This window comes from Stegostoma tigrinum, chromosome 25, assembly GCF_030684315.1.
Source record: "Stegostoma tigrinum isolate sSteTig4 chromosome 25, sSteTig4.hap1, whole genome shotgun sequence".
NCBI lineage: Eukaryota > Metazoa > Chordata > Chondrichthyes > Orectolobiformes > Stegostomatidae > Stegostoma > Stegostoma tigrinum.
The window spans coordinates 5,626,808-5,761,431 of NC_081378.1; the positions used below are offsets into that span (position 1 = coordinate 5,626,808).

The 134,624-nt window shown below is 41.2% G+C and overlaps 1 protein-coding gene across 5 annotated transcripts; it reads left to right on the plus strand.

Moving 5' to 3' along the window:
- Window positions 1-3,804: 3,804 nt before the first annotated feature.
- Window positions 3,805-110,473, plus strand: upf2 (UPF2 regulator of nonsense mediated mRNA decay). 5 transcript variants are annotated; one of them, XM_048553797.2, is made up of 25 exons: window positions 3,805-3,940; window positions 5,684-5,773; window positions 6,607-6,715; window positions 7,357-7,465; window positions 14,054-14,434; window positions 15,854-16,633; window positions 21,057-21,217; window positions 23,633-23,830; window positions 27,475-27,642; window positions 34,605-34,708; window positions 36,629-36,714; window positions 45,175-45,283; window positions 45,540-45,653; window positions 49,597-49,713; window positions 50,672-50,857; window positions 54,621-54,824; window positions 56,298-56,573; window positions 59,652-59,835; window positions 70,893-71,056; window positions 74,651-74,749; window positions 78,122-78,220; window positions 78,560-78,730; window positions 89,609-89,750; window positions 96,874-96,994; window positions 106,886-110,473. In XM_048553797.2, the coding sequence occupies exons 4-25, from the start codon at window positions 7,437-7,439 to the stop codon at window positions 106,893-106,895; spliced, it is 3,903 nt and encodes a 1,300-aa protein (XP_048409754.1). In that variant the 5' UTR covers window positions 3,805-3,940; window positions 5,684-5,773; window positions 6,607-6,715; window positions 7,357-7,436; the 3' UTR covers window positions 106,896-110,473. The 5 variants fall into 5 exon arrangements, with proteins under 5 accessions (XP_048409754.1, XP_048409753.1, XP_059510815.1 ...); XM_048553796.2 differs by lacking the exon at window positions 3,805-3,940 and adding an exon at window positions 3,997-4,114; XM_059654832.1 differs by lacking the exon at window positions 3,805-3,940 and adding an exon at window positions 3,997-4,114 and having other exon boundaries at window positions 107,882-110,473.
- The last annotated feature ends 24,151 nt before the right edge of the window (window positions 110,474-134,624 follow it).

Sequence of the window (134,624 nt, forward strand, 5' to 3'; positions counted from 1 at the left end):
GGTACAATGGATGCAGTATACCACATTGGCAGATGTGCAGGTGAACCTTTGCTTAATGTGGAAAGTCATCTTGGGGCCTGGGATAGGGGTGAGGGAGGAGGTGTGGGGGCAAGTGTAGCATTTCCTGCGGTTGCAGGGGAAGGTGCCGGGTGTGGTGGGGTTGGAGGGCAGTGTGGAGCGAACAAGGGAGTCACGGAGAGAGTGGTCTCTCCGGAAAGCAGACAGGGGTGGGGATGGAAAAATGTCTTGGGTGGTGGGGTCGGATTGTAAATGGCGAAAGTGTCGGAGGATGATGCGTTGTATCCGGAGGTTGGTAGGGTGGTGTGTGAGAACGAGGGGGATCCTCTTAGGGCGGTTGTGGCGGGGGCGGGGTGTGAGGGATGTGTTGCGGGAAATACAGGAGACGCGGTCAAGGGCGTTCTCGATCACTGTGGGGGGAAAGTTGCGGTCCTTAAAGAACTTGGACATCTGGGATGTGCGGGAGTGGAATGTCTTATCGTGGGAGCAGATGCGGCGGAGGCGGAGGAATTGGGAATAGGGGATGGAATTTTTGCAGGAGGGTGGGTGGGAGGAGGTGTATTCTAGGTCCACTGTGGGAGTCGGTGGGCTTGAAATGGACATCAGTTACAAGCTGGTTGCCTGAGATGGAGACTGAGAGGTCCAGGAAGGTGAGGGATGTGCTGGAGATGGCCCAGGTGAACTGAAGGTTGGGGTGGAAGGTGTTGGTGAAGTGGATGAACTGTTCGAGCTCCTCTGGGGAGCAAGAGGCGGCGCCGATACAGTCATCAATGTACCGGAGGAAGAGGTGGAGTTTGGGGCCTGTGTACGTGCGGAAGAGGGACTGTTCCACGTAACCTACAAAGAGGCAGGCATAGCTGGGGCCCATGGCCACCCCCTTAGTCTGTAGGAAGTGGGAGGAGTCAAAAGAGAAGTTGTTGAGGGTGAGGACGAGTTCAGCTAGGCGGATAAGAGTGTCGGTGGAGGGGGACTGGTCGGGCCTGCGGGACTCCTCCCACTGCAGCCTAATGGTATCAATGTGGACTTCACCAGTTTCAAAATCTCCCCTTCCCCTACTGCATCCCTAAACCAGCCCAGTTCGTCCCCTCCCCCCACTGCACCACACAACCAGCCCAGCTCTTCCCCCCCACCCACTGCGTCCCAAAACCAGTCCAACCTGTCTCTGCCTCCCTAACCGGTTCTTCCTCTCACCCATCCCTTCCTCCCACCCCAAGCCGCACCCCCATTTACCTACTAACCTCATCCCACCTCCTTGACCTGTCCGTCTTCCCTGGACTGACCTATCCCCTCCCTACCTCCCCACCTATACTCTCTCCACCTATCTTCTTTACTCTCCATCTTCGGTCCGCCTCCCCCTCTCTCCCTATTTATTCCAGTTCCCTCTCCCCATCCCCCTCTCTGATGAAGGGTCTAGGCCCGAAACGTCAGCTTTTGTGCTCCTGAGATGCTGCTTGGCCTGCTGTGTTCATCCAGCCTCACATTTTATTATCTTGGAATTCTCCAGCATCTGCAGTTCCCATTATCTCAGGTGTCCAAATGCTTTGTCAAAGATTTGATTTTAACAGAGGAAAGAGAAACAGAGGAGTTAAAAGGAGGAATCCTAGTGCCAAGAACCAGTTGAAGGCATGATTGTCAATGGGAAAGTAGTTAAAATCAGGGTTACTTAATAGGCCAGAAGTGGAGAGTCAGGGCTGCAGAACTGGAAGAAATTTTGGAGAAATGGAAGAGCTTGATCACGGAGGAATTTGAAATTCATGACTGGAACTTTAAAACTGCGGCAATGCTTGACTAAAAGCCTGTCAGTTGAGCTTCTCTCCTCCCCTCTCACACTCCCTTGCCCCTCATACATACCTTACCCCTCCTCTCACCCTCCTTCACAACTACTGCCTCTACCCTTACATCTGCCTATCAAAACACCTCCCCCGATGCTATGAGGCAGCATGGTGGCTCAGTGGTTAGCACTGCAGCCTCACAGCGCCAGGGACCCAGGTTTGATTCCCGCCTCGGGCGACTGTCCATGTGGAGTTTGCACATTCTCCCCGTATCTGCGTGGGTTTCCTCTGGGTGCTCCGGTTTCCTCCCACAGTCCAAAGATGCGCAGGCTAGGTGGATTGGCCATGCTAAATTGCCCGTAGTGTTCAGGGGTGTGTGGGTTATAGGGGGATGGGTCTGGGTGGGATGCTTCAAGGGACGGTGTGGGCTCATTGGGCCGAAGGGCCTGTTTCCACACTGTAGGGAATCTAATCTAATCTAATCTAACTTCTGCTCTCCTACGCTAAACTGTCTTCCTCCTTCACATCCCGTCCCACCTCACTCTCTCCCTCCCTAATTCATCACTAATTCCCGTTTCTCCATGCTGCTGCCCAAGTCCCCCTCCCCCAATTGCCTAACACCTCTGCAGTCCTCATTCCCACTAGCCTGCTCCAGCCACACACTCTCTCCTCCACTTCCCCTCACAATATCCTAGACCTCTCACTCTCCTCCTAATCTCCTCCCTATCACTCAACTCCACTCCTTCTGCACTACCTCCCATTCCACCATCCCAATAACACACACCCCCTCATCCTCCTACCACCTCCTGTATCTTCCTTATCACTTACAGCCCTCCCCCACCATCTCCCCCTCCCCTCCAACCTTCCTGCTTCCCCTTCATCTTCTCCATCTACCTTCTATCTCATCCTATCCTCTCCCTTCACCTGCCCCTCCCCTATCCACCCATCTGCCCTGCATTGTCTTATCTTCCTCCCATACTCATCCTCCCCTCAGTCCACGCATTCCAACCCCTCCCTTCCATCCCCCACACCATCTCCATCCTCCCTTCCACCCCCTATCCTATCCTGTTCCCCCCACCCCCCTATCCTATTCCCACGCCCCCGTCCCTATCTCCCCCTATCCTATTCCCACCCCCCGGTCAATATACCCCTATTCTATTCCCACCATCCTATTCCCACCATCTTATTCCCTTCCTGGTTCCTATTCCCACCATTGAATTACCCCTGGTCCCTATTCCCCCTGTCCTATTGTTCCCCCTATCTTATTGCCCTGGTCCCTAATGCCCCCTATCTTATTGCCCTGGTCCCTATTGCCCCCCTGGTGTCTATTGCCCCCTGTCCCTAATGCCCCCTATCTTATTGCCCTGGTCCCTATTGCCCCCCTGGTGTCTATTGCCCCCTGTCCCTAATGCCCCCTATCTTATTGCCCTGGTCCCTATTGCCCCCCTGGTGTCTAATGCCCCCTGTCCCTAATGCCCCCTATCTTATTGCCCTGGTCCCTATTGCCCCCCTGGTGTCTAATGCCCCCTGTCCCTAATGCCCCCTATCTTATTGCCCTGGTCCCTATTGCCCCCCTGGTGTCTAATGCCCCCTGTCCCTAATGCCCCCTATCTTATTGCCCTGGTCCCAATTGCCCCCCCTATTTTATTACCCCCAGTCCCTATTGCCCCCCCATCCTATTGCCCTGGTCCCTATTGCCCCCAGTCCCTAATGCCCCCTATCTTATTGCCCTGGTCCCTATTGCCCCCCTGGTGTCTAATGCCCCCTGTCCCTAATGCCCCCTATCTTATTGCCCTGGTCCCAATTGCCCCCCTATTTTATTACCCCCAGTCCCTATTGCCCCCCCATCCTATTGCCCTGGTCCCTATTGCCCCCAGTCCCTATTGCCCCCCTGGTGTCTATTACCCCCGCTCCCTATTGCCCTCCTCTGCGCCCCCCCCGCGTCTGGCAGATGCTGGGGGGGGGGGGCGGAGTCAGGGGGCTTCCCTGACGCCTCTAGCCCTATTGAGCGCCTGTCTCTCGTGGAGAGAGATAGAGAGAGAAATCAAACGGCGGCGGCTGTCTATCGCCAGTGAGCCTGACATCCTGCTGCCGCCCCCCCTCGATGCGATACGAGCAGCAGCCTATGTTTTTGTCGTGACCGTGCGCAGGTGCTGGTCAGGCGGCTGTCGGGTCAGGCCGTGCAGGCGGGGTCCTGATACTGGGGCGGTGGGGGGAGGGGAGGCGGAGGTTGGTGTCAGTTCCGCCGCTGTCGGCTCTCCGTGTGCCCGCTTCGAACTGCAGCCTGGCCCGTTCCCTATCACCCGGGACACCTCCGGGAGCCGGTAACTGCGCCTTTCCGCAGCGGGACACCCGGCTCTGTGCGATCTCTCTCTGTCTCTCTCTCTGTGACTTTCCGCTGCCAGTGGCTGTGGCCCCCGGGGCCTGTGCCATCCGTCACCCGGAGCCAGGGCTCTCACCAAATCACCGTCTCTCCCCCCCCCCCCCAACAACCCACCACCCAGCTCCAGGTGTGCGTGGGGTTCCTCTCCCCTCTCCACTTTTCCTTGCCCTCTTTTCCCCCTTGCCCTCTTTTCCCCCTTGCCCTCTTTTCCCCCTTGCCCTCTTTTCCCCCTTGCCCTCTTTGCCCCCTTGCCCTCTTTGCCCCCTTGCCCCCTTGCCCTCTTTGCCCCCTTGCCCCCTTGCCCTCTTTGCCCCCTTGCCCTCTTTGCCCCCTTGCCCTCTTTGCCCCCTTGCCCTCTTTGCCCCCTTGCCCTCTTTGCCCCCTTGCCCTCTTTGCCCCCTTGCCCTCTTTTCCCCCTTGCCCTCTTTGCCCTCTTTGCCCTTTGCCCCCTTTGCCCCCTTTGCCCTCTTTTGCCCCCTTTACCCTTTCTCCTCTCCCCTCCCTCACTTCCCAATCTCTATCCACTGGATTTGGGAAGACCTGCCCTCAATTTCTAAGTTTCCCACTGCATCCCATCACACTCAACCTGAATAGTTATTTTGATATTGACTCCTTCCTCTTCATTCTAGATTTTTCCAGGGTAATACCATTGCCCTTTGCTCATCTACAGTGTGTTTAATCAATGCTGTGGTTAATGGACTTTCAAAAGTATGGGGAAATGTCGTATTTTCTGATCACAATATCTGACCCCCTCACCTTCATTTTTATATCACCCACAATTTGAATGGCCTTATTCTGCTCCAAAGCTTATGGTCTCTAAACAGAAACTGACCCATTTTGAAGCCATTGGTATTGGGTTTTGGGTCCAGTGCAACTTGTTTATGTTATAGTATTTTGCAGTAAATATTTAGGTAATAAACACATCCTGTGTTTCCTGTTTATTATAGAATGGAGAGGTGTCAAATGAAACCAACTATTGAGTGTTGTTCACTAAAATCACATACAGAACTGCTAATGCTGGAGATAAGGTTTGGGAGCATCTGTGAAAAGAAAACAAGGTTAATCTTTCAAGGGTCGCAAGACTCAAAAGTTAACCCTGTTTTTCTCTTTGCGATGCTGGACCTCCTGAGTTATTCCAGCGATTTGTTTTCTTTGCCTTTGTATTCTTCACCATCGTTTTAATGTAATGTTATGACTGGTATGGGATTTTGAAGTAAAAACATAAGGGATGTTTAAATGAGCTGATTTTAACTTTTAAATTCTAATATAATGGGAAATTTTATTGAAAATGTAATGTTGATAGATATATATGGTGAGCTATATACATTGTTCCTTAAGCAAATTAGTATTACTATTTATTTTAGTCTACTTATAATATTTTGTATTCAAAAGATACTTGTGTTGAGGAAACCATGCATTAATTTTTCTATTAAAGTAGGATAACAATTTGATTTTGGAGCATGAATTTCTTTGAATTAAACAAAAGTGACATAATGTCTTGTCCTTGCAGAATTGTGGTGAGCTACACTGAGGCAGCCATTTTACCTACTCAGTTCCTTCTGAGACTAATCTTATGACTTGACGGATACGCTGGTATAAGGTAGGATTTGATACCACAGTAGTTGAGAGAACAGAAGTTGTTTTCAACTGGAATTGACACCTGCGGTAGTTGTGACCTTGTATTTCCTTGCACAACATCACTGGCTTGATAGTTGGTTAAAAAATGTGAAGAATCCCATTTGTTTTTAGAGTCTCAGAATTTATAAAGCTGGGACGGCTAATCATCAAGTTGTGCTGACTGTAGGAGCTTGCCAACTGTTCAGTTTCTTTGCGTACTTTAAATGCTTTCCCCATCTCTTTCAAATGTCAGCATGGGTTCGGGTTCTGCACTGTTTCTGGTCAAACATTCTATTCCCTTATAATTCTCTGTCTAAAGTAGTCCTCCTGACCACCTTTGTTTTATTTGTGAAGATCTTGAAATTGATGCTTTTATGTTGAAACTCACCAACCAATGGAAATTATTCCCAGTCCTCCACTCAAGACCTTGTTGACTTCTGTGTGTCCTATTCTTGGTTAATATTCTCTAGTTTTTTTTGTGAGACTTTTTAAAACCACAGTATATTTAGGTGTTGTTATTATAGGATGAAAAAATCCAAGAACTGGAATGGTTTCAAAATTTGGTTCTTTGCATCATCATCACAATGAAACAATTTTACTAAATTATAGCAACCAGAATCAGCAGACCTTGCTGCCTTTGATCTGTTTGTTCAGAGGCCAATTTTAATATACCTAGAAATGATTTTTGTCAAAGCTTGTGCTCGAAAACATATTACTGATTTCATAATGTGCATAAATGTGATCTTGCCTGTTTCCATATATGGTGACAATGATATGACCTGTACATCGAAATTAAACTGCATTTTATAATTTTAGAGTGCACTGGACTCCCCTGGATTTGACAACAGGCAATTGTTACCTGATGAAGTGTGCCTAGTTTACTGGAATGTGGTGTTAAACACTTGAAGCTTTCTACCTTCTCCTGGTAAGTTATCTTCCAGATCAGATTCAGTCCTTGGGTTGACCTCACAGTTAGGATGGCAAAGTTAGCCGTCACAACAATGTTTCTCATGTGTTTAGCGCAATTAAAGACGATTTTCATGGTATCTACTTCAAACCTGCTTCCTTCATGTGGGTGGAAGTGAATCTTGTTTCAGGAATAAATTGCTAAAAAGTAGGGCCATATCACACCAGAATAATATGTTTTTTGAAAACAGTTTTGTTATATGAACATCTGGAGCATTGAGTCAGGTGACACACGATAGTGAAGTTGTGTAGTAATGAAAGTCAGTCTGCCTTCTCCGACATTTCAATTCACCGTTTTCCTGGGATAAACTGAAGCCAGTCTTCTCAGACCAGTAGCTTGTACAATTGATTTGTGCCCTGCATTCCACCATTAGCAACTATCTGGTTCAGTATGATTAGGGATCCAACGCCATTGCGGTTGGCACTGAGAGATCGCAACTGTTGCTGTAGCCATAAGAAAATGCTCCTGTTTGCATCTAATGCTGTCTCTCAAGTTAGAAGAAAGTGCTGAACAGTTAGCAACATCTAACCTGATTTTTCTATGCCGTAATGTTTGTCCTAACAGCTGTTTAATGCACTTGTTGTTCAATGCTATTGCAGAAACAGTGATATGCAGATGGGATATGACAGCTTAGTGAGGCCTCATTAAAAATGATTCAGTGAAAACGTGAGAAAACGGGATGAATGAAAGGGAGAAAAAAGGCAAAAGGTAAGCAAGTGGTAGCAAATGATAGGAGGAACAAAGGCTAATGAAGTGATAGTATTATAGCTGAGTGATTAGCTGTGTGATTTGAGATAGCATGTGTTAAAACCTTTTATCTAAATTCCACTTGCTTTAAGTTTAATGTTGTTTGCTATGATACCCCAGAGCTGGAGTTGTAATGAATTGGCACTCATACATGACATGCAAAACTGTTGGGAATTTGTAGTTGTGAATTTTCCACGTCAGTCAAAAATTTTTTAAAAACTGAAGCAAATTTTAAAAATTCATTCACTGGATGAGGGGCGTTGCTGGCTAGACAGCATTTATTGCTCATACTAAGGGTAATTAAGAGTCAACCACATTTCTGAGAGTCTGGAGTCACATGTAGGCCAGACCAGGTAAGGATAGCAGTTTCCTTCCCTAAAGGGCATTAGTGAATCAGGTGGGTTTTTCGACAATGGATTCATGGTCATCACTAGATTCTTAATTCCAGATATTATATTGAATTTAAATTCCACTGTCTACCGTGGCAGGTTTTGAACCTGGATCCCCTGAGTGTTTTCTGGGTCTCTGGATTAACAGATCAATACCACCAGGCCATTGCCTCTCCATCCTAAATAAAATATTTTGTTTTGGGAAATGGAAGAAATGAAGGGAATTTCTACTTCTACTTCACTCCCAATCTCATCCTGCCTTTACCAAAGAAAAAACATTCAGTTTATCAAGCCCACTCACCTATGGAATCTCCATCGGCATTAATGTTCTACTGTGTTTGCACTACCTTCTCACTTCTGTCTCCGCAAAAGATAAAAGGAGGTGGCTGATATCAGAGAAAAAATGTCTCTTGGTGTTTGGAGAAGATGCCATCAAATGAATAAGCTTCAGGAGACTGTAACACCCCAAGCTAATTGTACCTGTTTTGCATTCAGTACAACTGAAGATATTCTCCACTGTCAAGAACTTGCACTGCATCCCTTTGAAGGTTGGAACATTGCTTTTAATCCTTTCAGATTCTCTGGAAAAAAAATGTTTTCAGTTATCCAACCTACAAAGTGCATGACTTTTGCCTTTTATTTTTTAACTTTCTCAATCTTCTGTTCCTGTCTCTTATATGTGTGTAGTTGGAAATGTGAAGTGGTTTACTTCGGCAGATTAAATGGAGAATGACCACAGGCTTTCAGCTGCAAAGGTATTTAGGTATTTTAATGCACAAAAAATTAATATACCAGTTCAGCGAGTGATTAAGAATGGGAAAGGAATGCTGTGCTTTACAAGGGAGGAATTGAACACAACACCCTTGCTTTTATGTTTCAGTTAAACAGGCCATTGGCAAGACTATATTCCGAATACTGTGTGCAGTTATGGTCTCCTTTCTCAAGAATGGACAGAAATGTTTTTGAGACAGTTTGCTAGATCATTACCTGAAATAAGCAGGTTTTCTTAGGAGTCAAGACTGGACATGCTTGTTTTCACTAGAGATTAGAAGATTGCTGGGTGATTTGCCTGATGTGTATGAGGACCTGAATAGTTTGAAAAGGTGCACATGGAAATGATTACTCATGTGGTTGAGCCCAGAACTGGAAGACAGTTTAACAAGGTGTAGAGCTGGATGAACACATCTGCAGCAAATTAGCAGTCCGGATGCAGGATGAATAGTCAACTTTCCATTTAGGAACCAGTGTATACCATCTATGAGACGTATAAGGAACCATAGTGAGATGTTGCAATACATCACCATACACACATAACCATGCAAATTCAGAGCAGAAGTGGACCATTTAATGCTTTAGGCCTGCCTGCCATTCTAGAAAATCATCGTTGACCAAGCAGCATCAGAGGAACAGGAAACCTGACGTTTCGGGCCTAGGCCCTTCTTCAGAAAATTTGGCCTAGGCCCGAAACATCAGCCTTCCTGCTGCTCTGATGCTGCATGGCCTGCTGTGTTCATCCAGCTCTACACCTTGTTATCTCAGGTTCTCCAGCATCTGCAGTTCCTATTGTCTCTGGAAGACAGTTTAGGTGATTTTGGCCACTTCTAGAATTTATTTTCTCTCTCAGCTTTGATTGACTTTGGAACTTTCTGCCTGAAAAGCCAATGAAGGCACAGTTATTGAATATGTTTAATGTGAAGATAGATTCTTGTTGAACAAAGGGATCAAAAATTATTGAGAGGTAAGTGTGAAAGTGGAATACACATATCAACAATGATTTTCTAGAATGGCAGGCAGGCCTAAAGCATTAAATGGTCCACTTCTGCTCTGAATTTGTGTGATCATGTGTATGGTGATGTATTGCAACATCTCACTACAGCTCCTTGTACATCTTATAGATGGTATATACTGGTTCCTAAATGGAAAGTTGACCATTTGTCCTGCATCTGGACTGCTAATTTGCTGCAGATGCTTTCTGGTATCTAGTTCACTGCAATTTTGATATTAGATGGAAATTAGTCCTGTATTGGAAGATAATGAACCTTTATATGTTTTACACTTGCAACTGAATCACCTCCTTCAGAATTTTCTTTAGCTGCCTTGTAAAACTTACTCCGTCAAAAAACCTCAAATAAGGTCTCACAAAAGAACCCTTCATATTAAAAGCACATCACACAGTATTAATCTTGACTAAAAATTACAGTCAATATTGTCACTCAGGTTGGAGAAATTGGAAGCAGACCTCCAGCAAAACTGGGCTAAAAATGTAGATGAGAAATTTGAAATTGTCACAAAAAACTGAACTGAAAGTTTGAAAACCTCCCAGAAATCAATGATGCCCGGTAAGGTTTGCCAGTTCTCTGCCCAAATCTCGTTTGTTTGTTTATTGTGTTTGATGTGAGACTACAGATGAAACCATTTGCGATACTTGATTTTTAAATTAGTGGGACAACTTAATTTCGGGCAGTAAATCATGCTTAATCCGTATAATTTAATTTTGTTTTCATTGAGAGAATCATAGAGTTGGCATTGTGTAACTTTTAGCCATTTGATCCGTTATGTTTGTGTTGCCTGTACTAAGGTGCAAATCATAAACTGCCCCTCCAACACCTTCCACATCTCTGCATATTTCTACTTTTAAAATATTTGGGAACTTTAGAAAAATTTAAAACAAATAATTATGACATAGAAGGAGGCCACTCTGCCTCCTGTTTCTGAATTGGCTGAAAAATGAGTCATCCAGTCTCCTCATGTTTTTCAGCACTTGGTCATTATCCCCAGAGATTATGGGATTTAAGAAGCAAATGCAGACGCCTTTTATAAGAGTGCAGGCCATGTATTCCAGATCCCTGGGTAAACGGACTTTACTCAGGTCTCTCTAATCTTTGTACCAGCTACTTCAAATCTATGCCCCCCTTGCCACTGCCCCATTGCTAAAGAAAATGGGTCTTATCTCATCCACTCCCAAACCAGGTTCTTCATACCCTTGTACACCTCTTAAGTGTTCCCTCAGCTTCCTCTGACAAAGGACAATGACCTCAGCTTATCCATTCTTTGATAGTTGCAGTTTTTTAAGCCCTAGCAGCATCGTGAAGTTTGAGAACTTTAATTCCTCTTCTGCTGACCATGGTGGTGCTTTTATAATCCACAAATTTGCAAATATTGGACCCTGAATTGTAAGTACCATTGGATTTCTGTGATTGCAGTGCCATTAGTTTTAATTAATTTGTGTTAGCCCTTTTAGGATTGTGCCAACTCCAAGGTGATACAATGTTCAAATGGAAGATTGCAGCTTCTTTAATGCCACATATGAACCAAGCAGGTCCCTAGCACTGTAGAATACTGTTGATTGATCAAAAACCCTGTCCGGTTTAACTGTGCAGATAATTCTGTAACATTCTCTGTGATTGGTGGAGTAGCAGATAGTGAAGGGGACTGTCAGAGAATGTAGCAGAACATAGATAGACTGGAGAGTTGGGCAGATAAATGGCAGATGGAGTTCAACCAGGGCAAATTTGAGGTGATGCATTTTGGAAGATCCAATTCAAGTGAACTACACCATAAATGGAAAAGCCCTGGGCAACATTGATGCACAGAGAGGTCTGGATGTTCAGGTCCATTCTACCCTGAAGGTGGCAACGCAGGTTGATAGAGTAGTCAAGAAGGCATATGGCATGCTTTCATTTATCAGTCGGGGTATTGAGTACAAGAGGTGGCAGGTCATGGCACAGTTGTATAGGACTTTGGTACGACCACATTTGGAATACTGCATACAGTTCTGATCGCCACATTACCAAAAGGATGTGGATTTTTTTGGAGAGGGTGCAGAGCAGGTTCACCAGATGATGCCTGGTATGGAAGGCACTAGCTATGAAGAGAGGTTGAGTAGATTATCTTTGTATACATTAGAAAGATGGAGGTTGAGGGGCAGACCTGATTGAGGTGTACAAAATCATGAGAAGTATAGACAGGGTAGATAGCAAGAAACTTTATCCCAGAGTGGGGGACTCAATTACTAGGGCTCACGATTTCAAGGTGAGAGGGAAAAAGTTTAAGAGAGATATGTGTGGAAAGAGGGTGGTGGGTGCCTGGAAGTGTTGCCAGCGGAGGTGGTAGAGGTTGGCACAGTAGTGTCATTTAAGATGTATCTGGATGGATACGTGAATGGGCAGGGAGCAGAGGGTTACAGGTCCTTGGAAAATAGGTGACAGATTTAGATAGAGGATCTAGATCGGCACAGGCTTGGTGGGCCGAAGGGCCTGATCTTGTGCTGTAATTTTCTTTGTTCTTGTTGCTTTAGCTGTGTTTGTTTTTAGTTGTTTTGACAGCTACAATATCCCTCAACACATTTGGTGTCTTGTGAAGAGAAGTGATGAAAAGTAATTTATATAAAATGTTAGCTGTGTTTCTCTGTTTACAGATGTTGCCTAACCTGCGTATTTTCAGCATTTCTACTTCTATTTGGCTTCTGGTGTCTGCTGTATTTTGCTTTTCTAATAGTAAATTTGTATGTATAATTTTACTCAGTATTAATAGTTCATTTGGAGATTAAACATTTCGATGAATTACCACATATCAGCCATTAGAGGAGGACAGCCCTTGCGTAATTGACACTGTCTTTTCTAAAATAGAAAAGGGTAGCCCGGTGTGTGTCTGTGTATTTGCAAGGGACATCTCTATATTAGAATTTGAAAATCACTGTAAGCCACTTGACATTTCTATTAGCTTCTGCAAACATACAACAGCACCTTTTGAATTCTCAACATATAAAATGCTGCGTCTTGTTTTCTTAAAACATATTTAAACCAAATTTTGTTTAAACTTATTAAGTACAAAGATTCTTCAAAATTGATGTGTATTAAGCAATCTTATACGTGAACACCCATGATAAATTTATATGAAAGACTGTTAACTGCAGCATATATGAGGATTGGGCCTAATTTGGGGAGGATAGGAAGGTGGAAATGAGTTATGTAATCTGCTTATTCTTGAGAACGCTCATGTCTTGCAACCATGCTAAATTTACAACTTCTGTCATTGTTTTGCTGCAATTGTTGGACTGGATGTCAAATGGAACTTTGCATGCTGTCTCAGCTATTTAGGCAGTTTACATGTCCTTATTCGTCTGACAAGTCTTTTATACATTTCATGCGTCTGAATTCTTTCCAGGGTGCTAGTATACTTTTTTGACCAGTTTATTGGAAGATATGACACTTACCAATTTAGAGAACTTTGCCAAGTTTCATTTTTGCTTTGGAAAATTTGGGGATCTACACATGCGATGGTGTCACAATACATAAAAAAATTTGTGTGATCACACAAGTGCGCGCATGTGCAGGTGTGTGTATATCTCTTAGAAGCTCACAATGACATTGTGACCATGCAGACGCCAAGGTGCGTTTGTGCATATGTATCCTGAAAAGCTGACAAATTTGAAGGTCTATTTAGATGTCAGCTGTTGCTGTGCACGTATTGAGGTTGTGCATATACAGAACTCACTTAGCAGTTTTGCCGTGAAGCACTTCACCATCGTTGGTGATAACCTTGAAGTCCTCTACGTCAGTGCAAATTATATCACTCCTCCAAATGCTAGGTTACCAACCAAGCACACCAGCAGAATCTTTCACATTAATTTACTGTATTTGTACAGATCACAGTACTCCAAAATGGAGCAAGCAAATGCAGATTGGGAGATTGCTTTTTTTTTCAAAGGGCTGTTGGTAATGTTTCTGTTGCTGTATAACTTCTGACTCCTCCAGACCCATGTCGGTTTCTTTACCCTGTCCTTTTAATCGCCATGGTCATTCCTTTGGCATTTAATATCTCCTACCCTTTGATCCTATCACAGTTCCAAAGAAGTGTTACTGGACTTGAAATGTTCTTTCTCGACAGATACACAGATTCTTGGAAACTTGCTGAATTTCTGCATCACTTTGTTTTAATTTCCCATCCAACACCATTTACCCCTCCCCCTACCCCTCCTCCCACTCGTCTATCCTTGGCTTATACATGCTTAAAAGCTGTTACGTTTCTGTCCTTTGGCAAGTTTGAATATTTACTTTTTTACTCTCTCTTGTCACAGATACTACCAGAGCACTGAATTCGTTCAACATCTTCTGTTTTTATTCCTTATTTCATTTTTTTTTTCTGTTTGTGACTTCAGGCCGTCGGGAGATCACAAGAAGTCTGCGAGCATGGAAGAAAAGGATGTTGCAGTTTTCAGCAATGAGAACAGAAGCAGTAAAGACAAGGAATCTACTGACAGGAGGCCCATCTCCAGTAGAGAGAAAGGCCGGGATGAACTTAAAGGCAGCAACAGAAGGGAAACTGTAAAGGCAGCCGAGGAGAAAAAGAAGAGGCAAGACGATGAAAAACGCAAAAAGGAGGATGAAAAACGAAAGAAAAAGGAAGAGGAGAAGTTAAAAGCAGAGGAAGAACAAAAGAAGAAGGAAGAGGAAGAAAAGAAGAAACTAGAGGAGGAAGAAAGGAAGAAACAGGAGGAGGAGGAAAAACGGCAGAGAGAAGAAGCAGCAACCAGACAGAGGCAAGATATTAGTTTCAAAGATTTTAAAGATAATGTTGGAATTAATTTGAACCCTGAGCCAACTTTTTCTTGAATATGTAATTACTCTTCCTGCTTTTAACATTTTTATTGTATTAACCAGATTTTTTGATCCTGTGTAGTTTTGCCTTCCACTGAAACTTGGAGGGACAACTCTTGGGTGCAGAGTTTAAGATTCAGGTTTAAGCAGAATGTGCAACATTATCAGGACAAGCCTACTTACTCAATACTTCGGTTACCCCTTGAAAGTTGTGGTGTGTGCCATGGGAGTATTGATCTGTGTCATGTCACAAAAAAGTCACAGTTGTAAAGACTGGCACTTCATTGCAGTAATGAGTGACTTGTGCAGTTGAAGAAGCTGTTTTGCAAAGGTGTTGTTCTTTGTTCTTAGAGTACCATGCAGGAACAGACCCTTTGGCCCACCAAGCCTGTACCAACATAAGACACCTTTCTGAACCAAAAACCTTTTGCTTCTGCCCAGTCCATATCCCTCTATTCCCTGCCTGTTCATTTATCTATTAAGGTGCCTCTTAAGCGGTGCTGTTGTGTATGCCTGTAGCACCTCCTCTGGCAGGGCATCCCAGATGCTTCCTGCTGTCTGTATAATAACCAAGCCTGCTTCTCTCACCACCTTTAAACTTACTGGAAGAACTGTGGATGATGTAAATCAGAAACAAAAACGCAAGTTGCTGGAAAAACTCAGCAGGTCTGGCAGCGTCTCTGACGTGTGTTTCGGATGTGGTGATGTTCTGAAGAAGGGTCACCGGACCTGAAACGTTAACTCTGATTTCTCTTCACAGATGCTGCCAGACCTGCTGAGTTTTTCCAGCAGCTTCTGTTTTTGTTTCTTTAAACTTACCCCCATTCGTCTTAGACTCATGCCCCTGTCCATTCTATCCATCCCACTCCATGCCAAGCCAATTCTATAAACTTCTATCAAGTCGCCCCTTATTCTTTAATGATCAAATAAAACAAACCAAGCTTGTCCAACCTCCATGACCCGAAACGTCAGCCTTCCTGCTCCTTTGATGCTGCTTGGCCTGCTGTGTTCCTCCAGCTCCACACCTTGTTGTCTTCTACGACCAAACCAGTCTGTGTTCATTTTCCCATCTTAATTGATCCCTAAACCAATGGAATGGTGTGTCTCATTGTCTTTGAATGGTGAATCACGTGGACTGCAGAGCACCTTTTTGCATCATAATCTTGTAAACCTTTTATTTGTTCATATCTGCATATGTGAAGTGTGTGATCAGGGCCAGTATCACGATATAATATTTTAGTTTTGTTTAAAGAAATGCTGTGAGCATTAAGGCAATAGAATGGTTGCAGCGTTCGGATCAATAGAATTTTGAATTGCTGAAACTTGGTCTGAATCTTGCTATTCTTTTCTTTATTGTGTAGAGAGATGGAAGAAGCATATCAGTTGCATCAAGAGGCCTGGGAGCGTCATCAAACAAGATTAGAACTCCGTAGTAAGAATCAGATTGCGCATGAGAACCGTCCAGAGGAGAGTTTCTTTACCAGGCTGGACTCAAGCCTAAAGAAAAATACAGCATTCGTCAAGAAGCTCAGAACTATTACTGAGCAGCAAAGAGACTCCCTTTCCAGCGATTTCAACATGCTTAACTTGAGCAAGTACATTGCGGAAGCTGTTGCGTCTATTGTAGAAGCCAAACTGAAATTATCTGATGTGAATTGTGCTGTTCACCTTTGCTGCCTGTTTCACTTGCGTTATGCTGACTTTTCACCATTGCTTCTACAAGGCTGGAGAAAGCACTTTGAAGCCAGGAAGGAAGAAAAAACCCCAAACATTAGCAAACTGAGGACTGATATGCGCTTCATTGCAGAACTGACAATTTGTGGAATCTTCACTGACAAAGAAGGCCTGTCACTCATCTATGAGCAGCTGAAGAATATCATTTGTGCTGATCGTGATACTCACACTCATGTCTCTGTGATTATCAGCTTTTGCCGGCATTGTGGAGATGATGTGGCTGGTCTGGTGACCAGAAAGATGAAGTTTGCCTCCGAGAAACACAACCTCAGCTTCCCTCCCAGTGAGATCATCAGTTCTGAAAAGCAGCAGCCCTTCATGAATCTGTTGAGGGAGTACTTTACCTCTCTGACCAAACATCTTAAAAAAGATCACCGTGAATTACAGAATCTGGAGAGGCAGAACAGGTGATTTAATTCTTTTTGTTTTCAGAAGTTTTAGTGTTGTTGATAGATTTTTGCTATGCCGTGGAAACTCATTAATGGAGGTATTATACTGATATCATTTCTGAAGAAGGGTCTCGACACGAAACGTCAGCCCCCCTGCTCCTCTGATGCTGCTTGGTCTGCTGTGTTCAGCCGGATGTACACCTTGTGACCTCAGATTCTCCAGCATCTGCAGTTTCTACTATCTGTATATATTGATATCGATGCATTGTCTATAAATGTGAATTAAAAGTCTTGCAAAGCAGTGACAAATGGAGGAAACAAAGCTAAATTTTAGTTTCAATATGTTGTCATTCCCCTTTACCTGGTAATAGCAATTTTCTTAAAAATGACAGAAATTCAAAAATATTAACTTGATTATTTTTTTCCATTTCTGATGTAATGATTAGTGCTTAAGCAACATTATTTACAATAACAACAAGAGTCACTGAACATGCGTTTTTGGCAAAAGGATTGACATAGGCTATTATTGGATGCTCACCAGAATGACCAAACATGCTGACAATAACTACCAATCTGTCATGTTATCACATTTACCAATCAATGTCCATCTCTCTCAATCAGCAGCTCTGGGGCTGCATGTACCTCTTCTTTCTCTTGGTTGCGGTTGTTTGAATCCTTTTTATTTTGTCATGATCAAGCACGTAGTCTTATTTCAATCATATAAATTAATAAGACCCTAGCTATTTTAAAACAGACAACCTTCATTTCATTCCAAAGCAAAATACTACAGACACTGGAAATCTGAAATAGAAAAGAAAAATGCGGAGTATTTCTGTTCTCATCTGTTTTAATTTCAGCCTCCATTCCATTTTGGCCTAGTCGATCAATATTTGCATTAATTTGGGTTTTTGTCGAAAAAGTATAGTTTGATCTGTTTGAACTGTTTTAGCATCAAATTCGTTGAGGCATTTTTTTGTATGCTGATCGCACAGAAAAAAAAAATTCAAGCTGGATCATGTATACAGAATTGGAGTAAATGCAGGCCATGTGGACCCTTGAGCCTACTCTGACATTCAGTCAGATCATTGCTCATCTCTGGTTTTATTTTTACATTCCCATCAGTGACACCACAGTAGAGACGTCGCAACAGACACTGGTACAGATAATTTAGTTAAATCCGGTTAATTGTGATTTGGTATCAGGAATTAATCAGTGGTTCACAAGTATTCAAGGAAGTAATTTCTTAATTTTAACCTATTTTTCAATTAACCTGCTCAGATGTTTTTACACACGTCTGGAGCAGGCAGGACTTGAACCCTGGGCTCTTGGTCCAGGGATGAAGACATTACCACTGTGCCACAAGAGGACCTTAAAGTACTTAGTCTCAGTACCCTCTGAAACCACTCAGAACAGAATCATGAGAGAAAAGTCAGACCTATTGGCATTTGTGTAAACTGCTGTGATCCAATTTCCTCTCTGTCTCTCCCTTTAACCATATGTTTTGAAATATTAATGCAATTACTTTATTAACAATGTTCTCATCTTAGCCTTGGTAACCATTTGTGATAAATACTTCATATTGTTTCCATATAGTTATTACAATCTTTTTCTATCATGCCCTTTTTAAACTTGAATTCTCAGTTCTTTTAATGCAGATTGTCCTTAGTTGAATCAATATTTCACAGGAATTACAGCTTGGTATTTACAATCAGTAACAAATAATTGGTGCTTGCTGCTGATTCACAGTCAGGTCTGCTGATAAATTGTGTTCTTTGGGAATTTCAACTCCTTGCCTATGCAGTGTTACAGTTACTAATTGCAGAATTCATGACTGGGGATTTCTAGTGTTGAGCCATATTGATCTTATTAGTCCGAACAGCTGGTCACGTGAAAAGATTTTCACAAACATACAAACATGAATAGTAAAATCACTTCCCGCAAGGGGCAGCACAGTGATAGCACTGCCGCCTCAGGGCACCAAGGACCCAGGTTCGATTCCAGCGGGGGGTAATTGTCTGTGTGGACTTTGCAGGCTCTCCATGCGTCTGTGCAGGTTTTCATCAGGTGCTGCAGTTTCCTCCTGCAGTCCAAAGATGTCTGGGATAGACCATGCTAAATTGCCCATAGTGATCAGGGATGTGTTAGTCATGGGAAATTAAGGATACAGGGAACGGGTCTGGGTAGGATGCTCTTCTGAGGGTCATTGTGATTCGATTGGCCTAGCACCCTACTTCCACACGGTAGGGTTTCCATGGAAATAGATCATGAATGTGGGGTATAGGGAGAAGTTAAACACTTTTTTAAAAATAAAGTAAGTTGTGTATATTTTTTCTTTAAATCTGTTAATCATTTAGTAGCATTCTACAAAAATAAAATTCTTTGTTTCAGGGACAGTTCTGTTTATCAAATCTTATTAATTACATTGCTGATTGAAATCTTATACACGTGACTAAACATTTAATATTTTGATATTTTTTGAATAATAATGTGAAGATAGGGAACCCAAAAATACTCTGCCTGTTTTGTCTGATTCCTTCCATACAGTTATCAGATATTACATATGCTAAATTGGAAACTGGTCTGCCCCATCCAGTTTGGCTGTTTAGTTATTGTTCTTGAAAGCCCCTTTTTCTTTGGGGTCTCTGGATTTGACTGGAAAGGCTTAAAGTAAATGTATTTGATGTCTTATTGCGCTGTTACTCTGCGCTATCCTCAATCATAACAGATATTCTCTGCCGAGAAAGAAATTTAGCTTTAGTTAATTTTCTTACAAGAAGTGCTGGAGGACGCAGCAGGCCTGGCAGCATCTGCTGAGAAATAAGTCCGGTGACCATTTAGCAGAACTGTTCTGAGCAGGGTTACTGGACTTGAAAAGTCAGCTCTGCTTATCTCTCGACAGGTGGAGCCAGACTTGCTCAGTTTCTCCAGCACTTAGTTTTTGTTTCAGATTTGCAGCATTCACAGTTCAAATATGATATTTTTATTGCTAAACTCACCGTAGTGAAGGTTCAAATGAGACCAACCTTTGATTTTTACTTGATGAATTTGTATCTATCCCAGGCAGGAAATAACTTTGTAATTACATTAGATCTATTTTAGATCCTGTAAAATCTGTTCAATTTAAAATGATTGAGTGAATCCTGGCTTTTTTATCATCACGATCTATATCTCTCATGGGTACTTGCAGTGCTGTTTATTTCCATTAGTTTACAGCATTTATTATGTTCTGCCATTAGGAACTTGGCTTTTTAATACAGTCTTGGGGTCTGTTTCCATGCTGGATAACCCTTCAGTCCAATAGTCCATGCAAACCAGAAATCCTAAATAAATCAGGTTCCATTTGCCAATATTTGGCCCATATCCTTCCAAACCTTTCCTATTCATGTATTCATCTGGATTCCTTTAAATGTTGTAATTATAGCAGCCTCCTCCACTTTCTCTGGGAGCTCATTCCATTCACGTGCCGCCCTCTCCGTGAAAAAGTTACCCCTTAGGTCCCTTTTCAATTATTTCCTGTCTTGCCTTAAACCTATGCATTCAAGTTTTGGACTCCACTAGCCTGGGGAAAAGACCTTGCCAATTCACCTTATCCATGCCTGTCATGATTTTATAAACTTCTATAAGGTCACCCCTCAGCTCCCAATGCTCCAGGGAAAGTAGCCCCAGCCTATTCAGCCTCTCCCTGTAGCTCTCACCCTCCAACCCTGGCAACATCCTTGTAAGTCTTTTCTGAATCCTTCTATGTTTCACAACACCATTCCTATAGCAGGGAGACCAGAACTGAATGCAGTATTCCAAAAGTGGCCTAACCAATGTCCTTTACAACTGCAACATGCCTCCCAACTCCTATAGTCAATGCACTGACCAATAAAGGCGAGCATACCAAACACCTTCCTCACTATCCTGTCTTTCTGTGACTCTTCTTTCAACGAACTGTGAGCCTGCACTCCAAGGTCCCTCAGCAACACTCCCCAGGACCTTTAAGTACCTAAGTATCTAAGTCCTGCCCTAATTTGCCTTTCCAAAATGCAGCACTTCATATTTATCTAAATTAAAGTCCACCCACCAATCCTTGTTTCATTTGCCCATCTGACCAAGATCCCATTGTACTCGAAGACAACCACCTTCATTGTCCACTACACCACTAATTTTGGTGTCATTTTCAAACTTAACTAACCGTATTTCCTATGTTCACATTCAAATCATTTATTTAAATGACAAAAACCAGTGGACTAATGGCTGACTAAAATGATTTGGGCACTGCTGTCTGTTTGGAAACTGCAGTTTTGGTCAAATATGTACGTACAAATTGATTTTGAAAGTTCATAATTGGGCAACTGGTTTGGAGATAGAAAATTGTGTTCTATGCACAATTAACAAGGTAGTAGATTTGAGCCATACTCCCTTTTAACTTCTGTATTTGCTGTTTTTTTTCTGCTAGGCGAATTTTGCATTCTAAAGGAGAACTGAGTGAAGATCGGCATAAGCAGTATGAAGAATTTGCTACCTCCTACCAGAAGCTCTTAGCAAACACACACAGCCTGGCTGATTTGTTGGATGAGAACATGCCTGAACTTCCCCAGGATAAAACTGCCCAGGAAGGTAATCATCTTGGGTTCTTTTTTAATCCACTTGTGGGATGTAGATATTGCTGGCTGGCCAGCATTTCTAATCTCTATCCTTAGTTGCCCTTGAGAAGATAGTAGTGAGCAACCTTCTTGAACTGCTATAGCCCATGTGCTGTAGGTTGACCCACAATGCACTTAGGGAGGGGATTCCAGGATTTTGTCCAAACAAGAAGGTTTGGTATAAATTCTGACTTATGCATAATGTAATTTTTAAAATCTAAAATTCCAGGAGGTGTGTGTCAACCTGCAAACAAAGCTCTAGTAGCAAGCCCGGGAGCAGGACCTAGGGAGTTCACCATGCTATCTTACTGCCGTTATTGTGGAGGGCTTCTACTTCTACTGGATCTGCTAGTTCCAGTAGCCCATCCAAAGGAGCCGGTGCAGTAGTGCCCTAAACTCTGTGGAATTGGCAGCCCTGTGGATGAGAGAACAGTGGAGCTTGAATCTCTTTGGGGATCAGCCTTGGGCATTGGGATGGTAGTCTGAGTGAAAAAGAATGGGACCCATCAGACTGTCTGGGTTTTAGTGGAAGAGGATTAAGTAAGAATGCAACCAAGTATCCCAGAATGCAATGGGAAGTAAGGGTAGAAATTGCAGGGGCCCCTTGTAGAAATACTCGCATCACCTATAACCGCAGGTGAAATGCCTGTTGACTGGAGGGTGACTAATGATGTGACTTTGTTTAAGAAGGGTATTCAGGAGAAACTGGGGTACTACAGACCTGTCAGTCTGACTTCACTTGTAAGGACCTTCGATGAGTTGGTCACCACAGAGCTTAGTTGAAACTTATTGAGTACATAAAACAATAACACTTCAAAACTGTTCGAAAAATGCTGGTTTTCATATTGATATGATGTATAAATACACAAATAATTATATTCTGGATGTCGCTATGCTGTCTCATTGCTATTTTCTTTTCATTGGTATCTGGAGTTGTTAATTTTCAGGAGTTAATTAATATATTCAACATGGGTGTTGCTATCAAGGACAGCATTTGTGGCCTTTCTCTGTCTGACCTTGAAGGTAGTGATTTATTTAAATAAATGTCTCAACTCAAAGTAGTTCACAAAGCTTTGCCATAATCCTTTCCTTGGCTTTACTTCGCATGAATACTTCACATGAAGTCTGATCATGCACTGTTCTGGGTTCTCTTTTGTTTGTCATTTATAGAAATGATTTGGATAAGAACACAAAAGGTGTGGTTAGTAAGTTTATGGGCAACACTAAAATTCATAATGAAGAAGGTTTTCTAAGATTACAGAGGGATCTTGATCAAATGGGTCAATGGTTTGAAAAATGGCGGGTCGAGTTCAATTTGGATAACTTGCATTTTGTTGCAACAAACAGGGCAGGACTTGTACAGTTAATAGTAGAGCCTTGGGTAGTGGCATGGAACAGAGGGACCTAGGGTTTCGGGTTCACAGCTCTTTTGAAATTTGTCACATCTCGATAAGGTTGTTAAAAAGGCATTTAGCATGCTTGCATTTATTGTTCAGTCCTTTGAGTATAGGAGTCAGGAAGTCATGCTGAGGTTCTACAAGGCATTGGTGAGGCCTCTTCTGGAGTACTGTATGAAGTTTTGGTTGCCCAGTTATAGGAAGGATATTGTTAAGTTGGAAAGGCATCAGAAGAGATTCACCAGGATGTTGCTGGGTTTGGAAGGTTTGAGTGCAGAGGGAGGCTGGGTAGGAGACTTTTTTCACTGGAGCGCAGAAATCGAGAGCTAACATTCTAGAAGTTTATACAATCGCGAGGGGTTTCGATAGGTTTAATGGTAGATGTCTTTTCCCTAAAATGGGGGTTTTCAAGACTAGGAGACATATTTTTAAGGTGAGAGGAGAGAGATTTAAAGAAGACCATGAGGGGAAATTTTTTATATAGAAGGTGGTTCGCGTGTGGAGTGAACTTCCTGAGGAAGTGGTGGATGTTGGCATGGTTGCAACATTTAAAAGACACTTGGATATGTACGTGAATAGGAAGGGTTTGGACGGATATGGGCCAGGAACAGGCAGGTGGAACTAGTTCTGTTCGGGATTATTACGTTCGGCACGGACTGGTTGGGCCGAAGGGTCTGTTTCCGTGCTGTATGACTCTTGCCAGTTCTTTGTTTCCTTCCAAAATTCGCATGCTTTTGTATTTGGATAAGAGAAAAAATTGCAGGTCTTTTCCTTGGAAGACATTTGTGTTAAAGTGTGTCAATTATACTATTAATCAGCTTAATCCAAAGTGTGTATTTAACAGTGAAGAATGTGAATCTTTGGATCTAGTACAAAAATCTTTACTTAGCGTCATGAATATATTTAGTAAGTTTGCATGAGTAGCCACTAGGTATTATTCAAAGAAAGCTGTTCCATATCACCCAACAAGATTCTGTAATTTTGTTTAACAGAACATGGCACTGGCATAGACATTTTCACACCAGGGAAACCCGGAGAATATGACCTTGATGGAGGAATCTGGGAAGATGAAGATGCACGCAACTTCTATGAAAACCTAATTGACCTGAAAGCGTTTGTACCTGCTATATTGTTCAAAGATAACGAGAAGAATTCACAGAACAAAGATTCGAGCAAAGAAGATTCAAAAGGTAATGGTGTGGGAGCAAATTACTGCTGATGTTGGAATCTGTACTGAAAACAAAAAATGCCGGAGATCACAGCAAGTCAGACAGCATCCATGGAGACAGAGCAAGCTCAATGACATTTCATCAGAGCTGAAGCTTACTTATGCTCTGAAGTTCCAAGTCTAGTTGGCACGTTAGCTTGCTGTCTGTCCATGGATGCAGTCTGACTTGCTGTGATCTCCAACATTTGCTTTCAAAAGGTAATGGTGTTTAAGTGTTCAATGGAAAATCCACGATGATGTTTAGCATTTGAATTGATTTGGATAGAGGTAGCAGTATCTTTGTTTAAAGCCTCAAGTTTTATTCCTTAGTCTGAGAATTTGGTTTACATTTGCATTTCAAAAATTGGGAAAATAAAATGTATTTTTGGAAATTTTGGCAACTTTGACAGAAATACACACGGCAACTTGGAGTGATTCCCAAGTCATGCGGTGACCTCCCTCTTCAAGTTCATAACTGGCTTTTATATTCTTAAACTGCATCATTCAGTGAAATGCACTTGCTATCGTTCAATTGTAACGGTCTCTGTAGGCTATAAGTAAGCTAAAGCCTCAGGAGGCTTCCACCCTGCATGGGCTTGGTGGAGCAGTAGTTGAAGAGTTAAAACGTGATGTATGGAAGGAAAGTTATGGTGACCTATTCTGTTTTGAAGACAAAGTGCTGGTCGAATTATAAGCTGCTAACCTTTTTGTTTAATTGCAAAAAGAAGTGATATTTATGACTGAGTTTTATATGATCTAAACTTTCTGGTGAAAGCATGTAGAAATAAATAAAACAATTAATTCGTAAATAAATGTCACGAGGCGAAATAGTTTATTTAGTGCACTCTCAGTAGTTTAATACATACAGTTTAGAGACTGAATCATCTTTTTATATTCCTAGGGAGGAATGTGAAGTTTTGGGAACTAACCTGTGGACTTAATGGCCGCTTGCAAGTTTCACACCTGATACATGTAAATTCACAGCCCATTTTAACTTAGAAGGCCCCCTTAGTTTTTTGGTATTGTATTCCACCCTGAGCAGTGTAAGGCCACATCTAAACCTCAAACCCCTGTGTTCACGTTCACGTGCCTGACTTTAGCTCTCAACCCATGCCAATTCTATGCCCTGTGTATCCTTCATGACCCCTGGAATCCTGAATGCATCCCCTTCTCTCCATGTATCCGTGGCCACTCACCGAATTTACGTTTCCCTTGAAAATATGTACAGCCCTTGGGGTTGGGGGAATCCTCTCAAAGCCTAAAAAAACCTTCATTTCATTAATTCTGACAGAAATAAATGTGCTGTGACATTTGAAAAAAATTGCCTGGATTCCAGAGCAGCAAAATAAATTTTTTAATTGAATCCGTACAGTGTGGAATCAGGCCATCAAGCCCACACTGACCCTCCAAAAAGCATCCCACCATGACCCACTCCCTCACCCTATTCCTGTAACCCTGCATTTCCCATTGCTAATCCCTACCCCTGGACACTCTGGGCAATGATTGAGACATTTTGCTGTAACCAATTAGCATATGAAACTCGTCAAGCACTGATAGATGTTTCCAGTTCTTCAAACAATAAACTACTCTCTCGGAAGAAAAGAAAATGTGTTTATTTGAGTTTACAACCAGATGGCCGGCCAATCAACGTAGGCAGGGCGATGGTGAGAATTTTTCTTATGTCAAAACTGTCCATTTTTTTTATTCAGCCAGAGCCATTTAAATCACAGAAAAAAAATGATAGCACAGGCGGACAGGATGTTTTTGATACATTTTTCACTTCATTTATGGTGCTTTGTACACTTAAAGCGCTGGTGAACAAACACACAGGCTAGTAATTCATGAATCAATGTAACTTTTAAAGTACAAATGCTAATGATTAGTCAGTAACGTAATTCATATGTGTGCAGTGTACATACTGCAGCTCATCATCTGATTGTGAAATCCTGAAGATAGAAATTTATTCATTTACCTTTCGGAATGTCCCTCCTCAAACCTGGTGAGGTTTTAATGTGTTTCTCAAACCAAACAGCACCAAACAAAAATGGTGTGCAGAAGAAAATCTTCAGTTTCACCTCCATTAAAGGAGACTACAAAATTAGTGGTTTGAAGTGTACATTTTGCACGTTAGCTACTCTCGGGCGTCCACAGGGCCCAAATGTGGTGCAGTGACATGAATATGGAGGAAAATCAGATTTCCTGTAAAATGAATCTGTGCGGCCATTCGTGTACTAAAACGTGCCTTCAGACACTGACAACCTCAGAAGCAGCACCATTACCTCTGCACACCTTAAGCTGCAGAGGATTTTGTTAGTGCAATTTAAAGCATCTTCATTGCTCTTTTCTTTGTGGTTAAGACCTAATCTCTGCTGACCATAATTTGGAGAAATAGTTCCTGAGAAATCGAGAGCGCTGCAATCAGTGCCAGTGTTGTCCCAATAGAGTAATTGTGCCCTGCTGTTGGTATTGCAGAGTCAAATTAAACATTGAAGATTTCTTAAGAAATCTTCCCAAAAGTTCTGGCATATCTTTGACTGTAATGTTTTCTCCCCTCTTAGGCTAAGGTCATTTACGTTAACGAAATTTGTGATAGCTCAGTAATTAATTCTCATAAGGGCTGCCTCGTTATCGAGTACAGTAGAATTGATTGTTTTGTAAGTAAAGCTTGCCTGAAGTCGATGTTTTGTCTTGAGGTTAGAGACCTATCTGGCAGGTGATTTGAGTGGGGTTTAATCTTCTGGGTGAGGAAGTACAAATTTTGATTTCTGGATAAATCTGAATTTGCTATTGCCGTGAGGGACATTGCAAGATGGCACCCATGTTCCAAGATTGGACAGAGGGAAAAGCAATCTGATTTACTTACACCTGACTATTATTTAGTACTGTCTCAGTTTTATGCAGGTAGCCTGAACATATTTGTTGTGTTGGCTCACCTGCAACACCCTGCAGTTAAATAGCCTGTTAATTGATGAAGGACAAATAAGGTTATAAAAGATTGTTGCTAGCTCTGCAGCTGTGCCCAAATTGACTTTCACCCTTCAGGATGAAGGTGAAAAAGATGATGTAGACTGGAATATCTAGGCTGTGACAAGTTAAGGAAGGTGAAATGGAAAATGTGAGATCTGTTTGTTTCTACCTTGCTGTCTTAGATCATCAAATGAAGCACAAATGGTTAATTAGATATGCAAAGAGCAATCTATGCTCAGTTGGGAGTCCAGGCTGAACTGTCATGCAGCATAGGTGTTATGCTTTGAGCAGGCAGTCCATTGGTCACTGTTCCAAATGCCAAGGCTTGCTGCCATCTGGATCTGCCTTTTATTAATTAGGGCTCAAAGAAGTCAAAAACTAAAAACAGAAAGCAATTTTCAGCTATAAAACACAGCTCTGCATTGCAATGGGAAATTTAAAGCCAGAATTTTCAACAGTTAAAGCATCATGGAGGAATATCTAAACATAGATGTCACTGTTTGAGTTTCTTCACCAATTTGTTCTGTGAGTAATCTAAAAAAGTGGGCTGTTTTGAATGTCCAGTTTTCAGGTTATATTACTAGGTATGGTTCATATGAGAAGCGTGCAAAATCCAGCAGAGATCTTAACTTTTTTTTGTAATTCATCTGTTTGTAACAGATTCCAAAGATGGAAGAGAGTCCAAGGATGGGAAAGATTCCAAAGATTTGGTTGCAACAGAAGAATTGGAACTGGAACTAGAGAATCTGGACATTAATGATGAAATGTTAGACGAAGAAGGAGCAGAAGAAACAGAAGATCTCAGTCAAAAACTCCTAGAGGAACACGGTAACACTGCATTTTTAACTACTGGAGCTGCATTATGCACTTTGATACTTGCACTGCCTGGCTGAGCTGCATCCATCCTCCACAATCTACTAGGCCGTCTGTTGTATTTTTATATTTCCCTTTTTATATTTAGAAATTGGGAAAATATTATTGGGTCCAAAAAAAACTGTCTCTTGTTGGCTGTATTGATGGCATACGATTGCTAACCATTAATTGTTTATCTACTGGTAATCTTCAAGGCGATTCTGTTTAATAATTTAAATGTTCTTGTTCTGAAACTCATCTGATGGAGAGCTTCTTTGCTTCCCCAAAGAAGATCTGAATGTCAATTGGGCAGAATGTATTTTCAGTTTTATGGGACAAAAAATTGGTCTGGGTTTGGAATTCTGAGATCATGAATCGCTGTGGATTACTAAAACCAGAGCAACACCTGGAAACTTTGGAAGAGATGATGACTGGGTGTTTTTTTTTGCAAACTATTCTGTTTACATATGCTCTAGCTCCCAGCTATTGTTGAATTTCAAATTGCCAACTGGAGCTAAGAGACTGCACTGAAATTACTGCAACTGGATTTTTGAACACGGGCTTTGCAAAAAGTGGATGAATTGGGTGATGTCCCGAGTTGGCTTTTGCCATTGTGGTTTGGTGCAAAATGACACGTTATTTGCCATCAATTATGTAGATCAAAGTAAAGTGATGACCTCAAAATTTAGTAAAATTTGACAACCTTTCAACAATGACATCTTATTATAAAGACCCATTCATTTGGTTATGGTACAGTTCCGTAAGATGATTCAGAGGTTTTTTGTTAAATGTGTTTTCTTTAATGTATTTCAAAGTATCTAATTCTAGCTTTTCCTTTGTGGATAGTGTTTTGGAATACTAGCGTACACGGGAAGCAGCTTTTCACTATTCATAATCTGTAGCTACGTATCAGCATTTATTTTATTTCATGGGATTGGGGTGTTACTGGCAAGACCAGTATTTGTTGTCCAGTCTATTTACCCTTAGTTTTGCTAAGTATCATGATAAAAAAGGCAACATACCTGTGCATGATATTTCAAAGATTTAGAGTACCTCTTCAAAAGAAAATGGTGAATAAAATATTTATAACCAAAACACAGTACCAAAAGCAAGTTTTCATCTATTCGGGAAGGCTGTACAAGAACCACAAATGCAGTCAGCATAGGAAATCCAACCCTGACCAGTCTGTCATTGTAGAGTGTCCATCAGAGTCATTTGATGCCTAGGAAATACTGATACAGCACAGTAGTGACAAATCCATAATGTTGGATTAGTGGGCAGCTAGTTCAAGTTTCTCAATGCTCAGAATAGTATTTGACCTGTACAAATAGTAAGCATAAATGCTTTTGCAGGATCATACTATATTCGTGGATGTCGCATATATGTTTGAACAGTGGACTTCTGACAGAACAGGTTCATAGTTGTTTCCAGCCTGCACTGAGTTGTCAACAAAGAGGACAAATCTGCACATCTTTGGACCATGGGAGGAATCCAAAGCACCTGGAGGAAACCCATGTACACACTGATTAGGTGTGAAATTACAGCACAGGAACAGGCCCTTCGGCCCTTCAAGCCTGCGCCGATCTTTATCCTCTGTCTAACCTGTTATCTATTTTCTAACAGCCTGTGTCCATTTGCTCCCTGCCCATCCATGTACCTGTCCAAATATATCTTAAAAGATGCTAACGTGTCTGCGTCTACCACCTCCGCTGGAAACGCATTCCAGGCACCCACCACCCTCTGTATAAAGAACTTTCCACGCATATCTCCCTTAAACTTTCCTCCTCTCAATTTGAACTCATGACCCTTAGTAATTGTGTCCCCCACTCTGGGGGAAAAAGCTTTTTGCTATCCACCCTGTCTATACCCCTCATGATTTTGTAGACCTCAATCAGGTCCCCCCTCAATCTCCGTCTTTCTAATGAAAATAATCCTAATCTATTCAACCTCTCTTCATAGTTAGCACCCTCCATACCAGGTAACATCCTGGTGAACCTCCTCTGCACCCTCTCCAAAGCATCCACATCCTTTTGGTAATGTGGCGACCAGAACTGCACACAGTACTCCAAATGTGGCCGAACCGAAGTCCTATACTTGTCATTAAGCACTCTGGACTGGATGCCTGTCTCAAAAATTGGTTGCAGTTCTTCACTGTAGCTCCTTGCCCAGTGTTGGTGAACATTAACTCTGGTGTTCAGCAATGGACATGAATAAGACCCTAAGATGTTGGAGCAGAAGTAGGCCATTAGGCCCATTGAGCCTTCTCTGCTTTTCAACAAAATCATGTCTGAACTGATAATGCTCACCTCACTTGGGGCAGTGTGGTGGCTCAGCGGTTAGCACTGCTGCCTTGCAATGCCAGGGACCCAGGTTTGATTTGTGTCTCGGGCAACTGTGTGGACTTTGCACATTCTCCCAGTGTGTACATGGGTTTCCTCCAGGTGCTCTGGATTCCTCCCATGGTCCAAAGATGTGCAGATTAGGTGGATTGGCCATGCTAAATTGATGGTAAATTTGCTTGCCAAAGCTTTGCTGGCATTGTTAACCATGGAGGTGGATTTCCCCCTGTATCAAGATGCTGAGCTGGCGAAAAGAATAGTTATCTGGTTACAGAATAGTGTTGTCCGATTCTCCGCTATGTTAGTCTGACTGCCATGGCTTGATATTTTTGAACCAACTTGTTGTTGACTGTAGGACGCATGAAATTTAATTTATTTTTAAATTCATTCATGGGATGTGGGTGTCACTGGCTGGAACAGCATTAAGTGCCCATCCCTAATTGCTGAGAGGGCAGTTAACAGCCAGTCATAGGTCTGAAGTCACGTGTAGTCCAGACGAGGTACAGAGAGTAGTTTCCTTCCCTAAAGGACATTTTTGAACCAGATGGATTTTTCCTGAGAATTGACAATGGTTTCAAGGTCATTATTAGACTCTTAGTTCCAGATTTAGCCTGGATAAATGCAAAGTGATGCATTTTGGAAGGTCGAACTTAAAGGCTGAATATAAGATTAAAGGCAGGATTCTCAGCAGTGTGGAGGAGTAGCAGGATCTTGGTGTTCCAGTGCATAGCTCCCTCAAAGTTGCCACTCGGGTGGATAAGGTTGTTAAGAAAGCATGTGGTGTTTTGGCTTTCATTAACAGGAGGATCGAGTTTAAGAGCCATGAGGTTATGCTGCAGCTCTACCAAACCCTGGTGAGACCACACTTGGAATATTGTGTCCAGTTCTGGTCGCCCTATTATAGGAAAGATGTGGAGGCTTTGGAGAGGGTGCAGAGGAGGTTTACCAGGATGCTGCCTGGACTGGAGGGCTCCTCTTACGAGGAGAGGTTGACTGAGCTCGGACTTTTCTCTCTGGAGAGAAGGAGGAAGAGAGGTGACCTGATCGAGGTGTACAAGGTAATGAGAGGCATGGATAGTCGATAGCCAGAGACTTTTCCCCAGGGCAGGATTGACTGCCATGAGGGGTCATAGTTTTAAGGTGTTAGGAAGAAGGTATAGAGGAGACGTCAGAGGGAGGTTCTTCACCCAGAGAGTTGTGAGCGCATGGAATAGTTTACCAGTGGAAGTCGTGGAAGCAGAGTCATTAGTGACATTTAAGCGACTGCTGGACATACACATGGACAGCAGTGTATTGAGGGGAATGTAAATTAGGTTATTTTATTTTTGGATTAGGATTATTCCATGGCACAACATTGTGGGCCGAAGGGCCTGTACTGTGCCGTACTTTTCTATGTTCTATGTTCTAGTATTATTGAATTCAAATTCCACTGTCTGCCATGGCAGGTTGTGAGCCCAGGTCTCCACAACATTTCCCGTGCGTCTGGATTAATCGTCTAGAAAGTGCATGCAGCTGCTCCTTAGTAAACCTGTTTATGTGCTGGCAGGTGTTATCTGTCAATTTGTTTTATATTCTTCATCTACTCTGCTTTAATTATTCCTTTTCTTTAAACAGCACGACTTTTGCCCTCTCCCTTCTGCTGAACGCCAAAGAGTTCCATCAAACTAATTTGCATTGTTAATAATGTGTTACTCGTCACCCATAAAGAAGCATTCACTTTGAGTTTTTCTTAAGTCATGTAAGTAAGATTGGAGCCTACCAGTTAATATTGAGAAAGAAGCCATGTCCTGCTACCCAGTGATTCATCTCCAAATCCTGTGAATCTGTCAAGAACAACTTCTGATCACTGGTGTAGAGGGTGCAATGTTTTGGAGTAAGTAACCATAATCTGAGAGTGAAGAATTACTGTGGGTCCGATTGGATATTAAACGCTGAGTTGTCAGTCCTGTGGAACATGGAGTTACAAGCCGACTTGTAACATGGATCCCTTGGGTGGCTCAGAGGTGTTACTGTGGAGACCTGGAGCTGTTTGTGCTCTTGTGCCAGTAATAGTGATAGAAAAGGAACATGTAACTTTGACGAAAGTAAACTACATAATACATTACCCCAAGGCTATGAGTTTCTGTCTTGTGCAATAACTGATAAGAGGCCACATAAAAGGTTATTGCATAAGAAAGGAACACTTGGTATTGGGGGTAATGTATTGGCATGGATTGAGGATTGTTTACCACACAAGACCGTCAGAATTAATAGGTCGTTTTTATGTTGGAAAGACTAAACTTGTGGAATGTGACAAGGATCAATCCTAAAGTCTCAATTATTCTTATTTGTATTAATGAATTGAATGACGCAGCAGAGGGTACCATATCCAAATTTGCTGATGAGACCAAAATAAGTAGGAGGGCATGATGAGGACAAATGAAATCTGCAAGGCGGTACAGATAGGTTGAGTGAGCAGACAAAGACTCGGCACATCAAGTTTAATCTAGGAAAGTAATATGTCATGTAGTTTGGTAGAAAGAATCAAAAGCAGACTGTTTAATTAGAGGTCCCAGTAAGTGCAGCGCAGCGATCTGGCTGGTGTTGTGTGTGAAACACAAAATGTTAACATGTCGATGCAGCAAGTAATTAGAAGGAAAATGTAATTTTGGCCTTTATTGCTAGGGATTAGAGTCGGGCAAGTGGTGAGTATTCCATCAGATTCCTGATTTGTGTATTGTAGATGGTGGCCAGGCTGTGGAAAGTCAGGAGGTGAGTTACTTGCTGAAGTATTCCCAGCTCCTGACCTGCTCTTGCAGCCACTGTGCTTAAATGGTGAGTCCAGTTGAGTTTCTAGTTAATGGTTACTTCAAGGATGTTGATAGTGGAGGATTCAGTGATGGTAACACCATTGAATGTCATGGGGCAGTAGTTCAATTTGTCTGTTTGACATGGACACAGTCTGGTATTCGTGTGGTGTGAATGGTATTTGGCATTTGTCATTTGGATACTGGCCAGATCTTGCTGCATCTGAACATGAACTGCATCAGTATCAGGATCACGACTGGTGCTGAACATTGTGCAATCATTGGCAAACATTCCAACTGCTGATGTTATGATGGAGGAAAGGTCATTATTGAAGTAGCTGAAGATAGCTAGATCTAGGATACTACCCTGAGGATCTCCTGGAGCTGAGATGATTGAACTCTGACAACAACAGCCATCCTACCACGTGCGAGGTGTGACTCTGAGTTTGCCCCTGAAACCCAGTGGTTTCAGTTTTACTGTGTCGTCTTGATGCATTTCATTCAATGCAGCCTTTATGTCGGGGGCTATCACTGCCAGCTCTGGAGTTCAGCTCATTTGTCAATGTTTGAACTAAGGCTACAATGAGATCAGGAGTTGAATAGCCCTCGCGGAACCCAAACTGGGCGTCACTGAACAAGTGCTGCCCATTGCACTTTTGATGACACGTCTCTAATAATAGAGAGTAAACTGATGTGGCAGTAATCAGCCAGGTTGGATTTGTCTTGCTTTTTGTGTACGGGACATACCTGGGAACTTCTCCACATTGCTAGTGTTGTAACTGTATGCAAAGAGCCTGGAGTACTGTGTACAGTTTTGGTTCCTGTATTTAAAGAATGGCTACATTGTTATTGGAAGTAGTTCAAGAGATTCACAAACAAATGCTGGAGAAACTCAGCAGGTCTGATAGAATCATTGGCAAGAAAAACACTGAACGTTTCGAGTCCAGTCTGACACTTTTTTGCACTGCTCTGATTCCTGGGATGGAAGGGTCAATTTATCAATTATATTTTAGGCCTTTATTCGCTAGAGTTTAGAAGAAAGAAGGTTGACCTTATTGAAGTGTTTTTATTGAGACGTGTGAGAAAAGATTGTTATATAGAGGGTAGTAGGAGCCTGGAATGCACTGCTAGAGGAAGTGGTAGAGCAGGGACGGTTGCAACATTTAAGAGGCACCTACAGATACATGAACAGGCAGGGAATAGAGGGATATGATTCATTTGCAGGCAGATGGGATTAGTTTAGAATGGCATCGCTGTCAGCACAGACAGTGGGTAGAATGGCCTGTGGCTGTCCTGTAATGTTCTATGAAAGAAGACTTTGAGGGGCCTTGACTGGGGATGTTAAGATGTTTGAACAAGCGGACATAGTCACATAATGAGGAGGCCCTTCATTAAAATTGAGATGCAATGAAATTTCTTCACTGAGGGTCATGCCTGGCTGGAATTCCCTGCTTCCCAGAGAGCTCTGGAGGCTGGATCACTGAAAGTACTTAGAAAGGAGTTAGATAAATTTTGTGAAATACTGGTAAGCTGTGTTCTAGGAAGAGCTGGCATGAAAGAGGAGTTGAGGCTTGGGGCAAATTGAGACATGATCTCATTGAATGGTGAGGCAGGCTTGAGGGGTCAGCATGCCTGGTTCTGCTCCAATTGCTTATGTTCTTAACACAAAATATTGCCTTGTGCCTTCACTAAAAAGTAGCAGCAAAGTTGGGATACTGCCTGAATAAAATTACTTTATTCCTCCTTCCACTGTTCCTATTTCTATGTGAGACAATACCTCTTTCTTCTCTGATATTTGGTAATTATATTGCAGAACAAGATGAAGAAGAAGCTAGCACTGGTTCTCATCTGAAACTGATAGTGGATGCTTTCCTGCAGCAGCTGCCTAACTGTGTCAACCGTGACCTGATAGACAAGGTACTTTCAGAATCATGTCTCATATCAAAGCTTTTGCAGAATTTGTGCAGTTTCCATTTCTTTGTGTGCGTGTCTTCACTTATCTGCTGTTAACCATGTAGAATTTGTAGATTTTCCTTTGCAGTGTAGAATCCAGCATTAATTTCTGTACTGCTACAGTCTTGTTTATCAAGTGTTTATTAAATTTTCTCTTCAAAGATGCTGTAATCCCTGCCGCTTGCACACTCTGAAGCAAGGTGTGTGATGCCGCATGACTGAAATTTATCTATTCCCTTAATGATGATTTTTATTGACTCCCATAACTCGTTCATATTCTGTTTTAGTGAAATTATATCATCTCAGTCATCTGTAATCCCTAAACATAATGTAACAATGGACCTGGCAGATGCATGAGTTGCAGTCATTCTTTAATTCAAGTAGCTTCAATGATCTGAATTCTTCATTTCCTGTAGGCTAGTTTTCTCAGTATATGTCCCTTGATGCTGAGCACGAGAATTTTCAGACCCCCTTAAACTCTTTCTAAAAATCCATTTTCCCTTTATTTGCCCAATAAGTCACATCTTCAAAGTTGTCAAATGTTACTCTTAACTAATGCATGAATTTCCAAACACACGCTAATTGTGTCTTAAGTTATCGAATTTACACACAACAAATGGGCTCTTTATTTTTCTGTCCCTTTTTTGATGGAGTAGAGTCTCGTACTTGCTGGTGTGAATTTGCAAGTGCCACTTTCTGTGGTTGATTGGCTTTGCATTGACGATTTCACGGAGTACCTTTACAGTAAAGTAAAGCTCTACTTGCAAATTCCAGCATTTAAAAACAGTTTCTGGAAAAGGAAATGAAATTAGGGGTATTTCAAATTTTAACGTGTGGCTTAATGTTATTTGTGTTCTGAAGTCAGAAATCATTTGATCCTTCTTTTGTCCAGGTTTGTGTTGTCTCACCTTTTGAAGTGAGTCTTTTCTGTAGTAAGCATGGAATGGAAATCTGTAAATGAAAATGCAGTTTTTTTTATATTCGGACCCTGTTTTACTGTTGTCTTTATTATCTACATACACCACCCTGATCCTTCTGTGCTAGAATTCGCAAATTTATGCTGTTCACTTGGAATGTTGTTTTTGTAACACACACTACTGGCATCTTTTCTGGCCAAGAAAGCAATTCCACCCCCCCGCGCCCCCGAGGGTGGGGTCATTGTTACGAATTCACTTCCCCCTGTTTAGTTGTTACGAATTGTTAAGAATTGTGTACCTTTTGCTTTCAGAGTTATCTTGGTAGACAGAAAAAAAGATTGGAATCAGGTTCCAAATGCTCCCAAAACCTGTTAATGGTTTAAACTTCATTCTTAATTCGGTATCATAGTAATTAAGTATAGAACAATTGAAAACTTTTATTTTGGAGTAATAAATAATATTGAAAGTGAAATTCCTCTTAATATTGAAGTGGTAATGCAGTGCTCCTGAGATGCTGCTTGGCCTGCTGTGTTCACCCAGCTTCACACTTTGTTATCTTGGTAATGCAGTAGTTTTTTTTCCAAAATAGGGCACTTTTTTATATTTATTGAGAACCTAATGATACAACCCTTCGTAGACACAAGCATTCACAAGTTAGTTTGACTGAGACTATCTATTTGATCTTTTGACTGATGACTCAACTAACCAGCATAAATTCACTCAGATTTTGCATTCACTTTAAGGAAAGTTACATTGAACTTTTATTAAAAAAGAATTGTTTCAAAACAAATGTCCAATTACTTTTTTTTTAAAAAGATTCAAATGCTTATTTAAAATCATTTATACTGTTAACTGCAACACAGTTTTTCAAATAAGAAAAGACCATCCAAATTTGATGACTTTGACAGTTGAATTTACCAATAAAAAACTCGTGAGTCATCAATTCTATTTATTTCTTTTTACTCAGGCTGCAATGGACTTCTGCATGAACATGAACACGAAAGCAAATAGAAAGAAGTTGGTTCGAGCACTGTTCACTGTGCCCAGGCAGAGGTTGGTGTTTGATTGTTGTGGCACCTTTGGTTTCACAGGCCGGTGCAACATCAAGGGCCATAGGCCACAGAACATAGAACGCTACAGCGCAGTACAGGCCCTTCGGCCCTCGATCTTGTGCCGACCTATGCAACCAATCTGAAGCCCATCTAACCTACACTATTCCATTATCATCCATATGTTTATCCAATGACCATTTAAATGCCCTTAAACTTGGTGAGTCTACTACTGTTGCAGGCAGGGCAGTCCACGCCCTTACTACTCTCTGATCAGGCCGAAGGGCCTGTACTACACTGTAATGTTCTGTGTTCTATGTTTTGATGGATTTAAGTTGGAAGAGATTTTTGTGTTTTTCTTGATCTTGGGATATGGGTGACATTGGCAAGATGACTTGTAATACCCAACTCCACTGCCTTGAGAAAGTGGGAGTGAGTCTTTCTCCATGCCCTACCGTAATTCTGGTGCTCCCTCAATGGCATTTGGAAAGAATTTTAGGCTTTTGTGCCTTATACAGCACTAGACAATCATTATACATCATAACTTGGATGTAATGCTATTTGCATGGCGTTGCTGTCCTTGTCCTTCTAAGTGGTGGATTTTTGTGTCCTTTTATAAAGAAAGAGTACAATGTGGTTTAAATTGTGCTACCTGTTTACAGCCATGGATAGTTTATGGAGTTTGCTGAAAACAATCAAGGCCAAAACATTTCATGAAGGAGTTGAATATAGCCTTTGAGGCTAAAGGGATCAAAGGATATGGAGTATAAGTGCTAATAGACCACTAAATTAGATGAAAAATCATGATCATAATGAATTGCATCGCAGGCTCGAAGGCTGAATGGCCTACATTTGCAATTTGTTGTGCTAGTGAATTAAATTTACTGAAGGAGTGTTACTCTGGAGATGCTGCCTTTCGATGATATATTAAATTAGGGTCTGTGGTGGATGTGAAAGACCCTCTGGCACTTTCAAGGAACAGTAGGGAAGTTATTCTCGCTATCCTCACCAATAGGTCTCAAGCAACCAACATTGCTGAAGTAGATGATCTGATCATTTTCATATTACTGCTTATGGGGCCTTGCTCTGTGTAACTTGGCATTAAAATGATGACTGTGCTTCATTGATTGCAAAGCCCTTTGGGTATATTTTGGGTATATTCATAAAGTCAGGCGGTATGGGATACTCATTCATAAAGTCAGGAGGTATGCGATACAGGGTGATTTGGCTGTCTGGATTCAGAATTGGTTGGCTGACAGGAGGCAGAGAGTGGTTGTAGATGGTAAATATTCTGCCTGGAGGTCAGTGCTGAGTGGTGTCCCGCAGGGCTCTGTTCTAGGGCCTCTGCTCTTTGTAGTTTTTATAAATGACTTGGATGAGGAGGTTGAGGGGTGTGTTAGCATGTTTGCTGATGACACAAAGGTTGGAGGTGCCATTGATAGTATTGAGGGCTATTGCAGGCTTCAGCGAGACATTGACGGAATGTAGAGCTGGGCTGAGAAATGGCAGATGGAGTTCAACCTGGATAAATGCAAAGTGATGCATTTTGGAAGGTCGAACTTAAACGCTGAATATAGGATTAAAGGCAGGATTCTCGGCAGTGTGGAGGAACAGTGGGATCTTGGTGTTCAAGTGCATAGCTCGCTCAAAGTTGCCACCCAGGTGGATAAGGTTGTTAAGAAAGCATATGGTGTTTTGGCTTTCATGAACAGGGGGATCGAGTTTAAGCCGTGAGGTTATGCTGCAGCTCTACAAAACCCTGGTGAGACCACACTTGGAATATTGTGTCCAGTTCTGGTTGCCCTATTATAGGAAAGATGTGGAGGCTTTGGAGAGGGTGCAGAGGAGGTTTACCAGGATGCTGCCTGGACTGGAGTGCTTGTCTTATGAGGAGAGGTTGACTGAGCTCGGACTTTTCTCTCTGGAGAGAAGGAGGAAGAGAGGTGACCTGATCGAGGTGTACAAGGTAATGAGAGGCATGGATAGAGTCGATAGCCAGAGACTTTTCCCCAGGGCAGGATTGACTGCCATGAGGGGTCATAGTTTTAAGGTGTTAGGAAGAAGGTATAGAGGAGACGTCAGAGGGAGGTTCTTCACCCAGAGAGTTATGAGCGCATGGAATAGTTTACCAATGGAAGTCGTGGAAGCTGAGTCATTAGTGACATTTAAGCGACTGCTGGACATACACATGGACAGCAGTGAATTGAGGGGAATGTAGGTTATTTTATTTTTGGATTAGGATTATTCCACGGCACAACATTGTGGGCCGAAGGGCCTGTACCGTGCTGTACTTTTCTATGTTCTATGTCATTAAACACAATTGTAAATTCCAGATTTCCGTTCTCATAATAACTGAATTGAAGTTTGTTCCTCGTATGTTATTCATAGATGCAATATTCTTCTCCAAGCAACTTAGAAAGTTGCATCTACAAGATACATTCAGCAGTGCACCCAGGCTCATGCAATAATGCCTTGTGTACTCGTACTGTCTCAGAGGATAAGGACAACAAACACATGGGAACACCACTTCCTGCATTATCCCTTCAAGCTGTACTCCATCTTGACTTGGAATTACATCGCTGTTCATTCACTGTCACAATTATGAAGCTCCCTCTCTAATACCACATGATAGCTGTTCAAGAAGGTAGCCCACCATCACTTCCACAAAGGAAGTTAGGGCTGTGCAATAAATCTTGGTCCAGCCAGTGATGCCTGCATCCTATGAATGAATTTAAGAAATACTGTGACTACAGCCTCATTTCAGGTGATGCATTTTGACTTTTGGAGAGTCCTCTGGCTGGTGGACTATAAATTATACGCTATAAGTAGGTGAGCTTCCTTTTGGGCCAGCCAATTCTATGCGATTATAATGAGGGCAAAGTGTTTAAAAAACAGTTTTTGGTAGAAATAGTGATTTTAAAACTAAACCAAAACCTACCTGATGCCCACTGGCCAGCGTTTTCTTTACATTAGCCTCTAAGTCAAGCTTTAGTTTGTTCTAATAAGAAATTGTACATCGTAAATTATATGGTCTTGTTTTATAGTTGCCTTTATGTGCCTTGATATGTATCTGGCAACATTTATTTAATTGCAGCCTGCTGCATTTTGCACAAGAGGGCACAAGAGGCCTTCTTTTGCAGTGAACATAATGTATGCTGTCCTTCATCCGAATTTTTATATAGTATCATAGAACAGTTTCTTTCCATGCTACAACTGTTCAGCCCACTTCTTTTGTAGTATATTTTTCTGGTATTCTGTGTTCAATTCAACATCTTATTTAGACTTTGCCTTGATTAGAACTCGGGGACCTATGGGCTACCTTACCAAAAATCTGTGGGAATTTGATTAAATAATGTATTTCATATTGTAAAATTTCATTATACTTTTGATGTACCATATTTGGAGAATAGGAATTCCATCCAGACCTACAATCCAGCTACTGATCCCTGATGTTCTAATATCATGGTGATCATAGATTTTTGTTTTTTAAAAGGACAAGTGATTGTTACTTTAGTGAGATTGTACCACAGGCCCCTTTATTGTGAAAAGGCCATGCAAGAGGAAAGTTATAGATGGATTGTGGAGATGAATAAGGTTAACACAGCCATTCAATTCCTATTAGGACAATTAGGAGAAAAGGGACATAAGCACAGTGTTGGAGAAACGCAGTAGGTCTAGCAGCAACCGTCGAGAGAGAAACAAGTGAAAGATCCTATGGCACTATTTATAGGAATGGTGATAAGTTACCCCTGGTATCCTGTCCAATACTAAACCTTCAAGCAACATCACAGAAGGAAATGGAACTGGCTATTTTCACATTGCTGCTTATGGGACCTCACTGTAGCTTTTTTTTCTCCTGCTTTAAAACAATGACTAAGCTTCAAAAATAATAGTCCATTGATACACCCAAAGGACTTCAGAATCAATGAAATAGTTTGATCTACTATACTTGGGGATCGCCATTTGTCTGACACTTACACAGCACGTATGGTACTTGCCACTTGATCAGCCCAAATTGGATATTGTCCTGGTCTTGCTGCATATGGATGTGGAGTGCTTGAGTTTCTGATGAGTGGCAAATGGAGCTGAATGCAGTCTAATCATCAGTGAACATCCCCACTTCTGACCTGATTGAGGGGAAGCCATTGTTGAAGCAGATGATGGTTGAGTCTAGGACGTGACCCCAAGGAACACCTGCAGTAATATCCTGGGACCGCGACGATTGACCTCTGACAACCACGGCTGACTTCTTTGTGATAGGTACGACCCCAAACACTAGAGAGTTGTTTCCTTGATTTCAGCTGTTTCTAGTTTGCTTATGGATTCTGCCAATGTTTCCTTTATGTTAAAGGCAATTACTCTAATCTTCCTCCTCAAGATTTCAGCTCTTTTGTTGATGTTTGGACTAATCTGTGGAGCAGGTCTCCCAATTTTGAGACAAGCTGTTTATAGGATGATCTTTAATGGTTAATGGGGCTAGTTTGCTGTTGTAATTTCCAATACTGTTAACAATGCCAGTGGTCTGAGTGGATTTGATACAACTGAATGGTCTACCAGGCCATTTAAATGTTAGCCACACTGGGCTGGAAGCCAGATGACCAGATAAGGGCTTCTTTCCTGAAAGAAATGAATGAATATGGCAAAAGACAATGATTTTAATTTTTATTCTCAGATTTAAAAGATCGAGCAAATTCCATCTGTCATGGTGGGATTCAGACTTCTACCCCTAAAACTTTGATCTTGGACTTGATTACAATTTGGCTGATATTACCAGTGTTCATAGCCTTCGCCTTCGCCTTCACTGGACTAACCTCAATAGAAGAGGAGAGGAAATTGAAGAAGTAGTAATTCCTGAATTATATAAAACTGAAATGTGCATTTTTTTTTAAACAAGGAGGTATTAGAATAGTTAATTAGGCACTCTGCCCTCCTTTAGCCTGTATTGGATTAAGTACCTCCAGGATTCTCCAAGTAATATAGAAATCTTCAAAATTATATTACAGGATTTTCGTGGAAAAATGCTTTCCAGAGGCCAGGCAAAGGGCCAATGAACCACCTATTTGCTGAAAGGGAGACAGCTAATCTGGATAATTCAGACCAGTTAATTTAACATGTGACAGGAAGGTCTTTAAAATGTTTGAAGATTAAATTACTAAATATCTAAACCGATAGAAATAATTAGCTGCCAAAAAGGATTTCTGTAAGGAAGGTAGTAATTGGCAAGATGGCCAGTATGCTTTATGTGGGAAATGCAATAGATGACCAAATCAGTAAGCCCTTGACAAAATAATGAAGGACTGTATTGGCAAGCAATTATAGGGAACTGGTGTCGGGTGCAGAAGAATAACGAGGTTAAAATTGTATGAAAGGATGAAAAGGCGGCTGGTAGATATTAGGTTTCTCAGACCAAGTTGAGTTCTCATAGATGGTTTTGTTTTAGTACTACAGCTGTTTATTGTACCTGTCACTGATTCAGATATTTAACCTTGAGAGAGTGGCAGGTGGTGTAAAATAGGAGATGAGATGCTTTGAGTCAATGCCAGTCCTTGATAAGACTGTAATGGATGACCACGTGTAAAGCAGCTTTTCATTTCATGCTATAGGAAGTCTCTTCAGGCAACTGTGAAGTCACAAAATGTTCATTTGGATGTACTCCATATTAGGAACCACCAAATATGAAATGCGACTTGGAATAATTGAAAAAAAGAGAGACAAAAAGACGGATAGATGGATATTTGCAGTCCGTGAAGCACTTTTAAAGTGCGGCCACTGTTGTGTCTCAGGAAAATATGGCAATTAATATACACAAGATCCCACAAGCATCATTGAATTAAAAAACAGAAAACCTGTTTTCTGTATCAATTTGAGAAATGAAAGCGTGAAGTATTATTTTAACTGCTAATGGTTACTTAGAGTGGTTGTTTTTCTAATCATATCTTAATTATATCTGGTTTATAACAGTTCATTGTTTCTTCTATTATTTCCATATAGAATTGATTTTATATGTTCACTCTCAAGGGTGTTGTGGATAGATTAATTCCTTCTGAGGGTCGTCGTTAGACATTCATGCTGTTTCTTTTGTACAGATGCTACCAGACCTGATATTATTCCGGGTTAAGTTGGTTGTCCAGGACATGTAGGATAAACTCCCTGCCACCTCTTTGAATAGTTCCAAAGGAATTTTTTACATCAATTTGAGTGTGTAAATGGAGCCTTTTATTCCTCAATCAAAAAGTGGTATCTCTAACCATGTAGAACCACGTTAAAATGTCAGCTTAAATTATGTACAGAAGTGTCTGGAGGTGTACTTCAACCCATATTCCTCTGGCTCAAAGACAAGAGTACTAACAACTGAGCTGTGGTTATTCTTGATGCCTGTTCTTTTAAAAACAGAGATTACATTGCATATTTTAGTATTAGGAACACATTGCATAGTTAGGAATCGAGAGTGAGGGAATGTGGATAATATAAAATCCACTGAAGGATTTTGGATTAAACAAGGAGGAAATTTCTTCCAGAGAGGATAATGAAGGTGTGGAATGTACAGTGAGCTGGTGTTTGCAGCAGTATTGATTAAGGTATGACACAGAAGTGGGACCAGCACAGCAGCGTGGAATATAGAGGATAAACAACATGGGCAGGATATACCAAATATTGTATTTTGCGCTGTAAAATCTTTGTTCAGTACTAGAGAGCTGTATGAAGTTACGATTCAGAAGGTCTTCAAGCAGTTTCAAATAATTGAAGAATGCATTTGGAATGTAACGTTAACTATGTAAAATAACTGAAAAAGAAAAGTGGCCGGTTTAACAAGAGGGAAGTTGTTAAAAAGTTTTATAGTCTTGCTGTTGGTTTAGGTTAGTTCTCTAATGACGTGTTTCAGATTTGGTTTGTAATAAGTTATTTATTGCAGTAATGGACTTCACAGATTTCGGAATGCATCCCCAGTGTTTGGAGATGTTGATAAATGAACTTTGGTTTTGAAAGTCAGGGCTATCATAGAGTTTCTGCTGGCTTAGGATGGCTTAATGATTAACTATGCCAAATGTGCACAATATACGTAGGTTGCAGTTTCTTGAATGTTATACCATTAAAGTAATTTTTAAGGGATTTTTTTTGGGATGAAGTAGTTGGTCAAGAAAAGATCATTTGTGTATGACAAATTGGTACTGTTTTTAAAAGGCACCTGCAGTTGAAACATCCTTTTTAAAAAAAACCTTAATGATCTGACTAGCTTGGTAGTGTTTTATAAATGCAGAATAGTCTAATTGAGAGTTGGTCAAATTAATGGTGAAAATTAATTTGTGCCAAAGTGAGTGAAAACTGTGTTGAACTTGTGTTCATGGCCATCAAATTCAGCTCATTAATAGGAGTGATGCTTTTTAATGTACACAGAAAGAAAACTCTTTAAAAATAGCAAAATGTATGTGTGGAGCATTGCTGTGGTCTACAGGACTTGGACTAGTCCACTCGTACAATCTTAACTACTTAAGTTGTCTCTGTTTATTCAAAAAACTCTGCATTTAGAAAACAGCATTGACTGTTTACCATTGCTACAGACTTGCATTACAAAGGCCAGCTAATTTGGGCACCTCTGATTCTTTAGAATTGATTTTTTTTTGTTGACCGTATTTTTTGTGAACACTTAATAGCTTTAGAATCAATATTGCTTGTAAGTATTGTTTTTCTTAAAGCTATGCAAATAATTCTTTATACTTGTAATAATATCTTATTGATAATGCTAATCCTGGCATCATTTTGGGAGTTCATCTGGGAACTAATCAAATGTTGCACCAACCATCAGATTGGCAGGCAAATAGAATGAGCTGTCCTGTTATAGGCTGCATGACAGTCAAACTGTTTTTGACATTTGAAAGTTTTATATCTGTGGACTTTGTCAATAGTGAAAGGAAAGTAGCTCTGGATTGAAGCTGTAGACAAAAGATCTAACTAAGAGGAATTTGGGTCATTCTGACCTTGGGGATAAGGGTGCTGTTACTGGAGTGGGTTTTGTTTTGAATTGAGTCTAGACATCCCATATCTGACATGATATCATCAAAGACAGCCTTCACCTTTTGAATACATGCCAAAAAAACTGTTTTTTAATTAAAGGGGCAATCTAGAGTAAATACTTTTAATATTGCAGTTGAACTGATAATCTAGGCAAGTAAATTTTTATAACTCCCCTCTTGTTAAACCAGTCACTTTTTTCAGTTAGTTTTAAACATGTTTATAGTCTGTGCATTCATTGAATGATCAGGTCATCTCTTCTCAGGTTTAATTGTGCTGTAAACACCTATTGTGTTTTGTTTATATTGAATGTTTCAAATGATAATTTAAGAACAAAAAATGTAGTTTTGAAGAAAACCTTAATAGCATTTTAGCATTAATACAGAATAGCTAGTTCCTGGTATATGAAATGCTTCCTGTCAGTTAATTATTGCTAACTTCCTGCCCCCTTTAGGTTGGACCTACTTCCATTTTACGCCCGTCTGGTTGGCACTTTATATCCATGTATGACAGATGTGGCAGAAGACCTTTGTGCCATGTTAAAAGGAGACTTCAGATTCCATGTAGGTTTTAGATTTTTTTTGGGGAGAATACTGCTTTGCATTTTTCTGTAAATATTTGGTACAAAAGAACTACTTGTTTCAAATCAATTTTGCTTTTGTGACATATCACATATGTCGCAATAGTATTCACTATGTAATGGACTGTACTATGAAGTACTGATCACCTTTTGTTAGTACTGTATAACAATGGCATTGTAAGTGCCTGAGATTCATTGGTATCCATACACAGTTTAAAATGTTTCGTTATACATTTTAGGTCAGGAAGAAGGATCAGATCAACATTGAAACTAAAAACAAAACCGTACGTTTCATAGGAGAATTAACAAAGTTTAAAATGTTCTTGAAGAGCGATTCACTTCATTGTCTAAAGGTCAGTCTGGAATAATTTTATCCATATGTTATCTGTCTGTCAGGCCTTCATTTGAACTGAAATCTTGTATAATAATCAACTGTTTCTGACCATATCCTATTGTTTTTTTAATGGCGTCAAGTAGAATCTATTATCTTAAAGTCACTCTGTCTTTGCACTGTCAGGGGTGGTAAGGTCACAATTTTGTGACACACAAGGGGTCAAATATTGCAAAGCGAAAAGAAATTGCTACTCATACATGGCTGTGGCCAAGAATCTTAATTATGGGAAACATGGATTGTGATTGCAACTTTTTTTTCTAAACCTTTTAATTTTTGGTTAACAAAAATCTAGTATCAGAAAATAAAATTTGCAGTTAATTGCCATTTGCAGAAGTGTTCTAAACATCTAATGTCTCTGTGTAGAAGTGTTTCACAATTTTACTCCTGAAGCTTTTTAGACAGTCCCACCTCCTCAGTCTTAGAGTGTCCAACCAATGAAAATAGTTGAAGTTCTATCTACCCTGTCTGTGTCCCTTAACATTTTAAAAACTTCAATCAAATCACCCTTCAGCTGACTGAATTCCAAAGCATTCAACACTTGTTTGTGTGAACCCTCTTGAAACTTAACCGTTGCAGTTCAGATCTGTGGATTGTGTATCAACAATGACCGGGATTAATGAGTAGCAAAGATAGCTTCTTTATTGAGCATATGCTGTAGCCCAGTTTGAGGTGGCAGTGGAATCTGAGGTACAGTTTTACAGTGGCCTCTTTATGCAATTCTTGTGTACATTAAAATTTTTACACTATGATGTTACATAGTTGTATCTGTTGTACACAAAAGTTTACGTGACATCTGTCCTACGGGAGCAGGAGATAGTTTAGGCACTTGCTAAATGCTGGCTGTTACTCCTGATGGTATTACAATGTCTGACCGGCCTGTGCTTGCATAATCAAGAAGTATTAGTCCTTTTTGACTTTAAAGTTAGAAATGTGGGAAATTATACATGTATAATGTATACATTAATAAATAAAAGTATAAAGGATATTAAACTGATCTCGCACAGCTAGGTCATGCAATTTCATTTATTATTGCCGCTTTTGATGATTCCTACACATTCGTTCATGCAGTTTCACAGGAGTGCTATTTTGATAAAGGGGATAGCAGCCCTATTTACCATGTATGTATTTTTTAGATACACGTGGAAGAAACAGTCAGCAACCTGTTCAGGTGTTGAGAGTCAGTTGCTAATGGCTAATTAATATTATAATCTTTCTGTAGTTTTGAGTTATGGGGTTATGGAGACACAATACCAGGGATGGCATTGTTGTGTGTGGGCTACGTCATTAACACTTATTCTGGGGGAGCCTTTGATGCAGAAACAGGTCTAAACACTGCTTGCATTATGGGCTGACCAGAATTGAAAGGTGTAAAGAAACAGTAATGGGCTCAAAGGGATGTTTCATTTTAGTTTATAAAATGTACTACAAAGTGCGGTTTTATGAATGAATGAGTAGAAATGTGGTATAGTAACCTTAGAGCATTTGTGAGTGAGTTAGTAAAGTAAACCATAACACACGTCTCACAGATATCAGTGATAATGGGAACTGCAGATGCTGGAGAATCCAAGATAATAAAATGTGAGGCTGGATGAACACAGCAGGCCCAGCAGCATCTCAGGAGCACAAAAGCTGACGTTTTGGGCCTAGACCCTTCATCAGAGAGGGGGATGGGGTGAGGGTTCTGGAATAAATAGGGAGAGAGGGGGAGGCGGACCGAAGATGGAGAGAAAAGAAGATAGGTGGAGAGGAGAGTATAGGTGGGGAGGTAGGGAGGGGATAGGTCAGTCCAGGGAAGACGGACAGGTCAAGGAGGTGGGATGAGGTTAGTAGGTAGGAGATGGAGGTGCGGCTTGGGGTGGGAGGAAGGGATGGGTGAGAGGAAGGTCAATAACCTGTATTTAGCTCTGAGCTTTAACTTAGCGAGTAATCTCGCACAAGGGACTTCGTATTGTCCTCTAGAAGACAATTTGATAAATAACATCCAAAGTTAGGGAGGCAGAGACAGGTTGGACTGGTTTTGGGATGCATTGGGTGGAGGGGAAGAGCTGGGCTGGTTGTGTGGCGCAGTGGGGGGAGGGGACGAACTGGGCTGGCAAACCAATGATTCATGCTCCCTCGATGCTCATAACCTTAGATGTAGTGCTCAGAGTTTCTTTTAGTACTCAAGACATGATTCAAGGTGATGTTTAGCTCCTGCTTCCTTGATTTGTAGCTCTCTGGCTACAGAAGCTATTTCCTGTATTTGTTCATGTCATTTTTTTTGATCTATGTTCCTGGCCTCCAGAGTGATTTTGGACCTCCATTGTTTCTAGGTTACACTGTTTTGGAAGTATCCTTTCTTTCAAAGTCAATGAACTCCTATTTGTCTGCATGAAATCCTTTTGCCTATTAGTTGCACCTTCACTTAATCTATTAATTTCTCTTTTGTAATGTTACACTTCATTAAAGTACATTAATTGCAATGCACCTATTCATGCATCACAAGCAAATGTGGATATGTGGATTTCTGTCCAATCATCTAAACCATTAATACATAAACTGTATGGGAGAGACCCCAACATGCATCCTTGCTGTATCCTACTTGTCATTGCCTACCTGCTGCAGTGACTGGTGTTACTTCTGTTCTGCTGATGTTCTAACAAGGTCAATAACCTGTATTTAGCTCTGAGCTTTAACTTAGCGAGTAATCTCGCACAAGGGACTTCATATTGTCCTCTAGAAGACAATTTGATAAATAACATCCAAAGATATCCTCCATCCACTACCTGAATTATCTTTTCAAAGCATTATGAGGACTACAGGGTGATATAGATTGACTATCGGTTGGGCAGAATAGTGACAAATGGAATTTAATCTTGAAAAATGTGAGGTGATGCATTTTGGGAGCACCAGCATGGTAAGGGAATATATGACGATTGGCAGGACCTGAGAAGTATTCAGGATCAGAGAGATATTGGTGTGCATGTCTGTAGTTTCTTTTAAGACAGCAATGTAGATAAGGTGCTTAAGAAGGCATATGGCATAATTTCCTTGAATTTGGGTGAGGCAGTAAATACAAGAGCAGGAAGATTGTGATGGAGTTGTGTAAAATATCTTTTAGGCCATAATTGGAGTATGGTGCACAATTTGGTTGCCATACTCTAGGAAGAATGCGATTGCATTCGAGAGGGTACAGAGGAGATACCAGGAAAGAGCAATTCAGTAATACATAACTCAATAGTTGCAGCTATTTTCTTCAGAGCAGAGAGGCTGGGATTATCGGAGTGGAGAGTGAAGAACATTGAGGAACAGAGGGTAAGATAGATAGGAAGAAACCTTTGCCCTCAGGTGAGGTGTGAGTAACCAGATTTAAGACAAGGGGCAAGAGGTTTGAAGAGGATTTGAGGAAAACTGTTTTCACCCAGATGGTGACGGTGTGATCTGGAACTTGTGCCTGAAAGGCACGTCGTGGTAGGAACACCCAACATTTAGGAAGTATGTAGATAAATACTCAACATCACAACATGCAAAGCTACAGGTCAAGTGCTGATAAAAGACATTAGATAGATATTTGATAACCAGTGCAGGTACGACTGCCCGTAGGGCCTCTTTGTGTTGTGAAACTCTGACTCTAAGTTGACTCTGATTACAAATCCATGCTAACTTACTCTGATCAGATGAAGATTTATCTACTGTTCATTCTTGCTAACTATTATTATAAACTCTAGTAACTTTCTGACAACAGCAATCAAGCTCAGTTAATATAGTATTCCCTGGTTTCCGCTCACCTTTCTTTTTTAATTGTTTATTGTGGTGATTTCACAAATGCAACAGTTTTACCATTTGAAATGCGGTTAAATATATCAAAGACTCTTTATTTGATGAGAGATAATATCCTTGTTTTAATTCTCTCCTATAAACAGATGCTTTTGGCTGACTTTTCCCACCACCATATTGAAATGGCTTGCACCCTCCTAGAGACAACTGGTCGTTTTCTTTTCCGATCACCTGATTCCCATTTGAGGACAAGTGTTCTTCTGGTAAGATTTGAGAACACAAATCAGGAATGTGCTTTTGCTGACTGTATCTTCCACAGAAAGAGACAAGTTACATTTACTCTGCATATTTAAGTCTCGCTTTGAACTGTTTTCAGGTGAGTTTCTGGTATGATCACTGTGGATATAGTGCTTTTGTAACTGACTGTGTTGATGGTAGATGCATATATAGGGTATATGTTTTTTGTGCTGTCTGTATCCTAACTTGTATAATTCAGTTTGAATTTTGGAAGTGACTCTCAAGTTTAGAGAAGTGACTTTTGTGGTGAGGTGATGCTTAAAATCCTGGGTGTCCTTTGAGGAGTTAGCATTATTTTGTTTTCATTTTGGAATTTACTGTTTGAGTAACTAAACTTGTTCAGACGAATTCTCAGAGTATGTTTACTGTCAAAATGAGGGTATTAAACTAAAATGTACGTTTCTTTTAAAAAATCTTTTTGGCTGTTTACCATAATAGAATGATGGCTGCTAACTGTTAATTTCAGGGTTGGTTCTATTCTATATGTGAGGGCTGGTAATTTAAACTTGCGTTCAACTTATATAGTTGAACATTTTAGATGCTTGTACATTTTTCAACTTGGGGCCAGGAATGCTTGATTTGGAAGTATAATGTTTTACCAGCTTTTGTTCCCAGTGCAAGCATCAAGCATGAATACACTCAGAATTTTTTGTTTTCTCTACTCTGCCCCTTCCTAATATTTGATAACTACATTTTCAGTTTCCTCAGCCAGCCAAATGTTATGCTCCATTAATCTAAAGTGGATGTCAGCCCAAATTACAGAGATGAAAGGATAGACTCTATTTTCAATCATGACACTGTTCTTTTAACATAAATACTCATTTGCAGTCTTGTTACAGTTAAGTGTGTCTTCAGGTCATTCTTTATTCCTTAATTTGGTTTTTGTGCCAGTAATGCTGACCAGTCTCAATTCCATCTCTTTAGGAGCAGATGATGCGCAAGAAACAAGCAATGCATTTAGATGCTCGTTATGTTACAATGGTGGAAAATGCATACTATTACTGTAATCCACCACCTGTGGAGAAAACAGTGAGGAAGAAGCGCCCTCCCCTTCAAGAATATATCCGCAAACTTCTCTACAAAGACTTGTCCAAGGTCACAACGGAAAAGGTAACTGCTACTTGATTAATTCAAGTTAATTGATCACTGCATTAACCGTGTTTAGTTCCCAAAAGCAGCTTTGCAAAATGCATGCCTAGCACAAATAAAGGTGGTCTGGCTTTTGGAGGTCAGTTCTTTCAGCTGTGGCACATTACTGAAGCTCCTTGGGAAAGTGCCACTGACCCAGTCATCTTCAGCTACTTCATCACTTAGTTCTCCTCTCACGTAAAGTCCAAAGTAGAAATATTTGTTGATGATTCCACAGTGTTCTGTTCCACTTGCAATTCATCAGATAAAGTAGTAGTCCCAATTGTGTGTGTGTAATAAGACCAGGACAACAGTCAAGCTTTGTCCAACAGCTGGCAAGGAACAAATATGCTGAGCAGTCTCCAAGTAATTGCTATTTTCCATAAGGCACAATCTATGCACTTCTTGAAGCATTCAGTGGTGTTGCCTTCATCAGGTCCTCTACCGTTAACATCATGGGGGTCAATATTAACCATAAACTGAATTCGACCTGTCACCTACATGATTATGGTAGGAAATCTGCTGAGAGCTACTCATTTCCTGACTCCCTGGTGTGTCCACTACCCATAAGGCTCAAGTCAAGAGTGTGATGAAATATTTATATTTGCTTTAATGTGAGTGAACCCAGTAACATTTGAAGCTCAACAAAACAATCTGATCAAGATACTATCCACTATCTTAAACATTCACCCTCGCCTCCATTAGTAATGCAACACGGCTACAATGCACAGCAGCTTCATGTGCCCTGCAACAACTTGCTGAGGCCTCTTTTCTAGTGCCTTCTAAACCTGTGACATATACCACCCAAAGGTTTAATGTCACCATCACCTTTATATTAAGCCATCCATATTGCACCATCCTGATTTGGACACACGCCATTATTCCCCCTCTGCAGGGTCCAAATTGCAGAACTCCCTACCAAACAACAGTGTGGAAGTACCTTGACAACATTGTCTGAGGTGGTTAAAGCACATTTGTGAGGGCAATTCTGGACAGGCAATAAATGTTGACCTTGTTTGGATCCTAAGAAGGAACAAATAATTTTTAAGAATACAGATTTATTCTGTGATTACACCAACATGCCTGACATTATGTTTATAATGTTTGTTAGCTTCTGTTATTCCAGTGGTAGAGCTTCAGTCCTCTGCACTTAGTGGACTTGAGTTCTGTAATTTGCAGCAGTTGCTTTCAGTTATCACCCCTCTGCTCCTTGATTGACATTGGCTCCATGTTGTACTGCCACTTTTGATATTTTTTAATATTCTTGTTTTTACATTGAAAATTCTTCATAGCGTCACCCCTTGTGATTTGTGCTCCAGAATGAGTGCTGTATTCTCTAAATTTGGATATCTGAATACAATAGATTCTAACTTGGGTAACTAAACAGTGGTCACTCTGATAATGAAATTAAATCACTAATTAGAAACAGTACACCTTATCCTTCTGTTTTTTCACTGTGGAAAAGTTATACTGTTTTTAAGCTGGTTTGCTGTATGCAAATGTGCAGATTAACACGCAAAATACTTTATGCTTTCATAGTAACCTTATGAATAATGCAAAGTTAACTTTTGTGAAGAATAGTTTCCTTCATTTAGTCTTCTTTCCCACCTGACACTTATTTTCGCTTTGAAAGGAAGCCTAGCGGCTAACTGTCAATCATTATTAACTAGTGCACTCTCCATTGCAATACCTGTGCCAATCAGAGTTTACTTAACAACTTATTAACACTGTTCTCTCAAACTTGAAACATTTTCCCCCTTCAATCCGTATTACGAATCATCCTGAAAAGTGCAAGACAAAAGCTTCAACAAAATGTCTCTTACTTTCCCCCAGCTATGTTAAAGGAATGGATCTTGTTTTACATACAGCCCTATGAATATCTCCCATGTGGCCATTCTTCATTTGTAAATAGTGAGTGCCAGTGAGGTTCAGCCTGATTGACATCAAAATCTCAGAGATAGTAGGAACTGCAGATGCTGGAGAATCTGAGATAACAAGATGTAGAGCTGGATGAACACAGCAGGCCGAGCAGCATCAGAGGAGGAGGAAGGCTGATGTTTCGGGCCTAGACCCTTCTTCAGAAAAGTCTACCAGCTTGTTTCAATCTCTTGTTCCTGTCTAACCCACATTACTTACTTGTTCCTTGCTGAGCAAGTCCATCTGCCGCTGAGTTTTCTTTTCATTGGACTGAACCTGTTTTGAATTTTTAGTAGGATTTTCTAGTTAATACCAAGGCATGAGACCTTAGGGTTCCTGAAGCAACCTGCAGGACCTCTGTTGCTGGCCTGAGATGGTTTACTTTCATATATGTAGTATGTTAAACGTTGCCGACGGTTTAAGGCTAGGCAGTGCATTTATCAACTCAGTCTATTGGAAAGCATTAAAGGATTATACTTATTCATCAAAGGTTAATATTTTTAAGCTGAATGCTGCAGCTATCTCAAATATTCTCTCGACATTGTGATTGTTCCAGAACTTACACTTAAAAAGAGTAATAAAGAGAAGAGATTATTAATTTAATGCTGGCTGCTTCTGAATTGTACCTGATTTTCATTGTCTGCTCAGCAAATGGCAATAAAACCCTGACTATTCTGAGGCTGTAATAATTGATGCAAGACAGCCTGTCTTTAAATAAGGATGGACAGTAACTTAATGCTGGGTGTTTTGGATTTGGAGCCGCACAAAATCAATTGATTATTTTGAAGTTGTTTACTACATTTATAGTACATAGCTTTCAGAAGCACCAAATATTCTTGGCATCCGAATTGGCAGGAAAATTATGAGCAGTGCAGGCGTGATCCATTAGATAAATATGTATGTACTGTGTGCTGTTTGTGCTCTGGTTGTTAAGGATACAAAGCCTTTTTTTAAAAAAAGTAAACATTACATTTTAATTGGAATTGGTCTGATTAGAACAGAGAAGGTTTGAGTGAGATATACTGGAGTGAAAAGAGTGGTTGAAGCAGATGCGATAGTAACTTTCATAAAAGAACTGGATCTTTACTTCAAGGAAAGAATTTCGGTGATGTTGGAAAAGTACAGGGAAATGTGACTGATCAGGTTTTCAGAGCTGATGCAGAAATGAAGGGCTGAATAGTCTCCTGTCTTTCTATAGCCAGTCCACTTAATATGCCATGAACTTTAGAAGCATTTTGCAAAGTACAATGTTCTTTGGCTGATCATAAAATACACATTAATCTAAACTTCAGTTTTTGTACCAAAATGTTCCCTTTGTATTTTTCAAACGTTGTTCTTTTCATGTTTGGCAAAAATAGAAATTCTGTGATTTGTTGTACACTGTTTTCAAACTTCAAATAAAACTTGATGTAGGGCTGAGAGGCAGAGCATACTGGTGCTATATGCCATGGAACTGTAGGTTGTAGCTGCACCTAGTAATGTCTGCATGGTGCTTTCCTGATTTTAATCTCTGTTATAGCAGAGTGCAAAATGTTGTTTTGAAATTGCTGGCTCTCTGGTTAGCTTGAATTGAGGATCGTAGAAACAAACTAACATCAATCAAATTAGGGATCTGATATTCTAAGAAATGGAGGAAAATTGACAAGGACAGCCCAGTAGGGTATGGCCAATGCTTACTACACTACTAAACAAGGATAAAGCAATTTTACATCCATAAATAATGACTATGTTGCATATTCTATTTCAATTCCACAATTCAATCCTAATCTGACGATTGATATGCAATATACATTTTTTTTAAAACACTAACACAACTTTCATATTGCAGGTGTTGAGACAGATGAGGAAATTGGCATGGCATGATCCAGAGGTGAAGGAATATGTTATTAACTGCATGATCAACATCTGGAACGTCAAATATAACAGTATTCACTGTGTTGCTAACCTGTTGGCGGGTTTAGTGCCATACCAAGAAGATGTGGGAATACATGTTGTGGATGGAGTGCTGGAAGACATCCGTCTGGGAATGGAGGTGATACCGTTTTAGCAGAAACATTAAACAATGTGAAAAAGTAGGAAACATAGCCCACCTGCAAAATTGATGCTTACAATAACTGCCTAAGTTTTGTATGAAGCATAATGGTCATCATAATTAAATATGACTGTTTATAATTACATAAGGGAAACTTTGCAAATAGGTCATTTGATCTTTCTGTCCATAATGTGCTGATTAATCCTGGGAAATGGTCTTGCAAATGCTAGAATCTCTGACAACTTCAAGCTGCATTTGATTATATTGAGTCAGCATTGGATGTCAGCAAACATTTGAACATAGGAAGCAACCACAGCTGATGTAAACTGTGTACTCTCCATCGTCCTCCATCACCACCTCAACACCTCCACCCACCCTACATAGCATAAAGGCCAATGTCCCAGTTGCTTTCCTAAGCACTCATTTAGTTGCATGCTAACTTTGAGACTCATTTGCAAGGACACCCAGGTTCTTTGTCCCTAAAATCCATTTTCACCTTCTGTTCTTCCTACCAAAGTTAATAACCTTATATTTTTCCATATTACACTCCATTTGTCAATTTTTTTGCCCAGTTGTTTAATCATAGAATCTCCGCAACGTGGAAGCAGGCTGTTTGGCCCATTGACCCCACACCAACTCTTTGAAGAGCATCCCCTCTCCATCCCTTTAAGCCTTCGTTTCCCAAAGATAATGCACTTAGCCTGCACGTACGTGCCTGGGAAATTTAGCATGGCCAATCCATCTAACCTGCACATCTCTGGACTGTAGGAGGAAACCAGAAAAAAAACTCCTGCAGACATAGAAAGAATGTGTGGTTTTGCACACTGACAGTCACTCGGGTGGAATTGAACCCCGATCTCAGGCACTGTGAGGCAACAGTGTTAACCACTGAGCTACCGTGCCTCCCAGGTATTTTACACGTCACTGCTGACTCTGTTCTGTCAACTTGCTTTTCCACTCCTTGTTGTATCATTAGCAAATATGCTTGCAATGCGCTCAGTCCTTACACCCAAACCGCGAATACAGATTATAAGTATTTGAGGCTCCAACGTTGATTCCTCATTCATCCGAGTGTTACAGTTTATCAACTGGAAAATGGCCCTTTTGGTCCTGACTTCCCTTTAGTTAGCCAGTCCTCTGTGTGTGCTCACATGATTTCCCCCAACATCATGCACTCTTGTTTTGTGCAGGTGTCGTTTTTAATCTGGCACTTTATCAAATTCCTCTTGACAATCCAATTGCAGTACATCAGTTGGTCTGTCTTTATCCATTCTGCTTGTTGCGTCCTCAAAGAACTGTTTTTTTTTTGTAAAAAAGCATTTGCAAATTAAACAGCCAGTGGTGCTGATTAAATTGAAGTTAAAACTGACCAAACTGAAGTTCAAATGGCTCCAGCTCTGTCATTCACTCTGTTTCTACCCATGGATTTCACAGGTGTCTTCTTGTAATGACCGGCTGCCTTTTGCTTTTCAGGTTAATCAACCCAAATTCAACCAGAGGCGTATAAGCAGTGTTAAGTTCCTCGGGGAATTGTACAATTACAGGATGGTGGAGTCTGCAGTCATCTTCCGAATTTTGTATTCCTTTATTACATTTGGTATAAGTGCTGATGGCAGTGCAACACCTCTGGATCCACCAGAGCATTTGTTCCGTATTCGTCTGGTTTGCACTCTGCTGGACACTTGTGGACAGTACTTTGACAGAGGCTCCAGCAAACGGAAATTGGACTGTTTTCTTGTATATTTTCAGGTAATTGTCAATTGTTTTAAAGTTGTCTTCTCACAACCTTTACTTTAAATTAGCAATAGTCTGTGTGGGTGTAATTTCTTGATCAAATCTTAAAAAGAAATAGAAACCGCAGACATATTCTTACCCACCATCCCCCTTAACCTCTGAAAAAACCACCGCAGGATGACCCATTGGATAAAGACTTCCCTTGTAATTGAGTGAAATTGAGTCTACATGGAGTTGCTCCTCTAATCACCAGGTTCTGTCTGTCTCATCCTCTTTGCTCCAACTTCTCCAGTCACCAGCAGCCTGTCTCTTGCAGTTGCAACTGCTCACGTAACAGCACCTGTGATTGAAGGAACAGCAAGGGCAGGAAGGAATCTGTTATTGGACAAGCTTGGTAGAGTTGCTTCCTAGCTAGCCTGGAGCTGCATGCAAAAATTTTCAGGAAGCTTAAATGTCAGGCTGCTCAGGGTGGTGACTACATAATGGGGCTGGATTTACAAGTCACCTGGACAGGACAAGACTAGGGAGCAGGGGCTGTCAGTGTCAGCTGGACAAGTGTTTGAGTTTAATTTATTATTGTCACAGTGAAAAGTGTTGTTTTGCATGCTGTACAAGTAGAAGGTGCCACACAAAGTCCATGAGGTAGCGGAACGTAGTGCAGGATATGGTGCTTCAGCCAAAGAAGAGGTGCGGAGAGAGAGAGATCAACATTAACATTTGAGAGTACTGTTCAAAAGTCTGATAACGGCATGGCAAAAGCTGTTCTTGAATGTGTTCGTGTGTGTGTGTTCAGACTTCTAAATCTGCCTGATGAAAGAGAGTAGAAGGGAGGTGAACTGGCGTGGGAGGGGTCTTCGACAATGTTGGTTGCTTTCCTGAGACAGCAGGAACTAAAGAGCCAGTGAATGGAAGACTAGTTTGCGTGATGGACTGCACTATGTTCGTGACTCTCTGCAGTTTCTTGTGGTCTTGGAGAGCACAATTGCCTTACCATGCTGTGGTTCATCCAGATAGATGCTTTCTCTGGTGCATCTATAAAAATTGGTAAGTGTCGTTGTGGACATGCCGAATTTCTTCAGCCTTCTGAGGATGTAGAGACGTTGTGCTCTCTTGACTGTCACGTTGACGTGGGTGGACCAGGACAGTTCAGTGATTATCACCCCCTGGAATTTGATGCTGTCAACCACCTCCACTTCAGCACCATTGATACAGATAGGGGCGTGCCCTCCACTCTGTTTCCTGAAGTCGATGACCAGCTCCTTCGTTTTGCTGACGTCAGGGTTGGAAGTGTTGGTCGAGGTCATGGAGCACATGAAAGTCTGCTTGAGAGCCTAAAAATAACACAGAATAGAAGTTACTAATTCTGTGTTCAATCCTGCACCTCCTGTTTGATGTGACCTCCTTTTAAAAGACTATTTTAATGTTTTTAATGTTATTCATTATGTAACCTCTAGGATCAAATAATTACATTTGAACTGCTGTACTGAAATTTGTGGTGTAGAGATGAGTGTTTTGTCAATTGTTTGATTTTAAAATAGCTACAGTGAAGCCCAGTTGTGGGAAAGGACAGGGCCCATGTGTTGTTAGTGCAGATGGAACGATTGTGGCCCGAGTTGTGGGGTGGGACAGGGTCCAAGTGTGGGCCAGGTAATGGAAGAGGGACCGATTTGAAATTGGATGTTACGTTACGTTTTAAAAACTGCACATTTTCAAATTAACAAGAAAATTGCTACTCTGGTCAAACTGCCAAGTCAGCTTAAAACAAAATAGAGATCTAGTTTCTTACTAATGCCTTATTTGTTTCATTAAAAACAATGCCATTAAAAATAAATGAGATTTGCCAAGTTAACTGTGATTGTATCGTGTATCTTAACATGAAGAGCATGAATAGCAACTGACACGTGTACTTTTAATGGTGTCTGTTTTGGTGTATTCTTAAAGATGGCAGAGAACTGTGCCTTGTCAAAGAGAGACTGTACATCTTTGCATGTTTTCACCTGATCATATCTTGGAAACAATCCTAAGTGTCTGAAATGCAATATAATTTTCAGTTTCACTTGCATAAAAAGATTCTACATACAGCAGTGAGATAATGATTTGTAGATTCTGCCCTTGTATTTTTACAGATGGAAAGAATTACTCATGGAGAACACTGTTCTTAAAATGATGCCATATCACCTTGATATTTTACTCTCCCTTATTAGTTTCTTCATCTTCTTGCTCTATTCTTAAAAATCTCCCAATTATGAGAATTCACTGTTTTTTGTTTTGCAACTTCATAAGCCTTTTATTTTAATCTCATACAATTCTAAGCTTCCCTTGTTGGCTCAGGATGTCTGACTCTTTGAGTTTTTGATTCTATGGACCGTAAACTCTGTAATCGTTTGAAAAGGGGAGGTGATGGCCCCATGGCTGGACTGTCAATCCAGAGACCCGGATAATATTCTGGGGACCTGGGTTTGAATCCCGCCACAGTAGATAGTGGCTTTTGAATTCAATAAAAATATCTGGATTTAAGAATCCAATGCTGACCATGAATCCATTATTGATTTGTTGGAAAAACCCATCTGGTCCACTAATGTCCTTTAGGGAAGGAAACTGCCCTCCTTACCTGATCTGGCCTAGATGTGACTTTAGACTCTCAGCATTGTGGTTGACTCTGACTCTGACTCTGACTCTGGGCAGTTACGGATGGGCAAAATAAATGCTGCCTGGCCAGTGACGCCCTCATCCTGCTAATGAATAAAAAAAAGGCTATCCATTGCCTTTTAAAGTAATTCCCTGTCCACCTCAGTCAATTTGTGCCTCATACCTTTATAATTTACCTTAGGTTCAAATCTGAACACCCTTGCTTCAGAATGAAATATCTCACTTTCAAACAGTATGAAATACCTAAAGATCCTTTTTAGTTCCATAATTCTAAATCTAAAATAGCATGTCCTGTAGTGGTTGTAACCTGTGAGGCTCAGTTGCTTATTTCAATAGTTGTTAGTTTTTTTGGAATTAATTAATTAACTACTTTTTTGGAAATTATGATTGCATGGATTCTGTACGTACTAACAAACTAGATTCTTATACTTATGCCACCTGCAGCGTTACATCTGGTGGAAGAAGAGTTTAGATGTGTGGACGAAAGATCACCCTTTCCCTATTGATGTTGACTACATGATTAGTGACATACTTGAGCTGCTTCGACCAAAGATGAAATTCTGTGGCTCCCTTGAAGAGGCCATAAAGCAAGTTCAGGAACTCGAGCGCGAGTTCTTGATTAAACTAGGTAAGAACTGGTTCTACATGTATCATTCTGAAGAAGAGTCGTACAGAACTCAATGTTAATTCAGTTTCTGTCTCCACTATAGCTATCACTCTGAGTTTCTCCAGCATTTTTGTTTGAATTTCTACATGAATTGTGACATTGCACGTATGTTTACTTTTTCGCTACTTCAGTCATTCACACTCGTAATATGTGATGTATTGACTGCCAGTCAAAGTTACAAACACAAACTGAAGAAAAAATTAATAATTTTGGTTTCTTGCATAATCTTTACATAGTAATGGAGTAAAACCTGTGTTGTTAGAAAAGAAATCCCTGAGGACACTGTCTCTTTGAAGCATTCGTCAAGCAAACCTGTCCCCTTTGTCTGCAGCAGCTATCAAAAAGTGCATGGAAGTAAAGCAGGTGCTAATGAGTGACCTGGAAAAGAATCTCTTCTCCCACTAACCCTGCCACTGCCTGTGGAGGGACCTTCTGTAACGACCTGAAAATTTGGGGTTGTTCTCCGTTGAGTAGAGAAAACTTAATAAGAGATGTTTAAAATAATGAAACATGTATGTAAAACAAATAGAGAAACTGTTTTGAGTGGATGAAGGAGGGATTTGCTAAAGAATCAGAAGAGACTCGTGGGAAAGCTTTATGACACAACAAGTGATTAAAATTTGAAATGCAGTGATACAGATTTAATCGTGGCCCTCAAAAACAAGTTTCCTAAAAGAGTTACTGGACTTGAAACCTTAATGCTGTTTTTTCTCCACAGTGCTCGACTTGCTGAGTTTCGCCAGTGATTTTCATATTTGTTTCCGATCTTCAGCATCAGCAGCTCTTTCTTTTATTAGAGAGGAGTGGGATTAAATGGATTTCTATTTGAAATTACTAACGCTGACTTGATGGCGCTTCATTATGCTACAATTCCATGTCTGTTACCTGTAGTTCCATTACACCACTTTCTGCTGGCTAATCTGGAGCAAAAATGCATTTTAAAACGATTTCAATCCCCTCTGAGTTTCCTCACGTAATCTTTTATATATATTCTACACTTAACTGTTCCAATACACTTGTGGCTGCTTTTCCACCCTCCAAAAATGTAAGCTCATTCAAAACTTCATTACACCAATGTTTCTGCTCACTTCAAGCACTGTTCAACCGTCATTACTTTGCTTACTGTCCTAAATTGGTTTGACATCAGCTGTAATTCAGATATAAAGCTGAGTTACGTTTATGCTTTTGTCTGAACTTGTCCAGATATCAGGTTGAGATTTATTTCTAGCTGATAAAACCACCACTGAATATTCTGGCACGGGTGGATATGTGTTGATATTTAGCAAGAGACATTTTATGCAACAGTGAATGAATTTCTCCCACTTGGAAGTTTAGCAAACTTAAATGATGCCAAATGATCTGGCAGTACAGTTTTTGTACATCATTGTTAATTTTGACACTTTGTAAATGCTGAGAGTTTTTAGTTTTGAAAGGGCTCTTGTTCTTTGTTTCATGGGCTTAGCAAGGGTGGGGATGGAATGTCTCAAAGGTCTTCTGTTAACAAAAAAATTGGCAAGCCTAGCACTATCCAGTACTGCATCCGAGATTATGGTACAGCAAGAAGTGAGCTACATTTTTAAAATTTTTGTCACATGAGACTATATTTTAGTAATTTATGTTACTGATGACAATTTGCGCAGTGTTCATTTGACTTATTTTTGTCTGTTTGCTTTGGAATGAGCTCCTTTTATGATTAATTTTATATAAAGAGACAATTCTTTCTTTTAAAATAGAAATTTGGGGAACTGATTTATTGCTACTTTCCATGTCAGTGACAGTTTACTCAGAAAAGCCTTGCATTCCAGGCACTTTGAAGTAAAGAAAATTATTTCGGGAAACAAGCACGTACTAAACTACATGACCATGTTTTGGGAAAATCTTTTTCGTTGAAATAGTTCTCCCTTTCCACCTTGCCCTTCCTCTTCATTCTAGAATGCCTAAGTAAAATTGCACCAGAAATGTTAGAAATTTCAAACTTATTCATGAAATATCATAATTAGCAAAACTTGTGTTTCTGAACCTTGAGATTAAATTTTCTGTTAGAATCATTCTTCTTTAGTGGTGCATTTTATCCTGTGTGATACAGCATTCTGTTTTGGGTAATAGATTTATCTAATTTTGGAGTAGATTTATAGCTTGGGTTGTGGGTGTTGATGTTGGTTGGCTTGCTGAGCTGGTTTGTTGTTTCGCAGATGTTTCATTACCCTGCTGGGTAACATCAACAGTGCAGCCTCCGATGAAGCATCGGTGTGTTTTCCCGCCTGGTTTTTAAACTCTGACGTCCGTAGAGCTGGATTGCCTCACTTCTGGTTTTCCTTCTTAGTGGAGTGTATGTGCGGTTAAGTTCTGTGTGTTTATTAATGGCTTTCTTCGTGGAATGCCAGGCTTCTCAGAATTCCTGTGCCTGTCTCCTTATATTGCCAAATATCAAGTTTGGTAATCCAATGTGCTCCTGCTGTTCAGCTTGCCTTTGAGTAAACTTTTAAAGTTTTAGATATTATGATATATTTAATTCCGAATGCCACTGGTTTTGGGATCTCAATTATTGTTCTTTTGTCAGGTTGGGCATAATGACACGATCAGGCATATGTGAATATTCTAATTATGTTTCATGTTTTTGAGGACATTTTTAGGATTAATAATTGCCTAAAATAATTTGGCACAGATAAGTGTACATCCATAAATTCCTTGGCATTTATTCATGATTCTTATTTTCTGTCTTTGAATTTGGAGTTTAGTGAATGTAACTTCTGGAGCATTCCTGAAAAAAAAATCATTGATTACATTTGGAGACGTTGTTGTTTATTTAATTCATAAATTAATGACATTGTTGACTTGCCGCCAAGCTGGCTTGTTTTTATTCAGTCATTTTGCCACTGAGAGTACTCACCATGACGGACTGGACGCCATCGCTTCATCGGAGACCTCACTGATGTCGCCGAGCATGGTGACGAAACGTCTGAACAAAAACAGGCCAGCAAGTCAACAACCTCATCCACAACCTGAGCTACAGATCTTTGCCAAAGCTTCATAAATTCATCTCCATTGACAGGTTTTATGAACACATGAATTAAGAACAGAGGCTCATTTTTACTAGAAACAAACATCTCCAAACATCTTATTCATTGCTATTCCATGATTATGAAATTGATGCAACAATCTGTTTTTCTCATTGAATGAAGCCTAATATTACTCTCACTGCTGTTGCAATCTTGTATCTTGATTTTGGGGCTTTGAGTCTTGTTGTGATCGCTGCAGAAGAGGATCTGAGTTAACCAGTTATTCTTTCTGCAGTCGTGTGAACTACCCATATATGTTAAAGTCAGAATATATAACATACTGTTGGATATGAAATGGGAATATCGAGAGATTCAAAAGGCTTTGCTAAATTGCTGCAACTTCACATGTTTGCTGTCTGCCTAGATGTTATATTAAAAGGGTACAGTATTCAGTTTTAACATGGAAAATTTAAGTGCTGAAATCTATTTGATGAACCTACTTCATTGCCTGCATATGGGTGTAGGTTCTGTCCTAACTACTGGGTATGTTTTATTTCAGACCATGTCTGAAGCAATAAAAACTAATGAGGTCCGTGAATGAATCAACAGCTTGCAGCTTTATTGTCTTAATGATGAAAAGCAGACCTTTTCTGTAGTGAAGTGGCACAAGGTGCAAGCCAAAATCTCAGTCCCCCTGCATGCACATATATGTGAAACATGTGGATCCCTGTAGTCATTCTGGTTATCTAGCTGAATCTCCAATTGTTTATAGTGACTAGTATTGCCAAGCTGACTGGGAGCCTTGTCACCGATTGAAGAACTGGTGAGGGATTCCCACCCACTCCATGGGGGAGGCCTGACTGAAACACATGCCCTTCAGGACCTAATGGATACTGTCAGGCCTACCATACAATTGAGGTCATCATTGGTGGAAGGTCTGCCATCAGAGCTGCTGGTCAAACAGATGCGGGCAGTGCCTCCTACTGCCACCCCGTGGAATTGGGAGCTGCTGGTGGTACAGTAGCCGTCCAAGGTCTCTGATTGCAAAGCGACCCCAGGTCACAAGTGAGTGAGGGCAGACGGGGTTCCTTGGGTTGGGTCCTCAGGAGAGGGTCAGGGAATGGGAGGCAAGGACAGAAGATGGCTTTCAATGGTCAACCCTGGCACTCCAGTACCACCTCAGACTGCGCCCAATATTGCTTCTTCTGTTTTGAGGAAGGGTCACAACCGGAAGTGTTAACTCTGATTTCTCTCCACAGTTGCTGTCAGACCTGCAGAGCCTTTCCAGCAGTTCCGTTTTTGTTTCTGATTCTTCTGTGTGGAGCCCACTTCTCTGACAGAGGTGTTTTTGTTTTGGATAGCCTTCTGAGAATGCAGGACACCTGTGCAGCTGCAATTTAAACCCTGAGTTGTCACTAAATTGCATGGTCTGCGTTAACTTTTGGCCTATTAATAATGTCCCACTGATAGAAGGGAAACCCACACCCATCCTATCTGTCCTCCGATTTTAGTCAGGTGATGATTTCTTGCAGACATGAGACTGGCGCAGGGAAGTACCCATGATTAAGATACAGGGACAGGAAGAGATATCTGAACAGTACTGGAAATGGTAGAATGTAATAGAGGTGTTCGAGAAGACAAAAATGATTTGGGTTTTGTTGGCTGTTGATGGCAATGAGGAATTTTACTGCTTGAGAACTAAAAATTTTTCCATTTAAGTAACCGCTGGCATGAAACATGCCCCAGTCAGGCATGGTATTGCTTGAGTCATATCAAGCTCTCTACTTTCCCCCAATTCAAAAAAAAATTAATTCGTGGGAAATAGAGTCACTGGCTAGATCAGCATCTGTTTGCCCAGAGGACAGTTAGGAGTCGGTGACATCACTAGGTCTGGAGTCAAAAGTAGGCCACACCTGGTAAGGGAAATCATTTTCTTCCCTTAATGACATCAGTGAACCAGGTGTGTTTTTCCAACCATCAAAAGTGGTTTTATGGGCATCAGTAGATCCTTAATTACAGATTTTTATTGAATTCAAAGTTAACCATCTGCCATGGCGTGATTCGAATCTAGGTCCACAGGGCATTAGCTGTGTCTTTAGGATAAGTCCAGTCAAATAATGTTAGGTTCGTTCCCAATTTTGAAATAGCACTGCCTACTGAAATGTGTTTTTTTTTAATTTGCAAGAGCCACCGATCTGCATTCTGTCTGGTTAGAGGAAGTTATTTTGCTCTCAGTCCATGCTGCTAGGAGTTCATAAGCTTATAGTATAAAAGAGGTCTGTACAGCCTATCACACCTGTAACAGCTCCCTGAAACATGTATTGTACTCCCTCAGTCGCTGAGCGTCAACACCCTGTCTACTTGAGGTCTGAGTTGGGCATGAACTTTGACTTTACACGCTGCTGCTGAGCAAAGACTTGAGTGATTGCCCTATTTTTCAACCTGTTGTTATTGTGTACTTGTAAACTACATAAGGGAGTTTTGAAAAGAGGGTCAGTAAAATATGATAATTTATTGGGTCACAAAGAATGAAGTTTACATACTTGACATTTCTTATGTTGGAAGTCCTGTTTTAACCTTCAACTGATCACATTATTGTTCAGTCTTGCATTGTCTTAACTAATCACTCTTGTGATATTGCATTATAATGAGTTATTACGTACATAGTTAATGATTTAATGGTTGTATCCATTTTACCTCTTAGCAGAACATGCCAACTTAATTTAGCTGACATGTTTTCTAAATATGCATTTTCAATCAGGCCGCGTATCTTTATTTTGAAATAAATAATGAACTGCAATCCTTAGATTTCTTTGAAACTTGATCTTCAAATAAAAATTAAGGAGTGTTTCATTCCCAATTTCATTTTTATTTAACACTGAGACACACATGTCCTAACTTGAGAACTTCAGACTTGGCGATGTGAGCTGCTAACCAAGCTCCCTTTTTAAAAGGAGAAGATTGTCTTGGATTTTTTTCTCCCTCATCAAAAGCGTTATTGTGGCAGGAACATTATTGATTTTGTTTTTTAAGCAAGCGCGTTGGTGGTTTTCATTTTGTTCTTGTTGCCTGGATTACATCTCTGACCTGAGTACATTGCAGAAATGTGGTGATTTAGGTATTTGACATTATCTAGTGATCCTTTTAGCAGAAGGAAGAGTTGAATTGTGTTCACATAGGATGTGCAATGAAAACAAAGGAAGATAGTTAATGAATAAGCCTTAATTCAGTGACAGATAGCAAGAACTGCAGGTACTGGAGTCAGAGATAAGTGTGGAGCTGGAGGAGCACAGCAGACCAGGCAGCATCCAAAGAGTAGGAAAGTTTCAGGTTGGGACCCTTCTTCAGAAATGGGGTGGGGGGAAGCAAGCTCAGAAATAAAGGGGAAGGATGGGTTGGAGGAAGATAGGTGAGATGGTGATAGGTGAGTGCAGGTAGGGAGTGGTGGGGATTGGTCAGTGAGGTGGGAGAGAAATGGACAGGTTGTGTCAGGACAAGGAGGCTGGGATGTGTGGGAGGATTGGACATCGGGATGAGGCTGGAGGTGGGAAGATTTTAAAACTGGTGAAATCCACATTTAGGCCATTGGATGTTGGCTGTCGAGGTGGAATATAGGCGCAGCTCCTCCAGTTTACGGGTGGCAACATTGTGACACTGGAGGAGGCTCAGGATGGACATGTCACCATCGAGGGAGTAGGAAGTGGAGTTAAAATGGTTTGCAACTAGAAGGTGTCGTCATTTGTCATGAACAGAGCACAGATGCTGTACAAAACGGTCTCTGAGTCTTTGCTTGGCCTCGTAGATTGTAGAGGAGGCCACATATCAGAGATCCTCCTATTTCAAGGATGTCGTCCCCTCCCGCCCCACGCCACCCCTGCCAGTGATTGAAAATGTCCTCAATAACATTTTCTTGTGTTTCCAGCACCTCTGTCATCACATCCCCTCCCTCCCCCAACAAAAATAAAGAATCTCCCTTTGTCCTCACACATCATGCCACCAACCTCCGCATCCAACGTGTCATTCTCTGCCACTTCCGTCACCTACGATCCGACCCCACAACCAGAGATATATTTCCCTCCCCACCCCTATCTGCCTTCCATAGGGATCACACTCTCTGCCACTCCCTTGTCCACTACACCCTCCCCACTAACCCCACCACCCCCAGCACCTTTCCCTGCAACGGCAGATAGACCTACACCTGCCCCTACACCTCCCCCCTCACCTCCATTCAAGGCACAAAACAAACCTTACACATTAGACAGGGTTTCACGTGCGGATCTGCCAACTTGATCTACTGCATCATCTTCTCCTGGTGTGGCCTCCTCTACTTCCGTGAGACCATTTTATAGAGCATCTGCACTCTGTTCACAACAAATGACAACACCTTCCAGTTGCCAGCCATTTTAACTCCACCTCCCACTCTCTGGGTGACATGTCCATCCTAGACAACCTCCAGTGTCACAATGATGCCATCCACAGACTGAAGGAGCAGCACCTCATATCCTGCCTTGGAAGCCTATAGTCCAATGGCCTAAACATGAATTTCACCAGTTTTAAAATCTCCCCACCCTTGGCCTCGTCCCATGTCTAACTCCCAACCCCTCACCCCTACCTCCTTGACCTGACATAACCTGTCCATCATCCCTCACACCTAACTGCTCCTCCCACCTCGCTTACCAATCCCCACCACTGCCTACCTGCACTCACCATCCCATCGACCTTCCCCAGCCCCACCATTCATTTTCGCTCTCGCCCTCTCTCTCTCTCGCGCGCTCTCGCCCTCTCTCTCTCTCGCGCGCTCTCGCCCTCTCTCTCTCTCGCGCGCTCTCGCCCTCTCTCTCTCTCGCGCGCTCTCGCCCTCTCTCTCTCTCGCGCGCTCTCGCCCTCTCTCTCTCTCGCGCGCTCTCGCCCTCTCTCTGTTGCGCGGGCTCTCGCGCCCTCTCTGTTGCGCGGGCTCTCGCGCCCTCTCTGTTGCGCGGGCTCTTGCGCCCTCTCTGTTGCGCGGGCTCTTGCGCCCTCTCTGTTGCGCGGGCTCTTGCGCCCTCTCTGTTGCGCGGGCTCTTGCGCCCTCTCTGTTGCGCGGGCTCTCGCGCCCTCTCTGTTGCGCGGGCTCTCGCGCCCTCTCTGTTGCGCGGGCTCTCGCGCCCTCTCTGTTGCGCGGGCTCTTGCGCCCTCTCTGTCGCGCCCTGTCTGTCGCGCGGGCTCTCGCGCCCTCTCTGTGTCTCTCTCCCCCCTACTCCTCTGATGCTGACTAGCTTGCTGTGTTCCTCCAGCTCCACACTGTTATCTTTTAATTCAGTGAGAATTCTGCTTTGGCTTTTTGTCAGATTACTTTTGACTGTGTTTACTGTCAACACAGCTGCCAGGACTCCACACACAGCTCAGAATATCTCAGTTCCTATGAAGCCACTGCCAGGGATGCCTGCATCTGAAACTTTTCATTGGAAAATCTGGATTGATATGCAGCGAACCTCCCTCTCCATATCCGACTTGCGACTGTATTGGAAAGTTTAATAAATTGACTTTCATGCTTTTTTTAATCTCCCGTTTTTCAAATGTGCAAAACTGCTGATTCAATGGATCACTCAAAGAATCTATTACATGCCACTCCCGAGAGGTAACAAACAATGTGGATACAAATATTATGTCAGCAGCACGGATGTCTTGATCCAGTGCGTTGGTAGGAGATGTATGCTTCCATTTAATCTGCACAACAAACATTCTGCCCTTCCCTCTCTTGTCTTTATCAAATTCTCTCACCTTGGACTAACAACATGATGCAGGACTTCAAATGGTTTGAAAGTTAACTGCTGCTGTTTGTATTGTGTGAGCTTCCTGATCTTCGCAGCAATTCTTCCTTACTTATCTGAATTGAATTTGACATTTTGCCAGGCAGAGTAGGTGTTGCATCGTGCTTGACATACTTTTTGCATTTAAATTGTGAAGAGTGCACCACTGGAATGACTAAGACATGTTAAGTGCAACATGTTCCAACATTAATAACAGTTATGATTGATAAAATGTGCACACCAAACATAAATTTATTTCTTACTGTAACATAAATCAGAAATATCCAGTCCTTCAAGTTCTTTATTTAATCCATTAATTTAGTCCTAATGTGTAGCTAAGGCTCTGTAAAATGTCGAGGGGCCTTGACAGAGGGGATACTTGTTGAGAAATATCCCTTTAAAAGTCTTCCATGTGTTGGCCATGGGAAATGCAGGATTTTAGGGATAGATTAAGGGCAGTGGGTCTGGGTGGGATTCTCTTTGGACGATCAGTGTGGACTCACTGGTCAAATGGTCGGCTTCCACGCTGTAGAGGTTCTATGAGTTCTTCTCTACTGATCTATTTCCCTAGTCTTGTATCTCGATTAACCTCTTCTAGCTCAGTTCAATGCCCACATAATTGCCCTTAACTAAATTTTACAATACAAATCTTAGACCCACATTTCTCTCCCTTTCAAATTGGATGTAATATTCAAACATTGTGCGGTCGCTGCTACCTAGAAGTGTCCTTGCTCTGAAATTATTAATTATTCTTGTCTCATTACACAATACCATGTCTGCTGACTGATTGGAGCAACACCATCTGGAAAACATTCTATGAATTCCTTGCTCGGGCTACATTACTAGCCTTCTGGACTCATGTTGTTGGCTGGCAAGGGGGGATTTGGAGGTGGACTAAGTTAAACAAAATATATTAATTTTTTCACTTGCCAGACAAAAAAAAAAGTGGCACCTGTACAGTCATTGGTGTCCTGGAAGAAGTGTTGTGAGAAGGGTCCAGAGTTGAATTAGAACAAGGAGTGTTCCACTTTCTTCCGAAAATCACTCATAGACAGGATCTATGAAGTTACACATGGAATTCCCTTTGGAGGAAGTGAGACTAGTTAACAGACGTCATTCAATGAGAGAGCAAGCTCAGCCTGGCGCGAGAGAGTGATGATGGATATGGACTCTTCTGACCTGCATTCAGGAAGAAGCAGAGTGTCTTCACGCTATCCTGGTGGGGGGAGACTAGAGGTGTAGAATGGTTGGAGGCTACTGAGGAAGAGGTGGCCAGGGCCCGAAAACTCTGAATTATTCAAATGATGTAAGTTGTCATGAGATTGATAAATGTAAGTGGGACTGAGTCAGCCAGGATCTTATTGAATAGTGGGGCATACTCAATGGGTAAATGGCCTGCTCCTGTTTCTTAACTTTTTATCTGCACCAACCATTTTATCTTCCTGTATAATGTTTCATTTTCTCTGCAGTTCACATCCTGTCTGAGTGATTTTGGGAAGAAAGTGGAACACTCCTTATTAGTGCAGATGGTATCAGTGATCATGGCAGTGATGAACATAAAGATATATACGTATTTATCTGGGTTCAAGCTTTACATCAATACACATGTATGTCAAGTTGAACTGACATTTCTGTTCCTCAGTGTTCTCGGAGTTATCCTATGTATTACTGTTCCTTTATTATTATAGCATCAGTACTGCATCTTTACTCTGTGTTAATTTAAGTTTGAATGTTAATATAACATGGTAAGACATCACCCAATAGCTTTTGTTTACCTATGCTTTGTATACGTGTGTAATGTAAATTTCATTTGCGGACCCGGATTTGGTAGTGATGAATTGGTGGCATCTATTTCTTAAAAAGCTGTGCTGTGGAGAGTCCAGGGTGTTGTTGTAATTTAGCATGTCATGGAAAAGGATAGAGAATTGCCAACTGAGTCAGTTTCCACTGAATTAGTGGTTAATTGGGAGAATTGACTTTGGCAGAACACCTGCTTGCTCCTTTCAGCTTGGTATTAGGGACACGCAAAGAGATCTAGGAATTAAAGCGCACTAAAACTTAATGGTCGTCTACTGAAAAGAACTTAGAACTCTTGGCAAAGTAATTCCATTTGTATCTAATTTCAGGAAATTTTACATGATTCTTGATGAGTGCAAACCTAATATCTGGTTCATAAAACTAAAGAGTTGCTTTATGTGAATTTATTCTTAAAATCTGGTTTCTTTCATAGGCCTTGTAATTGATGGGAAAGATTCCAAACCAGATAAATTGTCTGGTCTAGGGGAAGGGGAAGAAAATCAGGATGATGATGAGGAGGAGGAGGAGGAAGAGGGTGGAGCAGAAACAGAGGAGCAGTCTGGGAATGAAAGTGAAATGAATGAACATGAAGAAGAGGTATGATTTCTATTAAAATCAAAATTACCGTTGTATTAAATGGATGTTAGACTGGAATGAATGACATTTTCCAATGTCAAATAGGGTTTGTTGAACACCTTTATTTTATTGTCATATAAGCACTGAGCTTTAGCTTAAAATTCTAATAAACAGTTGTTAAATCATCCTCTAAATTGTATTTTTTTAACCAAACAAACTGGCAAATTTGAAATGTGTTATATCAGTTTCCTTTTCAGATGTGATTAACTTGAAAATTCTCTGGAGAGAGAAGATTCACAAGACTTTCTCAAGTTACTTTCTTTGGAGTGTACTGACAATTTATTTTTGAGGCTTGTTTCTCATTGCAAGACTGGGCTCAATGTGCTGTGAAACTTAAAAATCTTACAGCATTCTGCCGAAGTTTTGAAACATAAACAAAGGCTGGATAGGCTGGGACTTTTTTTCGCTGGAGCGCAGGAGGTTGTGAGGTGACCTCATAGAAGTTTATAAAATAATGAGAGATAAAGTCGATGGCAGTTTGTCTTTTCTGTAAGATGGGGAATTTCAAGACGTGGGAGCACATTTATTAAGGTGAGAAGAGAGAGATTTTAACAAAGACGTGAGGCAGAATTTTAGCACAGAGGGTGGTTCGTGTGTGGAATGTACTTCCTGAGAGAGTGGTGGATGCGGGTACAATTACAACATGTAAAAGACAGACGGATATATGAATAGGAAAAGTTTGGAGGGAAATGGGCTTGGAGCAGGAAGGTGTGGCTAGTTATTTTAGGATGATGTTCAGCATGGACTGGCTCGACTGAAGGGTTTCCATGCTGTATGACTCTCACTCTGGAAATTGTCATGATTGGAAAGAACTGTTTCTGTGGGCACTTCTCGTTTACATTTGGCGAACAAAATAACTGTCCTCTTAGCATCCCTGAATGTTGCACTCGTATTGAGATTTCAGTACTGTGGTGCGTTTTCGGAGATATGTACCCTAATGCTGAGTTCCCATTGCACAAATTGAAGAGCGTTATGCCCTGTCAATATTCCTTTATGAAGCCCAGCAAAAGTCTATTTAACTTGTCGTAAATTCTCTCACAGTATCAGATTAATTTCATTTGCCAATAAAATGATTCCATGCACAAATTAAATTAATTAACATGAAGCACCTCAGAAGAGTTTGAGAGGTATTAAAATGATAATCTGTATTGGTGTAAAACTGGACTTTGTTAAAAGATGAAAAACTATATGTGTACATCTTTCTCACAATTAATTCCTGTTATAGGAAGGATATTATTAGACTGGAGAAGGTTCAGAAAAGATATACCAGGCTGTTGCAGGGATTAAAGGTTTTGAGACATAAAAATATATACTGAAGTTTATCAAATCATGAGGGGCATAGGTAAGGTCAATAACGAGGTTCTTTTCCCAAGAGTGGGGGAGTTCAAAACTAGCGGGCATATTTTAAGGTGAGAGGAGAAGAATTTAGAAAGAACACGAGGGCCAACTTTTTTCACACAGTGGTTCGTGTGTGGAATGAAATACCAGAGAAAGTGGTTCATGCAGGTACAGTTGCAATGTTTAAAAGACATTTGGATAAGTTTATGAATAGGAAAAGTTTGGAGGGCTACAGGCCATGTGCAGGCAGGTAGGATTAGTTTAGTTTGAGAATATGGCCAACATGGACTGTTTGGACTAAATGGTCTATTTCTGTGCTGTGTGGCTCCCTGACTCTAATGTAATTCACTAACAGCTTTACAGTGAATTGCTTCGTAAGAATAATCACTGCTTTAGTGTCAGAACCTAACAGTCTGTTTGCACTCTGTAAGCTCCCACAAACAACAGTGTAATAATGATCAGAGAATTCAACTTTGTGAAGTTGATTGAGGGATAAATATTGGCCAGATCACCGTAGATAACTCCATTGCTCTTCATTGAAGTGGTGCTGTGGGATCTTTCGCACCTACTTGAGAAGGAAGACCAGACCTTTGTTTAATATTTCATCTGAAATTCAGCAGTTCAGACAGTACTGCATTGAACTGTTAACCTGGGTTCACATCCTGCAGTAGGATTGAACATTGAATCTGCCAACTGAACTAAAGTTGATTCACAAATTAATTCAGATTAAATTTTTAATTTTTAGCACTAGCTTCCTTTTTGCATCATTTACGTTGCAAACTCAATGGTCACATGCTTTTTTTTTCCTGGTTTGTGCTATTAATGGAAATGTGGATTGGATATTTTAGCCCTTGAGTCCAGCTCACTACTGAAATGTCTTGTTGTGTAACAGTGTTATCATCTTGGTCCTTTTAAAAAGCTTATAATCCAAGATCTATACTGAGCCTTGAATATCTTTCTGGTAGAATGGAAGCACTCTTTAAATAATCTGTGCTAATTTTGGGCACTCTGCAATCCAGTTCTAGAATGGCTAATGTGACCTTGGCTCTTCTGGAATAAATCATAAATGAACTTGCAAAGCCCAATGTAGACCACGCACATGCTAATGTTTTCTCCATGTTGGCTCAAGATTTTCTTGATAACTTAAAAACATTGCAACCTATTGCTCAGTGTCTGCTTCACTTTTTAATACTATGTTAACATCCTTTTATGAAATTGTGTTGAAGTATAACTGTTAGAACAAAGATAATCACTGACAGTATGGCAAGTGGTGATTTTTGAGCTACAAGTATGGAAAGATCTCATTAAAAGAAGGCAAGTAATTTACATTGTGTTGTATAGGATAATGCGTTCATGAGTACCTTTTTGTCGGGAGGAATGCTGTAAAAGCAACCGCGCAATATGTCTATAAAGGTTATGCTGCAGAGTAGGGTGTTGCGTCCTGTTCTGGTCATTATACCTCAGGAAAAATGTGAGGGTGTAGAGGAGATTTACTAGAATAGTTCCAGAGATGGGGGAAGTTTAGCTACAAGGTTAGGTTGGAGAAACTAGGGTTGTTCTCTTGGCACAAAAGAGACAGCGGAGACATGATTATGACAGGACTGGATAAGGAGCTAATGCCAAGATGCAAAGGTGACAGGTGGCAAGAAATGTACGCAGGATGTGAGGAGAACATTTTTACACAGTAAGTGGTAATGATCTAACACTCAGCAGCAGCAAAGGTAGTGGAATGAGAATGCTGAGTAATTTTAAAAAGAAGTTGAACAGGCCTTGGAAAGAAAGAAATTTGCATGGCTGGGGGATTGAGTAGGGAAGCACGAATGTGTGACTTGCTCCACAGACAGCCAGCATAGATATGATAGGCCTGAATGACTTCTCTTCATATTTTAAGCTACTCTATAAGCTTTGTCCTCTATAGAATAAGTAAATGGAGGAATATATAGGCATGGTCTATCTAAGAAACAAATAGGTTGAATTACCTATTATCTTATCCTTTCGTGGAATTATTCATTTGAACTTGTGATAATTTTATTTAGTTTAGGGTTCAACAGAAGAGAACTTGTTTTCTGCATGCTTTTGTACGAAATACAAATAATGTTCATGTAAACTAGTCAGATTTTTTTTTACTTTATAAAATAAACACATCCCCTTCTTATAATGTAGCTATGGCAGCTAATTGAGATAAATGTTTTGAAGTAAGAATGTTTCCCATTTTAGGATGCTTCTGAGAATGAAGATGATGATGAAGAGGAGGAGGAAAATACAGATTACCTGACCGACTCCAATAAGGAAAATGAAACTGATGAGGATAACAATGTAAGAGTACAAGTGAATCTATAAAGAACTGTTTAAAGTGCATGTTCGTACTAAGATAATTTAGCTTTCAACACTTTCATCAAGAGCAACTGATTTATTTTTGGCTGCCTGGATATGTAAGGGGCATGCAGAACATATGGTTGTAAGGATTTGTAGAAGGCATTTGATCAAATGTTGAGTAGCAGGCCAGTTACAAAGATTCAAGTATCTTAGTTCATGAGTTGGTTGAATGGCAGGAACAGAAGGGAATGATTGATGGCTGTTCTCTAAACTGGAGAAGGTTGAAAAATCTGTACTTCAGCAATTGGTCCTGCATCCAGATTTGTTTTCTGTTTTTTTGTAACCAGTTTTGAACCTAAGAAATATTGACATTGTGCGCCCGAGTATACTTTAGGGTGAATTGTGGCTCAGTTGATAATGCATGTTGATCTCCCCTTTGACACTCAAGTTTCAGGATTCAAATCACATTCAAGGGTTTGAGCACACAGAATCCAGGGTGGCAGTCCGGTGCATTACTGATGTGTGCTATAGTATCAGATGCTGTCACCTTCGTTTGAAAAGGTCCCATCAGCCTGCTCTGCAGAATATAAAGGATTGCATTTTCAGAGAACTGCAGGGCCATTGTCCTTGGTGCCCTGTGCAGCAGTGATCACAAATCCAACAATAACAGACTATCACAAAACAGACTATCTGGTTATTGAGAGATAGTAAGAACTGTCGATGCTGGAGTCGGAGATAGCACAGTGTGGAGCTGGAGGAACACAGGTCAGGCAGCATCAGTGGATCAGGAAAGCTGACGTTTTGGGTCGGGACTGAAATTTTTTCTGAAGATGGGTCCTGACCCGTCAGCTTTCCTGCTCCTCTGATGCTGCCTGGCCTGCTGCGTTCCTCCAGCTCCACACCGTGCTGTCTCGTTACTGTTAATGTGTCTTTTTGTAGGAGTTTGCTGTGCGCATGTTGTCTGGAGCATTAATAGTGTCTACGTTTCAAAACCTACTTAATTGTTGTAAACACGAGGAAATAGCTGATGGGACTGTGAAAAGTGCTGTAAAGAAATGAAAGCCTTGCTTCTCTTCAAAAATGTTTGGTTAAAAATGAGGTAGAGTGTAAAAATCAGAGCGTTAATGGGTTGAGGTGGAGAAGAGTGCTTTAATGCATTTTCAAAGGTAGGACAAAGAATGAGAAGATACAATTATTGGACAGCACTGATGGATGAGCTGAGTGACTTGGAAACTCATATAATTGCTTGAATGTTAGAGTGCAAGAGTTTTGAGTTTGTATTCGCATGTCACAATAATGCAGTGCAAAGGTAGATATCCAGCTCTTCATGCTTGAGCTGGTTCTTTGCCTTCTGTAGAGTACAAGAGCATGATATAATGACACAGCATTTAAGGCACAGCTTCAGAATTGTAATCTGCTTCATACAATTGTTATAAATATATAATAAATAAATTATTATTATTTTCGGATCGGAATTTTAATGTAGAGATAAATGGCTTTTTTGGTTTTAGCACTGAAAGTGGCTTTTTAAAAAAATGAATTCAGTCACTTTTAAGTGTTCAGAAATGCTTTGCAAGAAAGCATGTGGCCTTAACTAAGTGAATAGACAAACTACCTGGAGAATTGATGAAACCTTTCCAAAGTTGAACTTTTATGACATCCAGACACACAGACAGACTGACCAACCCACGCGGGGGCAGGGGGTGGGGTGGTGGAGGCGGAAGGAGGGTGGTATCATAAATGATTTCTGCCCTTGAAAACTGCCCCCTTTCAATGCTACTGTGATACCTTTGTCCCTGTGCATTCACTAATTTGCTCTTCGAGATTGTTAACTATGGTTTGTTGTCCCTAAATTTCTACACATTCTCTGAAACTCCATATTAGAATCCCACTAATCCCCTCCCAGACCACTGAAACACTCCTAATCACAGTTATGGCTAGCACTATTATAATGACCATAATAATGAATTCTTGGTCATCCTTCTCTCTCTGTCTGCAGCTTTAGATAGAGTCAATCACACCTTCCTTTCTTGTATGCCTTTCCTGCATTGTACAACTTACTCAAATTGCATTTACTTCATTCCGTTCTTCCCTATATGATTTTTTTTCCCCCGTCACTGTACTTGACTTCTGATCCATCCATCCATCCCTGATCTGTCTCTATTATTTTTTTTGTGAACATTGTTACCAAAGGATTGAGAGTAGGCGCGGGCCCATAAGTGCACTGGCAATTGGCTGCAGTTTCTGTTCTTCCTCAGTCTTTCTGTGGCCACTTTCCTACTGAACTCGTTCATTAACTTTTCCTAGCTAAACATTGTCAAGACAGAATTCAAAAAACTTCGCCCCAAGTGTAAACTGTATTCCTTTATCATGCAGTTGCCCTTCCCCCTTGCCAGCGTACCGTCTCAGCATAATGAATCAAACTATTCAAAGCTCAGCTTCCTACTTCAACACTAAAATTCCCATATGCTCCTCATTACAAAGATTATTAGAGATTTCCAGCCTCTGCAAAGTCTTGCTGTTATTCATTTCAAAGATTGTCTCTATTTTTGTCCCTATCCCAGCTTGCCTGCTTTTGAAATTCATGCTTTTTGCCATGTCTAGACTTGATTGCTCTGTTTTAACAGATAACCTTCCATGCTTAACCCTCTGTACACTTTAACACATTTGTTACCTTTTTTCCTCAGCCACTTGGTTTCTGCCCCTTCAACAACTCAAACTCAAAATTGTCAGCCTTGTGATTAAATTTCTTAGTGGCATCATGCTGTCTCTATATCCACCTTCAGCCTCATAATCTGTCTGTTAGGTTTTTCTATCAAGCCTGTGAAACACATGGTACATTTCTGTATGTTAAAACCTCTTCATCAGTCCAGGTTGCTGCTGTTTAGGTCTCTATTTTGAATTCCCTATTACAGAGCACACAGCACATGAGCAGTGTCTTTGAGCTGATTTACACTTTCTGATATTTGAGTTCGTGAAACTGGTCATATCAATATTTCTAGCAGACCTAATCCAAATTTTTGGAGGTATAAATGAAGAAAATTTCTGGAAAATGAGATTAGACGTGGTGTGTTTTGGTGGATTCAGTTTCATGTGTTAAGAGAAATGTCTGATAAATGTATAGGTGCATTACGCTTAGATTAGTTGAGACTGGACTGACAAGTTCTAGTTGAGGTCAAACTCTTTCAAGAGTCCAGATTTTAAACTAGATTTTGTTTTCAAAGTTTGAAAATCATATATGTTTAGCACATTCTGTATTAGGTTTCAGAATCTTTTTAACATATTTGGAATCAGATGTTCTGATCTGTTATGGGATGTCAAAATTAAGTAATATATTCAAAACAGTACTACATCTATAATTTTGGTTTGCAGGAGGTGATGATCAAGGGCGGAGGCTTAAAGCATCTTCCCTGTGCAGAAGATGAAGAGTTCATTCAAGCTTTGGATAAAATGATGCTGGAGAATCTGCAGGTACCTCATGCATGGAAGTTACAAGCTGTGATATAAGCATTCAGATCAGACTAGCTTGATGTGAGCTGCTGAAAATTTGCACTGGAAATTTGGACTAAACTTTTGTTTTAAATTCTAGTTTGAAGGAAACAAAATAGGAAATACTGAAAATTCAGGGGTTCATTTGCATCAGAAAGAAAGGTTTTAACATTTTTTGTGTAGATTAGTATGTTGTTTTAATTAGTTAGGATGTTTTAATTTAGACCACTAACATGATCTCTTGGCATCAAAGTTTAAATTTTTGAAAAAGCTTTAACAGAGACTTGCACCAAAATCATTCCTGATGCATTCTTTGTGCAGCAGCGATCTGGCGAATCAGTCAAAGTGCACCAGTTAGATGTGGCTATTCCACTGCAGCTGAAAAGCCAGCTGAAGAAAGGTCCCCCACCCCAAGGAGGAGGAGAAGGCGACTCTGAAAATTCAGAAACCATGCAGTTTGTGATGCTTACCAGAAGGGGGAACAAACAACAGGTACTGTACAACCAAAATTTTTTTTTTAAATGGGCATTAGATTAGATTCCCTACAGTGTGGAAACAGGCCCGTTGGCCCAACAAGTCATGATTGATTTAAATAATTGTCATGCAGAGACTTCGTTGGATGGCAGTGATGAGGTCTTACTTTGCAGTTTAAAACTGGGAAGCCTGTTCATTGACATGGTATCCTATTCAACCCCAAGTTCAGTTTGAGTCTGTAATTTGCCTCTGTTGGCATGTTCCACCAGCATAACCTGGAATATTACGTATGGTTCTGATCTCTTCGGAAGGCTTAATCCTCATAGAGGGAGGCAATGGAGATTCAGTGTAATGATGGGACTGTCCTATGAGGAGAGTTTTGAGGATGCTGGGCCCGTATTATCTGTAGTTTAGAAGAATATGTGGTGATCTCACAAGTGTACAAAATTCTTAAAAGGCCCTGACAGGTAACTGCAGAAAGTCTCTCCCCCCTGGCTGTGCAGCTTCTAATTCGGTCGCACAGTATCAAAATAGACGGCCAGCCATTTAGGACTGAGATGAGAAATTACTTCACTCCGGGGGTAATGAAACTTTGGAATTCTCTTTCCCAAAGGTCAGTTGATGTTCAGACATTAAACAAATTCAAGATGCAGGTTAATAGATTTCCAGTTACTAATGATATCAAGGGATCTGGGGTAGTATGGTAACATGAGAATAGAATCCCTATAGTGTGGAAACAGGCCATTTGGCCCAACAAGTCCACATTGATCCTCCAAGGAGCATCTTACTTAGACCCATCCCCTTACCCAAAATATCTCATGGTTAACACATCTAACCTACACACATATGGGCTGTGTGGGGCAATTTAGCATGGCCAATCCACCTAACTTGCACACCTTGGACTGTGGGAAGTAACTGGAGCACCTGAAGGAAACCCAGATGTGGGGAGAATGTGCATACTCCACACATGCAGTCACCCAAGCATGGATTCGAACCTGGGTCCCTGGTGCTGTGCAGCAAGTGCTAACTACTGACCCACCCCACAGTTGAGGATAGAGCAGGTTTGAGAGGCTGAATAGTCATCTTATCGTATGTTCCTGTTCCATCAATCATGCCTGACCCTGCCTCAGCCTGAAACCATCATTCATGTTGTTGTCATTTCTAGATTGAATTACTTCAATAATGCCCTGTGAACCCCATTCTACTCTCTCTAACCTTTAGCATGTAAACAGTTCTACTGCTCATGTGTCCTCTTTGCCTGTAATTCCTACTCTTGCAGACTTGCATTGGTTCCCAATCTCCAGTGCTTCAAAATTAGAACACTCATTCCCAATTTTTGAAACTCATCATCTTGCTCCTCTCTATCTCTGCAACCTCCTCCAACTCTAACACGGCCCTTTTCCTAAACTACCTACTGCTCTGACTCTGAGATTTTGTACATTTCAAATACCTTCAGCTAACTACTGGCTGTGTGACCAGCTGTCGGGGGCCTATGCTCCAGTTATTTATTTGATGGAGTTTGAGGAAGGAATGAGTAGAAGCAGTGCTGAACCAGTGAAAAATAATTTTGCCTTTAATAGGACTATTGGCTGTTTGATCAGAGCTGAAAAGCTAGTGAGATCCCTTACTGCTATCTTCCACTTTGCTCTTTAGAAGAGGGCTCAACCTAGGTGTTGTTGGATGGTGGATGTCTCAGTGCTTGTAGAGATCTGCATCGGCCATGTGAAGATGGCACGAAAGGTAGATATGGCAACATGACAGCGGATTCCTGACAGGAGCATTCACCAGCAGGATTGCTTGAATGACATTCAGTGCCCAGCTTGTTTTAAAGGTGGTGCTAACTTAATTGAGAATGGATATTTATTTTTACTATCAGCGTTTTGTAAACAATACATAACAAAAGTGCAAACTTACTAACTATACCTCCTATACTCTCATCCAAAACATTTATATAAGATGACAAAATGCAATGGACCCAGCACCGATCCTTGTGGCACACGGCTTGTCACGGGACTCCAGATCGGGGGGGGGGGGGGGGGGGGGAAGGGGGGAGAACCCTCCAAAACCCCCTCTTTCCTATCTTCAAGCCAATTTTGTATCCAATTCGCTAAATCTCCCTGGATCCCATGTGATCTAACCTTGCTAACCAGTCTACCATGCAGAACCTTGTCGAATGCCTTGCTGAAGTCCATATAGATAATGTCTACTGCTTTGCCTTCATTGATCTTGAAATCTCTTAAAAATAAAACTCCCAAGTTAGTGGGACATGATTTCCCATTCACAACCATGTTGACAATCCCTAATCAGTCTTTGCCTCTCCAAATACATGTAAATCCTGTCCCTCAGAATCCCCTTCAACAACTTAGCCATCACTGCCGTCAGGCTCGCCGGTCTACATTTTCCTGGCTTTTCTTACCAACTTTCTTAAATGGTGGCAGCACGTTAGTCAACCTCCAGTCTTCCAGCACCTCGCCTGTGGCTGTCCCTGATACAAGTATCTCAGCAAGGGGCCCAGTAATCTCTCCCCTAGCTTCCCACAAATTTCTGGGATACATCTCATCATGTCCTGGGTATTTATCTATTTTTATGTGCATTTAGACATCTAGCACCAGCTCTTCTGTAATGAGGATGCTTTTCGAGACATCACTATTTATTTCTCCACGTTCCCTAGCTTGCGTATTTATTTTTGATTTTCTGTTGTGTCTTTTGCACTGATTTTGTTTTGTTCATTTAAATTAATCTCGGAAATCAAATTCACAGATCTAAATTCGGTGTTATAATCTTATCTGTTTGTAGCTGAAGACCAGATTACCTGATTATATTCAGCTAAATCTTCCTGTAAATAGTTCACAAGCAAAATCGCAAGATGATTATGGGTAATAAAAATCATTTTGCCTGTCTCAGCTCATTCCTCCAGAAGAATCCTAAAAACCCAATAATGGCGATATTAGATGAAGGGTCTAAGCCCGAAACGTCAGCCATCCTGCTCCTCTGCTGCTTGGCCTGTTGTGTTCATCCAGCTCAAGACCTTGGTATCTCAGAATGGCAATATCTGGTTTACTCTTAACTCATTACAGGGCTTTTGTTTCCAACGGTCTTTCTGGGTTTTTGATATCCGAAGTGAGAGAAAGATAGAGAAGAGATACTTCCTGGAAGCCATTCTATATGTTGAAGGACTTCCTGATATTAGTCCCGCGGCCTGCTATTTTCACACTGTTTAAAGTACCTTTTCAGATTTACTATTTTATTATTAACAATATCACATATTTCCATAAAATCAGCTCTTAAATGCCTTTTTTTGACACTTCTCTGAAGTGCTTCAGGATTTTTAAAACCTTCTAATGGTGTTATGCAAATGTTAAGTTCCCTTTCTAAAAGAGATAATGCGGACCCCAAGTTCTCCATTCTTCCTAACTGTGACCTTTAAAGTTGGAAATTGGGTTGTATACTATTCTCTTTATTGCGAGCAGAGCGTCAGTGTTCCCTTCAAACCTTGGTGACTAGAGTTGATCCAGTACTAGACATGTTTTCTAATTATAACGCTCTTGATTGTAATTTATTGCTTTTACTACATAAATGCAAGTTTGTTCCATCGTTCAGACATTTATTAACCTTATTGATTGCTTTGCTAAGCTACTAAGATTCCTAGTTCTTGCCTTCAAAATGTACAGCGTGCAAAATATAATTTTATAAGTGTTTGACTTCTGAAACGAGTGTTTGGTTGTTTGGATTTTGACAGATTGCTTCAGAGGTTATGAAGTGAAATACATGGGAGGTTTATTTTTGCAGCAGGTTAAAATTTGACCCACAATCACCAAAGAAGACAAAACTGTCCAATTATTGCATCTGAACTGATTATGATAGCTACTTTTTCGGTATTGTGTCATGACCAATTTATTTGTAATTTATTCTCTTGAGATCAGTAATTGAGGAATCAGCCTGTGGGCTGCAAAAATTTCAGCACTTTGCTGTTATTAACTAAGGATAGCATTGATTAAAAATAATCTGAATGATACTTAATACTATTTTTGCACCTTATGTAATCCATTTGAGCATTAGAAAAAAACCTAGCAGACTGTTCATCTGAAACATCGGTGGTGTTTTGAAGCCTGTTGTATGTTAAATTACAACAAAAATGCATGCATCAAGTTTGTGGTATTGGAGTAATGAATCTGCAATTTGTTCTAAAGGAGGTTTTGCTGTTTTCTAAAAGGGTGGATTCTTGCTGGCAGTAATGAAGAAATTCCTGTTCAGATTCCAAAAAATTGAACAGCACACATTGCGTGTTAAATTATATTTTAACTGGACCAAAAGTAGGATGTTTTTGTCGACCACAGAAAAAGCTCCAAGAAATAACTTCTCTTTCTAGTATACTAGCAATCATGGATAGGGGTGAGACTGCTCCTCGAGCTTTGTGCAGAAATCTCGTCATAAAATTAAACCTGACATAATGCAAGAGGTTGGCATGCAGATCTTTTGAGTGTCAACATCCCTCAAAAGTAACTTTCTGTTTAACCTGGAAAGTATGAAGTTTAAGGGCAGGAGACACTTGGGAACACTATTGTTTATAAGTGCCTGCCTGAGTCCCATATCATCTGATTTGGAACTGTATCGTCATTCCTTCATTTTAGTTGGGTCACAACACAGGAGTTCACTACCTAACAGCACTGACAGTGTACCTATTTCACATGAATTGCAGTTGTTCAACATGACAGTTCACCTTTTTTTATAGAACCCGACAGTGTGTAAACAGGCCATTCAGCCCCACGAGTCCGCACTGACCCTCCAAAGAGCACTGCACCAGACCCATTCCCATCCCCTACCCTATCCCGGCATTTCCCACAAATACACGTAACCTGCACATCCCTGAACACTATAGATAATTTAGTATGGCCAATCCGCCTAATGTGCTCATCTTTGGACTGTGGGAGGAAACCGGAGGAGCCAATGGAACCCACACAGACGCGAGAAAGTGCAAACTCCACACAAGCAGTCGTCCAAGGGTGGAATCGAGCCTGGGTCCCTGGCACTGTGAGGCAGCATTGCTAACCACTGAGCACCTTCTCAATGTACAGTAAATGCTAATGTACCCAAACCCCAAAGACACACTTTAAATCATCCGTGGAAAATTTTATACTGAAGTACTGTGTAACTGTCGGCCTCGTTGCTGTAGATTAGTCTCCTTATAGTGTGTATGTAGCTACAAATAACCTCAGCTTAAAAAGGCCATTAAAATCAACACAAGTTACAATTTCAGTCATTTCTGGGACCTTCTGTAAATTCTGTTCAGGCTGGTTGATCAACTGTGAAGTACTTTTTGACGTTTTGATGCTTTAAAAGACCCATGTAACCGTACATTGTTTCTTCAGGGTAATACATTCTGCAAGCAGTCATCATGTTCTTGCAAAGTCATTGTGGCTGTTAAGGAGGTTTCAGCAATGTTTGCCATAAATGCACAAGCAGGCTACCAAAAGAACAAGTGTCTGGTCTGGGTGTTAGATTATTCGAATTATCTCTCTACTGCAGATAGGATGGTTGTTCTAAGTATCAGGGTTTGTGTTGTTAAAAATCAAACATCATATTACTATTGAACTAGACAGAAGCTTCATTTTAAACAGCACACAATTTTCAGATGAAAATGGAGCAGAATCAACAAAACAGAATGTATGCCACTAAGTTTCAACCCTCTCTGCATGTGGATTATCTGAGCAAATTTTAATGAAGTTTGACTCAATACCTGCATACCGTAAAGAGGAAGACAAATGCATTGTTTATGCCTCTTAGAACAGCTACTGTTAACACAAACTGAAGTGTTTGATACACTTGTTATTATTTCTCCCTCTTCATCATCTTCATTATTATCTTGCAATTGGCAAGTGTTGCTTCCCCAGCTTTTATAATTGCCCTTACCATCTTTCAGATGGGTTTTTGTAATGTATTGGCTTATAGCAACTATCTCTGAGACATTGCTGCTGACATCATACTCCAACTACAATTGTTGCATTAGGAGAACTACACTTTTATTTAAACCAATCAAGTTTAAAGCTACCAGATTTATTTGAATGATGCAAGTCAGGAAGCTTTATTGTTCAGAGATAGCAAGAACTGCAGATGCTGGAGTCCGAGACAACACAGTGTGGATTTGGAGGAATACAGCAGGCCGGCTAGCATCAGACGAGCAGGAAAGTTGCTGTTTCGGGCTGGGACCCTTCCTCAGAAATGGGGAGGGGGAAGGGAGCTGGGAAATAAATAGAGGGGGACGGGGCTTGGGAAAGTCGGTGGGATGGTGACAAGTGAATGCAGGTAGGGAGCGGTAGGGAATGGTCAGTGAATTGGATTGGATGGATAGATGGGAGAGAAGATGGACAGGTTGTATCAAGTCAAGGAGGTGGGGATGAGAGGCTGGGGGTGGGTAGATTCTAAAACTGGCGAATTCCATGTTTTAGGCCATAGGCTGTAGGCTCCTGAGGTGGAATATGAGGTGGTGCTCCTCCAGTTTGTGGGTGGTGTCATTGTGACACTGGAGGAGGCCCAGGATGGATATGTCACCCAGAGAGTCGTGGGGGGTAGGGAGTTGGGGGGTGTTGTTTAAAATGGTTGGCAACCAGAATGTGTTGGTGTTTGTCCTGTACAGAGTGAAGATGCGCTATGAAATGGTCCCTGAGTTTCCACTTGGTCTCACCAATGCAGAGGAAGGCCCCATCTGGATACAGTAGACCATGTTGTCAGATGTATAGGTGAACCCCTGTTGGATATGAAAGATTTGATTGGTGCCTTGGATGGAGGTGCGGGGGAAGGTGTAGGGGCAGGTGTAGCCCTTCCTGCGGTTGTAGGGAAAGGTGCCGGGTGTGGTGGGGTTACTGGGGAGTGTGGAGCAGATGAGGGAGTCACAGAGAGAGCCATCCCTACAAAAGATAGATAAGGGTGGGGAGGGAAACATATCATTGGTTTTGGAGTTGGATTGTAGGTGGTGGAAGTGACGGAGAATGATACACTGGAGGCAGAAATTGGTGGGGTGATATGTGAGGACCACAGGGACTCTGTCTTTATTTTTATTGGGCTGAAGTGTGGGAAACACAAGAGATGTGGTTGATGACATTTTTGATCACCGGAGAGAGGAAGTTGAGGTCCTTGAAGTAGGAGGACAGCTGGGGTGTCCGGGAGTGGACCAACCCATGTTGGGAACAGGAGGGTTGGTGAGAGGAGGTGTAGTCTAGGTAGCTGTGGGAGTTGGTGGGCTTGAAATAGATGTCAGTGTTGAGGTAGTGACCAGAAATAGAGGCAGAGGGGTCCAGGAGGGGAAGGGAAGTACCCGAGATGGTTCAGGTGAATTTGAGGTTGGGGTAAAAGGTGTTTGTAAAGTTGATGAACTGTTAAATCTCCTTGTGGGAGCATGAGGTAACACCAAAACAGTCATCAATGTAGCAGAGGAAGAGGTGGGGATAGTGCCAGTGTAACAACAGAAAAGGGACTGTTCCATGTATCCTACGAAGAGGCAGGCATGACTTTGGCCAATATGGGTGCCCATGGCCACCCCCTTAGTCCGTAGGAAGTGGGAGGAGTTAAAGGAGAAGTTGTTCAGGCTAACGTCAAGTTCTGTTAAGCTGATGAGGGTGTTGGTGGAGGGGGACTAGTTGGTCCTTCTGGAGATGAAGAGGAGGGGGGCTTTTAGGCCATCGGCGTGTAGGTGGGGAGTTCCTGGACCGGTGGAAGAGAGTCTCAGGGTAAGCAGAGATGCGTATGGTAGGGCCAGAGCAGGCAGAAACAATGGGTCAGCCGGGGCAGTCAGGTTTGTGGATTTTGGGAAGGAGATAGAAACAGGCAGTGAGGTGTTGGGGAAAGATAAGGTTGGAGGCTGTGGGTGGGAAATTTAAAACTAGAAGATTTATTTGAATGACGTAAATCAAGAAGCTGTTATGCTCATCTAGTTCACTAAAAGTCAGGGTGATGCTTGGGTAATGCCTCTGCTGTTAAATACCTGATTTAAAGTTTCAATAATTGCAAATTATTGGGTGCATCCAAAATAATGGAATTGTATCCCTGTAACAGAAAAGGAAAGGAGAAAATCGTTCTGGGGAAAATTATCATCAGACATGGATGTATTTACAGATCAGATGGGAATCCACCTAGAACCAGAATAATCACTAACCTTGGTAATTGAACTATAGTACACACTATCGGTAAAACTTGACCTATTGGCGTAATTTCTCCTCATTCTTGGCTGCTTTGAAATAGACAAATCTTGACTCCATTCTGATAGAAATTGGGTTGTGATTTTTGCCAAATGAATTTGATGTAAAACCTTGACTGAAAAAATAATTAGAGATAGTAGGAACTGCCGATGGTGGAGAATCTGAGATAACACAGCGTGAAGCTGGATGAAAGCAGCAGGCCAAGCAGTATCAGAGGTTCAGGAAGGTTGACGTTTCGGGTTGAGGCCCTTCTTCAGAAATGGGGAAGGGGATTTTGGAAATAAATAGGGAGATCGAGGGAGGCGGATAGAAGACAGATAGAGGAGAATATAGGTGGAGAGAAGACAGATAGATCAAAGAGGCGGGCTTAAATCCAGTGAAGGTGAATGTAGGTGGGGAGTTACGGAGGGGATAGGTTGGTTCAGGGAGGATGGACAGTCAAGGAGGCAGGATGAATTTAGTGGGTCAGAGATGGGGCTGGGGCTTGAGGTGGGATGAATGGTTAGGGAGGTGAGGACTAGCTGGGCTGATTTTGGGATATTGTCAAGGGTGGGGAGATTTTGAAGTTTGTGAAGCCCACATTGATATCCTTGGGCTGCAGGGTTCCCAAGCAAAATGAGATGCTGTTCCTGCATCTTTCGGGTGGCGTCATTGTGGCAATGCGGGAGGTCCTGGATGGACATGTCGTCCGAGGAGTGGGAGGTGTACTTGTTTGTTGTGAACTGAGCGTAGGTGTTACGCAAAGCGGTCCCCAAGCCTCCGTGTGGTTTCCCCGGTGTAGAGGAGGCCACATCAGGAACAGCAGGTACAGTATATCACATTAACAGATGTGCAGATGAACATCTGCTTGATATGCAAGGTCTTCTTAGGGTCTGGGATAGGGGGGAGTTATAGGGGCAGGTGTAATACTTGCTTCGGTCGCAGGGAAAAGTGCCGGGGGTGGTGGGGCTGGAGGGGAGTGTGGAGCGGACAAGGGAGTCACGGAGAGAGTGGTCCCTCCAGAAAGCGCACAAGTGTGGGGAGGGAAAAATGACTTTGGTAGTGAGGTCAGATTACAGATGGCAGAAATGTCGGAGGATGATGCATCGGATTTGAAGGTTGGTAGCGTGGTACGTGAGGACGAGGGGGGGGATTCTGTTTTGGTTATTATTGCGGACAGGGGGTGTGAGGGATGACTTGCGGGAAATGTGGGAGACACAGTCAAGGTGTGGGAGTCAGAAGGCTAGAAATGGATATCGGTTTCCAGGTGGATGCCAGAGATGGAGATAGAGGGGTCCAGGAAGGGGAGAGAGGTGTCAGAGGTGGTCCAGGTGAACTTAAGGTTGGGGTGGAAGGTGTTGGTGAAGTGGATGAACTGTTTGAGCTCCTCGTGGGAACACGAGGCGGCGCCAAAACAGTCATCAGTGTAGCGGAGGAAGAGGTGGGGGATAGGGCCAGTGTAGCTTTGGAAGAGGGATTGTTCTACATACCACCCCACCAACCTCCAAAACCAATGCATCATCCTCCGACATTTCCGACATCTGCAATCTGACCCCACTACCAAAGACATTTTTCCCTCCCCACCCTCTTTCCAGAGGGACCACTCTCCATGACTCTCCTATCTGCTCCATACTCCCCTCCAGCACCACCACCCCCTGGCACTTTCCCCTGCAATCGAAGCAAGTGCTACACCTGCCCCTATACCTCCCCCATCCCAGACTCTAAGAAGACCTTCTACATCAAACAGATGTTCCCCTGCACATCTGTTAATGTGATATACTGTATCCGCTGTTCCCGTGATATACTGTATCCACTGTTCTCGTTGTGGCCTCCTCTACGTCGGGGAAGCCAAGCGAAGGCTTGGGGACTGCTTTGTGGAACACCTATGCTCAGTTGGCAACAAACAACTGCACTTCCCAGTCATGAACCATTTCACCTGTTCTCCCCCACCACCATCACCGGATGACATGCCCATCCTGGGCCTCCTGCATTGCCAAGATGACGCCACCCGAAAGATGCAGGAACAGCCTCTCCTATTTTGCTTGGGAACCCTGCGGCCTAATGGTATCAATGTGGACTTCACAAGCTTCAAAATCTCCCCTCCCTCCCTCGACCACATTCCAAAACCAGCTTGGCTTGTCCCTGCCTCCCTAACCATTTCTGCCACCTCAAGCCCCACCCCCATCTCCTACCCACTAACCTCATCCCGCCTCCTTGACCTGTCTGTCCTCCCTGGACCAACCTATCCCCTCCCTAACTCCCCACCTACATTCACCTTCACTGGCTCTAAGCTCGCCTCTGTGACCTGTCTGTCTCCTCTCGCCCTGTCTTCTCCTTTATCCATCTTCTATCTACCTCTCCATAAGGTCTCACTATTTATTTGAGAATCCCCTTCCCCTACCCCATTTCTGAAGAAGGCTCGCGACCTGAAATGTCAGCTTTCCTGCTCCTCTGATGATGCTTGGCCTACTGTGTTCATCCAGGTTCACACCATGTTATCAAAGAGTAATTAAAATTGGTTCATGTTGATTTTTAACCTAAGTTGTATTATTTTTGTAGCAGATGTGTTGGAGATGAAAAAAAAATCACGTGCCAATAAACTGATTCACTTTACAGTTTCGGAACACAGGTTGCAATTCTGCAGTAAACGATTGCTAGGCTTTGCTAGGTCATTAACCATCTGTTCAAAAATCCATTTCTGACTGTTTAAATTCTTTTTATCCAGTTTAAAATACTGAACGTACCAATGAATTCGCAGCTTGCTGCAAATCACTGGAATCAGCAACAGGCAGAACAGGAAGAAAGAATGCGTATGAAGAAACTGACACTTGACATTAATGAACGGCAAGAACAGGAAGACTACCAGGGTAAGAAAGGGGGATAAAAGAGCTTGCAGTGTGTTTATACTTATAGTAGAAAGTAACCTGAGCAGTCATTCTGCAACTAAAAATGATCTTTTTTGGTTTCTACATCCGTACGTATATTGGTGCATCCGTTATGTCTATGCTACACTGTCAGCTGAGCTGAGAATTGGGACTGTGCTAATCTATTTCTAATTTGTTACATTCACAACTCTGGGTGTTCAAGTGAATGTAATCAGGGCTGTTTTAGCCCCACGAGTAAGAAACTGGCAAACATGTTGACCAATTGGTTTACGTGTTTCCCAGTCTTGCTTTATGTTAGTGATGATTGTCTGGGGAGTAGGAATATGGCTAGAATTTACCGAATTATAACCTTTGTGTTACATAGTTATGCACACAGTTTTGTATATAAAGCCTAGTTCTGAGGTACAATGAACTTCTGTAGAAAAAGTTCAGCATAGCTGAAAGACTGCAACACTTCACTGGAAGACTGATGATGTGTACTCATCAATTACTGTGCAGGTCCCAAATGTAAGCTTTAATTGTTTGGAACTGCAGTTGGAGTCTATCAGTGTAGGCAGGATAAACTGTTAAGAATCTGGGAGAAGAATATAATTTAAAATATTGCCTACAAGTTAAGATTTGGCAGGTGTCTTGTGTGATTGCAGCACAGGCTTGGAATGCAGATTTTTCAAACTGTGCTGTGGTTTCCTACGTCATGAGGTTCTGGGAACACAATGAAATGTTTGATATGGACGTCAGATGCACAGGGACATTTTCTACAGCTAGCACCATTGGAAAGGTGTGGCAAAATGGAAGATCTTGCTCCGTAGAGTCATACAGCATGCAGACAGACCCTTCAGTCCAACCAATTTATGTCAAACATAATCCCAAACTAAGACAGTCCCACCTTGCCTGCTCCTGTCCCCTATCCCACCAAACCTTTCCTATTCATATACTCATCCAATTCTTCATGTTTTACCTGAAATCTGTAAAATCCCCATTCAGAATGAATAAATTTTTGCACAGATGTTCTTTCCTTGTATTTCCTCTTGAAACATGTTTGTGTGGTTAGAGTAGTGCACTAAACCTTGAGAAGTTTGGCACCAGTTTTGGTGTAAGACTTATTTAGGGAACAAGTGTGTTTCAGATCCTCTATAATTTGTCAAAATTTAAATACAATTTTGGCATTTTTTTCTTGTGTTCTGAACATGGTTAGTATGATCAATACCTAAATTTTTATTCACTTCAGCTTACCATCAGAATGTAATCATAGCATTAAATATATATATAAATAATGTTATAACCTGAAAATAGATGTAATATTTGAAGCTGCAGTAGATTTAAACATTTAGGCAAAATGTTAACTCTTCCATTTTTGTACAGATCTTCATCTGTAAAATGAATTATATATGTCCAAATAAATTAACTTGGATTTTATTTCCATTAATTCCTGGAGCATCAGCATTGCTAAAAAGGCTGATATTTATTCTGCGACCATGGTTGTCCTTGAGAAGATGAAGTCTAGCTGCCACCTTGAATTCCTGCAGTCTGAGTATCCTAGGTGGTGTTGTAGAGGGGATTCCACCATTTGTATTCATTGATCATAATAGAACACAGATGTAGTTCCAAACGTGTGGGTGTAAGGGATGGAACCTGTATTCATTCTAACTCTGTGCATCTGCTGACCTTGTCCTTGTATGTGGGAGAGATCACTGATTTGGCTCATTTTTGGAGCCTTAGTGAGTTGCTACAGTGCATCATGTAGGTAGTATGCCCTGTCCACTGTGTGCTGATGGTGGAGAAAATGCTTATGTAATTTGGTGAATGTGTGCCAGTCAGGGCCCTTGGATGGTCTGGAGTTACTTGAGTGCTTTTGGAGCCATACTTGCCCAGGCAAGGGGAGAGAATTCAATCAACTCATGACTTCTGTCTTCTAGATGGTGAACAGGCTTTTGGGAGTCAGGAGATGAGCTACTCTCTGCAGATTTTCCAGTCTGACTTGCTTTTATATTCACAGTTATCTTATTAATTTTCTGATCATTGGTAGCCCCTTCAATCCTGATTTGAATCTCAGAATTGTTACAGTCAGGAAGCTCTGGGAACACAAATGAACTGTTTGAAGTGGATGAGGGATGCATATTCATCCCATCATGCATCAAGTCTTCATTGAGTGTTCAAATGAGGAATGCATCTTGAACCATTCTTGTGCCTCCTCCTGCAACCCTTTGCATCTGTCTTTTTTAGATAATTCACTTCTGAATGCCTTGATTGAACTTGCCTCCACAACACTTCCCAGCTGTGCATTCTCGACTTTGACCACTCAGTGGAAGGAGATTTTCCATGTTTTGCTACTTTAAAGCTCGGGTAGCAGTTTCTTGTCTGCTATGCCCAGACCCCTTCTGATTTTGATTACCTCCATAACGTTGTCTCTCAGCTTTCTCTCCTCCATGGAAGATATATCCAACTGCTCAAATCTATCCTCATAACTAAAATCCTTATCCCTGAAATAATTTTCTGCTCTCCTCCCACAAAGTGTAGTGCCCAAAACTGTGAACAGTTCTACAACTGAAGCCGAGCTGGTGTCTTAAAACCACCTTTGTGTTTAAAGTTTTAGAAAAGATTTGTAGCTCGGGTGGTGGATGATGATGTTGACTTGCTCGCCAAGCTGGCTTGTTTCTGTTCTGACGTTTTGACACCGTGCTAGCTGACATCATCAGTGAGATCTCCGATGAAGCGATGTTGTTTTACTCCGTTTGGAATTTATACTGTCTGGTCTGCTATAGTGATTAGTGTCATTTCCAGTTTTTCCTGTATGGGGTCTAGTTCTATCTGTTGATTGCATTATGTGTTGAGAACCATGCCTTGAAGAATCCCTGTGCATGTATATGTTTGGCTTGGGCTACTGTAGTTAACGTTGTCCCAGTTAACCTGATGGTCCTCATTGTCTGAGTGTATCAGTATTAAGGAAAGTTCGTTATGTCGTTTTGCTGCTAGCTGATGTTTGTATTCTGATGGCTAGTTTCCTTCCTGTCTGTCCAATGTAATGTTTCTGGCAGTCATTGCATGGTATTTTGTAAACCACGTTGGTTCTGCGTGTTGTGAGGATAGGGCCTTCAATCCTTCAGTGTTTGTCGTACAGTGGCTGTGGACTTGTGCCGCCATGATTCCTAGTGGCCTTAGGAGTCTCTTTGTCAGTTCTGATACATTACTGATGTAGGGCAGTGTGGCCAATTTATTAAGGCGTACTGTGTATAACAACAAGAGGAGGATAGTAACCCATGCTCAGGAATTCCCCAAGGCATGGGTCTCAACTCATAATGCAAACAACAAACACGTAGAATTGGACCCAAATACAAACTCGTGCAGAACAAAACCAGAAATGACAGTACTCACATAACAGACCAGACAGTATAATTTCCAAACAGTAGAGCAACATCACTTCATCGGAGGCCTCACTGATGATGATACCTAGCATGGTGGCCAAATATCTAAACAAACAGAAGCCAGCTCGGTGAGTAAGTCAACAATCTCACCACCTTTTGTGTTTTACACCCGGATTACTAATGTCTAGGATAGTGTATAGTATAATGATTGCATTCTCAACCTGTCCTTCTGTCTTCAGTGTCTTCTGCACATTAACATCTGGATTCCTATTGTCATGCATCTCCTCTAGAATTGTACCATACATTTTATACTGTATGTCTCTCCATTTTCCTTCTACCAAAATGAGTTATTCGCATTTTTCTGTTTTAAGTACTGCTGTCCACCATTGATCTGACCAAAATTGTGTCCTTTTCAAGTTCTACACTAAGCTCCTCTTGGATCACAACATTGCCAAGTTTCTTCACATCGGCAAATTTTGAAATTGTTCCCTGTGTGTCAAGGTTTAGGACATTCATGTATATCATAGCAAGATCGTAAGAGATAATGGGAACTGCAGATGCTGGAGAATCCGAGATAACAAAGTGTGAAGCTGGATGAACACAGCAGGGCAAGCAGCATCTCAGGAGCACAAAAGCTGACGTTTCGGGCCTAGACCTTTCACCAGAGAGGGGGATGGGGAGAGGGTTCTGAAATAAATAGGGAGAGAGGGGGAGGCAGATTGAAGATGGATAGAGGAGAAGATAGGTGGAGAGGAGAGTTGGTGGTGGAAAAACTGCTTGATGTCCAAAAGTGATAAGTTTGTTTTAATTTGGGGAGGCAATGTGGGGAGTGCTGGTTTTGGGGGGCGGGATTGGTGGGATCTGATTGCATAATGAGCAGTGCCACAGCTGATGTATTGCATATTCCTAATGTACACCAATGTGGGTTTATTTGCTCTTCATTGCAATTTACATTATTCATGCCATTTCCAGTGTTACAACAGATTGCATGGGTAAAACTCATTCTGATTGAAGCAGGGTTTATTCAATGCTGTTGAATCTGTCAATTCAGAGTTGATAGAGTAATCTCACACTCACATATGGCTTAAATCGTTACACTGCTTGCACAAAAAAAGTCACTTGGGAAAGGTGTCAAAAGCTGATATCTTTCACTTCAAGGGGCTTAGGCAGGATACTTCCACTTGTGGAAAAAAATGAAACTGGACAGCACAGTGGCTGAGTGGTTAGCACTGCAGCCTCACAGCGCCAGGGACCTGGGTTCAATTCCACCCTCAGGCGACTGTCTGTGTGGAGTTTGCACGTTCTCCCCGTGTCTGCATGGGTTTCCTCTGGGTGTTCTGGTTTCCCCTCTCAGTCCAAAGATGTGCAGGCTAGGTGAATTGCCCATAGTGTTCAGGGGTGTGTAGATTAGGTGAGTCAATAGGGAAGTGGGTCTGAGTGGGAAGCTCTGGGTTGGTGTGGACTTGACACGCTGGATAAAATGAACACCTGAAGAAGAGGAACTGAGAGAGAAAACAGAAGAAGAGGAATAAATAATTAAATGTAAGAGCATTTAAATGATAGATTCAGATAAGATCAGCAAAGTAATCTTTTAAAAATCAAGCACTCGGTTTCAGGAATTTAGAAGTTGTGACTGATAGCGCACAGGATGTTTCAGTTGGAGCTGGCATGTTTCTGCTTTTATGTTTTGATGTTCACTTGTGTTATTAAAATTCTTCCGTATTGGACTTGGAGGCAAATGTCTTATAAATAAGTAAGATCTCACATTATTTTAACTATTTTTGGCAACGGATATATGAAACATTGCTAAGCTTAAGAGGAAACAATACCTCAGTGGTTCAGTCCAAGGCTTTAATGGACACTTTGAACATAGCATGTAACCAGTCTTGGCTTTGAGATAACAATTAATTTTATTAAATGACTTTGTACAATATTTAAAGTAATTTAACAATTAATTAGATAGACAGTTTCTTCCAAGATTTCAGATCACTCCTGGCTCATTTTGTTTCAGCTTCCATCTTAAAAGTGTGATTTATTCTTCCTTATTTGTTCTACCAAGTATCATTAGGCCACTAGCGGTGTAGAGAAATGAATGCAAAAACAATACTGAGAAATGTGTTGCCCTGAAGAACCAGCTTAGACAAGAGTTAGACAACTTTTACAACTTAGACAACTTTTTCCCCTCTCTACAATGGTAGGTCTTTATTTCATGCCACATCCTTAGTTTCTTTGCCTCAATCTACAATATTCTGTATCTTAACTGTTGGGTGCACTGCAGAACACCTTTCCACGTGAAACTTAGAAGGCATTTTCCAGCTCCTCAAAGCAATAACTTGTAATGCTGTTTCACTGTACAGATATCTTCCCTCCCTGCTCACTATCCGTATTCCTCTTGCCTACTTGGATGGTGAGTGTTGTCGGGCAATTCACATCTGTAGATCTTTTTTGTATAGAAATGGCATTATATTCTCAAGTGCCCTGTGTGACTTGCAATTGACCAATTTATGTGTAAATGAAGTAACAATATGCTTAGTCTCCCAAGATGCATTTTGCAGAGGCTGACTGCGTCCAAACTCTTAAAACTTTTCTCAAAAATTTTGGATAGAGTAGTCAGAAGTCATGCAAACCAGAAATTTTTTATCATTGATTGTAGTATCTTCTGTTTTGACAGACCACAGAAAGAGTGCTACTTGTTTAACTTTGTAGACTCCTTTTTTAAAGAAAAACAGGAATTTCTCAGCCCCTACTGAGCATAAGCTTAAAGTTCAAAGTTATATCACTCTCAATAATTTATTCAGCCCATTGGTTAATTTAAGCTTAAAGACAGCTTTGTTTCAACTTTGTACTTCATACTTGCATTGATTCGATTCAACCCTCTTTATGCCTGGAAGATTGACTGGGAAAAGTGTTCAGGTAGCCCACAGGATTGACACCACTGCTGTTCCAAACCACAGCCTTTTTTCGTTTCTTTATGTTGAGATTGAAAAAATTATTAGAAAAATGTGATTTTAGTACAGGAGCCATTTGCCATCTAGTTTTTGCATTGGTTTCAACTTTCTCTGCAAAACAGTAATATTGAGCCACTGATCACAGTTAGGATTGACATGACACTACATATTGCTAACTGAATTGCTGAACTGATCAAATAGCTTAGGCTGCTTTAGAAATAATGGGAACTGCAGATGCTGGAGAATCCCAGATAATAAAGTGTGAAGCTGGATGAACACAGCAGGCCAAGCAGCATCACAGGAGCACAAAAGCTGGCGTTTCGGGCCTAGACCCTTCATCAGAGAGAGGTCTAAGATCGAAACGTCAACTTTTGTGCTCCTGAGATGCTGCTTGGCCTGCTGTGTTCATCCAGCTTCACACTTTATTAGCTTAGGCTGCTTTGTTTCTTTTGCTGGGGTTTAAATAGACAAGAGTGTGAACCCATTGCTTCTGGAGGGGAGAGGTAAAACAAAATCATTTTCAATTTAATCCTTTCTGATTCAGCAACAGTAATTTGCTTGACCACATGATGAAAATCATAATTAAAGGAATCCTATGGTCAGTAAAAAGGTTAAAGCAAGAAGGACCTTTATTTGCCAACTCTACATACTGAGCATTTTGGTTTTTTACTGCCTTCACTTCTGTTGTCTCTTATTTGTAGCTAAATAAAGATTTTGATAGTGAAGCACCAGAAAATGAGGGTGAAACTTTAAGTTTGCAATGTTTCTACTGATAATTTTAAATTATTATTGCAGAGATGTTACAGTCCCTGGCACAGCGTCCAGCTCCAGCAAATACCAATCGTGAGCGGCGACCACGGTATCAGCACCCTAAAGGAGCACCAAATGCTGATCTCATCTTCAAGACAGGGGGGAGGTAAGGGTGTTACAACCCTCCAAGAACTCTGCGTTCCTCCCACTCTGGTCTCTTGTGCATCTCCCACTCCCTTCACCCCATCGTTGGCTGCCATGCCTTCAGCTGTCTAGGCACTACGCTCTGGAAATTTGTTATTAGACCTCTCCGCCTCCCTCTCTTCCTTTTAAGATCCTAAAAACCCAACTCTCTGACCAAGCTTTTACTCAAGCTTCCAAATATCTCCTTTGAACATCAATTTTTGCCTGATTACACTTCTTTGAAGGGCTTTGGGACAATTTAATGTGCTAAAGACATTGCAAAAATGCAAAAAAAGTTATTGTTGGATATTACTGTATTAAAAATGAGCATGCTCCTCAACAGGTTACTCAGCATATTTTCAACCTGGCATGCAGAGACCCTTGGTTCTTGGGATGAAATGATTGTTTTTTAAGAAAATATATATTAAGGAGGTTCTGTAAAAGAATATTAAATTATCAAATTTGATTCACTGAACACAACATGTAGACTAAGTCTAAAGGCCTTGATAACATTTCACTTCAGGTCATCGTTCTGAGGTCTACAAAACTAGTTTAAATTTCCCTCCAATTTTCCTTCTCTCCGTAGGCAAACATTTTAAAAAATTTCTTTGGTTCTGTTATGGGTAAAATGCAATGTAGAACCGGTTTTGTGAAGTTGTAGTAATGGATCTCTCCATGGAACATTTATATTAAGAGCTCTTTAAACCTTATTCCATTACCCAGGAGTTCATGGCACGTTTTAACAAAAATGCTTCTTGTTAATTATGGTTTATTTGCCTTTATTTTAAACTGTTCTGCAGAGGCAATGGAATGTATGTTATGAAGTAGGAAGATCTTTATTGTTTGAATGCAAATTCAGTTATCAGAAGACAAGTAACTTGGCACTTTAAGTCATGTCCATTTTTGTGAGAACCCTTTTTAATGCCCTTGTTTAAGTAGGATATAACTATATTTAATGATTATGTTTGTATCATCTGCTCCAGGGTTCCTTCTATTTTCGGTTTGAAATATTTTCAATCATTCTTGATCTGTCATGGGGTGCAGGGATGGTCGTGTACTCATGTTCATTTTGCTGCCACTTTACACTTAAGCTGTGCAAAAAGAGCTTGTGTCTGAATGCCAAACTTCATACAAGCCTGGGAGGAAATGATTAGAGCCGACATTGGGTACTTTACTATCCTTGTCTGTAATTGTAAAAAATAATCAAATGTTGACATTGTCCTGGTTTGAAAAGAGGATACTTTTTGGAGATTTAATAGATTTTGGATGAACTTTACTGACTCTCTTCAGACTCGAGCGGTAGCTCTTGCAAAGTTATAATGTGGCAACTTGAGCATACCTACCTCACATGAGGTGTCAGTTTTCAGGAATGATCATCATGTGAATAGGAAGAAGCAGGTTCAAGAGGTCACAGGATTTATTTTTTACGTGCAGTATCTATTTAGAGCAAATCATTTTGGCAAGGCTGAAAGCCATTAAATGCTGGTAAACTATATTTCAGCATGAGGGAAGAAATGAGCCAAGGAAGAGGGAAAGTAGGATTTCAAAAGATGGGGGACAATTATTTGATGCTACTCTGCATTGATTTAGTCAAGCTTTATGCAGCTCAGTTCGGAGTGTAGATTTATGCTGTATTTTTGCACACAGATGTACAGTGTAATCAGGGAACGCAGAAGTAAGAGAGAATGTGAGTTCCATGCCACTTTTCCTCATTTTAGGCAGTAAATTACCCAGTAGTCATTCCAGAGATTATTTCGCAAGTTACTTGCCCAATACTTTCGGGCAAGAGTGTGGCATAACAGAGGCTACAAAGACCTTTAAAATGTTGGTTGGGTGAAAGGGTTTCTGATTTGGTGACTGGCGTGGTTTCTGTCTGTATCAAGGAAATAGTATCCAACTGAATTGTGTGTGGTGTACTTTAAAAGATGATCATTCTAGTGAAGAGTTTGTATTGTTCCTTATGAGAACAAACAGACTCAAACTGGTAAAAATAGTGGGATAGACCGAGCATAATTTCTGGCAAAAATTGTGGAAATAATGGTACACGATAGTATTCGATTCACTGTGTTAAAGTAATTCTAAGTATTAGTTGAATATGTATTTTTAAAAATAAAGATGACTTCGCATTTTTCTTACTGTAATTGTTTCAAGTTGTGTTGCATTATCCCTTCAAGTTCACTACCTCAATCGGAAATGTAATGGAAAATTAATTGCTAAGTGATGGCATGAGAGTTGTGCTACACTGAATTGAACAACAACAAACTTTACACTGGTGTTCATTTTTAAAATCCAGATATGGAAACAATATAAAATGTATGTGCTAATGATTTTTGGTTTTGTTATAGATGAGTTTCTAGAATATGGAGAAAAGGATGAAATTCATGAATAGCTAGAAAGTCATGACATAATCAAAAATATTCATTAGTTTGTGAAAGACATGTTATATTTGATTAATTTGAGGACATCAAAGTCATTTAGATAAATGTAACATAAGAATTTTCAAAGGGCATAGTAAGGTATCATCCGAGAAACTTGCTATAAATTAATTGCATACTAAAGGAAATATAATTGAAATAATAATTATTGGGGAACAGGAAGCAAAGAGTAAAGATCAATGAATATTTCCACATTGATAAGACGTAGGAAATGGAATGACACAGATATACCCGGAGCATTTCCACATATAACAGTTGCATGATCTTAAATGCCCCGAATGACATTACTGAAGTACTAAATTATTAAATATCAAATTGGGAAATATGGCAAAATAAACAACATATTGTAGCATGGTGGTTAGCACTGCTGCCTCACAGCACCAGGGACCTGGGGTCGATTCCAGCCTTGTGTGGAGTTTGCACGTTCTCCCTGTGTCTGCATGGGTTTCCTCCTCCATCCAAAGATGTGAAGGTTAGGTGGATTGGCCATAGGAAATACAGTGTATTGGGGATAGGGTTGGCTCTGCTTCTTGGAGAATCTTTGTAGAACAGTCTTTATCTGCACCGTAGGGATTCTATGGTTCTCTCAGTGGGATAGCAGAAATATTTAGTGTTACGAAGAAGCATAGTAACGGAACATACTGTCAATATGCATGAATAAAACAACAAAAATACGGTAGGGTACTCACTCAATAGAGCTTTTAAAGGTTGATGTCAGGTAGAAATGAACATAAACAAACAAATAACGTAAATAAAACCAAGTAGTAATGTTGAATTTATGCAAGGCTTATAGCATGGGTATTGCATTGTAACAAGGTTGATTACAGTTGTGAACAGAGCTACAAGGTTATGCTTGTGAAGTTTGCTTGAAAATTGAAAGCCGTGGTTATGGGACATCTGGTACATGTGCTAAAACTAAAATATTTTTATGAGGTTGAATAACAAAACTTTGTTCTGCAAGTGGATCAGTAGCAAAATGGGCAGACTTGGACTTATTAGTGGAAGGAAAGCAACACAATCAATGCACAATACTTTTCTGTTGTTCTAGAATTAGTACTGGAGATGATCTTGTAGTATTGGGATTATCTTTGCATTATCCAGAACTTGATTTGTGGTTTGAAATGAATTTTCAAATAGAAACATTGAATGCAGTTTCAGTCAGGATGTGCATGTCCAAAATAAACTTGAGTAAATTTCCTCTGTTTCTCTGCTTTTTTAAATTCTTTTGATGATGGAACAAAGCACTGATTTGGACTTGCTCACAGTTTTGTACTTCTCTTGATTTGAGGAAATATGATGAGTAGGAGGAGGGCACCTTGAGTTGTTATATTGAGCGTCAACCAGCAGAGGTGTTTGCTGTTTTTTTCCTGACGTGGTATTTTAGCGAATTAGACCATTTGCAAATGTAGTCAGTATGGGTTATAGTTTCTAAAATTAAAAACTAAAGCAACTGAATTAACATTTTTCGTTTAGTCAGAAATGGTTTTCAGGGGCTTTGCGTCTTTAAAAATACTGAAGTTTACATAGTTTGACAAGTATACATTTACAGTATCAGGTTAATTATGGCTGGATTAGTAGAAGAATCAATCCAGTTTAATCTCGTGGATGAAAATCCTGCAGCAGAAATTGCAGCAAGTGTCTTCAAAACATCAGTAATGGACAGAAAGTTCTTCTGTTCAAAATGCTCACTTTCGAGGTTTGTGGATTAATTAATGTTTTAATTTTTGTTTGATTCTTGCTGCGAAATGTACACAATTCAATCCTGTTGTGTTTAGTGCAGCCTCTGTACTAACATACAGTAGCTACAAAATATTTTCATGAAGGGAATTATCTTTGTCTTTTTTATTGGTATGTGTTGTAGTGATGTAAGGTTTTTTTTCTCATGTACCTGTTGTTGTCTTTTGAATTTTTATTTCACTGTGAAGTTCTGCCTTGCAATGATATCATCTGACTATTTGAAGTCTATTCCATTTCATCAAGTTCAAAACTGGTTCAATTTAATAAATTTCTGTCCAAATATTATTGATTTCTAGCAAAATTGAACATTGCCAAAATACTGTTTACATTGAAAAACCTTGTGACCACATTTGTGTTTTTGGTTCGTTTTCACCTCTTTCAACTGCCCACCACAAAATTAAGTAGCTTTTTTCATTTAATCTTTTATTTTATATTGAATTATTTGTGAGCTGTATGTGTTTCATAATGTGGTTAAAACATCTGAAAAGTTTTCCAATTCCTGTTGAAAATCATATCAAGCTGCGTAATTTAGGAAATTTTAAATGATTAATTCAGCACGTGGAAGCCTGCAGGCAACATGTCTGAATTTATTGAACTGATCTTTGCACATGCTTGCTGGTCAAGTTCAAATCTGGTTTCGTACTGTGGAAAAAAGTTGTTGCACTAAAGTGGTTTGGTATCTATTTTATTGTATATCTGTTTTAAACCCAGATAGTTTCCAAGATCCTTATTTCTGGGGATATGGTGTTGTAATGGTAATAACCCACAGGTCCAGGCTAATAGTCTGTGGACATGGGATCAAATCCCATTTATCAGCTGCTAAAATTTAAATTCAACTCAAAAATCTGGAGTTAAAGGCTTGTCCCAAAAATGCTGGCCCTGAAACTTACCTTTGTCATTAAAAATTCACTATAAGGTCCTTCAGGGGAAGAAATCTGCCGTGCTCACCCAATCTGGCCTGGTAAATAGTTTCAGACCCACAGTAATGTGGTTGACTCTTTACTGCCCTCTGAAATAGGCCAGCAAACTACTTAGTTCAAGGACATTTAGGGTCAGGGAGGGGTGCTGGCATTGCCAGAGATACTCATATGCCATGAAAGAGTAAGAAATTCAGGATGAGTTTGTCAATTGCTGAAATGAAGCATTAGTCACTTTCTCAAAATAATGCATCATTTATCCCGATATTTCTTGTTCTTGAATATGTGTAACATCATGATGGCTTTAATGTGCAAAACCTTCAGAAGAGAGCATGTTGTATGTCCATTTTTTAAAACTTGCCTGATGAATGCGACAGGACAGTACAGTTTTCTTAAATTGATTAGACTGATTTACAAGCCATTTATTTTTCTGATAAGATGTATCCAATCTTTGATAAAATGGGAATCTGGTAAATATATGATATTAAATTTTTGCAGAGACTGTGGTCCTTAGTTATATCCTGTAAGTGATACCAACAATACCAAGGAGCATGTTATCTGTGCATTTGATTTTTTTTTGAAACAGCGATCTTACAACTAATTTTAATACGTAATGACAACGTAAAGAAAGATTCCGTCGTTATGTATTGAACTCTTGATTTAATTTATGCTATTTTCTTCCTATCCCTCAAAAAGAAATATTTTTGTGGACTGTAGCTGTGTACTTTGACCATGAGTAACTTTTCATTTTGACACTGGTTGTGATTTTTCTTTTTAAATATCAGTTGCGGGTGTTGTTTCCTGAAGTCAGCTATTTGCATAGCTTTATATTTCAGGTTCTCTTGTTTTCATAAATTAATTGAGTTTCTTTGATTAAAATACCCCCACCGCCCCGCAGTTGAACAGCTGACTCTTTTAGTTTGGGCAGCTAGAAGCTCCAATTAATTGATGATAAAATGATGTCAACAGTATTGGGCATCAGATAAATTTTACTACATAAGCTGCTAGTTAAGTTTTATATCTGAGACAACAAGGTGTAGAACTGGATGAACACAGCAGGCTGAGCAGCATCAGCGGAGCAGGAAAGCTGACATTTTGTGTCTAGACTCTTCTTCAGAAATGGGTGAGAGGAAGGGGATTCTGAAATAAATGGGAAGAAACTGGGCAGTGGATAGAAGATGAATAAATGAGAAGATAGGTGCAGAGGAGACAGACAGGTTAAGGAGGTGGGATTGGAGCGAGTAAAGGTGAGTGTAGGGAGGGGATAGCTCAGTCCAGGGAGGAGGGACAGGTCAAGGATGGAGGTGGGGCTTGAGGTGGGAGGAGTGGATAGGTGGGAGGATAGGTTAGTGAGGCAGATACGAGCTGGGCTGGTTTTAGGATGCGGTCAGAGGAGGGGAGATTTTGAAGCCTGTGAAGTTTACATTGATACCAATGGGCTGCAGGGTTCCCAAGCAGAATGTTCCTACAATCTGCAGGTGGCATCGTTTGGTTTCCCCCAGTGTAGAGAAGGCCACATCTGGAACAGCAGATACAGTATACCACATTAGCAGATTATCGAGCTCTACACCTTGTTGTCTGAGATTCTCCAGCATCAGCAGTTCCTACTATCTCTGCAACTAGGTTTTATATGTTATATTCAGGCTTAGTTGCAAAGCAAGCTTACTAAAACAATAATCAATCGCCAGGTTCATAGAATGCCCTTTAGGTTCTAATTTAATATTTGTTTAAAAAATACAATAGCCATTGTATAGCAGTGTGGTGCAAAGCCCAATAAATATCTATACTTGAAGGCTTTATGGATAGAAATGGTGATGATAGGAGCAACTCCATATGTAGGACATTTCTGGAACATGATGTGTTTGTACAAAACCAAAGAAAATGGCAACTGCTTGGGGAAATAGAAAGCACTGTCTATTAAGCAGAAATGACACTAGCTTTTCAGTTAGATCCATTACTTGACTGTAAAAACTGTAATAGTTTCCCATCTGTGAATATATAATAAAAAACCTATTCTTATGGATCAGAGATAATGGGAACTGCAGATGCTGGAGAATCCAAGATAACAAAGTGTTGAGAAGGGTGTAGGCCCGAAACGTCAGCTTTTGTGCTCCTGAGATGCTGCTTGGCCTGCTGTGTTCATCCAGCTCCACACTTTGTTATCTTCTGTTCTTATGGATGCCTGGAAGGTATCTATGTACAAAGGTCATTAATAAAAGCTAGTCAATAATAATATTGCTAAAATCACTTCCAAGCTGAAATGAAGGAAGTACTTTTAGCAATGTTATTACTGTTTCTCAGTCTTTTATTTCAAATACTATTAGGAGTTTGAGTTAGTTACTAAGATTGATTAAAGCCCCTGGATGCTAAGAACAGTCACTGACAGAATTTGACTTTAATTGTCTTGCATGTTAAAATGGTTTCTTCTAACTTCTTGATTGAGTATAGCTTCCAGTAACATGCGAAATCTTTGAACTTACTAATGAACATAATTTCTTGAATAATACAATATTATTTGGAGTACAAAAGATAAAAACTATTAAAGCTTCACAATGATTTTATTTGAATGCTGTTGAATAACTGGCAGTTGTAAATGTTGGCTTTTTACCTTCAGTTCTAGGAGCGAAAGTAATTATTGATTAATTCTGTTTTGCTTATTGACGATGGATATCTGCTTCCAGGACCTTGCAGCCAATCTTTCCATTGCTAGATAGCACTGGATCTTGATTCAAATATAATTTGACTTCGAGAACTTAGTTGAATCTAAACAGAATGTGATGCAAAAAAAAATTCCCTTTGGGTACACAGTCACTATAACTGACAGAAAACGTCTGTGGAGAAAATGCATAAGTTAATATATCCAATATGGTATGTTTCACAGCTAAAATGTTTGCTCATCTCTCCGTTGACACTGCCTAGTGAGAGTGTTTGTGCTTCATATTATGAGCATTTTTTGTGGCTATAATTGATGAGTTTGTACAAGTGTACTCATAATTGCTATACTTGATACCTCATACTTCTGTAAATCATAAACTTCAAATGTTTACTTTCCCTCGCTTGTGAAGGCCAATCCTTTTCTTCTGGCAAAACGGATGAACTAAAATTATTATGAACACATAGGCAGGCTATGCGATTCCCTGTCTACTTATGTTACTACATGGTTAGCAGTAGCTGGTGCAAATTAGTGACAGTACAGGCGTCGTACTTTGGTGAGAAAACTTTATAGTAGTAGGTAACTTTGGAACCTTACGGAACAAGTCCCATTGATAATCATGTAGAAGGTTTACAGAATGGGACTTTGTTACTTATGTCAATGGTGTAAAAGAAATGAGAAAGCTGCAAGAACTTCTAGTGAGAAGTTTTATGCTCTGTGTAGTTAACCTGATAATAGGGGTTGTAGGGTAAAATTTTGTTGATTTATTTAAAGATCAGCTTGATGTATGTTTCATTTAAGGGTTTCGTAGGAAATTTAGGAATTTGGTTGGCTCTTATTCTAGCCCTGAATCCATCCATTCAGTCTGCCAACGATATGCATATTTTTATGCACACTATTTGGTTCCCAGATAATGGGAACTGAATGTCCACTATACGTTTAAAAGCACCTGCTCATCATACCAATTTTTCTTTATGTATACCTCACCTGTTGGATCAGAGAGCTACTGAAAAATGTGCAGCTCTCTTCCTTGATCTCTCTGCAAGGATTTTAAACAAAACAGCTTGTTCCTCAATTTTATATTCATCATCAGGAGCGGAGCTGCAGCCCACAGCTGAACTGGGCACACTGAGGGAGTAAAGCATCCAGGGTTCCCATTTCTCAGTGTCCAGAGCTTCCTGTCGAAAACACATGAGTATCAGGTGGGGAGGAAAGGATCAAGCTTTGCTGTGTGATCAAATGATTTGCCAGTGCTTCCTTTTGAGGCTCCCCTGTGAGTGTTGCTTGCTGTGCCAGAGGGTAGCTGCACCTTTTGAAAGTGTAACCCAAAAGTGTTCAAATGCTAATGTTGACGCATTCCCAACAACCATCTGTCCTAACTTCTGGAAGGCTACTGGTGTTTAAAGGAAGTGGAATTATTGTGGCAGCATAATTACGCTTTAATAAATGACAGCAGAAATGGATACTAGTAGGTCAGCAAATACAGCAGCCTGATGACTAACAAACTGAAAACTCACTTTGGAATCTCCTGGAGTCTGGGCACCCTGATTTGGAAGCATATGCAGAATCATATTTTTAATAAAGAAAAGTAGGGTAATGTTTGCATGTATTGAATAACCTTTAGAAAAATAAAAGTAGTGTAAGCATTTTGCAAGCTCTTAACTTTTTTTTTGTTTCCTCCTCACTTTTCTTCAGTGCTCCCTACGCAACGTCCCTGGAAGGCAATCAGTGTGGCGCACCTTGAACTTACTTCAAAATTAAGAGCTGAAAGCACTCTATCCTTTGTCCTTGCTGATTGATCTGATCTTTACAGCCTGCTGGTATATCAACCAGTGGAGCACATCAGTTAGCAGTGCGCATTTTGGTTCCATGATCAGTACAAGTTCAGATTCTGATGGCCCAAAAAGCAACTCATCGCACTGATGCTTGGCCTCTGGGCTTATGCATTAAGTAATACACTTTTGAGAAAATAGCTCAACAGCAAAGAAACTCTGGTTTTATTATTTACAAGAGGTGTGGGGAGGAGGAAAGTATAAGAGAATATTAAAAATAGTAATTTGTAATTATTTCAAGGAATACATTTTTGAATTTTATCAAATCAGTACTTTATTGATCTTTTTTATTATTTACAGGCGACGTTGATGTTAGTGACAGGTGGCACTTTGACTTGCCCTCTGTATCTCTGATATCAAAGGTATCTGAGTCCTCCCATCGAGAGCAGTGGACACACCTCACCATGGCTGTCTAGAGATCAACACGTGCCTGGTACGAGCCAGGCCTTGGGCAGACATTGCAGCCTCCGACAATAGCGTAAAGTGGCTGGCAGGCTAAACAAAACAAGAGAATTGATAATGCATCTACAAGAACACTTCTAAGTGTTAATTCTTATACATCTTTGGCACCTTTTAGAATGAGAGTGAAATTGTGAGGTGGCCTATGTGTCAGTAAGTAGTAAAACAAAAGAAAAATCCATTTAATTAAGGATGGGGATTACTTCTCAAATCGAAGACGTTTTGACTTCATTCATCAGTATCTTCTGGTTTCAGAACTTGTAACTTTTTGTGAGTGTAAACATTCTTCATATAAAAATATTGAAATTTGATATGAAATGGCAGAAGAGAGGGAAGACAGTTTTTTTTTGGTCGAATGGAAAGTGTGAATCGTTAAAAGGCCAAAAGGCAGTAATCCTACCATGAAGGGCAGATGGATGGTGCTGAAGGGAGGGTGGTTGGGAGATGAGGAAAATATTTTTCCCATAAACAATTTGGTTGGCACTTTTAGTGAAAACTTGACTGTACTCCTGGATAATGGGACAACGATATTGAGCTAAACTTCCCAGATCTTATTTGGTTCCTGCTTCTGGGTACTACTTAAGACAAGTCTTTTTTTTTGCTGTCACTGCCTCGAAGAGGTTTCAGTTTTAATAATAAAATAAGTCAGTCCCAGAATTGCAGATATAAAGCCTTACAATTGCCATCCAATAGAACATGTTGGCAGTAGAAACTGATGTTAGAGCAAAGGAGAATCTAATTCAGTTTTGTTTTTACATTCAGTTTTTTGGAATTCTTACAAATATTTGTAAACTTATAAAACCTTTGTTTTTTTTCTCCACTCTTTTGGCGACACAGATGAACACGTGAACGTAGACTCGGGTGGGTTTGAATTCTTTTTCTGCACCAAAATTGCCATCTGGTTGTCAGTATAAGTGCAGTCGTGAGCAAACCTATTTTCTTTAAATGTGTTTATGAAGGTACGGCTATATGCATCAAACAGATGTCACTTTAGCAAATTTATTTGTAATAGCACTGTAATTTCAGTTTAAAGCTCGCCATTGTTTGTTTCTTCTATTTGAAGTATCTGCTTGTATACTACTTAGTGGAAGCTAAGTGTAGCAGTATATGTTTGGCTTTAAGACACTGCATGGTCTAATTCATGAGTTGCTAAACCTTTGGCTGTTGCCAGTCTTGCAGTAAAAAAGAAAGTTGTTGACCTAATTAAGTTTCTGCTCAGAGTTCTTGTGCACACAGGCACACGTATATTTTAAATGAGACAGAATGAGGTGGACTAAAAGTAATTGTGAGACTGTGTGTAAGGCATTAGAAGTTCATTTCATCAGTGAGGTTTATTTGAAAATCATCCTGGCTTATAGCTCTTGAAGGCCTCTCTCATTGCTATCTGACTTTGATAGATTTCTGAAACTATATGTATAAACATAATCGCATCCAAAATAGCCATATTACATTTGTTAATGTATATATAATGCAGATTCAAGCTCTTCAATGCACTAACTGCTTAAGTTTCAATTTACTGCTTAAGAGCAGATAATGTTGGGGGGTGGGGAATGAAAATATTAAATCATTGTTTATCCCTGTACACCACATGACGAGCTTCACCATGGTCTATTCATTTAAATTTCAAAAGGTTTTGGGAACTTCAATTGTTACATATCCCAAAACCATTTGGGTTGGAACCAAAATTACCTGATGAGTTATTTGAGAGGCTGCACGTGGTATCTCAAATTTGGAACCGAAACCAGCCCATCCTGTTGGAATTAAAGTCTCCTTTGTCAGTTCTTGGCCAGCTTCATGTCTGCTTCATACGGAAACCCTTCACTATGCTGAAGATGTGCCAAAACAAACTACAGAGAAATCCAGACAGGTGAAGCTTTCCTGACTGATGTGCATCCCTCTGGTTACCATCGCTCACTTATATCAACTGAGCGATATCATCTCTCACTTAGGTCAACTGAACTTGAAGAGTCTCTAGGTTTAGAGTTCTTTACAAGTCCATGGGTATTGCTGGAGTTTACTGTTATAAATCCACTGTTTGCTGAGAGTAGAGACATGCTTCCTTCTCCTCCATCTGGGACCAACTAATCTGATGTAGCAGGATTGCCTGAAGTTGAGAAGAAAGATTCCAAGATTCCCAGGTAGGTCCATTCCTTCAAGGCTTCAATAATAAACCAGGATGACCAGTCTGTCAATAATAAACCCAGGGTTACAGCTAACCTTCTCAACTTTGGTGTCTGATTACCAAATCTGCCATACAAAATTGTAGTATTCTATCACTTGGCGCCATTAACTTTCATACCCTCTGCCCAGAGAATGGAAATTAGACAGCTGATGGCATGGGTTTGAGCCCTTGTTATGTGAATGGCAGGTGCCAGCAACACAGTGCATGGTGAATAGCCCAGCATATAATGGTTGCTTGGTTTAAGAATTCTTTGTGAAATGGGTTTCAACTTTGTTCCTGATAAGGATAGAAGAATTGCAGAAAATGGCTTCAATTTTGGCCCTAAATCTGGCAATCAAGGGGAGGCGGATGTGAAACGTAGAGGAATACAAGAGTAAATGTTCCTTTTTAAGCTAGGGTTCAGAATATGTCATGAGCCAGAGTACAAGAAAATTTTAGTCTATCCCCAAATGTATTATACCTGACCTTGAAAGAATGTAGTGCTGATCCTAGGTGTTTGAAATGGGAAAATTATTAATTTCCCAAAGGTTACATCATTCATTAATCCAGTACCCAGTGATGTTTGCTGTAAACTGCATATTTGGATGTCAGGTAAGTACGGGAAATGGCTTCACTGTGTCAATTGCCATGATCCATTCTCTTTATTGACACTCCCAAGGCTGAAATAAGAAGACTTGCGAATGGATGTGGTGATGGACTGCCATAGGCGTCATTCCTTAAAAGGACTCGGGACTTCCAGGAGAGGGGTGGGAAAAGTAAATGTTCTCCATCATGCTCTTCAATAAAGGTTATGTTTGGCTGTAAAATGAGCAACAAGTCTAAGGTGGCTAAATTTTTGTACATGTTCGTATATGGTAGCTCCTTGTATTAAAACAAATTGCATTTTCCGAAATGTTCCTTGATGTGAAGTGTTTTAGGGTGAACTGAGTTCATGAAAAATCCTGTATAAATGCAATTTCTTTAATTGTATAGTGTTGAATTGTTCCTTTCTGCTTTCTTCTATTGTGAATCACAAATCGCTAACAGTTTCAGTGTTTTAAACTTTAAAAGCTAATGGTTTGCTTTGTTAACTATTCATTGTTGTGAAATGTTGTGAAATTCATATTTTGGGGCTTGAATGTTGCCCAAATTGAATCTCAACTGTTTGATTGTGTGGTCAACATAATTCCTGTTCTACTGGAACACTTTATAAAAAGAATGGGAGGCATGTAATGCTAGCAACATTAAACAAATGAATTAGTACTTCCTGACTGTGTTCTAGTATGATCTATTTGCTGTTACTTACAATGAATGTGCGTTTGATCAACATCTGATTGAACAACGTGGCAGTAATTGCTAATCAAGTGGGAGTATTCAGGTCATATGGAATCTTTTTGTTGTTTCACCAAGAATTCAAGGTAGTAGTTTCATATGAGCTAGTGTGACAGATTACATTTTTGACAGTTGTATGTGATCTGTAAAATGAGAACTTTGTGCAGTTATCCTTTATTTTTGACTTTAATATTTTGGTTACAGGTGTGATATGATGCAAAATTTAAGCTTATAAGCCAGTAAGCCATTTTTATTCGTTCACAGGGATGTGGGTGTTACTGAAACAGCCAGCAGTTATTGGCCATCCTTGATTTCTTTTGAAGGTGGTAGTTAGCTGTCACCTTGAGCTGGTGCAGTTCTTGTGCACAGTGCAGTTGGTGGGGGAATTCCAGCACTTTGACCCAGGGACCATGGAAAAATGGCGATTTAGCTCCAATGGTGACTATACCATATCACGCAATGGTGAGAGACTTGGATGGGAATTTGTAGGTTGTATTGTTCTCGTGTATCTGTTGATCTCCTAAACACTAGAGGTTGCGGGTTTGGGTGTTGCTCAGTGACATTTTATTTTACAATGCGCCAGTACCGTCCCTTAGAGCAAATTAGATTAAAAACATTCCATAAATATAAGTGAGATAACACGGTGTGAAGCTGGATGAGCACAGCAGGCCAAGCAGCATCTGAGGAGCAGGAAAGTTGACGTTTCAGGTCAAGAACCTCCTTCAGAAAGGGCCGAAACATCAACCTTCTTGCTCCTCTGCTGCTTAGCCCGCTGTGTTCATCCGGCTTCACACCATGTTATCTCAGATTCTCCAGCATTGGCAGTTCCTACTATCTCCATAAATATAAAGTTTTGTTCTACCTTCAACACATTCTTCATATTGCTCAGATATGATCTGCTGTCAGAAATCTCTGCTAACCCAATTTAACCCAAACCTGCTAAAAGCTGCCTTCAATTGTAACACAAATATAGATACAGTAGAATTGACTATAGGTTAGCAATAATACTCAAATTTTTGTGATTGTGACATTGAAATTGACAGGTTTGCCAATATTACTGCAAAACTGACATCTGGGCACATTGTTAACCAGGGGAATCCAGAAGGCGCAGCTTGATTGTTTAAGGTGTCATAAATTAATTGATGTGAGCCTTCACATTCTAACCCGTTTAATGCCCATGTAAAAATTAAAAAACTAATGTGGTGCCACTAGATTTTTAGCATGCACTTAGTTTTATCACAATTAATGACTGCCCTATCTGGCCCTGAAAACCTAATTTTACATTTGTGGAATGTCAGAATTTCTCCCTTTAGTAAAAGTCTAGATTTTTAAAACACATGTTTTATGAAGTTGAGACAACAAGGTGTAGAGCTGGATGAACACAGCAGGCCCAGCAGCATCAGAGGAGCAGGTTTGGCATTTCCTGTTTTTATCATTATCCCGTGTGTATCTCCCAGTCTCTTTTTTTAAAATATATTTTCTCTAAAATAAAATTATAAAAATTGATTGATAGTTACTTTTACTTCCTGGTCAGGTGCCTGAGAATTCTATAATGTGATTGACTTCTTAACCCACTGGTTGGACATTTGAGACATTACAGTTGGTGCCTAGACTAAATTAAGGTTAGGAAAGATGAAATCTACATCATAAAGCGTGCTTTGAACAGCTTTGTTCCAGGTCAGTGGTAACCACAAATTCCAGGCCAACATGTTTTGTATTATATGATAGCTCTGATGGATATACATCCTTCATATTCTTTGTAATATTGTGTAATGTGCAGGTATCACACCAAACAGTCCCTCCACTCTTCAACATGTCAAGTTAAGATGTTCTTGAATGACAAGTTACCTTTAAAATCGCTTTAAATAAAAACAGATTTGCATTCATACAATATATCTCATTAACCCCTCCAGCATTTCAAAGACTGGGGGACTATTATGTCAGCAAATAAAGCAGACAATTTGGAGTAAGGGTGAATAGTTTGCCAAAAATATATTAATTCACTTCGTACATTTAGGTTTGGACAGCTGTTGGATTTAATATTTAGTTGTCTATGACATCAGAATCAGCAAGATTAACCAAAGACTACAAAGTGGTTTGTCTTAAGATAACAATTGGAAAGTTGAGAGAAGCATGCGGGATTTATGGACAGAATTGCAGGACCTTGGGTAGCTGAAGATGCAGTTTGCCATAGGGCACACGCAGGAGGATAAGCATTCAGACTAAGTGCAAAAGGATGAAGCCCTGAAGAGCAGTCTGCATAAGGGTGTTAAGTCTTGAGGTGCTGAGAGACCAGGATGTGGCAGTACCTGTAGGCAGTATTTCTGCCTAAGGTATGCATGTGGTCATAAGTTTAATTTGAGGCCTAATAGGATGCAAAGGTTGTCAGTCAAAGGCAAGAGGGCATTGGAGTCGTGGTGAAATTGCAACATTTTATGCAGCAGTTCTTGCTGTTTATTAACTGAATAAGGTTGTTTTCAGTCCAGTATTATAACAGGTATCATGATACATATTCTGTACCTCTAAGGCTATTATTTGAAAAGGAAAAACGCTGATGCCAACATGCCAGTGATTAAAACATAACCACTGCCTTGATTTTTCTAGGGCAGTTCTTTCCAGATTTTGTTCCTCTCTTCATGGCTTGAAAATTGCATTGATCCCACAGTGAGAACTTGAAATGGATGAAGTGCTCAACCCTCCCAGGGATTTCCTTTTCACTGGCGTTTTTAGAGTCGAAATCATGCTTCAGAAATTGGCTGATGAGGCCATGTTGCTTATTAAAAACAAACATGAGGCTTAAAGGAGCATGGTGATGCTGTTAAAATTCGCCAGGAGTTCCAGAGTAGCCGTGGGCTAGGAAATTGTCACCACACTGTGGGGTGCTATTCACAGTTTGAGAAGCCCTGTGCTAGGATATCTGCTGTTGGAAGTAGTCCTCTGGTGTTCAGATTTTCTTCATTTTTGAATCTAGGCTACATGTCAGCTGAAATCCACTAACTGAATATCGATTTGCACTTTGAAGATGGATTTTATGGGTTGTTAAGCCAGGAGAAGTCTTGTGACACAATGGCAATCTCCCTACCTCAGGTCCAGAGGCTCTGAGCTCAAGGCCTTCTGGGAATTCAATGGTTAATGGAAGTGTAGGTTTATTTTTCAGCTCAATTAATTACCAATTTGTAAATTCTTCAATCATGCCCATGGTAGCTGATCGGAGCAGGAGGCTTTCCTTGTCAGCCTAAACAGTGAAGTAGCCAAAATGTTAAAAGACTCCATGGGAAGGTTCCTGCTTTGAGTACTTGTCATCCTCATTTTGAGGGACTTACCAGGCTTTTATATGCTCATTTACCAGTATCCATCAGGAGGACTTAAGATATTTCACACTTCCTTTCTTGTTCAAGGTTTTGCACAGTAAAGTCATTCCAAATTATGACAAAGAATAAATTAGCTGCTTTCAATCTACAACTTGAAGGCTACAGCAATGGAAGCCTTGGTATGATTTGGTCATCATGTTCTGAGGGGTGTGTGCGCGTGCACTGGGGGCTTTCCACATGCTGCTTTGTAAGTTGTTTTGAATTGTATACTTTCTGCACTATTGCTAATGAATGCATTTTACTTCAATTTGTTTAATAACCAGAGCCTAGCCCTTAATGAAACAGCCACGTAAACTAATATAATTTAATTGTGTCTCAATGAAGACTACAGCCAAGACCAAAATTCACATCCCTCTATCTGATTTTTAGCGTACCGGACTGAAATGGTTTTCTGTCCTAGTCTTTTGGAGTCATGTGACCTGTGCCAAGAGGATGATACTCTGTAGGCAGGTAAATATGGTGTAAGAAGTGATGTCTTGAGCTTAAATAAAAAGCACAGCTGTAATCTGCCAGTGAAGGAGTTTAATTTGAAGAAGATTGAAGATCACAATGAAAACACTGCTTAAGAGCTGATGACTGCAGCCTTTTCCATACCAATTCCTGTCCAAATGACTGGACTGTGAGCCAAATCTGGGCAGTCTTGCATCAACAATGGCAGAATAATGCAATAGCTACTGATTTTGTTGAAATACAAGTCACTGCATTCTTCAGTGTTGGGAAGAGGCTATTTTATAATATCTTCCATCCAATATATGACTGAGCAAAAAAAAACTCAACTGAAATTTTAAAACTTTTGAAGTCACATTTTGAGTCCTGTGTTAGTGCTATTTATTCAATATAAGGGCACAAACTGGAAAAAAAAAAGTGTAACCTTATGAATTCAGCTGGCAGAAATCTGTGAATTAACACAATTAAAGGATGAGCCAAATGGACACAGAATTGTAGTGGAATAAGGGATCCAAAAGTGAAGCTGCATTCGCTGAAAGAAAACAAACTGACACTTAAAGAGCAGCTGAGCTGTGCAGAAGTTCTGGGGATGTGAATCAGTAGAGTGTAATTATGTCAGAGTGAAACAGGTTTTGCTTTATGCTGATGGATACTCCAGGCACACTGGGCAGGTCAATCACGGAGAAAGGGCATACTGCAGAAGAAATTATGTAGAAGAGAAGGCAGCATGTCCAGAATGGGTGAACCAGCCTTCTCAGTATGAATACTAAGTCATGTTGCATGTAAATGTATGGCAAGAAAGAACAACATCAAGGTGGTCATTGGAGAGAGAGCGCCTGAAGATTCTGACAAGTCACTTTACACTATATAACAGATTTGTTCAGCTACTCACTTTCTTGAATATATTCAGTCACATCAATAGGTGATGGGTTTGTGACTGTTGGAATGAGGACTGCAGGAGAATATTGGGTCAACATTAAATGTTAAATAGACATTGGTGCAACATGCAGCATCACAAACTTCTCGGAGCTGTGCAAAGTGGTTCAACACAGATCCAAAAATGAAGCCTTCAGTAGTAAGGCTGAGAGATGGAATCATAACTCATGTCGAAAGGACAGATTACTCTAAGCCCATTGAAATAACATGAAGGATCTTGTGTTCCAGATCTTAGATGGCAAGCAAATGCCACTGGTCTCAGCTGGAGCAAGTCTCTGAAGCTTTATCTGGTAAGCCTCAATGCCAAGAGAAATTTGAATGTGTTGTAGAAATATAAAAACCAGGAACATGAGTAGACCGTTCGTTCCTTTGAGACTGATCCACCATTCATTATGATCATGGTTCATCTTCGATCTCAATACCACATTCTCACTGTGTCCCCATTTGCCTTGATAGCTTTAAAATCTAAAAGAAAATCTATCTCCTTGAATAGATTTAGTTACTTGGTCTCCACACCACTATGATGAAGAATTCCACAGGCTCACTACCTTCTGAGTGAAGGTATTAACCCTCTGTCTAGTCTATCATGTCCTGTTTCAATCTGATCCACTCTCCTACTTCTAAACCGAGTTGAGCCAGTCTCTCCTGTGGGCATTGCTGGTTGAGCGGCATTTGTTGCTTTGAACTGCATGGCTTGCTGGGTCATTTCGGAAGTCAGTTCAGAGCAAACCACATTGTTGTGGGTCTGGAATGACATAGGCCAGACCAGCTAGTATAGCAGATTTCTTGTCTTTATGACTACCATCAGGTTAGCTTATTATTCAAGTTATTTTTTCCCCTAAATTCAAGTTTCACCATCTGCCCAAAGCATTAGCCTGGGGTTCTGGCTTACTAGTCTACACTTCTCTAAAGATCCCAGTTATAATTCTCTTATGGACTTTGCCAATTTTCAGGTATGACTCTTTCCCTTACTGACTGATTGTAACACCTTTGAATGCAATTTTGCTGTACCAATGGTCATTTGATTGTACAGATGTATTACTGAAAAATTGTTGAAGCAATTATAAGGAAAATTCCCGCATTTGTATTGTTGTGAAACCAGCATTTATACTGCATGAGAGGAGAGTACTGATTGGTTGGTTTCACAAAAATGTACAGGAGAATACATTGGCTAATGATTTGCCTGTCAACTGCTTTCTTTAAACTGCTAACTAGAAACTGTAAAGTTTATTACAGCCAAAGCATTATAAGAATGTTTTGTAGGCCTACACCTTGACAGATAGTTTGTAATTCTTTGAGAAATGGAAATAAGTTCACTTGTAGAAAGAGAATCCTCTATTGGCCAATACTTTTTTACTTCAATTATCTACTGAATATGTTTACTTAGTAAAGTTACTGTCATCCTACCAGACCAAGAACTGGGAGAGAAACGACTAGTGGTGGATCACTACATACATCTCAGGTGACAGGAGGGTTGAGAAGGAGAGTTCTTCGTGGTAAGCCCAGCTGGTGCAGGAATTGAACCCACACTGTTGGCATCACTACATCACAAACTGAACTAATAATCTGCCAATTAAAAGAGCATTGCATGCCAAAATAGTGGTCTGTGCCTTACTTGGTTTCAATTTGTTATTTCATAGTTTGGCTATAACCACAGTTTTCATTAGACCCCAAAACATTCATTCTTGCTTTAAAGGTTCAGCTGGACTGAGGCATGTCCACAAACTTATCCAAACTCTTATCTGTCTTTATAACAGAACAAAAAAATTCCTTATTGGCAGAAATTATAGTGTCATAATGAATCTTGCCTTTGGAATAATTCTTACTCATTCTCTGGATTCCACAGATGGCTTTTCAGTTTAGCAAGACTGTTAAATAAGATATGCTTGTACTCATTATAATCTCAATGCGTTTAAAAACCAAACTGAAGTATTTCCTGAGATAATGGGAACTGCAGATGCTGGAGATTCCAAGATAATAAAATGTGAGGCTGGATGAACACAGCAGGCCAAGCAGCATCTCAGGAGCACAAAAGCTGACGTTTCGGGCCTAGACCCTTCATCAGAGAGGGGGATGGGGGGAGGGAACTGGAATAAATAGGGAGAGAGGGGGAGGCGGACCGAAGATGGAGAGTAAAGAAGATAGGTGGAGAGGGTGTAGGTGGGGAGGTAGGGAGGGGATAGGTCAGTCCAGGGAAGACGGACAGGTCAAGGAGGTGGGATGAGGTTAGTAGGTAGCTGGGGGTGCGGCTTGGGGTGGGAGGAAGGGATGGGTGAGAGGAAGAACCGGTTAGGGAGGCAGAGACAGGTTGGACTGGTTTTGGGATGCAGTGGGTGGGGGGGAAGAGCTGGGCTGGTTGTGTGGTGCAGTGGGGGGAGGGGATGAACTGGGCTGGTTGAGGGATGCAGTGGGGGAAGGGGAGATTTTGAAACTGGTGAAGTCCACATTGATACCATATGGCTGCAGGGTTCCCAGGCGGAATATGAGTTGCTGTTCCTGCAACCTTCGGGTGGCATCATTGTGGCAGTGCAGGAGGCCCATGATGGACATGTCATCAAGAGAATGGGAGGGGGAGTGGAAATGGTTTGCGACTGGGAGGTGCAGTTGTTTGTTGCGAACTGAGCGGAGGTGTTCTGCAAAGCGGTCCCCAAGCCTCCGCTTGGTTTCCCCAATGTAGAGAAAGCCGCACCGGGTACAGTGGATGCAGTATACCACATTGGCAGATGTGCAGGTGAACCTCTGCTTAATGTGGAATGTCATCTTGGGGCCTGGGATGGGGGTGAGGGAGGAGGTGTGGGGACAAGTGTAGCATTTCCTGCGGTTGCAGGGGAAGGTGCCGGGTGTGGTGGGGTTGGAGGGCAGTGTGGAGCGAACAAGGGGGTCACGAGTTCCGCTAGGCGGATGAGAGTGTCGGTGGAGGGGGCCTGGTCGGGCCTGCGGGACACCACCCACGCCCTCCACCTCCTCCAGGACTTCCAATTCCCTGGCCCCCAACACCTCATATTCACCATGGACGTCCAGTCCCTGTACACCTGCATTCCGCATGGAGATGGCCTCAAGGCCCTCCGCTTCTTCCTGTCCCGCAGGCCCGACCAGGCCCCCTCCACCGACACTCTCATCCGCCTAGCGGAACTCGTCCTCACACTCAACAACTTCTCTTTTGACTCCTCCCACTTCCTACAGACTAAGGGGGTGGCCATGGGCACCCGCATGGGCCCCAGCTATGCCTGCCTCTTTGTAGGTTACGTGGAACAGTCCATCTTCCGCACCTACACAGGCCCCAAACCCCACCTCTTCCTCCGGTACATTGATGACTGTATCGGCGCCGCCTCTTGCTCCCCAGAGGAGCTCGAACAGTTCATCCACTTCACCAACACCTTCCACCCCAACCTTCAGTTCACCTGGGCCATCTCCAGCACATCCCTCACCTTCCTGGACCTCTCAGTCTCCATCTCAGGCAACCAGCTTGTAACTGATGTCCATTACAAGCCCACCGACTCCCACAGCTACCTAGAATACACCTCCTCCCACCCACCCTCCTGCAAAAATTCCATCCCCTATTCCCAATTCCTCCGCCTCCGCCGCATCTGCTCCCACGATAAGACATTCCACTCCCGCACATCCCAGATGTCCAAGTTCTTTAAGGACCGCAACTTCCCCCCCACGGTGATTGAGAACGCCCTTGACCGCGTCTCCCGCATTTCCCGCGACACATCCCTCACACCCCGCCCCCGCCACAACCGCCCCAAGAGGATCCCCCTCGTTCTCACACACCACCCTACCAACCTCCGGATACAACGCATTATCCTCCGACACTTCCGCCATTTACAATCCGACCCCACCACCCAAGACATTTTTCCATCCCCACCCCTGTCTGCTTTCCGGAGAGACCACTCTCTCCGTGACTCCCTTGTTCGCTCCACACTGCCCTCCAACCCCACCACACCCGGCACCTTCCCCTGCAACCGCAGGAAATGCTACACTTGTCCCCACACCTCCTCCCTCACCCCCATCCCAGGCCCCAAGATGACATTCCACATTAAGCAGAGGTTCACCTGCACATCTGCCAATGTGGTATACTGCATCCACTGTACCCGGTGCGGCTTTCTCTACATTGGGGAAACCAAGCGGAGGCTTGGGGACCGCTTTGCAGAACACCTCCGCTCAGTTCGCAACAAACAACTGCACCTCCCAGTCGCAAACCATTTCCACTCCCCCTCCCATTCTCTTGATGACATGTCCATCATGGGCCTCCTGCACTGCCACAATGATGCCACCCGAAGGTTGCAGGAACAGCAACTCATATTCCGCCTGGGAACCCTGCAGCCATATGGTATCAATGTGGACTTCACCAGTTTCAAAATCTCCCCTTCCCCCACTGCATCCCTCAACCAGCCCAGTTCATCCCCTCCCCCCACTGCACCACACAACCAGCCCAGCTCTTCCCCCCCACCCACTGCATCCCAAAACCAGTCCAACCTGTCTCTGCCTCCCTAACCGGTTCTTCCTCTCACCCATCCCTTCCTCCCACCCCAAGCCGCACCCCCAGCTACCTACTAACCTCATCCCACCTCCTTGACCTGTCCGTCTTCCCTGGACTGACCTATCCCCTCCCTACCTCCCCACCTACACCCTCTCCACCTATCTTCTTTACTCTCCATCTTCGGTCCGCCTCCCCCTCTCTCCCTATTTATTCCAGTTCCCTCCCCCCATCCCCCTCTCTGATGAAGGGTCTAGGCCCGAAACGTCAGCTTTTGTGCTCCTGAGATGCTGCTTGGCCTGCTGTGTTCATCCAGCCTCACATTTTATTATCTTGAAGTATTTCCTGTTCATTTTCTTTTATTGTGTTTGAAGAATTCTAATACACGAAGGTTCCCCCCCCCCCCCCCATATCTTATAGGTTAAAAGAGAATGTTATAAGACTCCAATGTGTATGAGTAAAAGTAGGCTATTCAGCCCATTAAGTTTGTTATGACATTCAATCAAATCATGACTGATGAGACAATTTGCAACTCCACTTTCCAATCTTTTCCCATAACCTTTAAAACCCTGACTGATTGATCATAAACCTGGCTACTTCAGCCTTCTGAAAGAAAATTTGCTTTTCATCTCTGTTTTCAATGGGCAATCCTTTAAACCTGAGGTTAACTCCTGAGAGTGTAGGCTCTCCCATAAGAGGAAACAACCTCTCCATATCTACCCTGTTGAGTCCTCTAGGAATCTTGTATGTTTCACTAAGCTCTCATCTCATTCTTCTAACTCAAGTAAGTACAGGTGGAATGTCTTCAACTTTGTCTCATAGGATGTTTGATTGTATATGTCACTGTTGCATCCTTTTATAATAGGCTCTAATGTTTTCCCAAAAGACCAGTGTTAATCTAACTGGCCTATAGGTACCTGTTTTCTAGCTGTCCTTTTATACATAAATGTGTTATATTTATAGATTTCCAATCTTCTGGGACTTTTCCTGGTCTAAGGATTCTTGGAAGGTTACTGCCAGTGCATCCACTATCTCTGTAATTACTTGTTTTAACATCCTAGGATGCACCCCATCAGTCCAGGGGACCCATCCATCTTTAGTCCTACATCTTTGGCCACAATGACGCCACCCAACGGTTGCAGGAACAGCAGCTCATATTCCGCTTGGAAACCCTGTAGCCCAATGGTTTCAATGTGGATTTCACAAGCTTCAAAATCTCCCGTCCCCTTACTGCATCCCGAAACGAGCCCAGCTCGTCCCACCTCCCTAACCTGTTCTTCCTCTCACCTATCCCCTCCTCCCACCTCAAGCTGCAATCCCGTTTCCTTCCTACTAACCTCATCCCGCCCCCTTGACCTGTCCGTCCTCCCCAGACTGACCTGTTTACCCCCCAACTCCCCACGTACACTCACCTCTACTGGCTCTATCCCTGTCTCTTTAACTTGTCTGTGTCTCCACCTATCTCCTCCTCTATCCATCTTCGATCCGTCTCCCCCTCCCCCTTCTCTGATGCAGGGTCTAGGCCCGAAACGTCAGCTTTCCTGCTCCTTTTGCTGCTTGGCTAGCTGTGTTCATCCAGCTCTACGATTTGTTATCTCAGATTCTGCAGCATCTGCAGTTCCTTTTGTCTCTGAGATTATTCAGAAAGTTGGTTTATCAGGTAGAGAGGACTGAGAATATTTTTCTCTGAAATGTAGTGTTTAGAATAGATAAACAACAGCTGTTACCCGATCTACATGCGAGAAGTTTTCAGCTACACCAGGAATTTCTCAAAGTACCTTAGATCTTGCTGGCTTGCCAGGAGAGAAACTGAGAAGTTGTTCTCCTGAATCTCTTCAATTCTGCCTCATAATATAATAAAATGTATTCATAAACACTCAGCTGTTACGTCCTTTATAGCATACTCTTAACATTTTCCTAAGGACCAATGTTAAGCTAACTGGCCTGTAGATACTTATTTTCTGGCTCCTTTGTTTGCAAGTTTCCAATTCTCTGGAACATTTTCCTGATCTAAGGATTCTTGGAAGATTGGGGGAGGAGGAGGGAAGCATTGCAGAGTCTGGATGGGCAACAAATGCCGGCCCAGCCGGTCAAATCCACATCCCATGAGTGAATAAAATGAATTGGCAGTGAGATTATATCCTGGTTGCAGCATTACAATGATCTTGGACATTCCAGTGCACAATGAATTCCGTTGATAATGCAGAAAAATTGCGACACAGCTGGAACCCATTCAGCCCATCATGTTTGCCAGGAATAAAAGAGCTATCTAGCCTGAAACCATTTTCCAGCTCCTTGGTCAGAACTCTATAGTACATCAGGGACATATTTGAATATTCTTCTCCATGTGATCAAAGTTTCTGCCTCTAGCACCTTTTTCAGACAGAGCATTTCAGACTCCAATAGTTTGCTTTTATTCAGTTAATTTGGGTGGTCCCTAGCTCGGCCAGCATGGCTTGCCAATCCCGATTGCCCTTTGAGAAGGTGGCAGTAGTGAGCTGTCTTCTTGAATCTTTGCAGTCTGAAGTTAAGGGAGACTGCTTTTTAGGGGAGGGAATTCCAGGATTTTGATCCAGTGACACTAAAGGAACGGCGATATATTTCCAGTTGGGGTGGTGAGTAGCTTGGAGGGGAACTTATGGGGGCAGGGGGTGTTCCACGTATTTGCTACTCTTATCCTTCTAAATGTAAGTGGTTGTGGATTTGGAAGGTGCTGTCGAAGGATCTTCAGTGAATTTCTGCAGTGCATTTTGTAGATGGTACACACTGCTGCTACTGAGTGTCAGTGTTGGAGGGAGTGGATGTGGTCCCAATCAAGTGGGCTGCTTTGTCCTGGGTGGTGCAAATCACAGTGATCTCCCACAAACAGCAGTTCAACAACAATCACATAATCTGTTTATTTATTGTGTGTGCATGCGGTTGATTGTGGGATTAATGTTAGCTGGAACATCTAGGCTATCACCTATGCTGTTTGAAACAGGCTGCGGAATCGGGGAGTCTCATCTAAAAGACAGCACTTCTGACGGTGTACTGGATTGGATATTTAGAGAATCACACATCTGAAGTGTTAAATGCATTTGAAAACATCCCAAGATTCTCAGATTACCTTGTCAATATCACTGAAAGTAAACTGATGTGGTAATGAGTGTTTAAGTACTCTTTCTTTCCAAGTATCGCATGGGACTTTCCAGAGGTGAGTGAGATTTAGATAATGCAGCATTTTTTAAAATTGACTTTACTTCCTGGGGAGATTAATGTTAAATTACATGACACACACAACTGCAGATGCTGGACATCTGAAACAAAATCGGAAGTTGCTGGAGAAACCCAGTGGGATCAATATTATTTAGGACTTACTGTAGGTTAAACACAGATCCATTTTCACATGAATTCTGAGCAATAGGTTCTCTTGCGCTCCCACAATGCTCTTATCAAACTACACTCTGTTGTCATGACTAAGATACAAGGAATTATTCAGCCTATTGGAAAAGGGTGCAGTTAAGTAACAAAACTGATCCCCAGAGTCAGAAGATGAATTTTCAACCATAGGTGCATAAATACTTAATTAGCCTCAGACTGAGACTGAAAACAAAGATCCTACAGGTTAATTCCAATGGGAATTAAATCTTCCATAGACTTTTTCAAGAAAGAGCATGGAGTTCAACCTTAGCAAACGCTGTTGGCGGGTGGGGGGGTGGTGAAGAAAAGCAATTAACTTGTCATTGACCTTTGTATATTAGGGCATTGCTGTATACATGATGGCTGTTGCATTGTTGGGTGTAACACATCAAAGGAGTTGACTTAAAGTAACTTTGGTCAAGCTTTTTAACTTGCACTCATGAGGACAATTTGCAAGAAATAGCAATGTAACGAGAAAACAATATTTCTGCTCCATGAGGAGAGTGTTGATTAGTTGACAGGCACGTTCTGATTGAAACATTGCTATGGGGAATGTACCAGTTGATGACAACTGACAGTCAAATGCCAGGCTTTGTTTAGAATTCAGACCGGATATGTTGTCATGAAGTTGTAGAGTACGGAAACAGGTTAGCGAGTTTTGAGAGGATTTGTAGCTCAGGTTGAGGTTCTGGATGTGAGTTTGCTCGCTGAGCTGGAAGGTTAGTTTTCAGTTGTTTCGTCACCATTCTAGCTAACATCATCAGTGAGCCTCTGACAAAGCCAGGCTGTTTTGGCCCAACTGATCCATGCCAATCAGATTTCCTTAACTAAACTAGTCCTATTTGCCTGCTATTGGCCCATATCCCTCTGAACGTTTCCAAACCATGTACATCTCCATTTGTATTTTAAATGTTGTAATTTATATCCATCTCTACAGCTTCCTCTGGCAGCTCATTCCAGATACACACCACCCTCTGTGTGAAAAAGTTGTCCTTCAGGTCCTTTTTAAATCTTTCCCCTCTCACCTTAAAACTATGCCCTCTGCTTTCAGACTCTGCCTGAGAGAATAGATCTTGGCTATTCAATCTTTCCCTGCCCCTCATGACTTTTTAAACTTTTTTTAGGTCACCCCTCACCCTTCTCCACTCCAGTGAAAATATGTCCCAACCTATCAAGCTTCTAGCAACTGAAATCTTCCAGGCTCGGTAACATCCTTATAAATATTTTTTGCATGCTTTCCAGTTTAATAATGTTCTTCTGTGAGCAGGGTTACCAGAATTGTATGCAATACTCCAAATGTGGTCTTACCAATGTCATGTACAGCTGTAAAATGACACCCCAACTCCTATGCCCAGTGCTGTGACCAGGGAAGGCAAGTGTGCAAAATGCTGCCTTCACCACTCTTTCCACCTCTGATGCCACTTGCAAGGAACTACATAGCTGCACCTCTAGGTCTCTCTCTTCAACAGTCCCCAGGGCCCTATCATTAATGGTGTACATCCTGCTCTGATTTGTCTTACCAAAATTGAACGCCTTACGTTTATCTGAATTAAACTCAATCTGTCACTTGTCTGCCCACTGGCCCAGTTGATCAAGATCCTGTTGTACCCTTCGCTAACCACCTTTGCCATCTACTATGACATCACAATTTTGGTGTCATCTGCAAATTTACCAACCATTCCTCCAAAATTCATGTCTAAATTGTTTATATAAATGACAAACATTTGTGGACCCAGCACCAATCCTCATGGCACACCACTGGTCACAGCTTCCAGTCTGAACATCAACACACTCTCACTTTCCTCTGTCTTCTACCATCAAGTCAATTTTCTGTTCAATTTGCTAGCTCTCCCTGGATCCAATGTGATCTAGCCTCACTAACCTCACTAACCAGTCTACCATGTGGAATCTTATTGAAGGCTTTGAAACAGTCCAGGTAGACAACATTTACTGCTCTCCTTCTATCTTCTTGGCCACCTTTTCAAAAACCTCAATAAAATTTGCGAGACAGTATTTCCCATGCACAAAGCCTTGTCCCTGTGACTATCCCAATCCTGGCTTTCAGAATCCCTTCCACTCCAGTCGGGCATTCCCTATGAAGTGAACCAATCAATACCGATCACTTATGGTGGTGAAACACCGAATGTGAAAAGGGTGGAGAGACAGTTGGGAAATTGAGCAAAGTGATGTGGCTTAATTGTAAATACCCTCTCACACATCAGAGTGACTGATTTTTAAAAAAAAAATTCCAGTCAGTGGTTTATGTGGAAGTTTTTGCTCTCTTGATGCTAGAATGATCCACTCCAGTATTTGGTGCCTGCTGCTGAGGAAGCACTGGATATTTTCTGATCAACCTGTTTGGAGATGCTATTGTACTGCTGTGCAGCGTATGGGAGTTGTGGGTCTCCTGACTGGGCGGTAGCAACACAATGACAGTGCCACAGGAGTGCTACATTACCCATAGTGACATCGTCCAGATGAGCTGTGAAGTGCAGCCCTGTCATAAAAGTAAATTTATCCTAACGGGCTCCTTCCTTGCTCACTATCACAGCCTTCGATTCTCTTCACTTGTAAGCAACTCAGCAGAAGCAGAAATAACAGGATCAAAGACTTTAAGTCATTCCACACTATTTTAGTTTACTCTGTGTGAACTTCAGATTTTTGTTCAACCAAAAAGAGCACTGAACAAAATTGTTCTTGCATTATGTTTTGCGCTTTCGTTGACTCAGGATCTGGTCAGCTCTGTTCTGATAAAAGATTGTAACAGGTCCTGTTCTGTGCCACAGAGCCTGAGAGGCAATTCTCTTATTTTCTTTGAGGAAGTAAGGCAAACCGAGCCTTTATTACTTCAACTCGGATGGAGTGACGCTGTCTGATGATTTATGAATGTAGGAAACAGCTTATAATTTATTCTGCAACCAACAAGTACTTGTTAATTGTCTCATTCCCGTTGAAATGCTGAGGAGGGAGTAAACATACATTATTTGGAGTTTTCCAAGATAATGAAATGTGAGGCTGGATGAACACAGCAGGCCCAGCAGCATCTCAGGAGCACAAAAGCTGACGTTTCGGGCCTAGACCCTTCATCAGAGCTCCCCCAGCATCTGCAGTTCCCATTATCTCTGATATTATTTGGAGTTTGCCTGCTGACCATTCTATCGCTAAAGCACAAACCAATTCAGGTACAGGCGAGCGTTCTGGGGCAGAAATGTTGCCAGTCAGTTGTTATTTCAGGTTATTTACAAAATGCTGACGAAATCAATCTTTGATTTTGTTTTGGTACGGCACAGAAACTGAGCTGGGTTAAATTTTTTATGCAGTTTGAGGTCAAGCTAAGCTTTATAAGCCTCCAGTGAAACGGGGTGAGAGGTTCTATTAAAGGTGGTTTAACTTTTGTGCCGGTCACGAGTTGCAATCTCAGAAAGATGAAATAGTTTTCTCAAAAACGTTTTGATGTGGATTTAAAAATCAGTACACAGGTTTGAGAACCAACGTTTGCAAAATGGAATGTGACAGTCCGATGGGGTAGAGACTGGCTGTTCGGTGCAGTACTGAGGGAGTGCTGCACTGTCAGCAATGCTGTATCTCTAGAATCAGAGATTCAATTGTGGTTATTCATTGCATGATCCTGAAGGATGAACTTCGTTGAAAGAAGACCCTGACGGCTCTTGACAGATTGGATCTGTAAAGGATATTTCCTTTAATGGCATAAGCGAGGATTAAGAGTCAGTGCTTAAAAATAAAAGGGATCGCCCTTTCAAAACAGAGATGAGGTGATTTCTTTGGCATCTTTGGAACTCTCTTGTTGAAAAGCCGGTGGGAGCAGATGCCTTGAATGTTTTGCAGGTGGAGTTCTCATTAAGCGCGAGGGTAAAAGGTTGTTAAAACAGGCAGGCATGCGGGTTTGTGGCTACAATTAGATCCTATTAAATCGATGTACTCTTACTACACAGTAGAGCAGGCTCGAGGGGACCTACTCATTGTAGCGCACAATCGAAGACGAATGGTGAACTTTCTCACTGTTGTTCCTTCAATAACACTAAATCCAGAATGTCTCAGGATGGTGACGGTGAGCCTGATTTGCAACTTGGGCAATTCCAACTCCTGCTTGCTCTTGGGAGGCTCGCAGTATGAATGAGGGCATATTTGGACTCAGCTGTCAAATAGTAGCTGGGGCAAGCTGTCAGAATACGTTCCTCAGTTCTGGAGAAGGGTCACTCGACCCGAAACGTTAGCTCTGATTTCTCTCCACAGATGCTGCCAGCCGTGCTGCGCTTTTCGAGATATTTCTATTTTTGATTTGCAGCATCTGCGGTTCTTTCAGTTTTTGTGGCAGTAAATGCACATCAGCGAAGGAGACGGAGGGAGAGAAGAGAAATATATAATCATTTCGATTGTAACCAAGGCCCGGAAAAATGCTCTTGGCAATTCTAGCTGATGAATGTTTTATATGCTCACATCAGATTCCTCTGTCTGCTTTGCAGTGGAGGTGTTAAACGACCCACAGGAGTCAGCAGCTGGGTTATTGAAACACGGGAATGTTACACAAGCTGCAGCGTACTCCTACTAACACCATTCAGGGAATTGTTTTAAATCAGAAAACAGGCTGGAGAATGGGGATGACGAACAAGGGGCCATCATTTTATGGCTAAAGGCAGCAGGTGTCGATGGCAGGTGGATTTGAGGATGACCTCTTTTCCCTCAGAGGGTAGTGGGCGTCTGGAGTGTACTGTCTGGGACAGAGTTGAGGCAGGAAACCTCGCAAGCTTTCCAAGGTGCTGAGATGAGCACATGAAATATCATAACATTCAAAGCTATGGTCCTAGTGTATGGAATGTGGGATTTGAGTAGATAGGTCAGCACAGACTTGCTGGGCTAAAGAGCATCGTCTGTGCTATTCCGGCTCTATAATAGTCATCAATTTGTACATGGAGCTGTCACTGGGGCAGCTGAACTGTTCATGGAATCATCACTAAAGTACAAGATTTCAAGTCAGAATTCTCAGCCCCTGGTGGATAGGAAGCATGGACCACGTCCCCGCACTTCACCAAATATCACTCTTTATTAAAGACAGTTATACAGTTCAATTCAAACTCCAAGTGCCTTATAAACATTCCCCACCCCCACACCCCAACGCTACGCAAAAGAGGAAACTCCATACACTGGCTGCTGCAAATGTTGATCAGTTATGTGCGCGCTGTTTATAATACGATCTGGACATCAGTTAGCTTGGTTGGCTGGATGGCTGGTTTGTGATGCTAAAAGCATGGGCTCAACCCCTCCGCCAGCTGAGGTTACCATGAAGGACTCTCTTCCTCAACCACTTTCCCTGCCTAAAGCATAGGGTCCCTCAGGTTAGACCACCACCAATTGTCCGTCTCTAATGAGAGAGCAGCCCATGGTCCAATAAGACGAAGGTGACTTTATCTTTTGCAATAAGGATCTGAACCAGTCGATTGTTCTGAGAGACATTGCGTACAGCACGCAAATAGAACCTTTGGTCCATGCCGCCCAGATATTCTACATTAATCTAGTCCCATTTGCCAGCATTTGGACCAAATCTCCCTCAAACCCTTCCTATTCGTATACCCTTCTTGATGCATTTTAAATGCTGTAATTGTACCAGCCTCCACCACTTCCCCTGGCAGCTCATTCCATACATGCACCACCCTCTGCGTGAAAATGTTGCCCCTCAGGCTTCTTTTGAAAATCTTTCTCCTCTCACATTAAACCTATGTCCCTCTAGTTTCGGTTCCCTAATCTGGGTAATCGCCCTCTCCATGCCCCTCTAATTTTATAAACCTCTATAAAGTGCCTCCTCAGCCTCCGACAGTCCAGGGAAAATGATCCCAGCCTATTCAGCCTCTCCCTATAGCTCAAACCCTCCAATCCCTGCAGCATTCTTGTTAAATGTTTCTGAACCCTTTCAAGTTTCACAACACCTTGTGCCAATTTTGATCTTGTTATCTGCAATGTACTAAAATATTTTTGATTTCACCGAGAGCTGGTGCTGTTTTCAAACTGAGATAAGTGCCAATATCTGGTTGGATAGGCGCTGCTCCTAATTATTCCTCATCTTACCTTCAGCTTGGAACATGTTTCACTCTGCTTTGATTTGATCTCTCTCTCTCTCTCTCTCTCTCTCTCTCTCCCTCTCCCCCTCTCCCCCCCCAACCCCCCCGATCATGTGTGCTATGGGGAAGCTAGACAAATTACTAAGAAATTACTAAGAAAAAATGTCGTCCTCTCATTATATAAAGCAATATACAATTTAAAAGCTTGTATTTTGAAACGTTGATTGGGTGGCACCAGTTTAGAGATGGTTCCTTTAGAATTTGCCTGCACAATTATCTAAAACCATGTCTGTGTGGGTGAAAATGAAGGAAGATTAGAAAGTGTTGTAAAAAAGCTTTGAAAGTGTCTCAATGTTACCTGCTCATTAGGATAATTAGAAACCCCTGTGACTACGATGCTGCTAAGTCATCAGAACTTGTTTTGTCTGTTAATAAATCCAATTGGTTTTTATTATTGTGCTGCAGGCAATGCAAGATTTTTATTCATTTGGATTTTCTGTTAAAGGATACACATTGTATTGGTTTATGACCCAATGTGCAGCATCAGATAGTGGACTTTAGTGTTTAACAAGGTCTGCATCCTCTCCACTTGTGGACACCACTGTGTTATTTGGACACGCCCCTGTTCCAGTTGCTCCAGAGGCAATTTCAACATGAGACTGACTCTCAAAGGTCTCCTGGTGATTATCCTACAATGCAGCTCCCTTCTAAATTGATCTTGGCGTCAAATTCACCATTCGACGTGTGCAAGTGAGCAGGATTCAAGTTTTATGGTAAAAGAACGGGTAGCGGAAAGCCAGCCTCTTCAGCAGTTACCAACGATTTCCATTTATATAGCGCCATATATTGTAGCAAAACATTCCGAAATACTGCACAGGAACAACCTCTCCCATCAAATTGTGATTCTGAGACACATGCAATCAAAAGTCTGCTCGAAGAGGAAATGATAAGGGGGAGGGGTAAGAGACGCTAAGAGATTTAAGGATGAATTTCCAGAACTTAGAGCCTTGATAGACTGAAGACACTGTTGTTTGAGGTGTTCAGCCCTGAAAGGGTTAATACGAAGGTGTTCCTTCATTCCCACTCTATTATGATGATGCCAAACAGAGTTGTTTTTATTTCTTCACAGAATGTGGGCTTTGCTGGCATTGCCCAGCGGGCAATTAAGAGTTAACCACATTGCTGTGGGTCTGGAGTCACATGTAGGCCAGACTGGGTAAGAATTTCAGATGTCCTGCCTTATAGTACATTAGTGAACCAGATGGGTTTTTCCTCCTAACAATCAGCAATGATTTCATGATCACAGTTAGACTCTTAATTCTAGATTTTTTTTCTTATTGAATTCAAATTCCACTATTTGCCACAGTGGGATTCGAACCCAGATCCTCGGGACTTTAATTAAAAACTAAAAGAACTGCGGATGCTGTAAATCAGAAACAAAGACAGAAATTACTGGAAAAGCCCAGCAGGTCTGCCAATGTCTGTGGTGAGAAATCAGCGTTAATGTTTTAGGTAGCGTGACCCTTCCTCAGACTGTTCTGAGGACCTAGATGTTCCTCGGTAGCAACCAAATGCAAGACAAGATCACCCGGTCACTGGACTACCACTGGGTTTCCTCTGCCTTACTTAATCAAGTAGGCCTTGTAGGTGCTTGCTCTGAAATAATGATGGCAGCAAATCTGGGCAACAGAACAGATGTTGGTATACGTATAGGAAGGGTTTGAGGGAGATTTGGTCCAAATGCTGGCAAATGGGACTAGATTAATGTAGAATATCTGGTGACAGTGGTACAGACAGTTACTACAGTGTGTGGCTGGTAAAGAAGGAACAATTAAAATTGTTAAACTAAAGGTTGAAGGGGACAGAATTAGAGGAATTTAGAGATCTCAGTAGCTCTGAGGTGCTAGATTGTAAAAATGCAGAAATTAGATAAGTGCATAGCAAAGCCAGCGTAGTAATAATAGGGGATTTTAACTCAAGCATGGGGGATTGTCTGCCTTTCCCACTCTGTCTGAAAGGCAGTAAATTTCTGGGGTGTGGCCGGGATGGTTTCAGACAGCAATATGTCTTGGATGCAACAAGGGGACAAGCAACAAAAACAAAGTTGCTGGAAGAGCTCAGCAGCATCTGTGGGGAGAAAAAGAAAGAGTTAGCGTTTCAGGTCTGGTGACCCTTCCTCAGAACAGGGGACGAGCAATATTGGGTACAGTAATGAATAATGATTCAGAATGAATTAGTCACCCAACTGCATGTGAACATTTATCAAACAGTGATCATAGCATGTTGAGTTAAATGTAGCATTTGTAAGTGAAAAGCATGAATCAGACACAAAGGGTTAACTTTAGAGAAGGCCGACTTTAATGAGGCAAGACAAGTCAAAGACTGTCCGCAGTAAACTGGGAAAGTCTGCTAACAGTTAGAAAGACATGAAAGAAACATTTAACAATACATAAATCAGAGGGAAAAGCTCCATTTCAGAGAAAAGCAGCCATGAACAATTAAAAGATAAGGGACAGCGTTAAACTAAAAGAAAGGGCATACAAAAAATGTTAAAGTCAAAAGCACAGGTCCTGCAGAATGGGAAAGATACAAGAATCACAAAGTAGCTTATAAGAGCTACTAAAAAAGATTATGAAAGTAAGCCTGCTAGGGACATCAAGATCAACAAGAAACATTATAGTTTTATAGAAACTGTAAAGCAAGTGGTCAGGAGCAACGTTGGCCTACAAATGACTGGAAGTGGGGACATTGTCAGTGATCAAGTAAAAACGTCAGACGTGTTGAAGATAACTTTGCCTCAGTATTTACAGTAGAAAAGGAGGATAGCTTGCCAGAAGCCTGAATTACTCGCGCTTCGGTGACAAGGAGTGAATAAAATTACCACAAGTAAAACGTTGATACTGGGGAAAATAATGGAATTAAAGAGTGACACAGCCACAGGATCTGAGAGTTTCCTAAATGCTGGCATTTCTATTGAGAGGACATGAGTATAAGGATGCAGAAGTTATGCTGCAGTTATACAAAACCCTGGTTAGACCCTGCTGGGAGAATTGAGAGCAGATCTGGACATCGCACCTTAGAAAGGATATATCACCCCTTCGAGGGACTACAATGTAGGCTTATAAGAATGATCCCTGGACTTCAGCGATTAAGTTATGAGGAGAGATTATACAAATTAGGCCTGAATGCTTTAGATTTTTGTAGGTTAAGGAGTGATCTGCTCAAAGTATTGAAGATATTAACAGGAAAAGACAGGAGATAAAGATAAACTATTTCCACCGGTTGGGAATTCTAAAATTAAGGGGCATAGTCTCAGATTTAGGGCCAGACCATTCGGGAGAGATGTTAGAAAGCACTTCTACACATAAAGGGTGGGAGAGGTTTGGAACTCTTATCCACAAATGGCAATGGTTGCTGGATCTTTTGTTAATTTTAAATCTGAGATTGATAATTTTTTTATAGATAACAAAGTGTGGAGCTGGATGAACACAGCAGGCCAAGCAGCATCTTAGGAGCACAAAAGCTGATGTTTCGGGCTTAGACCATTTTTTGTTTAGCAGAAGTATTAAGGGATGTGGACCAAACGCAGGCATATGGAATTATGAAACAGGATCGAGGGACTGAATAGCCTACTCATGTTCATGTGCTTCTGTGTTCATTAGAAGGTTTCTGAAACTGAAGGAACTTACAGAAAGGGGGAGGGATGTGACCAGAAAGAGATTTGAAAATAAGGATGAACATTTCAAAATTAAGGAAGTTGTTAGAGCCTGAATGTTCATTTCCGCATGGACAAGATGGAACATACTGATGGCAGTCCCAGCTAATGCAGGAGGTTTATTACTAAAATGGCATCAACACTTGCTTCATGTGTAAATGCCTGAAGAATTGACTTTTGAGTACAGTTTAAAAGACAAAATAGTTATGTTTCTATCACAAATCATATCACACTTAAGGGCAGTACATTAGACACAGCATTGTAGATATTTTCCGATCAGTCTGTTCAGAGATATTCTTACAGATGTCCAGAGCAGGTGGAACAGGCCTCCTGACTCAAAGGTTGGAACACTACCAATGCACCACAAGAGCTCCATTGTATCACTACTCAACCTTGTCTTGTCAAAGCTTTGTTACTAAAACCAGGAGTGGGCCATTCGGCCCTTTGAGACTTCTCTGCCATTAACATAATGGCTGCTGTGACTGCGGCTTTCATTTCACCTTCCTACGTGCTGTCACCCACCCTCTCTAAGGGGAAAAACCCTAAAAATCTTCCTGTCTCAACCTTAACCATATTCAGTGACTCGTCATCCACTGCTTGCTGGAAAGAAAATCCCAAATGCCATTGTACCCTTCTGACAGAATAAGATCTTCCCCATCTCTGTCCTTCAATGGGGGACCCCTAATCCTGATGTTGCTACAAATATTTCTCTGGCCATTGTGTTTTCAAGGATTTTCTTTGCTTTCTGGGTGGTGACAATCACAAGCACATCTGCAGACAGGGCAACTGGGCTCACAGAAAGAATTAAAAAATCTCAAAAGGATTGCAACAACGGGTCTAATGAGAACCACAACATTTTCTTCTGTAAATCTGATCCGTCAAGTTAGCACAGTAAGTTTAACTGGATCCTGGATCTTTCTCAAACATCACCTCCCGGGCACTGCCCATGTACATTAAGGTTACTCTGAAGGACTGCTGGTTACAGTAGGGACAAGGTCCACCAAGTGTAGGTGATACTTATATAAAACAAAGAACCGCCGATGCTGGAAATCTAAAGGAATGGTTCTGATGAAGGGCCATTGGACCTGAAACATTAACTTTGCTTTCTGTCTGCAGATGCTGCCAGACCTGCTGAGTTTCTCCAGCAATTTCTGTTTTTGCTGTAGGTGACTTTTTTTCGGGCATCCTGATTGTTAATTGCCCCACCTTTGGATACATGCCTTCAGCTGCCAAAATCCTGCTCCTTGGCATTCCCTCTCCCTTATCTCTCCATCGCACTCTTGTCTTTGACATCTCTACTTAAAACTCTCCTCTTTGACCAAACAATTGGGCATTTGCCCAATATCTCCTCCTCATCATATTTTACAAAGTGCACAGAATCCACAGCTTACAAATAGACCATTCAGCCCAAGAGGTTCATGCCTTAAGCCTCCTACTACCCTTCTTCACTTACATCCCATTGGTATATCATTCTCTCTCCCGTCGTGTTTACCTAACCTGCCTGAAAATAGCTCTGTGCCAATCTGAACCGGCCTAACCATTGCCCCAAGGATAAGGAAGTTAAAGGGAACATAAATATGATGTTTTATATAGCAACTTTCACAACCTCAATGTCCTAAAATGTTTCTTTGTGTAAAATGCCCCCACTGTTGTAATTTAGGAAAT

What these genes read in the sequence shown, in the direction of transcription:
- upf2 (XM_048553797.2), top strand. Translation starts at nt 7,437, where the DNA reads ATGAATGAAAGGGAGAAAAAAGGCAAAAG. An exon ending in TTCACTGTGCCCAGGCAGAG is followed by an intron (nt 36,715 to 45,174) that starts GTTGGTGTTTGA and finishes TGCCCCCTTTAG; the next exon opens with GTTGGACCTACTTCCATTTT. An exon ending in GTTTTCTTGTATATTTTCAG is followed by an intron (nt 56,574 to 59,651) that starts GTAATTGTCAAT and finishes TGCCACCTGCAG; the next exon opens with CGTTACATCTGGTGGAAGAA.